The following is a 122,856-nucleotide window of genomic DNA, read 5'->3' as shown; positions in this document are numbered from 1 at the left end:
CTTTCCACAATGTTGCGCGGCGCATGGAACGGACGCAGCGGCAACTGCCAACGAGACTTCGATTAGTAGCTCGACTGCTGAAGACCTTTATTGTTCTTTATAGGACTGACAAGGACGAGACTTTTCTTCTCCACTTGCTGTCCTCAGTTCTGATGACACTCAGTGCGCAGAACGTCCAGCAGTGTGCCATACAGCCAGGTAGCGAGTGCCACTGCAGGCGCGCGCAGAATGTCGGACGAAGAGAGCCGCGTACAGGCTGCGCGCCGGCAAGATGACGAGGCTTCGCCGCGCAGTTCGGACGAAGGGGAGGATCTGAACAATGAGCAAGGAGACATTGTCGGCTCCGGCAAGGGGAGCGATGAAGATTCTTCAGAGGAGGAGGAGGAAGATGAAGAGGAGGCTCGCCGAGTAGCAGAGGGCTTTATCGTCGATGAAGACGAGGATGAGGATGAGGACGACGAGGAAGAACGAAAGCGACGCCACAGGGAGCGGCGAAAGGAAAAGAGAAAGCAACAGGAAGAAGAAGACGAGGCTCTAGATGAGGAGGACCTGGAGCTGGTTGCAGAGAACACTGGCCGCAAGAGGCGAAAGGATGCAGTGAGTGATCGCATATCTTACGCTCAGCAGTATTGCTTCCTTGGCTGACATTTCATACCTTTTTGTCCCGCAGAAGCGTCTCAAGAGATTCCGTCGTGGGTCAGCATCTCCAACAACAAAGCGCGTTGATGTCGCAAAAGACCTTTCCAAGATCTTTGATGACAGCGATGAGGAGATGCCAACACTTGCCGATGCAATCCAAGCTGGCCTCTCGGCTGGTCGCAAGAGCAAGGCGGTTGATTACGCAGACGATGACGATCTGGACGATTTTATCGACGATGACGATATGAGCCAGGAGAACCTCGATGAGGACGAGAGGGAGCAACTCCGCCTGGAAAGGAAGGAGCAGAAGAGGCGTCAAAAGGCTGCTGGCAAGGCCCTCGGCATGGATCCGTCAAAGGTTGGCTTTGATCGCGAGTCCTGGGAGGCCCTGCATGAAGTCTTTGGACGCGGAGATGACTACGAATGGGCGATGGAGGCCGGGAGCGAAGGAGAAGAAGACGAAGCAACGGGTGGCAAAAAGAAGATCACCTACAAAGATGTCTTCGAACCTGCACAGATTGCAGCAAAGATGCTCACAGAGAAGGACGAAACGATCCGACGTCTCGATTTGCCCGAGCGTATCCAGCTTTCCCTTCCCTCTGGCACTGGGATCGAGCTGCTCGACAAGCAGCTGCAAGGCGAAGAGCTCGACCAAGCGGCGGTGTGGGTCAGCACCCGCATCTCACGACGCTGCAAGCGCTTCTTCCTCGATGAGGACGCGTCAGAGCGCGAATACTACCCACAGTGGCTTGAATGCATCAGGCTCATGATCTCGCTTGTCCTTAATGAAGGTCTGGAAGCGCCATATCTCTACGCTCACAGGTACGACGAACTGGAACTGCGCACAGTAGAGCGCGATAATATCGAAAGCATAAACAGGGTCAGGAGGATTCCATTGCTAATGGAGCGCGAGTTGCACTCTCTTGTGGATGCCGCACTCAAGTTCCGGACGCTCATCGTCAGAAAGGACTCGCTGCGCAAGCTTTTCGTTAAGATCCACGCGCTTGAAATGAATCTGAGCGAGGAGGAGGCGGAGGACTTGACAAGCACGATCACAGGAGAAAAGTTCTTAATGCTTCTCAAATCGGCCAACAGCCTGGAGGAGGTGACAGACTTGACGGAGTACCTTGCGATGCGGTACGGTCAGAAGATGCGCGACATTCAAGCACTCGAACAGCGCAGTCTCGACAACTTCGCTGGCGGATCCGACAAAGAACTTCAGCTGGCAACGAAAGCCACGGCTACGTACAAAAAGTCTAGTCTGGTCGGCGAGTATGAGAAGATTAAAGACAGCGCGGTGTGCGAGTTCGCTGGGCGATTTGGGCTGTCCACCGACGAAGTCGCCGAGAATATTGCCAACAGGCACAAGGTCCACTACACCGAAGATGAGATGATTGACCCGCAGCAGGCCGCAGAAGGGTTCATCGGAGGGCCTTTTGCCACCGCTGATCTTGTAATGAAGGCCGGGAAGATGCTCTTGGCGCACGAGATTGGCAAGCACCCGCTGGTTCGGAAAGAAGTTCGCGCGTGGTTCAAAGCGCACGCCGAAGTTGCAATTGAACCAACTGAACGTGGTGTTGCCAAGATTGATGAACAGCATCAGTACCACAACTTCAAGTATCTACGGGCCAAACCCGTGGCGGAGTACCTAGCGCCGCCACCGGCGCCACCGGCGCCGCTACCTGCAGAGAATGGGGTGCCGGTCAAAACGCCTCCAAAGCCCATTGCTTCGCAAGTACAATTTTTGCTCGCACTGCAGGCCGAGTCAGAGACCCTGATCCGGATGACGGTCGAGCTACCTGCAGACAAGGCGGAAGAGCTCAACAACACCCTTGCCGATGGTTGGGTTAGCGATGGGATCAGCAGCGTCAGCCAAAAGTGGAACAGCCTGCGAAGAAGCATCATCGAACAGGCTTTGAAGACTGTGTTGCTGCCGATGGGAAATGTTTGGATCCGAGAATGGCTGCGTGAAGAGTGCAGAGAGTTCATTGCTCGTCGATGCGAGGGCGAGCTCGCAAAAGTGAGTACGCTCCCTACTGTTGGAGTTTCGCTTTCTTACGTCTGCTTTGTGCTGGATCTTTTGCAGAGAATCAGCGTCAGACCTTACACTTCCCTCAGCATGAAGGCTCGCGCAAGCAAGGAGGACATGGAAGAAGACGAAGAATCCAACCCGAGCGTCCCAAAGGTGATGGCTGTGTCGCATGGCAATGGCGCTCCTCACAAGGACCCTATACAAGTGGTTGTTCTTGACTCATTAGGACGAATGCGCCGATCCGCCCGCTTTGCGCACATTCGACCCCCCATTCGCAACAACTTTGAGCCTTACACCCACTCGCGCGAGCCCATTGACGATCCTCGGGCGGAGTTTCTCGCACTAGTCAAACAATTCCAACCGGACGTTATCGTCGTCAACGGCTTCAGCCCGCGAACGATTCAACTGCGCGAGGAGATCCGCTCAGTAGCGACAGAGGCGTCTGGGGAACTTGCAAGGGAGTATGAGGATGGTCAAGACCACGAAACATTGACCCATATCGACGTTATTCACACTTTTGACGACATTGCAAGGATTTACCAACACAGCCAACGGGCCGCAGAGGAGTACCCGGAACTTACATTGCTCGGCCGCTACTGTTTGGCGCTGGCACGCTATGTGCAATCCCCATTGCAAGAATTCGCTGCTTTGGGCGAAGACTTGACGGCCATCAACTTGAACGAGCACCAGCGTTTGGTTCCCAAAGACATGCTTCAAGCACACCTTCAGACTGCCTTGGTCACGGCCGTCAACGAAGTCGGTGTCCGCGTCAACAAAGCACTTTCCGATTCATATTACCAACACCTACTGCAGTATGTCGCCGGGTTTGGGCCAAGAAAAGCAGCTGGCTTCATCCGCAACGTGAATGCCACCATGGACGGTAGAGTTATCAACAGGGTTTCCCTGATGCAGAACGATGTGATTGGTGCTCGTGTTTGGACCAATTCGGCATCCTTCTTGCGCATCGAGCAAATCGAAGACTCTGCCGATCCTGAGGAAAGCGTTATTGGCCAGCCAGACATCTTGGACACCACCAGAATTCACCCGGAGGACTACGACTATCCTCGCAAAATGGCCGCTGACGCGCTGGGCAAAGACGAAGAAGATTTGGAAGGTATTCATGCCTCAGAGCCTTGCAAGGAGCTCATGGAGAGGGAGGACGTGAAGGCAAAGCTTAGCACCCTAGATCTCGACAACTATGCCGCCATGCTCGAGTCAGAGCATGGACTGCGAAAACGGACCACCTTAGCACTGTGCTACAACGAGCTTATTTCGCCGTATGGCGATCAACGCCTAGAGTACGTCTTGCCGACCGAAGATGAGATCCTCACTATGCTCACAGGCGAAACAAAGCGCACGATCGACGTCCAGCTCATCATTCCCGTCAAAATCATCAAAATCATGGATCGAGGCCGTCGAGATGGAGTGGAACCTGACTATCCATTCCTCATCATTCGTCACGAGTCAGGCCTTGAAGGCGAGGTTTACGCACCCAATGCGATCGACACATGGATGCAGATTGGTCAGCCGAAGCTGTCATCCCGCTTTTCTGTGGGTCAGACTGTGGATGCGGTGATTAGCCAAATTCGGTACGATAGCCTTCGCCTCGAGCTTGCAACAATCGAATCCTGGGTGCAGGGACAAGGAAGAGAGATGGACGCTAAGTGGCGCGCAACCCCAACAGATCCGAAGTACTTTGACACGCTAAGGAACGAGTCTGCGGTCAGGACCGAGGCCGCACGTCGCGCCAAGCAGAAGGGTAGTATCGTGCGCTTGATCAAGCATCCGCGGTTCCACTACGTGAAATCTGGTAAGGCAGAGGAAATGCTCGCAAATGACGTGGATGGGGCTGTGATCATCCGCCCAAGTTCGCGCGGGAATGATCATCTTGCACTCACCTGGCGTGTATTCAAAGGTGTCTACCAACATCTTGGTGAGTGAAGTCGAATCCTCAGACCAGCGAATCGTGGCGCCTGAGCGACCTTCCTCTACCCACAGATGTCCTGGAACTCAAGAAGGAAGACGAGTACACTCTCGGCAAGGAACTCAAAGTCGGGGATGCGATTTACTCAGACCTCGATGAGCTTATCGTCGGCCACATTCAACCAATGCATCAGAAAGTGCAAGAGATGGTCAATCACGAAAAGTTTAAGGAATCGGAGGAGGAGCTGAGTGAGTGTGATCATCGAAAGATTATTTGCTGCATGGCTACGATCGCTCATTCGTGCTACCTTCTGGAACTCCAGACGCATTTCTCACTAAGTATTGTCTCGCCAATCCAGACAGCTCACAATACGGCTTCACCATCGATCCAAAACACGCGGGTTATTTCAAGCTCTCATTCAAGCCAAAGAAGGAAAAGCCGATCCAGTCCTGGATGGTCAAGGTGCTGCCAGGCTTCTTCATGATGAACAAAGGCAAGCTTCCCGATGTCCCTACGCTATGCAACGCATTCAAGACTCAATACGTCTCCAAAACGATGCCGCAAAACACGACCGGTCGCACGCCACTCTATGGTGGGAGAACGCCCAATGCGATGCATGGACGAACGCCACTGCACGGCGGCAAAAGTCCGAATCCGGCCTATGCCGTGTATCGGCCAGCGCCTCCACCTGGAGCACCTCCCGGCCCTCCGCCTGCAGGCTACCCTGTGCATCCAGGCGCGCCGCCGCAAATGCCAATGCATCCAGGTCTACCGCCACGGATGCCGCCGCCTGGATTCCCAGCGTCAGGGCGTCCCAACATGCACCCCACACGATACGGTTGAGACGTGGGATCGCGTAGTGATAAGGTTGGATCGATGCTGTATTGTACACGTGTGCCATTGGCTTCTCATTTAATGCTAGTGGAGTCGCCGCGTAAAGCAAGGTATGCCTGATCCATGCCGGGACCCTGCACGAAGAAGGCAAACTTCAGCACTGCAACCATGAATTCGACGGAGGACCACAGCACGCTCACAAAGTTCCTGATGATTTCGAAAATCTCTGCACTGTGATATCGCAATCGTGTGCGGGGGTCTGTGTACGGTGCCTGCATGCAGTCATGCGCTTGCGTAAGTGAAAGTGAAGGTATGAGCGAATGTCACTCGGACTCACAATAAGTCCCGTCACATCACAGTACTTTTTGCGAGCCCTGAGACTTGGGGGGGCTTCAACAGTAAAATCTGCAAAGGCGCAAGAGCCATGGTCAGCAGGATCGCACTGGAGAGAGCAAACGCGATCAGAGGTTACGGAGGCAAGCTCACACTTTGGAACGTCCTTTTTTGGCTGCGATGACGCTGCAGGTTGCGCCGTGGACGCTGGCGTGTCCGCAACCACCATGCTTATACTTATGTCGTCCATGGTGGCGTCCCCCTCGGTGGTTGCTCCAGCCGAGGACTGATCTGCGGGAGCTGGCGTTGCGGTCGAGCTTTCTTCACCGTTTGCCTCAGCCTCATCTTCTTCTCCTTCTTCTCCGTCCGCGGCTGCGGCTTCAGCTGCTTCAGCTGCTGCCTTGGCCGCGGCCTCCTTCTTCGCTCTGGCTTCTCGCTTGAGGGCTGCCTTCGCTGCCGCGCCTGCAAGCTTGGTCTTCCCGCGGATGATCACGAGCGGTTCTTCGCCATTCTGCCCTTTCTTGCCCTTCTTGCGATTAACTATGCCCAGCGCGAGATCACGTTCTGCGGTGACGATCTGCTTCAGTGTCTTGTTGCGTCTGTTGAGCGGCTTGGAGAAACTGGGGTTCTTGAAAGGCTTGGCATGCAGCGTATGTGACAGCGTTTCTGCTGCGGATGGCGGCGCAGGCGTCGAGCTGGTTGAGCCGGCCTTGGATGGGCCTGCTGTGCTCATGGTTCGTTATCAGGGCGTGCAGCTCAGGCGATAAGCGGTCCGATGATTGATCACCGTGCACAGCGACCCATTTTGCAGAATGCTGCTTTGTATGATACATCAAGACCATTCAAAGTTCCAACTCAGGGAGCCATTCTGACATCTGACATGCGCTTGCTTCCTGCCTTTGCTACTGCCATGGTGGGAATCAATCACCTCTCGTTCAGCGCGGAGCGTTCTTGAGATAGTGGGAGCCCTCTGAAAAGAGAGGGCAGCGCGGCGCGAAGCGACGCGCCAGCACCTGTGAGCGACAACAACACAAAAAACACGCAGCCGCAGCTTTGGAGACAGCTCGCAATGGTATCATATGTAGCACAGCTCGAGCCTCATAATTCATTCGCTTGTTGCTCATCGTCAGCAATAGCTTGGCGTTTGGAAAGAAGCTGGAAACTTGATTTCATCGTCCTTGAGTACTGATTATATGCAGCCCATGACCATGGTTCTGAAACAAAGCGCGTCTCTTGTCATCGCCGCCCTCGGCTCTCGACAACCGGCGGCCGTTGAGGATAGCAATCGAATGTCGACCGTTGTAGATTCTCATTTTCCCATCCTCATCTCCTTCTGCGACCTGAAGCGCGGACATTCAGCTCATATACAGACTTATGAACATGCCACATTGGGCAATGGCCTGCAGTGGCACAACTGGCACAGGCGTGTACTGAATGGCTTCTTCAACATCTCCAGCTATGTATAAGCTGATACGGCGCCGTCCCGACAAGCCTGTCAGAAACCCCGCCATGGGGCTTGCAGTGTTGCACATGTTCAGGACTCAACAGTTCAGCGCTTCACCGCCGTCGCACGCGAGCCTTCTCCAACGTTCGGCCTTGTCCGGCTCACCTCACATAGCCGCGAAAGGAAAGACACACACCACCTACGCCTACACAGGCACACGACTGCCACTTGCACGGCCGACGTCTCTCGCCCGAAGCATGGCATAGCACAGCCTGTGGGCTTTGGCGGACGCCTTGGTGAACCATCACGGAGAGACTTGACCTTGACGTTTCTTGAGTGCTTGACCCAATTCCACTCTGCCTCGATCGAAAAAGAGTCCTACCAATGACTAGGTAATGGCCTCCAGCATCCTCCGCCTAGACAGCTCTTCTCGTTGTTTGAAGCGAGTAAGATGGTTGCGAATGACGCCCAGTATACCATACGGCCGATCAGCAGCATGGCCCACGCTGGTATGTCGCAACCACCACCAGATGCGCTGTTGGAGAGGCAAGAGGACTTCAGCTTAGGAGCCAGTCATAGCACCTCCTTGTCGCCGATCTTGTCTCCTCACTACAATAGGCAAGGCTCGCTGTCACCCCGTACGCCTGCTCAGGATAGTGGCGCTGGCGGCGGTATCTTTCGACGGCGGCAGCCTTCGTCCGCTCAGAATCGCAGGACCCTGCTCTCTGACCTCGATGGCGTGGCACCACCGAAAGGCGTTGTACCGCCCCGTTCAGATCCTCAAGTGAGCACAATCCATCAAAAGCGAAAGAGCGTTGCGGGTCTCGCGGGCGACAACGGCGGTCTGGTAGGCGCCTTTGCTTCCAGAGCCCGACGATTGCGCGAAAGCTCAGTCCCCAACCTCGGCTTCTTGTTCAACAACGGCTCAGCATCCACCGGGCAAGAAAGTGTCAATGCCAAGAGGGAGTCTCCACGATCAGTGTCGCATGCTTCTCAGGTCTCTGGCACGCGCTCTGGAAGCAAGCTGAACAGCTCAATGAGAGCGATCTCTTTCGGAAACCTCCGCAATGCTGCTATGTTCGGGCTCAATGGATCCAAGGACAAGTCCTCGAACTTGGGCGGGATATCACCATCTCTCGAGGCCAAGAAGACCCTCCCACGCTTGCTCGCGCCATTTCAGATCGAGCGGCGCAAGGATGGCAGCCAAAATAGCTCGCCAGATCCGACGGAGGACATTGTATCCTGGATGGAGAAAGCTCCCGTGGAGAAGGATCCGGACGAGGTACCGATCAGGATCATCCGAGCAGGCAACATCATGCTCGAGTCCATTCCAGCGGGAGACTCCCACGCGTCCATCCAAGTCACTCAGACCCGGACCCTGCCAAGCGAACTAGACGGGAGTACTTCGGCGAACAAATATCCCTTTCAACCCAAATACACAGACGATGCAGCAATTAGCACAGCTGCTTGGAGCTTGCCAGCCCTCAACGAGCCTCTTCAGGACCATTCCCAACCTACAGCGGCCCCGCCCCCGAATATAAAACAAGAAAGGCCGGGGTCTATGCCTCGACCTTATAGTATCGGTCATGTTCCGGTTGCGCACAACACGAGCCTAGACACTGGTCGCTCGGAATGTGCTCCGGGCCGCCCATTGTCACTGCCACCGTCAACCTTCCAAAATGCTCCCATCAGCGGTGCGCTGACGTCTACTGCCAGTACCGGCGCGCTCTTATCGACTTCAAGTGCCTCTCAAGCGCTGTCTGATCTCGCAGCAAGTCTTCGATGGACGAGCAAGTTCCCCGAAGGCGCCCACATGACAAGGGCTCGCAGCGGCGCTTTGTCGCGACGGCTTAGTGGCATTTGCCCTATGGACGACGCAGCTGCTGAGAGGTACAACAGCCCCCTAGCTGAAAAAGAGCTGGGCGGCGGCAGATATGACGGCTCTTTGGACACCGATTACCATGCCAAGGGAGACTTGGGGCGTCGCATCAGCGGGATTCATACACTCGACTATGGGCATTCAGCAGGAAGCAACGGCCCCATGTCTGGCAGACCCGTCAGCACAGCTTCCCGACTGAGTCGACGCTTGACACAACGCATCAGCCAACGCTTCAGCTCTGGCCGGCGGACGCGTTACGGTGTGCCGATTGCCGAGACCCGGGAAGGACTGCGCTTTCTTGCGAAGAGCCGCCATGAGATAGAGGCTGAGAATGCGGGCACGCTGTACGACATTGGCGACAGGAATGTCGCATTTGTTGATCCTGGCGCCGGGTTCAGCAGCTCCCACGTGCCAGAGGGCCGACGCGCACAGTGGAACACGTTCAAAATCATCCTTGTCATTAGCATCTTGACGGTGAGAAAACACGGCTACCATGACGCTTTGCTCGCGCGAGCCTGACAAACACAACCTTTCCGTCTTCGCAGGTGCTTATTTACGGTCTGACCTTTCTCATCGGCATACTTTTGACATGGGCGCGCACATGGAGTCGTGCAGACGTCAATGTAGTCGCAGACACGGACATCCTGATCTGTGAGTGAACCTCTTTTCATTCGTTCTGTCACAACCCTCAGGAGCTGAATCAACACGCCGTGCGTTGCAGTCATCACGCTTGCATCCTTCCTCTGCGTCTTCACCGCTGTCATTGGTCTCAGCGGAGTACTCCTCAATTCCAGACCCATTCTTGCCATTTACACCTTCCTACTTTGGCCGGCGCTCATCAGCATCCTTATTGTCGGTTACACCGCCTACAAGCGCGCAAATCTAAGGCTCGATCGCAAGCTCAACATGGCATGGAGTCGATACTTCGATGACCTCTCCCGCCTGCGGCTTCAGAACAACGTGAGTATTGCGACTTATAACTTGATACAGTAAGGGTTTCCTGAAATTTTGCTACACACCAGCTACATTGCTGTGGTTATTACTCTCCTTTACGTGAGCTGCTATCAGAAGATCGCCTTCGTTGAGGCGCATCTGACCGCTGTCCAATTTTTTTTTACAGATCAAGCGACATTCTCCCGTCGCTGCTACCCGCGAACGTCTCTCCCAGGCTGCAAGGGTAAACTCTATCGATATGAGATGGCGGCGCTCAGCATCACCTACAAAGTCACGTTCTCTATCGTCTTCGTTCATCTCATCAACATTGTCTGCGCGTTACTTTGCTCCAATCATGTCAACCTGACTTTTGGAAAGGGTCTGACGCCGAGGCAGTACCGTCTCGACATGACGCATGTCCGTCGCAATGCTTTCAACATCATGAAGGTGTTGACCGACTCTGCTGAGCAACGAGGAATCACTCTTAAACCCGAGTCCTCGACACAAAGCTTTACTCGTCAGCTTTCAGTTGCTGACATTGCCGACGGTAATCGGCCGTCTTTTGAAGAAGTTCCGCTTGGGCGGTCCACTCCGACAGTACCAGATATCGACTATGTGGCAACGCCGCCAGCTTACAGCCACAGCCTGGATGCGTCTTATGATCATTTGGCATCAGGTGATCCATCTCCGAGTCCCCATCACTCCATCAGGATGGTTGGAGGTCAAGGAGAGGCGACTGGTAGCCTCGGTAGCAACGTCCGGGGTCTTGGGCTGTCAATGAGCGTGTCCCAAAATGCAGCGGCACTACTCCGTGAACGGCAGCTTGCGCAGTATTAGAATACAACCTATAGAAATTGCTATCCAAGGATATCATGAGTTCGCCTCAGCACTGGGCCAGTAGAGTTTGAGCGAATTCGGATGGATTAGACAAATGACGCCTGAATTCTGCGCCTTCACAGACGTGTCCGTGCGCGCCTCCCTGTGCCAAACTCGCACTCTGCACAACGAAGTTAACTAACGAATTGGGTGCCTACAAGCTGTCAGGGTATTCGTGGGCCTCGCTTGATTTCGTGAAGCCAACAAAAGCGAAGACGCCTATCGGGCGCAAAGCGGCTGTGCTTGGCTGCGGTCAAGAGTTGCTGAGTCTTTGATTTCGCAAAGTTGCCGACCACGACGACAGACCTGGGACCTAGTAGCAGAGACAGGACGCTGGGCGCAAGCATGCCAACGGCGAGAGGAGTCGTTCGAGAATCTGCCCTCCTACTCTGATTGTCTTGTCAACATTGCTGCGCCAGCCCTCGGTGAGCGCCGGTTCAATGGTGGTGAGGAGCCTGAGGTTATGAACGGAAACTGAATTTGAAGATGGCTCGGCACCATCTGGATTATCCTTGCCTCGAGAAAGCTGCAGAGATTCGGGGTTGTCTGCATACCCATCGGCAGCGGCGGTCCTGTAGCCTCCGGCATGGTCATGAAAAATCGATCTTGCATTTTCTGCAGCGTGGTTTCCTGCGACAAAGTCTCCTTCCCGCCGCTTCGTACAGATCGAGAAAGGCAGAGACGGCAGGGGCATAGTCGAGCGAGAATCCCCATGGACCCGGCTTAAACCTCCAGCTGCGGCGCAGCTTACCAGACTGCTGCTCGTACAACTCCCTTCAGGATGAATCTGACCACTGCTTGCGCTATCAAGCGCCTAGTTCCTGTCTTCCTTCTCCTCTCGCAGAACTGCAGTCGCTCTGCAAAAGCAGAGATAGTCATAAAGCTTCACGTGGTGATGGTCTTCACATCACGTCCTGGCCGTGGCCTCTTGTCACACAACACGAGGAGCTTGGTCTTGATCTGCTGCATCAGCTCTGCAGCCTTTTTGAAGGGAGTGACAATTTCACGGCATCTTCTTCGACTGAGTCGGGAGCACTAAGGGCGCTTTGGTAACATCTCTCCTTCCTGGTCTGCGGACGTGTCGATGTTGCCGTCAACCTTGAAGCACAAATGCTTGACTGCAACTTTGAAAGCGTTGAGTCCTTTCCGTCAAGAGCGGCTTCAATATCTTGCCAGTCCCAAAGCTGAAACGCGCCTTCGACACCATGGTCGGTCACGGGCGTATGTTTGGAATCAGTGTCTTCGGACGCATAGAATGCGCTCTCGAGACTTGCAATCTGTGAGAGCAAATAGTAGCTGATGCCTGCGGCTGCTTGACGCAATTCTGGAATGAAAGGCTTGATGTCCTCGCTGGCCTTGGGCAGTTCTGCGCGTTGGATGGCTTCCACATATGAGGCCAAATTCTGAGCCTGATCATACAACATTTTGTCCGAATGTGGTACATGCAATAGGCAGGCGCGGACACCGGTTAGCGCAGCCAATGTCGCTACTCATGCACTGAATTCATGTTCCAGACTTCAATGACCGAGAATCTCGCCACACCCCCGCCGAGGAAATACGTGATGTCGCCTCGATATTGTTTGACAAGGGTGAAACAGGAGGCATAGACTGCTCTGAGAGCCATATTTCACCATGTTTCTATCTCGGATGGCTTCTGCTTACTAGCTGCAAACAACGCTGTGACCGCAAAGTGATGAACATAGTGCGTGGGCGAAACGCTTGAACCCTTTGTAGCGGGCCGGAAGCCACCATGCTGCTCGTCAAAGTCGCCAAGGCGTCGCACAACTGCTCAACGAACGACGCCGAGTGAGTGAATGATTTTCAATGCCTGATTGCGTTCTGTGCGGTTACTGGCGTCGCGCTGTATAGGGATGTTGCACACCCCATCTACGACTTCTTCCGGCGAGGCTACCCATAGCTGCTCAAAATTGCGGAGCCGCTGAGAGAAGGCTTCACGGGGAAAGGTGCAAGCAAAGACCATGCCGCCCGTTTGATGCGTCAGGAAAGCGGTGAGTGGCCAGCCGCTGCGGTCCACCATGGCGACGCAGGCAGCCATGAGTTTGGCATCAACATCAGGCCGCTCCTCCCGTTAGAGTTTGATCGAGACAACGCCGGCGTTGCTAAGCTGCTGCGCAATACCCTCATCTTGGAAGCTGCCGTTCTGTATGACATGGCAAGCAGCGTAGCCAGACGAAATAAAGATGAGATTGTGTTTCGCTCGAGCTTTTGCAATTGCTTCGTCGTCCCACTCGTGCCAATCGACGACATCGTTCTGGTGAGCCGACGTACAGCGAGGTGGATGCGGCTGGGCGACTTGCGCCACCACCGACTGAAGCAGGCCACATGCGTACTGACACAGATGGATGGATGAATTGGTGTGGCCATTGAAGGAGTCAAAACGTCAACGTTCGTCCAAAGCTGCACTCGACGAGGGTATGTCGTTGGGGGTGATCGGAGCGGATGTGCTAACAAGGAAAAGGCGCGAACCAGGGAAAGCTTGGCAGACTGAGGTATTGTCATGTTTGCTACTATTCTAGCTGATGCCTTCATTTTGCCAGCAGCACGATTGTTCTGGTCGCTGGCAAGCCAATAACTGTAGTGTCGCTCCGAGGGAAAAGCCCTCTTGTATGTGCGCATTTCTCATTCTGACAGCCATGAATTGTGCCATATGACGATGTAACGCGCCGCCACATACGTTATATAATGTCCAGCACAAAGTACCGCCGCTCAGCTAAACGCCATCGACGCCCAATACTTTGGCATTCGGCTCTTTTCGTTTAGGGAAGGTATGCTGCTTCAGGATCTGCACCCTGCGCGCAAGATGAGTACAAGCGCCGGTAATCACGAATCCGAAGCTCAGACTAGGGCCCAGGGATGCTGAAATTTGCGGCACACTGCACGTTGCCCACCAACATGAGCATGGTTTGCATATCGTTGAGAGTCAAGAAGCGGCGGGGAGAGATGAGCCAAGAGAGGTGTGAACCATGGGCGTCAAGAACCAGCCTGATACATATCGAGGTCGCGTAGAAGCTCTATGAGTCACAGCCACCACTACCCAGGTATAGGGTTGTGTCAGTGCACGAACAAGTGGCACGACTTGCGTTTCAAGTTCTGGAACCGCCCGACAACCATCCACACATTCGGCGATTGCGAAGCGTTCTTCTCACACTCTCTAGCATCAGCAGCGGCACTCAAGTTTCGTTTTGAGAGCTCAGCTCCTCACAGCACACACCCGAAGCCATCTCGAGGTAGCGTAGAACATCTTCTGATCAACATGGCAGAGAAGAAGGCCGCCGCGGGCCCCACCGAGGGCAAGCTCAGGGTTGTTCCTGGTGCACCCTCTACCTCTGCTTCCTCTACCGCGGCCGAAAAGAAGCGTAGCAAGAAGCAGGGGCAGCAGCAGCCAGCAATTGAGAACAAAAAACAAGCAGCACTTATTGAAGCTCTACCAAATAATGTAAAGCAGGTCAAAAGCGAGAGGCTCAAAGCGGAACTTCAAACCCTCGGCGAGCAGGCAGAAAAGCATGCCGCCGTTGCTGCCTTCGAGGCTGTGAACGACAAGAACAATGCCGGCGAGCATATGGACGGGTCCACATTAATTCCCCGAAATTCAATTGCTGCACTGATCAACAAACGTCTAAAAGCAGTCAATAAAAAGCTGGTGAGTCGCAGCACTGATTCACTGTCTCTTCTCAGTATTTTTCAATTGCTCGGCTCAAACTTACAATGCAACAGCAACGTGTCACTTCGTACGAATCGCAAGCTCCAGAATCGCTCAATGCAGACCAAAAAAGGATTATCCAGTCCAAGCATTCCCTTCTCGCAGTCCAGAGCGAGCTGCAAGAAATTCTGCACGGTCTCGAGGCGGTTGAAAAGGAGGATGCCATCGCCATTGAATCAGAAATCAAGGAGAGGACCGTGGTACTACGAGCAACGGCAGAGAAGGAGGCCTCAGAGCAGACTATCACCCTTTTGCAGTTCCTCCATCTCTTTGCTCTCTTCAATCCTCATCTGGTTCCTGGCATAGACACATTGGCCCCGCAGAACTCCCTTCCTCGCGTGTTGCAGGAGCAGAGCACAGGCGCGGAAGCAGCCGCGCTTGGATTCATCTTTGAGCAGCTCGCCCTCGGGCCGCTCGAACAGAGTACAGCTGCCAAAATTTTGGGTCTAAATGACGGAGCACTCGACATTGTCCGCAAACTGAGAGATGCTCGTGAGAGCAGCGAGGTGATTCAGGGCGTTGGATGTGAGTGGCAGCTTCGATTGTCTCCCCCAAGAAAAAAACTTTTGTGCTGAATTCTAGTTTCTCGTTCGAAGACGATCGCGTCCGTGAAATGATCCACCAACTCGCAGCAACCCCCGCGGACTTGCAAAGCCACGCGGCACCTGCATTTGGTGGCGAAGCTCTACCGGAAGCCGTACCTGCTAAAGAAGGCGATGCCGAAGCGCCAGTAGCAGCAGAAGGAGAAGCGGCGTCGAGCGCGCCAATCAACACAGGAGCGATGACCTTTGGCTCCATCGACATCAGCACTGCCCCCGGAGGTGGCATCAAGTTCATGCAGGATAGCGAAATTGAGCCCATAGCCGACAACACGCAGGATTCCTCGCCCACCAGTGCATTGCGGCTGGGTCAACCGGAAGAAGTTGAAGCGACTGAGCCAGAGGGTGAAACTGTCGAAGGACTTGAAGCGGGAAAAGAAGCTGTGCAAGGTGCTGTGTCTGAGCAAACCGGCGGAGGTGGAAAGCTCTCTGGGTCGATAGTGTCGGTCGTTGCGGATCAAGGCGGGAGTGTCAAGGGCGAGGTCGCTAAACCGATCACAACAACCGAAGTGGGAGCTCTGAGCGTGAGTTGTCAATTTTATGTTTTGCACGGTCTTTTAGTTCATGGGCTGATGTTCTTTTAATGGCCGTCGAGCAGAGCAACCTTGGTGATCTTTCCTTGAGCGCTCCGGTTGACTGGGCCGAAGACTTCAACGAGCAGCCTGAGGCACCCAGTGTACCACCTGCGGATGCCGATGCGCAAGAACAGCAGATGCCTATTCGAGCTGCCAATGGTTATCAGGGCGATCAGCTGCGCAAGCCAAGGCAGCCGCAACCGCCCAAGAAGCCACAGCCTCAAGTGGATGAAGATGGTTTCACACTTCTCACATCCAAGAGATTGGCGCAGCAAGATCGTGGACGCGGCCGTGGAAGGGGCAGGATCAGCTACGCAGGTCGAGGCTCCGGGTGCGTAGGCGATGTGAATAGCACAGGCCGACCGCATCGGAGCGGAGACAAGGAGAAGGTGGCGAATCTGGGGCAGGGCCAGACTCGAGAGAGAGGAAGCGCTTCAAGGGGAACACAGCCCACGAGGGGGAGAGGAAAGCCCCGCCAGCTCAGAGAGGGCGGAGACACTACGCCCAAAAGATCCGAGTAGGTGGAAGCGTGTCAAGGTGCGCAAAAACTGCCAACATCATGTTGTACTATGAGCAACGATCTGTGCAAGGTTGGCTTGTCCAGGTATGCAATACGAGTGGGTGCATCATGCATCAAGAGTCAGGTCTGCCCTCACTTCTGGAAGCGGCAGGGTTGTTCCTCTTCGTTGTTCGATGACGTTTTTGATCTATGTGCCCATGAAAGCAGTCAAAACCATGCCCATCCAAAAGGTCGCACTGATAAGACAACTCACAAAGAATTCACCGGCTTTGTAGCTGCTGCGAACGAGCGGTCCACTCGCAACATACAAAAAGCCCAGGCTCTCAGCTTGGTGTTGCCACTGAGCGAACTTTTCGGGTGGTACATATTCAGATACCTTCATATGCCGCTTTGTGGGCCGCATGTACTGCCCAAATGTGACCACGTCGACGTTTACTGCGCGGAGATCTTTGAGAGTTTGCTCGACCTCTGCGTCGGTCTCTCCACAGCCAAGCATGATACTGGTCTTGGTGATAAGGCCTGGTTTGGCTTCTTTTGCACGCCGCAGGACTTCTAAGCTTTGCCTGTAGTTTGCACGTCGGTCCCTGACCATCGGTGTCGTCCGTTCGACAGTCTCTACATTGTGAGCAAAAACGTCCAGACCGCTCGTTGCCACACGGTCGACATCGACGTGTTTTCCGCTAAAGTCTGGCACCAGCGCCTCGACCAAAATCTTTGGTGCTTTCAGCTTGATCTTGGAGATGGTGGCGGCAATATGTGCGGACCCTCCATCAACAAGATCGTCCCGGTCTACTGACGTGAGCACAATGTATCCCAGCCCCCATCGTGAAATAGCCTCGGCGGTGTTCTCGGGTTCGTGCACATCAAGTGGTGCTGGTGTGCGCGATGTCTTCACTGCACAGAATCGACAGCCTCTAGTGCAGGTGTCGCCCATGAGCTGTAGCACAGATGTGGTTACACGGCTTGTCAGCGATGCACATGGGTTAGGATGAGTGGCGGTCGTAGATAACTCGCCATGATTGTTGCTGTCGCTGCCTCTTTGCCACCCTCGCCACCCCAGCATTCACCAATGTTCGGACAACGCGCCTCCTCACAAACCGTGCTCAATCCTAGCCCCCGCAAATCTTTCTTGATTCGCTTGAAGCTCTCGCCTGTCGGAATTGACGTCTTAAGGTACGAGGGCAGCCGGGTGTCGGAGACCCGGCCGAGCTGCACTGATCTAGATGCATGCGCGAAGCCATCGATGTCTGCAGCATCCTTGGCCAAAGCTTCGCGGAAGGCCTTGACACGCTCTGATGGCGCTCCTTTTGACGAGCCGGCTTCATGCGACGGGACAGCATCTGCGGAAAGCGGTGATGAGGTGGCGGCGGTCGCCAATGCGCGGGGGTTTGCTACTCTCGCACCGAGTCTCAACCCCGAACGAGTGAGGACTCTGCCCAACATAACTTCCATGGTGGTCGCAATTCTGTTCGAAAGTGCTATAATATCCAGATGCTCAGGCAAGGAATGCTTTGCATAACCCAGTAGTGGCAGCGGTTGCAAAGTACATTCAATCGCTTAAGTGCTGTCAACTCTTGCTTGCTTGAGCTCTCGTGACCTAATGAGAAGCAAAACATACTTTGGAGAGGATGTGGATTTCGGCAAAAAGTCTTTGGAACCAAAAACGTTGGGGCTCTGCAAGTCTCTGAAATGAAAAGTTCCGCCGCTGTCGATGTGGAATCAGGGGAATTTTGCCATTTCTCACACCGAGCCGTCAATCGCGCAACTGACCAGATTTTCCCAGTCACTGGAATAGGTCCGCTGTTGCGGCATGCAGCATGTGCACATGCTTACGCGGTCAAACCTCTAATGAACTGGCTGGAAGAAAAGCTGGGAAGTCTAGAATTGGGAATTGAGAAAGGTAAGCGGACGAGAGCCAGAGAGACTGCGAGAAGGGAAGAGAGCCCTAGAGTATGTCACAGGATGTTGCGCGATGCGTCTTGTGACTCGCTTTTTCAACATTGTTAACAACTCGAGCGGATCGGAAGACCAAATTGGAAAGGACAGCCACGTTCGATCCAGCCACAGCTGGCCGGGTTTGAGAACGGAATATTACAGTGTTGTGAGCGAATCGATCATCATGTAGAACAATAGCTGGACCGGTGGTGGCGGCGAGCCACAATAATTGGTTCGCGGGGTTTGAGGAGATTCAAAGTAATTACGCGGTAGTGGACTGAGCGGTCTTGTGCTGATCAAGCAGCTTGTTAAAGACGGCCGGGTGTGACACGTCGTGACCGCCCTGCAGACCGCGATGGTAGACTCGCAGGATCGTGTCGACATCTTCCATAGTCTGGTCACGCACGTCTGCCATGGCCTTGACCTTGGCAGTCGCGTCCTTGATTTGCTCATCAGTCATGTTCAGCTCAAGCTGTTCCACTCGGCTCTTGACAGCATTCCAGCCAGTCAACCGGCTACCGATCGAAAGGTATCGACTCATACCAAAGTCCTCCGGACGAAGAATTTCATACGTTGACGGGTTCGCGAGGATGGCCTTGGCGTGAATGCCAGCCTGCGAAGGATAGTGTGCAAATAGAGCGTGAAGTGAGCAAGGACAGAGGACAGAGTGCGGCTTGGAGAACTTACCTTGTGTGTGAATGCACAAAAACCTGTCACATAGTTGTTGAATGGGACCTGAATCTGAACCGCATCTGCAACAAGATTCTCCACCTCACGTAGCGCCTTGAGGTTGTACTTGGACATGACAAACTCCCTGTCGGCAGTGTACATCCTCGCGATGAAACCACCCAGGGAAGGAATTCCGTTCCTCTCGCCGATGCCCAGCACAGATGTGTCGACGTGCGTTGCACCGGCTTCGAGGGCAGTGTACGCGTTGGCGATTGCACAGCCAGTGTCGTTGTGGAAGTGGCACTCAATATCGCAGCTGACGACACTGCGGAGAGTGCGGACGAGATCGTAGACTTGTCTCGGGTTGGCAACACCGACGGTGTCAGCAATACCGACGCGGTTGACCCCGACCTTGTCGACAGCCTGGTAAATGCTGAGTAGATCGACCAAGTCCGAACGGAAGGAGTCCTCGGTGGAGAAACGAATGTCAATGCCGTGCGACTTGACAAATTCGATGACTTCGATGGCAGTCTTGGTGATGTACGTCATATCCTTTCCATGCGAGAACTCGCGAAGAAATTTGGAGGTTCCCATAACCACATCGACACCGTCCACACCGGTCTCAACGGCAATGCGGGCATCGTCCATGTGGCAACGGATGTGGGTCAAGACTTTGGCCTTGAGCCCCAGTTTACAGATGGCCTCGCAGTCCTTGCGCGATTGCTCGGACGCAGCGGGAGACGTAAGCTCAATGCAGTCGACGCCGAATTCATCAAGCGCCTTGGCGATCTTGATTTTGGTCTCCGTGTCAAAGAAGGCGTTTGCGAATTGTTCGCCCTCTGCGGCAGTGCACGTGCAGAGTGAGCTATCAGCATTGCCTCTCAGGAGATTACTGCAGCGGACCACGGTTACTCACCTCGAAGAGTGCTCTCAATGATCTTGAAGTTGCTGACGTTTGAGAGCAGGTCTTCTGCACGAGACCTGAAGGGTTGGTTGTTGTAGCTGTCGCTCACCTGTGCTCGGCCATTTTCGTTGCTATTTGCGCTGCCGTTTGCACCGCTATTCGAGGTAGCAGAGCGGGTCGCTGGTGTCTCGACAGCGACATGACCGTTGACTTGGCCATTAGCGCCGCTGATTTGCTGGACGCCGCCAGAGCTCTCGGCTGAGTGAGTGGGACACATGGCTGATGGATGGAACTGAAGGGTTGCAGACCGTTTTCCTGGCAACACAACAACAGCACCAGAATTCAAAAAAGAGTGGACGAGCAGCGGGATCGGGTCGTGGCTATAGCGTACCAAGGTATGCAGCAACTGTTGAGGAGGTGCTGACGAAGTGAGTTGGGTTGGTCTGCTCCGGGAGGGGATGGCTGAGGACTGGTCTCTGGGGACAAGGGAAGGTGTCGGGAAAGTGGAAAGGCAGAGATACTGAGGGTGTGCGAGGAGTGGGTCGACCGTCGGAGGGAACAGTGGGAAATGGGAAGCCCAGCGAGAGTCGAGGAGTTTTTTTTTCGAAATACAATATATCATGACTCGTCACTCGTGCGGCTGATTGCGGGAGAGGGAAGAGCGGCGGAAGCAGGCGGAAAAAGAAACGCCGTGAGCGGAGCCGAGCTGATAGTGGCCCAGTTCAACATGACACGCAGGCACTGGGCCAGTGATGCGAACAGTTCGCTAGGCAGAGGGAAAAAGAAAACGGAAAGGCGACTCACCGGAATCGCGCTCTTCACATCAACCCCCCTTTTTTCCAGTCCCCATGTGCCTCTCTCTACCTCTAACACGTCATGGTTACATGCCCATCCGGCATCTCTATCACGGCATATCATCCCCTCTTGCTTTTTTACATTCAGAGTCTCGGTACCTGAAACGGTCCAATGGGCTTCTTCTTCATGTCTGTCACTCTTATGAGCTTGACGCACGCCTCCTTCATGTGCGTGGAGATCGAACATAAGATGAAATTGGGTGCACAGGTGCATAAATACAATAATAATAATCAGTTTGAACAGAGCAGGATGCGGTGCAGTCCTTGTGGTCCAAAAGGGAATGTGAGATCCCAGATTCTATTCGTGTTCGAATGAACGCATCTTAGGCCGGTTCACGAATTGGTAAGATGAAGCGGTTGACTGGTTGCGCTCCCATCCGATGGCGTGTCCGTTCCGTCCGCAGCTGATACACCTCCCTTGTTGACGCTGCCTTCAGCAAAGGCGATTGTCGAGTCTGCGCTCTGCGGCCGGCCTTGGGCCTGGAGATAGCCACGCGGTTGTATCAACTGTGGTGCGCTGGACTGTGTCGCGCTTGAAGGAGGCGAGCTCGGCGCGCTCACAGCTGCGGCTGCGGTTACTTCTCTCGCACGAGCCTCTCGCATCTCGGGAGGGTCGAGATGCGAGTAGTCTGGCGCAAAGTACATTTGAGCGGGCGTCCAGACAGGAGAACACGCTGCGACTGAGCTGCTGGCGTGCCCAAGACTGTGCACAACTTCGGCCCGTGGGCTCTCGGACGTCTGATGGCTGAAAGAAACTCCTGACGCACTGTTGTGGATGCCTTCGGAATGGTCGTAGCCCACTGTGCCTAGTTGTTCCGCCACTCCCTCCTCCGGGAACACATCGGGCAGTGTGGCCTGAGGAAGCGCAGGCCCACCTCGCATATGCGCATCCCGCTGGGAACGGCTGTTGGACGATGGATAAAAGGTAGGCCAGGCTCCTCTTGCAGAATGCTGCAAGTCTCTCCTTTTATCGTACTTTGGCAGAGTTCCACAGCAGAGAAAGTTCGCCGAACCCATCCTGTCTTTCCGATGCTTCATAATGATGCCTGCAGCGATCAAAAGAGCAAGCAGCGCCAGACCTCCAACAACTCCGCCCACCACGCCGCCGATTAGGGCTGCATTAGTGGAAGCGCTTTTGCTTGATGATAGACTTGGGCTTTCAGAAGAATTGACGACGACGACAGTTTGTGTGAGGGTGACCGGAACAACTTGACCATTGCTCGTAACGGAAGAAGTGAAGAGGGAGATTGAGGGCGTACTAGGCGCCGAGGTTGCTGAGGTCTGAGTCGTTATCGAGGAGCTTCGCGAAGCCAAGGTGATGGTGGATGTAGAGGTAATGCTGCTGGTACTGGTACTGTCACCGCCACCACTGTTGCCGGAAGATGAGCTGCTGGAATTTGAACCTGGCGCATTAGAAAATGGTAAGAAATGTTTCCACGTGGAGGAAAGTTGGTCAGATGTTACACCTTCGGCTTTCACCACTATAGGTAACATGTGCTCACCAGTCGAAGCACTGCTTGTCGACGTCTCTCCGCCACCTGAATCAAAAATGCCTTCAATGATGGACCTCAGAGCTTGGCGCTCGGGTAGATGCTCGACCATGCTTTTAGATGTTATACCAGCTCGAAGCGAAACTGTAGGACAGAGAGCAGTGAGGGCGCAAAGGGATGCCATGCGTCAAGATATGCGAGGAATGTCAAGCTGTTGTCTTGATGATGACGAGCTGTGTGTTACAGCAGTCATCGGCCATCCGTCATAGGAAATATGTAATATGTAGTCGGTCCGGAGGGAAGTGAGAAGTGGTGGAACCTCTCGAAGCCATGAACGCGACGGGCCCGTGCAACAACGAAAAGCAAAGCGGACGCCCGTTCATTCCAAATTTGATGGTACATCTGTGACAAAAGTTGATCGGTGTTGGTTCGTCTTTTGTTGTCTCGTGGTGTGGCTGCTGGCTCTAACATTCACACAGACTCTCCAGATTCCAGAGGCCGGTCCGGCGGTTTCGATGTCGACCGGGTGGCTGTCACAGTTGACGCACACTGCTGCAGTGGTGCACAGTGCACTACATATCGCGGGTTGGCCCACTCTCAGTTTGATTCAAAGACTTTCATCAAAACCGAAGCTACGCTAATGGGCTGATTCGCATTCAATATTGATTGACAGGTCAGCGTAGTGGGCTATGGCGGCGCCTGCCGGCCATGGGCGAAGCCGTGAATATATGACGAAACTCATTTGGCTAGTGATAGAGTCTGTACGTAACGCGTTCTGACGTGACGACCGCTTTCACCGGAATGTTGCACCGGTTCCGCTCAGCTTCAGCCTCACGCCTCACCACCGCTTAAGTTCATTCTCATTATCATCATATCATCCTCATTCTGCGCCGGACCGACGTCTCTTTGGTACTTGCTTACATACACTAGAGCTGATCGCTGATAGTGTTGCAGCCACCCATCCATTTCAACGGTCGGGAATGCGCCCCTGCACATCGCGATCAGATTTACTCGTACATCCTTTCTCAATGCCGTGTGCACGTGTGTGCGTACCATCCAGGCATCAGCGCATCAGCTTTCTGCCGGAAATGGTGTTGTTGTCACGCGCAGGTCAAAGGGCGAGGGCGAACAGGGTCCAAGCATTTCCACTGACTACAGACTCACCAGAGCCTTGATGCTCGCATCTTCTAGGATCGCATCATATCCAATTCCCGCCATCCCCTCGTCGAAATAATCGTCATCCTTGCTATCCTCTCTTGAATAGATTGATCACCCCTTCGCTGTCAATGATAGTAGCAAGGTCAGGCCGCTCGCATCAAGCCTGGCACTAGTTGCTATTTCCTTGCTGAGCAGAGACAAGCTGAGATAAAGACCTTACGTTGTACATCATCCATCAGACTTCGGCGCGCTGATCCATTCAACTACCGGCGACACCACGCTTGCAGCCCTATCAAGGCCCTCTTCACGGAGCCATGGGTCGCAAAGCAGCAGCTGGCGCTGCGCGGCTACAACCCGCCTCCAGTACGAGTGGTCTCAGTTCATTCTTCCTCAAGAGCGCCATCGAAAACTGCCCACAGCAGCCACCGACACAGTCACCTATTCGTTATGAGGACTTTTTCGACAGCAGACCAGCGAGAGCATCCGCTTCATACATGAATCATCGCGTCCAAGATTCCACGAGCAGCTCCGAATTCAGCCTCTCTGTTGCTATGGCGCCACCGCTCTTGCCGCATCCATTCATGGACTCTTTGACGCTCCCCGCAGACCACCGTCATGGACAGCAGCAGCAAAGGGCTGAAAGTCCGCGGCATCGTCAAATGCTGCCTCCGAGACCAAGGTCTGCCCAGGATAACCATTTGCATGGCTCTTGCGACCCGCCACATGCGTCCCTGTCACCAAGGGCCAAGCAGCAGACACTTGGTTCCGATGTAAAGTCTCCCAGAAAGCAGGTTCGGAGGTCTGTCTCGTTCCAAGAACCTGTTGGTGAACGACCCAGGGAAAAGCGTCCGTCCCAACATGCCGAGGCAGGGATCTTGGTGAATCTCTCTCCGGCTTCGCTCTCCACCCGGTCGGTGACGGATGCAAATGCGACGACCCAAAATCATGCACGACGTCCAAGGTCACCCGCGGCAGTTCCTGTCAAGTCTTCCCGCATCGACCGGGACGAGGAATTGATCCCACCGATACTCACCACCACTCCACACATCGCGAGCGCCAATGCGACACCGAGAAACACGAGTGAAACACAGCCTTCCGTGAGGCAGGTTCGGCGTCGCTCAAAGTCCGTGATCAAGATCATGCAAGAGGACGCTCTAAACGCATTCGGTTTGCTTGACAACTTCGGTGCTGCCACACCACCCATGCCGCCCCCGATCCGCCTGGCTGATGATACCTTCAAGTCACCTTTACAAGATTCGGCCGCGGCAGACCCATCCGCTGCACTTGAAATCATACGCGAGTCTCGTGTCCCTCCTCCTTTCAGGCCAGTAGAAGACGCGAATATTCCCCTTCAGGACTACTCATCGCGTGAGTTTATTAGCAAAGGTTCTTAGGTAGAGATGCAGCTGACAGCATCATTCCTGCACGCAGCTGCCACGGTAGCCCCTCTGCGGCCTCCGCGTTCGGTCAAGCGCTACTCTCGCCTTCCGCAGGCCCCGACTCCTGCACTAGATGCAAGTCGTGCGACGCCTACAGTTCCGAGTCTCAACCCATCGGCTGCGCTGAATATCCCGACTCCATCGTCCTCGGCGTCACTCATGAATCCCAATGCGTACAGTGCTCTGGCTCAACGGCCCTCAAGCTCATTCGGCGAGATCATCGAGAGCGCATCCGAAAGTCTTTATACAGATAATGAGGAAGATGACACGATTCCGACCGCCACAGCCGCGACGGATCCACCTTCTCTGGATGGATGGTGTCCCGAGCCGGCAGACGTGATGACCTTTGATGGGGAGATGATCGAATGGGAGATGGTCACTGGAGCACAAGAAGCCAAATACAGTGCAGACTCCTCGGAAGCACTCACCAAAAAGCTTCAAACGAGCCCGATCGCTGCAGAAGACACGTCACGAGGATTCTCCAGCAGTGCTATCGAGGCGTGGCGGAGGTACTCTCAAGTTTGTGATGCTGCGCTCGACACATTGTCAGCAGCGAACTTGGACTCCCCCTTGACACTCAGCAGTCCCATTGTCGCAACGAGAACCCCGGCCTACACGGACAGAGTCTCAGAGATCGCCGCAGATGACATTCCAGTTGAAGACCTCGATATCAGGAACCGGTTGTTGACAGAGCTTGAGGCAAAATTCTTGCCCCCAGCGAAGGTTGCAAAAGAGGTGAATGAGCATTTGTTGGACCTCGGTAGTTCGAGACAACAGCGCATGTCGATACCACCGATTGCAGCCAGCAACATCACCAGTGCGGATCAATCTCTGGAGCTGGAGCTGGACTTGGAGAATGGGGTGCCAGGATCATTCCCGAATTACGTTCATCATACCAGCCTCGATGCATTTCATCAGGAATTGCCGCTACTTTCGAGCTTGGCTGCTGAAACGCATGCCGTCGAAGACAAGAACTACAGTGACGATGATTCCGACGTCTTCGAAAGTGCCGACGAAGGCTCGGAGGATGACTGGGGACCTTCAAGGCGTGCGTCGGCTGCAAACTGGTTCATCGCAGCAGAGATATTCGAAAGAGCTCACGGCTGCGCGCGCGGTCCTTCTGGCTCAAGCTGGCGAAGCTCAGTCAGGATCAGCAAGGAGCGATCACGGCTTTCTCGTGGTCCCACAGCTCTTGCAGTAGAGCATCGAGTCCAGAGCTTCACGGACAGCAAGGTTGCTGCGCGACGATTGTCATTGAAGCCTACGGAAGGCTTGCGCATCGATCTCAACCATTCGCCGCCTCTTGGACAACGCGTGGACGAGAGTCAGGAGGAGCCGCCGCATTCACCTACTTGCTCCGCGCACCATGCATCGCAGAGCACTCTGCCAGACACTCCTCTCATGACACCACCAATGGACCCGCAACACCAGGAGCTCGAAAGTACCGGCGAATTCCCCTGTGGGCTTCCATCACCTTTGCCCAAGATTAACAAACAGGACGGGGAGGGCTTGCGGTCTCCTCTATGCCACAGCACTGTTTCGCCAGGCTCAGTGACCCGGCAGCAACGCTCTCCATCGCACAATACGCGGCCGGTCAGCATCAATAGTCCAGGATCGCTCGAGCAAGGACTTTGCAAGAGCAAACGGCGATCGGTGCAGACCGGTGCTCGAGGCGGCGATCGTCGCAGGAGCGTGCACTCACAGAAGCGACTTACCATGCTACTCAATTCGACCAATTTCAGCTTGGTCGAGCCCCCGAACCACATTTCTTGGCGCAACATTATACCCGATGTGGACTACAGGGAGATGCTCGCCTGCTTTGGTACTATGGAAATGCATCGGCAAGAGGTGCTGTGGGAGCTCTGCGAGACAGAGAAGCTGTTCGTCCAGTCGCTTTGTGGTATTCACGGCCTCTTTGCGCTGCCCCTCAAAAGCCCTTCTGGCGACTGGATCAAAGGAGTACCTGCTTCAATCGCTCGACTCTTCGATTGGCTTGAAGATATTTTACGACTCCACTCAAAACTCGCAGTCGCAATGCAAAAGCTGAGAGTCGAATCTAGCGGGCAAGGCTCAAATGGAAAGGTCATCATTCGATTCGCCGATTCTATCGCCAAGTACATCACAAAACTTGAGCTTCATCTTCCCTACCTTTTACGCTTTGAAAGCGTGATCGGCATGGTGGAGGATATGGTAGCGGCACCGCAGAACGAATTCGGCCAGTTCATAAGGATGCAAATGCTTGCCCCAGAGTGCGGGAAACTTTCGTTTAGTAGCTTCTTGCTTAAGCCCGTCCAACGACTGATGAAGTATCCGCTCTTCTTCAAGGTGAGCTTCTGCTTGCATGTGCCCCAGCGAAGAGCCTTGAGCTGACCCTTCCTTTCCTTCTCACAGCAACTATTGGAGGTCACCCCATCTGGTCATCCCGACTATGAAAGCACACGAAATCTTTATGCCTTGGCAGAACGGATCGTTCGCGACATGAACGACGTGAAAGCCAGGGAGGAAGAATATCATCAGCTTGAAGCTCTGTCGAAGCGCATTGATAACCTTCCTGAGGCCCTCATCTTAGCCAATCGAGATCGCAAGCTTATCCATCAAGGCCGTGTCTCATTGATCCCTATCGACACCATCTCTCCGCGGTCCTGCTCGCCATTGGAGCCGTCTTTACCTGAACACGCAATGGGCTTCCTGAGGGAAGCACAGTCACCCCTTGTGACCAACTCTCCGTCGCCATCCGACTCTGGGTCATCCCTTCCATTCTCTGCACCCTACCCGAGCCCGCGATTGTCTGATGGCGCTGCAGAACCTTCATCGAGGTCAACTGCAAGAAGATCGCTGTTAATGTCCAGCAGGTTCCTTCGCAGCCCCCGCAGTCCAACAGACGAGCTCCAAGGCAAAGCACAGCAAGTGCACGCTTTTGTCTTCTCCGACCTGCTCATCCTCACCTCCCCTTCAGACGAGGACTCGCGTCTCAAAAAGGAGCGCAAACGGCGTAGCGCCTCGCCGTTATTCGACGACCAGAGCAACCCTACGTCCCGATTCAGAGTTCTTTCATCTGGCGGAATTGGGCGAGTTCTTGATGTCAATGACGTCTCAGATAGGGCACCAGGTGAGTCCTAAAATTTGGTCCCTCGAGTCAGCTACGCGTCTCACACATTCAACGTGCTCTATTCCATAGGACACCGGCATCTGCTGCGCTTAGAAGTACTCCCTCTTAGGATTGGTGCGGATGTTGCTTCAGCAGACGGCACCAAGTCGTACCTCCTGAGCTTTGATCGTCAGACGGACGACAGGAGGGTCGCCACCTTGGGCCCAGAAGGCGAATGCACTCTGTGGCACAGGGCTCTGGAGCGCTCTCTGCTTTCTGCTGTCCAGCAAACTCAGCGCGGCAGAATGCTCGACAAGGACCTCTCGCCAGCGAGTGCGCATGCTGACTGGCAGCGCCGTAAAGATCAGGTCGCTAATCTTGCGATGGCAGCTGCTACGGCAGGTGACAGGCCAAACTTGATCGCTCTTTTGCAATCAGGTTTGCCATTTCCTAAATCTCCCTCGCAGCAGGAGCTCGTGCAAGCTGCAAGCGAGCAATTGCGCCAGGTCAACCTAACGCAGGAGGCAAACCAACTCGAGAGCCGCCATTTGGACTGCAAAGGCTGCAGAATTGCTGTCATTGGTGACAATGTCCTTGATGAAGTCGAAGAAGAGCAGGAGGAGCGCAGGTGGTGGTCTTTGCGACTCAGCGAAATCCGCAGAGAACGTCAACTAGAGTGCGATCTTGATCAGCTTATAGAACGGCGCAAGTCCGAGGCGTTTCGGGGCGAAACGGTGCTGCGTTCTCCGCCAACTCACAACCGAATGCATCCGAAGATCAGATATTTACGATGAGTCTCTACTGAAGGACAGTCTAGCGTAGTGTTTATTGTAGATCTTCAACCAAATTTAAAACTGTAATCCCCTTCCGCGAACGGAATGCCGAAAAGGCCAATTACACGGACTTTCAATTGAGAGCAATGGTACTTCTTTTGGGGGCACAACTTCAAATGTGAGTTTGCAAAGAGTGGCCAGACCGAGCGACCGACCTATGTAACACAGGGTCTGAAGCATTGGGAAATAGTACAGAGGCCGCGCAGGCGAACCACCTGCCAAACCCACAGCTATAGGAGAAAAGGTAGAGCGTGTCAGGCTATAATTGACCCGATGTTCGTTCGATTTGACCTGGCAGGGTTCTGCATCGCTACTCTCATGTGATATACCTTTAAGCTATAGCCACGGGTCCGACAGACGGCATATATATATCTACCTTAGCTGTCTGCAAATAGCAGATGTTGACCTGGTATGCAGAAATTCTTTTGCGTTCTGGTGTATGTGAGGTGCGAGATTGTGCGATGTAAATATTGAGATTGGGAGCCTCGGTGATATTAATAACAAGAATCTTCAGCCAGGTTAGTGATCTGTGTCATCGAAGGCTTTCGCAAGCTATTGAAGGAATGGCTCATTTCAATCAAGATATGATGCTCACACCTCTTATGTTCTCTACACTGTATTAACTCTGAGCACAGCATATCGCCCTTCTATATCCACAAAATGCTAGCTTTCACGTGCAGCCACTGTAGCTTGCTCATTGTTTTCGAACCTCCAGTGACGACGTTTGATGGTGTTCTATAGTTGTGCCGCTTCGACATGCTTCGCTCCGGTGGCTCGCACGTCCGCGCTGCTGCTGCTGCTGCTTCTGCTTCTGCATCACTTCTGCTCTGCGGCCAGAGCTCGTCTCGCGCAGTTGACGACGCCAGTTGTGTGCAATGTGTTTCCAATTGCTTGCTTTGCAGCGGCTTAGTAGGTAGATCGGCAATACTAGCTTGCTATTGATCCGCTCGAGCTTGACAGTGCCCTTCTCGTTTGCTTCTTCTATATACATGAAGATCGATTTCATATTACTTACTTCTTGCATGCTTTGGGCTGCCGAGAATATGTGATGTGCACCATTGTTGTGAACTTAAACCCCGTATTCATTCGAGTACGCGGGTCCCTGAAGAATTTCCTGCAACTGAGCTGCCTTACGGGTCGCCTTGCTTGTTACTGTTAGCTCTGCCTCTGGTGAAGAAGGCGCGACTTTGCTCTGCTCTCCCAACAACTAGCTGATGACGCTCGATGGGATAGAGAGCACGAAACCCGTCATGGACTTCCAGTCCTTGCCACTTACCCAATCTGAATCGCAAAAGCCAACTAAGCTCGTCCCGCTGGCCCGCTTGTCCTTTATCCCGGGATTGCAAGTCCCTCAGAACGACCGCAATATCCTCTTGGTACTCTGCCAAACTGCTACCTTCAGCCCCGCACTGTTCTTCCTAGCCCGAGCGACTGAGTAAACCAGCCCGGGCCGTGTTCCGACTGCGAGATAGAGAAAGAACCCGACGAATGCAGGTAGGAATGCTTGGCCTCTCGATCGTCTCGCTAGCGCCCACATCCTCCTGCGCGTTCAAGGCGGGAGTTGCGACAGCTCCGCAATCTGTCATATCGAACTTTCGAGGTATCGACTCTGCGTAGGCTGCCCGGTCGACGAAAGTGCTGTCGATGTGCGTGATGCATGCAATCCGTAGGCCGATGCAGTGCTGAAGCGGTCAGAGACCCAGATGTGGAAGAGCTTGAGCAACAGGCCTCCAAGTCGAAGGGTCGTCCCCTGGTGCTCTGTTGCCGATGACGAGGTCGTCGACAAACGCCGTCAAGATTGTGAAGTTGCCATCGATTGTGCCAGTGCATAGGCATTGTTGCCTTCGTCACTGGTGAGGCCGATCTGCCGAAGGGTTGCGTGGAGCTCCCCGTGTCAGACTTCACCTCCTTGCCGTAATCCATAAATGCTCTTGCGCAAATACAAGTTCTTGCCAGCAGAGCACTGTACTCCGTTTGGTACTTCGGGATAAACTATCTCATCGCACTTGCTGTAAAGGTAGGCAGCCTCGACGGTTAGATGATGGAGATGCAGATTGTCCATAGTGACCAGAGCAATTACTATGCGGAGGGTAGTCAGTTGGCAGACTGACGCAGGCTTCTGATGATAATATTGCTTCTCGTTCTGTGAGAAGCCTCTTGGTACTAGTCTAGCTTCATGCAGCGGCACGTTACCGTAGCCATCGCGTTTGACATTAATACTCAACTTGCCCACCCACGGCACAGCTACCAAATGAAAATATTACCTCAACCTATGCTATGTTATTTTTAAGGCTGTCACCTTCGCACTTGGTTGTCAGCTCCTACTTGTCAGCATCTTCGCTTCTAAGGGTTTCCGTGTAAGTACGAAGCTCTGCTGCATTAAAGGAACTTGGTGACCGATATGTAGGATGACGCTACATGCCACAAATCGCCAAGCGTCTCGCTGGCACGACTCGACCGTAAATTGTGTTCTTGGCGCATTTAGAAGGGTTGCTCCTCCTGGACTTGTTGAGTTGATGCCTGCTGCTGTGCAAGTTGCTATGCTTCCTCCTCGCCAGGTTCTTCTGGCACATGCTCTGGCGCGACTATTTCAGGAGCATCACTGGTAATGATTTCGCAGCCGGCGCTTTCGTGCTCCTTCTCTTCAATGCACGCAGACCTGGCGAGTGTCTCGATAAGCTTGCTATGCCAAGACCGGATGAGCTGCTTTGGGCCGGGATCTAGACATGGTGTATGATAGTGCTGTCGTATCCGACGAGGATATCATTTATCATGTGCTTGTCCAAATTTCGTGATCTGCGGCGCTCCATCACATTCGATATTGAAGGAATGGTTCAGTATGGCCAAGATGTGATAGCCTGACACGTTGCTTTCTATGCTACACGAACTCTGGGCACTGCATGCCACGCATATATATTCACAAGATGCTGGCTTTCACGTGTAGCCACTGTGGTTTAGTCCTTGCTCTCGACTTTCCATGACACTTGATGGTACTCTATGGGTTGTGCTGCTTTGACGTGCTTCGTTCTATTGGCTTGCGCGTCTGCACTACCACTTCTCTTGTTTCATCTATTGCGCGAAGGTAATCGATGGATATCTTGCAGCTGGGGTGCGCTTCTACCATAATTGTGATAACATAGGACCATTGCGACATAGAATGTACGCGTGATGCTTGTATGTGTAGGCTGCTGCCACTGCCAACTCGGCCGGTGTGTCCTTTTCAGCTTCGACTGGCTGATCCATGCTAGACCGTCTTATGCAGTCGAATTGTGGCACTCAGCGCGCGCGTTCTGTTGAGGCATGTACGGGGCTGACGTTCCGTGTTTGATACCTATTGGGAGGAGTTGCTGCATCCGCACCCTGACAATCTCGTCGCCGTTGTCTGAGTGGAGGATCTTGAACTCCTTGCCCATTCTTTCTCTACTTGGCGGATTCAGTTGTTAGTGACGTCGGCAGCGTTCTTGCGATTTGCCAGTGTGTAAATCCAGACCTTACCCGGCCTTCATCTGTGTCGGTTAGGAAGTAGAGCGCACCACTTACGCTCTCCAAGAGCATAGGTCCAGCGATGTTCATGTGCACCCTTCCAAGCATCTGCTGCTCTGCTTTCTTCCCTTGTGGTGCCGTACGGTTAGTGGGCCACTTTTCCGAGTGTGCACGCTTCGCATAGGCGGGTTAGATTTGGGGACAGGTACGCTAATCGCCTTGCAGGTCGCGTTGTGCGAGTCACGTCATGCGTGGCTAATGCGTCTGGTCCATAGCTCAGCGTCCATATCTGCACATTCTGCACAGGTCAACATGTTCTACAGTGCGATGATGTTCCCCCCATGACAGGGAGAGCTAGGATGCCGTTATACAAACTAGCCATTATGGTCACTATGCCGTTTCCACTGCCCCAAGTAGCCGTGGACCGATTGAAGAGATGGCTTATTACGACCAAGGTGTGATGCCCGCACTTCTTATGTTCTCCACGCTGCATGAACTCTAAGCACTGTGTATCGCCCTTTATATATCCACAATATGCTAGCTTTCACGTGCAGCCACTGTAGCATGCTCATTGTTTTTGAAGCTCCCATAAAGTTTGATGGTGTACTATGGGCGGTGTTGCTTTGACATGCTTCGACATGCTTCGATACATTGGCTTGCGCACCCGCGCTGCTCCTGCGCAATGTATATCGTGAGGAACAACAAGAGGTCAGATAAGACCTTAGTCGTAATGAACTATCCTTTCAATAGTTCGAGAGCAGGGACCACGCTACAATGGCTACAACCAGTGCCCAGAGTTTATGTAGTGCAGAGAATACAAGCGGTGAGAGCTTCATATCTTAGCCGACATGAACCCGCCGATTCCAGTAGCGGCATTTTCAGTTTGTCGAACTGATGATGTCCAAAGAGAGCGTTTCGTATTGGGTGACCATTGCCACCCCAACGTCACACAGGCAAAAAAGCAAGTATATTAGCTTTCGCGTCTAGTTGAGAGAAAGTGCCAAGTTCCTTCACAAGCAGTGTCTCTACACCTTCGTATTCGCGGTGTACGAATGTTGGAATTCAAAAAAAAACTATTCGTTATGATACAACGAAAATGTCTTGATACTAGTAAATCAATTAAAGGTCATAATTTTCAATTCAAGAATGCGCCTTTTGAAATGCTCTGTATGCTAAATCATGTGTAAGACCAAGTAGACCGTCATAGGTTAAAGAGCAGCGCCTGTTAGGTCATACGTCGTAGTGGTTGATTGAGTCGAGTCGACTCTACCTGACAAACTTATGGCACTTTTGGCAAGCAGACGCCTTGTGTTGCAACAATCCTATGATTCGACAGAATCACGCCCATAAATCAAATGATTGGAATACAGACCCCGTGGAATGTGAATTATGCCGCTCTCATAAGTACTGGGTAGCAGCGGCTGCCGCTATAGCTGGAAGGGTAGTAGGGTACGTCAGACCCGTTGTCGCAGAAGTCATTCGAGTCGACCAGGCCACTTTTACATGTTTTCGTTAGCACGCCGATGATATCCTCAAATCGTCCAGGCGGCTCCTCCACTGATCGCTCTGTCGCAGACACAATGTATACGAGAATGTGCGCCCTCATACTCCGGCTCTGCTAGGATCTCAGCACTGTGTTCAGTTCCTGCAGCCGAGACAACGCAGGCCATATGCTCTGGACGTCCAAATTCCGAGGCAGTTGCAAACCCTATCGTTTTTCTCGCGAAGCCAGAGCATAAAGCCGATAGCGCAGCATCGCTAGACAAGCACCTGCCTCCGTCCGTCTTGTTGACGATTGCAATCTTTCACAGGAAACGGCATTGCAGTCCAGCCGAATGCTTTACGTTGGCGCTTGAAACAGCGATTTGTGATGCAATCTGCACATGCGGCTGCACTGTGCACTGCGCGCTTGTCATGTCTGCCTTATAGGAGCGACTAAAAGCCATATTTGTTTGACGCATTGGAGATACCTTGTCTACTCCGCGCCCACTTATTCTCGAGGTTCTCCTTCTTCTCGTTCGCCATGCTGACCAAAGAGCTCAGCTGCCCTTTATTTCGAGCCTTTCCTTTTGCTCTGATTTGATCCGCGGTGAGACCAGTGGTATCAGCTGGATTGAAGTCACCAGCGGTTGCCGATAGAGCCTTCGGAGTGTTCACATCGACTGAACGGATCTCAGTGGAACTTTCGTGGCTGCCTGTGAGCGATGCGCTCAATGTTGAATCCTGACGAGCGTAGTTCTGATATACGGCGATAGCCTCCGGAGTGACAGGATACCAAGTACCATCGGGGTTCATTTGCCAGCCTGCATAGGGGTCTAGCCCGGAAACTTCCTTCTGTTCACTTAGGCACTCCGCAGCCTCGTCCTCCACGTCTGGTGCTGCGGACAAGGGAGCAGAGCCTTTGCCTTCTTGCGGCACCGCCCGTGATGTGAATTTTTCCTTCTCGTTTTTGTTCGACGGTAGAATCGCTACCTTCGGCAATTCTGACGCTGGCTTTGTTTGCAATGCTGCCCTGAGTTCGAGAGCCTGTGGCGTCGCAGCCTCCTGCCTCTCGTCGAGCAAGTCTCTGGGACAAGCAAGTGATGTATCTGCCCATGATGCCCCAGAGACAAGAACCTTTGCTGTCGGAGAGGGCACACTCGGTATGCTAGCAGTATTTTTTGTGGAGGAAGTGCCGGGAGACACAGGTGGCAGACCTAACATGGCGCGAAAAGCAGAATTTCCCCTGTTGGTGACTTTAGAAGCACGCTCCGCCTGCCCACCGCCGCTTGCGCTCCGTTGGGGAAGATCTGGCATATATTTATCACAGACAATCTGCGCCGTGAAGTATGACTGCCGGCTATTGACGCTGCCATCGTCACGAACAGCTCTTTTGGGGGTTGGAAGGGCGCCCAGTAGCGAGTGCCGAAATATGGCACCTGACGCTAGTTTAGGCTTTTTGAGGTCAGATTCATTCGGTGATTCGGTGGACGCAATACCGTCTGCATCTAAATTATCGCCATTCGCTGCTGAGACGCGGACTTGGAGCCTGCCTCTGCTGTCAGCTTTACGTTTGGCAGCTGCAATCGAGATTGACGAGGCCACACGGGTTGGCGCTGGGACCGCAAGGCTCACCGACCTGCTGGATGATGCAATCGGCAGCTCCTCGTCTGAATCGGATGCATACGCTGCAAGAGACTGCATGATGCGAAATTAAATGATCTGATTCACCCTAATGAAGAGCCCTCTGAAGTATGCCAATGCATAGAAAAGGGATGAGACACGAGGAAACGTAAAATCCAAACGTCCAGGCTCTTTGCGATGCATCAAGTGATCTATCGGCCAGGGCATCGAGCGTCAAAAAGTGATTGGTGAGTAAAGGTTGAAGTAAATTCTATTGATTGCATCTACAAGCACACCATCGACGGCATCTAATCGCCGCGCTCCACAAGCGGGCCAGCCGCCAGCCGAGGCGTATCACAGTCGTGCGTTGGCAATCTTTGCACACGGAGTCGGACGCTTGATGACTCGAGGGTTTGAATGTTTGGGTCGTCAGTATATATTCACGCATTCTGGTTCGATGCGACTGCATGCAAGTTTGCACCTGCCTGCCGTTGACTCGGCCATCGACACACCTGCTGGGTCGTATCAAACCAGTGGCCATTGGGAAGCGGCGCCGTCTCATCTAGAACCTTTGAGCAACGTCGTTTCGCCCCGTCTGTTTTCATTAATACAGTCACACCTGGCAGTCCCATTTTCCCTCATACGATACACATTCTGCTAGGATGAGCTCTCCAGCGCTGAAAGTAAGTCCACTCTCTCTGCGCTTTGTCAATGCCAACACTCATGCGCTCACAACTTGCCTCCCATTCCCCTTGATTGCCACTTCACAAGAATTTCTTTCGTGCTGATCGCTACAGTGTGGTGGGGGCGAGCAAGGACCCGGAGAAGTTCGGAAATAAAGTACGTTCCTCTCACTCTAGTTCTATAAACCTTGGCTGTACAGCGCACGGAACCTGACTCACGCCTGTCTCTTCCTATTAGGTACTCAAGTGGTACATAGCTAGAGGTGCGCATGCAACAAGGCCTCCCCGAGAAATGCTGACTTGTCACACTTCCGCAGGCCTGCAAGTCACACCGGTCCATCCCAAAGAAGCCGAGATTGAGAGCCTGGCTACTGTCAAGGAGGTTGGGGAGCTTCCCTCGCCCACGCGCACCTCACTAAGCCTCATTACTCCACCCAAAGTGACTTTGCCGATAGTACAGAAAGCACTGCAAGAGTACCATTTCCCGACAGTCTGGCTACAGGTCAGCGATCTGACAGAGTTCGCGTCAGCCCAAACTATCGGCTGACGTCCCTTGCACCATTCAGCCCGGGGCCGAAAGCCCTGAGTTTTTAGATTGGTTGCGGAGTCAAGATCAAGCAACTCAAGACCGGGTCATTGTGGGCGGTCCTTGCATTCTTGTGCAAGGCGACATTTTGGCGCGGGAGCAAGGGCGAATGTAGAGCTTGGAGGCGTAATTACCTCACCGCCGTTGCAATTTCGCTTGAAGCCATACTCGGTACATGCGTTTCTTTTGTTTTCGATTAACCAGCATGCGTCGATCTTCTACGAGCTGAAGGGTATCGAACAAGATCTCGCTCTGATCGGCCACATCACTCTGGGAGGGACCATCTTTTAATGGTGCAGCAGAGAAAATGCGGACAATTTCCGACTTGTCAAAGAAGTACACTTCCGGCCGTGCAAGCGACCCGGGGGGGGGGGGAGAGGATGGATTCAGTTTCAAGTTTAAAGATCTCATGCAGTGCGCTCACCTCTTGTGCCATCACCGCGCACTGGAGGAGATTCCTCAGTCATTCGATAACCAATTGCAAAACCTTACTCTTGTCGTGGACTCACCGTAAAAATTTTCCTTCAGCAGCCGATTGTCCTTGAAGCGTAATTGAGGTAGATCGTATCGACCGTAATCACGGAAAAGAAGTTTTCCGCCAGGTTTGAGCATTTCCACAATATTTCTTGCTGCGGCTAACCACTCTGTAGGATTCAGAGCGGACAAAACGAAGATCATGACGACAACGTCGACCGTGCCAGGTAAGACGCCCGGCGGCAGGCTGGGTCGAGAATCGTCCTGGGCATCTTGTGCCGATAGGTCCCACACGTCCGCGACGCACCGCCCGCACTTAGGTTGCTGGTATATTGAAGATTCCTGAGAGCAAAAGCGTCAGTGTGTGCGCTTTTCAAGTGTATTGAGAGTCAGCTCTCACTCGGACCACGCGAACAGCTTCTGTAGAACTGGCGTAGCGTATGAAGCAACGAGTGTGAGATTGACAGAAGATGCTGCACTACTGCCCATTGACCCACTAATCGAAGCCATACAGGGATAGCCCCGGATTCTGATTATCGTGCAGTAAAGGTAGAAGAGTGTCCCCTGCACCACAGCCGATTTCCACCACGGTCTTTGGGCCGGCCTGAAGGAACAGGTAGCACATCAGCAGCCGAATCGCCCCTTCTCTACGCAATCACTCACGTCTATGTGCAATACGTCTGCCAATTCCGAAAATTCCGACTTGAGCCATTTCCGATTCTTGAAAAAGTTTTGTTGATGTGCAGCGTAAAAAGAATTCCAGAAAGAGGCAGGATCGCGGTGATACATTTCTAACGTGATATAAAGCAGGTCGCGTAAACAAAGTGCAATAATCTAAACTCTTATTGTCACAACTCACCAGCCTGTGCCTTGGGTACTTTAGCGCGTTCTTGTGCGGCAAGGCGCTCTTGCACCTCATTGAGAAAGTCTCCTGGAGGCTCAACATGATCCCAAGCGTTGTGCTCCCAGACCGCGTTGTCCGAGTCTTGCTGCTGCAGAAGACGGGTACCGAAGATGGCATCTGTGCCGCTTGATCCGTTAGCCAAGTGTTCCTGTGCTTCTTGAAGCGTCTTGGGTCGCGAATTCTGCCTTGGTGCTAAGACCACCTCTTCACACTCCCTACCTCGAGCGGGATTGAGCAACGGGTGTGTGCAAACAACATAAATACAAGCACAGAAAGGGCTTTGTAAACATGCTTATTAACATGATGACGCTCACTTCGTGTCCTCCGCTTTAACCAAGGAGAGATCGACAAGCTTGCGAAAGTCGGGTGCCATGGGCAATTGCATTGCGGCGGCAGCTCCAATCTTCGATGTCTTGCGTAGAGTTCTGCGCAACGAAAAATGACCATGCTGTTGTCAGGGCCGATGCCTATGAGTTAAACGGGATAGGGTGAGACTCACTTCCTCAAGATATCCACCCATTTCTCTTCAGAATACTCTTCGTGCTTCTTGGCGAAAGCCGCCACCTCCTTCTCCAGAAAGACCAACACTGCGGCGTCCTCAAGGAGTTGCGTCCCTGCGAGGTACAGTCAATGTGACGCACAAATAATATATTCTTTAGGTCTCACAGCGGCTTTGTTCTGAATGAATATGACACCTACCCGCATCTCCATCGTCCCTTCCCACATTGAGCTCGCCCTTGCGCACCCACTTGTGTACCTTATCAGCGTCCTCAGTTGGAACACCAGAAGCTTGTAGGATCTCCTTTGCCTTGTCAGCCTGCTTGACGTACAATTCTCTACGCCACTTGAAGTAGCCGGCTTTGCCATCCGGATAGGTGGAGCGGGGCGTCTTGAAGCGCTCCAGATGCTGACATCTGGCAGCGACGCGGACGAGGTGCTCTTGCCTCACAAGTTCTCGAGATACCGGGTCGTCTGAGGCGCGGTGAAGATCTAGCAACTTCAATGCCCATGCCTCCATCGCATCGGCATATGCTAATTCATCTTGCGCTCTCACTGCTGCCTCAGTAGGATCGGCGCCTGCTCCTCGTACGAATGCCGGATCCTCTCGATGTAATTGATCGATACGCTGCCGTGCAAGGCCCAGCGCTTCCACTGGCTTCGACATTTTGCGACTCTGCTGTTCGGTGTTGCGCAGGTCTGTAGTATGGCAGGCGAATGAGAGCCTCTTCAACAGAAGAGCAGGATATCAAAGATGCGAGGTCAAGTCGAAAGGACAAAAGCTGGCTTCATTTTATCTACTTTTCTCAAGACTGCGCTCCAGCCACAGTGTTTTGGTCTCACTCAACTGCATCCTAGATATCTCTAATAACAAACACACCGACGCTTCGCGTGATTCAAGTAAAATAGCCCTTACCATCAAGTCAGTATACCCGCGTGTCATGTCTTCTAGCATGTGCGAGCAAGTACATCACGCCAATGTGAGAATAGGACAGACGTATATGTATATGGGTGTGCATTACGCAAGTCGCGTTGCCAGATGCCGCTGCCGACCTGTCAGCTTTGGGTAATGGGTATGAAGCCGAGAACGAGACAGCACCACTGTGGTTCACCGGCAGTCAGCAACGAGGTGCAGACTGGCGACGACCGCTCTCAGAGTCGCGGAAAGGAGGCAAGATGATGAGCATACCATGAACAGAGTTTGTTTACAATCGAGTGTACGTCGCTCTTCGGCTTCAGGAGGCTGCACCGGTGCCCAATTGATAATCTTTGCCCTGAGTTACAGCTTATGCTCAGTACAGGTATAATGAAAATAAATGGACAAACGGTGCGGACAAATGGGGCGGCAGCGGGGGAGAAGGCCTCGCGCAAGACAATCTAGCCGGGTCCGACCTGATGATACATGGTGAAAGAATTCCACAGGGTCAATGAACATTGCGACGCTGCGAGGGGTGGTGCCACGCAATCCGCTCACCTTGGGAAGATCAAAATGCTCTGTCAAAGAAGCCAGATGCCCGTTGAATTGATCGACGCGTTCCTTGTGAGACTTTCGCGCTTCCTTTGAAACCTTGTCGGCCATCTATGAAGGCGACCGCAGATAGAATGAGAAGAATGAGTCAACAGATATAGGATCTTGCATGATCATTGGCACACACCCTTTTCCTCTGAATTTCCTCAAACCTGCGCTCTGCTTCAGTCATCGTTGGCCATGAGGAAGAAGAGCCGTGGTCTTGTTCGTCGACTGGCTCCAGATCCACCTCATTGGCGTCCTCATCATTTGCCGCCTGTTTTCCCTTTGACTTCAGCGTCGCGCTGCTGGTCTTCCACGGTCCCTCACGAGCAGATTTGCTTGTAGACGACTTTGATTTTTTCTTCCTGCCATATGCATCAAAAGACAAGGGTTAGGCCGAGGCAAGGGTAGGCCGTCGCGCTCCCAAAAGGCTTACTTTTTGCTCGGTGAGCCCTTGAATTTCAAGCTGCCACCTGAAGGAACAGCGTAAAGGTCATCTGCCGGCATGATCACGCAGCACCCGGTGCGTAGCGTATCAATCGAGGCCTCGCTTGAAGGAGAAGTCTAATATTGCATACACAGCGTGCTCCTAACATAAGAGCCGAGCAACACGTACGTAATGTGGGCGCAGAAACGGTACCAACACACAATGAGATATAGAGCTAAAATAGGGCTCTGCTGAAGTACTTCAAGCTGCGGAACTCGGGACTAAGGGCGATGGCAATTGTGACTGTTTCCGAGTTGTGGGGTAGCGGCTCGGGGCGGGTCGGGCCACAGTGTCTCGTAGTGCCGGGTCTCTTCTCTGACATCTGAGACCTCTCTCGAGACTCTGGGCTTTGGAGATTACAGAGTAAAATGAGAGATGTGATCGGAAAGGCAAGCCGGATGGATGGACCATGTGACACAATTCCTGGCCCCACAAAAAGAGTGTGAATGGGACGAAGATGCTCTGATGAAGTCTCTGACACTCTAAAACGAGTGCAGCAGGCAACGGCGAATCCCGTCTGAGGGAAGACAAAGAAAGAGCGAGGAAGCGGGGCAGCAGTTCGCCATTGCCAATGAATGAGTAAAGAAATCAGTATGTATCCTGTAGAAGAAGTCATATCAACCTCGGATGCCTATCGAGCTCCTTTCGCATTTGACATATTAATAACATCGGGAAACATTGAAGGTCCATATTGGCCTTAAAAAGGTGTGATGGTGCTGAGAGGTCAGCTGACGAATATATGACAAAGCACTCTTCTTTGTCGACCTGACAACCATCCCTGTAATGCTCCTTGCGTGTGAAGAACAAAGGTGAACCTGTTGTTGATCTTCGCCGGACACGCTGCCGGATCGACCATCAGCTGGGCAGTACGCTTTTCCAGGTAAATCGGTTGGAAAGGCAAGGAACCAAGCCAAGCCAAACCTACATCCCCGCTTCCCCTTCTTTGCTGACATCCACCCCAACCGTGTCATCAACCAGCATTGCTGAAAGAAGGCAACAGATTGCATGACATTGTTGGCAGTGCACAACACATCTCAAGTCATCATGGCTGATTCAATCGACATGTCTTTTGGTCAGCTAGGTGAAAAAGTGGCAGACATCCTCACGCCGTACAAGCCGGCCTATTCTGTCTTTGGACTCGAACTTTTGAAATCAGATCCCATTATCGACTTCGCCAAGCGATGGGGATTCAAAGTCGTCACCTACGACCTCGACCCTTATCCCCTCCACATGGCGGCCATCATCGCGGTTCGCATGCTCATTTTCATCATTGTCACCACCACCATTACCTACTTTATGTACCACGTAAATCAGCACAATTCGCCCCTGATCAAGTATGGAACTGTCGGCGGCCTCATTACCACCTTCATGGCCTGGCCGCTGGTCACGGGCATGTCAGGCGGTGAGTTCGTTCATGCTCTGCAATTGCGCATGACCCGCCTTTGCTCATCAGCACTCTGCTGCAGTGATGCTCCTCGACTTTTGGCGGCCAGCTCTCGGCTTCAGAACATCTCTGCTGTGAGCGATACTCTCCGAAGCTGCCATCACAGCGTGCTGACGCTGATGCCTCTCGAAACAGGACATGGGATATTTTTATCATTCGAACACGCGAAGAGGTTGAAAGCTGGAGTTTCCCTCGCTTTCTTGCGCATCTATGGGCATTCCCCAAGGAGGAGGAAGTCATCGCAGAACGCGAGCGAATTGAAGGCCGCAAGCGCAATCCTCGCTTGGAGAACCTCAAAGGAATGCCAACCGTCATTGGTATGTCCTTTTCGGCGCTGGGTTTGTACCGATGAAGAAAATGACACTAATCCCATGAATTGACGGTTCTGGGATAGTTGAGTTCTTTAGTGAGGGTCGCATGGATAAATATCACCAACTCTGTCATGACAACCCATCCCTCCGCAGTGATGTTCTTTCTACTTTATTTTATCCCACCGTACGAGTACACGATTGGCATGAGTCGTCTCAAGTATCACATCTACTGCGATATCCTCGGCCTTGATGTGAGTGCGCGGCGCCTATAGGCTGCTAACTTCAATACTCACCGAAGCGATTCCCTGAGATGTAGATTTTGATGGCGCTTGCATTGTTTGGGGATGGCCTGCTGAAAGGACTCGGAATTATTCTTGGTGTCGAGATGGCAAACATGTTGTGAGCAGGCTTCAGAAGCACTTCCGACTTAATTCCTAGGCTTAATGGGTGTCTGACTCTACACAGTGAGAACCCACTGGGGACAACCAACATCCGCTTGGTGAGTCCCCCTCGCGATCAATGTCTTCTGTAGGAGTGTCCAGATTGACCTCAAGCTGCGGTTGCAACCTTCGCTGCAAGTGGTGGAGTCATTGGAACAGAGCAATCGCAACGGTTCTTCACCGGGTGGTGTTCAAAGGGGGACAGAACAAGCGGTGGAAGGGATCGGCGCTGACGCAGGATGGAGCACGTCTCATCGCACTCAAAACACGAGATCACCTTGACCACCTCTCGGAGACTGATGGAGAGGGTAAGACGGATGACGAGAATGAGAAACGTGGAAGCCGCTCGCGCTCCGGTCTCAAGCCCATGACTCCTGCGAACGGCAACGGCGACGGCGACGGCGACACAGCCCAAGGCAAGCTGCAGGCGTCCAGCAAGTCTCGTTCGCCGTTCATGCCAAAGGCCATGGCGGCTATTGCAACGTTTGCCATGAGCGTGCGTCTATGCGCTGAGCGCGCGAAAGCATGCGCTTCCCTGGCTGATACGCCATCTCCGCGCTTTGAAGGGTATTTTCCACGAGCACATTACCTATTTCACCCTTGGTTTCGCTAATGGAGAGAATGTAGGTGCACACATTCCAATATTCAAGAACTGGAAGCTGATTTTTCGTGTTCGCCACACAGTTCTTCTTTTTCCTCGCCAATGGATTCGCCACGTGAGCTCCAAACTCCGGTCCTCAGCCCCGTGCTTTCCTGCGGTTGACTCGATTTGCATATCCTTTTAGTGTGCTCTCCACCTGGTTCAAACGAACTTATCCTGAGACGAACACCAAGATCCCTACCTGGCTCGCAGTCATTATGCTGCATGCATTCTTGCTCTCCGTCAGTCCCCTTTGTGAGTTGAGAGAATTCGGCATCGTTGTTGCCTGCGTGTTCTGCGCTGATGGAGACTTTGCTGGCATTTATGGCAACAGTCTGCTCCCCGTTCATTCGGAGTGGTTTCTTCACACGTGAGTGCAAATCAAATCGAATTGGATCTCCATCTAACTGATGGCCCCGATGTTGAACACTTTCAGAAATGGACGCGCTCAAATACGAGATCTTGCCCATTGCGACCAGACAGAGAGGTAGTTTCATTTTCTTGGTTGGAGAGTAGCCAAGGAATCGGCACACAGAAGCCTTCCGGGCCGCCAGACAAGAGGATCAATATCATCCTTGCGTCTCAGTGCGTGGGTGCTCTTCTATCAACGTTACGGATGACAGCTAACGGGGTCCCTGAAGGAATCCCTGATGAAATCATCTACTATTTCTCCGATAGCCCCACTGGTGAATCATGCAGCTCCGCAACTTTCTGTATACGTCGATTGATAGCAATCGATAGCTCATCGCATCATTTGCATCTCGCACCTTGCGTGGCACTTCTGATCTTGATCAAGCTCGCATTCATATAGCACCTTGAGCGCTCCAGCCGCCAAGCTCCACACATTCGTCCTTGCCTGCTACGCAGACCACCTCGCAAGCAAAAATGCGCCGCGGGATGGCAAGCCAATCGTCACGCTGATAAGATATTCAACTCTTGTCGCATGCGCCAGCTAAAATGCACAGCATACAGGCCCTCAACACCTGCAAAAGATTGTTCCAATTGGCAAAATGTGAGCCTAGTGCTGGTGAAGGACAATAACGACAGAAAAGATGATGGACGAACCCAGAAGCTCGATGCAATTCTTGTTATATGATTTGCTATGTGTGGAGAGACGTTCGAGAGGTTCGTCAAAGGAAACCTGGCAAAGGAGGTTGATTTTGTACCAAAAGTTGTTGCTTCATTCCTTGACAAGGGCTTCGAGCCCCTCTACGCCCCACTTCTCCGAGGACGAAGCACGAACTTGCGAAGTTGCTTCACGAGACCCTCATCATTGTGCATTCAATCTATGCTCCGATTGTACATTGCATCTATCACTTACAGCGTGTGCAAATGCAATTATCCCCTCCTAGGGCTCGCTGTGCAGGGCACACTCCCAAGCTACAAACGCGGACAACGCTTCATGTCGACGTGGCACTTGCAAGGAAACAAGAGGTGACTACTTGCTGCCATTTAAGGCACGACAACTGATACTTATCTGCTTTCTTCAAGCCTTAATGCTCGAAAATGATTCACATTGCTAAGTACATGCACTATTTATTCAGGCAAGTCTTTAAACCGCAGCAAGAAAGTTGAGCCTCATCCAATTCATGGTCCTCCACCTTGGCGGACCATTGGAGCTGACCCTTCTCGTTCGCATATGCTTTCCTATAACACAAATCCTCTATCTTGCCCATAATGAACACCCATCAATTCCACGTATCAAGTTGCCTTGGGAAACCATGTGCAAGTTTCAACACCCAGCTTGACCAATCGGCTAGTGGTACTGTCTCGCCTTTTCCTCAAAGTTCCCCTGATCCCCACCCCGTCTCCAACATTTTCCGAGGGGGAGAACCGTGCATAGGGTCGCAGTTGTTGAACGTTTTGCTGACGAGGTCTATCAGCAAGAGTGGCCAGTGAGTCCCTTCATTGACTTTTATGGGCATTAGCACGACTTCCGCACCTGATGTGACGCATTGTTTCTAGCCATACAGCGAAACAAATGATTGACAGACTGAAATCTTTCATAAGTATCTGAGCTTCGCTTACACCATCACCTATGAAGCCTTTGAGCATTTGTTCAGCGGTAGGAGATTTGCTTGTCCAGATATGATGTGAAACCCGTTTTTATTCATACATATTTCAAGGTCGTCGTGCCATTCGGTTTTCCAGACCGTTCCACGGTGAGTTATCATCCTGAGTCGATCCTCCTCGATCCCACGGCGTCTTGGTATCGGTTGATCCGTCCTGTCATGTATCGCTGAAAGGCTGTAAGTCAGCTACACACCAGGTTTGTGCACCGACCATGGCGTATGCTGTCACCGGCCGACCGTCGGTCGTCACTAGGAACGACGGCCGAAGCGTGCGGCCGCAGTGGTAAGTGTGGCAAACCCAGATCGTATTCAGCTTCCATCAATCAGTATCCTTGTTTGACATGCGCAGGATATCTTGTTTGTGGGCAACGCCATTCTCGCATCGCATAAATAGAGGTCACATGCATTTCATCACATTCCCTCAATGGATCTAGTCGCCAATGAATCACTACAGCCTCTGTCCAGAACGTGGCTCGTACCTGATCTCTCTGCTCCTGGTACTCGGTTCTCTGGAAGCCCCCATCTGCCTGCCCAAAAGGGAGACATGGTGACATGTGAATCCGCCGCGCCGATCTGCCCGGTATATCCGCAATCTTCCGGGAATTCTAGGGTGCAGTCTTTTAGTAGAAATTGGAAGATGTTTATGATGAACACGCCGAGGGGTCCGACGTACGGTGTCGTTGCGCCACTCGGAAATAAGTTCTTCGTGCTGAAATAGTTGTCTTCAAGAGTATATGACATCGTCGCAAAGCATGGCTTTGCGACGACGAAATTACAGTGCTCAACGATCGTAAAAAAAATTGGTTGAAGGTGTGACGAATGTTGGAATAGTTGTTCGATGACTCCGATGGCGGCAGCTCATGCGTCAAAATGCGAAAGTCATTCGCCCAACTAATTGCATCAAGTTATATCGAACGAACATGCTCGGGTGCGCCAGCAGATGCGATTGTCGGCCATTCACTGGATCGTCATCAAGCTTGTGCACTTCTCCGTCTGCCCTTCAGGGGCTCGCCGTCCCATCTATGCGAGTACGCTGCAACTCGTCGAGAATCCGGAAAGGTCTGGCTGGCACTGTGCGTGCACTTGTCCATGCTCTTGCTGCTGCTTCACCAGAGTGATTTGCATTGTTGATCAGAGTCTTCTTTCTGTCAATGAGTGTCGACTGATTATCACTTTGCTGCTACATAAAGCTGATCGGCGAGACCATAACAGAGGTCAGCTCTGCGACTTTCTTGTCCCCGAAGCTCATGAAGGATTTCTTTCAAATTGTCCGACTTTATCCAGCATTGTGGCAGAGCCTTCTGGTAGTACCTCGAAAAATCCAGATTTCGTCATAATTATATCCTTTTTTTCTTCTCATTACGGGGCGCTATACGATCAGCTCGCTCGTCGAGGCGTAGTCTTCTTTTTCGACCTGTTATTTCAGTCTTGTACCTTGTTTGTTTTCTTTTAGACATTGTTGAGATCACTGTAGAGTAGCCATGTCACACAGGGGTGCTTGTCCAGCCCCGTCTACCATGATACAGTCCTTTCATATTTTCCGAAATAAGAAAAGGCAGGCAATTACAGAGCACCCGGAAATGTGTGTAGTCAATGAAGGGTAGGATTTGGCGAATCAAATGATGACTGAGACTGAGCCGATGATCTTGGGCACCGTTCCCACGTTCGACAAAGTGGAAAAACGGGCTTATATGCTATGCCGTACAGTTGAACTTCAAAATGGACCAGTCGTGAAGAAGACCTGAAGCAACTGGCGCAAAGTTAATGCGTCGTCTTTGGAAAATTGGAGCGGAACAGGTTCGAAGCGCTTGTCAAGGTATGAAGCAGCAACTTCTTATGGTCCGAAAATCAACAACCCCAGGCAACGAACACATTTTCCCTCATGTCTTCCATCACTTGCAGTATATACGTTGCTGTACTATCAATCCATTTCGAACCTGTTCGGACTTGCTATTGTCCTTGTCATCAGCATCAGCACAGGGCCGAAAGCAGCTCATACGTACGCGTAGGCCTTACGAAAGTTCATCAATACAGCTTGCGACCAAAATGGCTTCGGCGGCGAATGGGAACGATGCTGCCGAGGCAAACATTCAAGTGGGCAGCGATTACGGGCGGCCAACGGGGGTAGCGAACTTTACTGACTTCAGCCTTGGCACTTTCCCTCTTCCATCTGCAGATGTGGAAGGTGAAGAAGCTGGTGCAGAGCTTGGACAAGGCACGAGGAGCGGGGACGTCGATGATCTCGCTCATTTTGCCGCCACGAGTGCGTGTACTTCGACTTGCGGGAGCGAGTTTCTGGAAAGTTTTTGCAGAGTGAAGGCTGACCATGCTTCGGCCCTCATTGCAGTCCCAAATCTCACAAGCAACGAACATGCTTACTCAAGAATACGGAACTGCATCCAACATCAAGTCGCGTGTGAACCGTCAGTCTGTGCTGTCTGCCATCACTTCAACGCAGCAAAGATTGAAGCTTTACAACAAAGGTGCGTGCCTTTTAGGTACGAGCTTAATTTCTTTGACTAATGCTAGTTCATGTACTTTTAATAGTACCTCCGAACGGGCTGATCGTGTATTGCGGAACGATCCTGACAGACGATGGCAAGGAAAAGAAGGTCAACTTTTCATTTGAGCCTTTCAAGCCAATCAACACATCGCTGTATCTCTGCGATAACAAGTTCCACACGGAAGCACTGTCAGAGCTGCTTGAGTCAGATGCCACTTTCGGTTTCATTATTATGGATGGTAATGGCGCCCTCTATGGCACGGTGTCAGGTAACACTAGAACTGTGCTACACAAATTTTCGGTCGACTTGCCCAAGAAGCATGGTCGGGGTGGTCAGTCTGCCCTTCGTTTCGCTCGTCTCAGAGAGGAAGCTCGTCACAACTATGTCCGCAAGGTAGCAGAGCTCGCAACGCAGCATTTCATCACGGACAACAAGTGCAATTGCGCAGGTCTTGTGTTGGCGGGTTCAGCCGACTTCAAGACTGTCCTTGCACAGTCTGATCTCTTTGACCCCCGTTTGGCCGCCAAGCTCATCCGCACTGTGGATGTATCTTACGGCGGAGAGAACGGCTTCAACCAGGCTATCGAAGAGGCAGCAGAGTCATTGCAGTCTGTCAAGTTCATTCAGGAGAAGAAGCTCATCCAAAAATACTTCGACGAGATCTCACAAGAAACTGGCAAGTACTGTTTCGGCATTGGCGACACCTTTAAGGCACTCGAGTTGGGCGCTGTTGAGACCCTCATTGTCTGGGAAAACCTTGATGTTGTGCGCTACCAACTCCGTGACACGGAAGGCGGCGTTCACATCTTGATGTTGACAAAGGAGGAGGAGAAGGACAGGTCAAAGTTCATGGACAAGGCCACTGGATTAGAGATGGAGCAGGCTGATGAGCCTCAACTACTGCTTGAATGGCTTGCCGAGCACTACAAAGACTTCGGCACGAACCTCGAGTTCGTCACAGACAGGTCGACAGAAGGCAACCAATTCGTTAAAGGCTTTGGCGGCATCGGCGGGCTGCTTCGTTACAAGGTGGCATTCGAAGATATGGCAGTTTACGAGGACGATGAGGATGAGTTCATGAGCGACGACTCGGACGATTGACTCGGCTTCCAACCTCTAAGCGGGGGTCAGGGCACGTCGGAGCCCGGCATGCCCAATAGCATGGCGCAGCCGGAATCTGAGATTGTTGAGCAGGAGCTAGTGCTGGTGAAGCCTCATCGCCCTTTGCATGCAGAGCGCCACAAGCTCTGAAGCAATCACTTGCACTGCCTTTTCCTGGCTCCTCTAGCAAGGTCTTTTAAGAATCTTGCAAGCCAGTCCCGTTTCCGGGCTGACCGGGAACGCCCTGTTTCGGCAATACAGCGGGGGAGCAACTACTCAGGAGGTCAATCCTTTGTATGGTATGCCAGTCAACAGACTGCAATGCATGTGATATGCTCTAGTCTACAACGACATAGCGAGATTTGATTGGCTTCTTCTTTCCGGCGCCCGTACCTCTTGGTGGGCCAGGGCCCGGCGCTGGCAGGGGGCCGACACCCGGTGGCGCGGCAGCAGCTGACGATGGTCGCAGTAGAGACTGAGAAGCAGCTGGCTGCGAAGGATCTGCCAAATTCGATCGCGCTCTTGGAGGCGGAGCTGCTCGTCCCGGTGATGGGGGACCACCCGAAGCAGACCCAGATTCGAAAGAGCTGCGCTTGGAATCGCTGTCCGGCATGGAGGCACTCGCTGGAGATGGGGCTTTGCTTCGAGGTGGTGGCGGCGGGGTGGCAGGTTTGCTTGCTGAATCGCCAGCCTGAACAGAAGGGTGAACCTTTCAAGCATTAGATCATCTCAGCTGAAAAGGCGTGCAAACGATTACAAACCTTCTTGTTGACCCAGCGTTTGAGCTCGGGATCGTAATAGAATGATTTTTCTTCCCCCAAATGCGCTTTCTTTGCCTTAGGGGCATCTTCTTTCTTTCCCCACCACCGACCCAGCCAGCTCCCTGAAGGAGACGCCTTGAGTCCTGTAAACATTTGAAATCAACCTTGTGGTAAGACTTCCGCAAAACGCCACGAAAGAACTCTGAATCTGACTCACCAGGCTTTACCTCCTCATTCGGCGCATCGTTCTCCTTTTCGACGCTAGCTCTTTGCACACGAAGTTCCCCCTTTCCATCTTGCTCAGATTGCAATTTCTTACCATTTGAGTTCCCAAGCCCCAGATCGTCGTCCCCTTCTGCGTCATCGTAAGGGGCCGACATTGACGCCAACGTGGGCTCCTCCCGCGCTGCTGTGGGGACTGCAGGGCTTCGAGGCTGGTATGAACCATCCTGACCACACTCGTCGACCGTACTGAGGAATTGTAGTGCTAGCGGCGTCTTCATGTCCGCGTCTTGCTCGAAAGAATTGATATGAGACGGGAAGGTATCAAGATGACCTGGTTCCCTGCCCATGGACACCCCAGGTACTTCTGGCCAAGGCGCGTCGTCGGTTGCAAAGCTTCGGGAGCCATTGCCATTGTAGTTGTAGTCAGAGCCGACTTCGGAAGCATCGCGTTCCAGACGGCGTGAGTTGACGTTGGAAGCCTTGCGAGAGCTGAGAGCCGATGATGCGCGGTGTGTAGGTGATTCTGCTCTACCTGAGTAGAAACCCAGTGCTGACGGGGCGCGCGAGGATGGAGGGCTCCGTGCGGCAGTAGCGCCAAAGTCTGCCATCGACTGCACCCTCGAGACCCCACCAGACGTGGCGTCGGGTGTGATCGCGCTGTAATGGGAGAATGGCCCTATGGTGGGCTTTCCTGTGCCTCCAGGCCCGCCTGGCCTCTGGCCCGATGTATCGTCTTCACCGGCAATGAACTTGGTGAAGCTGCCTTCCAAAGCTCCCCATACTCCATCAAGGGTAGCGCGTGGCATCTTGCGACCCACCCAAGACCCTCCAGCATCCAAGGTCGGCGCACCCGTCAGACGATCCGACAGCTCCTTCAGCTGAGTCAACAGCATTCGATGAAGATAAGGTGATGGCTTGCTGCCCTTTATCACTCCTGCGACTGCATCGCAATACTTTTGCGCTCTGGTCTTTTCGCCGAGCTCTGCCAGCTGATACGCATGCAGGAGTCTGAAGGCTTGTAGGCGTGGCAAGCCTGTAAAAGGCTCAGTGCCTTTGGAAACCGGTGCGAGCCCGAGCGCAAATTCCAGGATCTCGGTCATGATGATGAAATCGAGATTGGTGCGATAACTGGGGTCCGCAGTGGGATTACGAGAGCCAAGGAGAACAATGCGCGAGGATGTCGCGTCTGCACCACCCAGGGCTTGCGCAGGTGATGACATTAGGTAGCTACATTGCAGAACAGCAAGACTGTCAGCACATGGAAGAAATCAGCAGGGCGATGTAGCGTGGACACTCACCAGCAGTGTGCAGCTTCCACGCGACCTTTCATAGCAAGTGCATCCCCCACGGCAATCAGATTGGAGTTATCTGCAGTGATTCGGTTGCCAAGTAGCGTGGCTACCGCTACTGGCCAGTGCGAATGTACTGCAGAGGCGTTGCATTCACTGTGAAACAAATCTCTCACTACACAAGTGAAGACCTAATCAGACAAAACTCCCAGGTATACCACTTGCAACGCATGACTCACTTGCTAACGGAGTTTGCCCCCCAAGATGACTATAGGCGACCTGCAGCCCGAAAAGGCCGGTTCCATCGATCGCATCAGATGACCCTCGGACCTCGTCCGAGATGAATTGCTCAACGGTGGCTCGCCAAGTGTCCTTGTCCATCGAGCTGGCAATGACCAATGCATGGGCAAAGAGGCGACCCTGTACAGCAAGGTCGACGGCCTCCTTCCGCTTTCCCTCTATAAGCAGCTGCTGGATATGTTCCATTGAGGGGAAGCGCGGTTGAGCTACTAAGGTTTCAGAGGGAGCTCGAGCAGAGTCCGCTTTTGGTCGACGTTCATGCGAGACAGCCCTGAATAGATCTACAGCAGCGCTTTCAAATGTCGCACTTGGAAGAGTGATGTCGCACAGATTCAGTCTGTGCTGGTGAGGTAATGCGAGACGAATGACTCACCTATTGGCTTGACCACCATCGTGCTCGAGCAGGAAGATTAGAAGGCGAAGCATGAAGACTCGATCCTCCGCCTCCTCCGGTGATCTGTTGGAGCACTCGGCGGCATCTCCGGTCTGACGCAAATATCCTATACCCAAAGAAGCTTCCTGTATGCGCTGCTGGAGGAATTTCAACATGGCTGCTTTCTTCGCCTTCAGTGCGCTGGAGCTGCCGGTAGCACGAGCAATCGCGCTGGCCGGGGCCGCACCATCGAATGCAGGACCACTGAATTCGAGGGGGTCGAAAAGGGATCCGTATGAAGAGGAAGCGACGAAATCGGATAAGTCTCGTATCGTCACTTCCTGCTCGGAACCCACTCCCCCGCCATACGCAGCAGCGTATCCGCCCATTGTTGCTACTTTCCTCGACTTGCCAGGGAAGAATGTGGCCATCTTTCCGTCCAGAGCGAAGGCGACAAGCGGGATGCGAGCTCTCTGCCGCTCTTCAGCTGGGTCTGGAAACTCGGCATCGGCTCGTGACTGCAAAGTGGGCTGGTGTGGCGGATACAGGTCCTCACTGGACGCATGGCTTGAAGGTGCATAAGTGTTGCTCACGTCCCTTCCGTGCTGGACTGTACGAGACGGATCTGTTTCGTTCGCCGTAGGAACTGAGAAGCCATAGCTTGGGGCATTTACTCCGTGTGAGTAAGGATCGAAGAGCTGCTGGCCTTCGTAAGCATTTGCGATGACGCCCTCTTCCTTGTGCGCAACGCCTTCGGAGTCCCTGACTTCAGTCGGAACATAGGAGTAAGGATCGTGAGATGTTGGCGCCAGAATATATGGATCGTTGGCAAAGCTTTGTACGGGGTCGTTCGCCTGTGTAGATGGCGTGTAAGGATCGTAGACTTGTCCATTGTCTTGGCCATGTGAAGCATGGGCATACAGGTCGTAAGAAGTTTGAGCCGCAGGTCCATCCGAGTGAGGACCATTAGAAGGAAAATCCACAGGGAGCCCTGCAGCTGCAGAAGGAGTGCGTTCATTGTATTCTCCATTCGTAGTGGGTGCGTGAGCGCTCCTCGGCGATTGCTCCTCGCGAACTGCGGGATCTTGAGCTGTGTGATCAGCATACGGCATGCCGTCGTGTTGCTCAGCTGCTTGCTCAAGGCTTCCGACCCAGGAGGACTGGTGTCGCATGTCAGTTGCCCTTGGGGGCGTCGGAGCGCGATCCGTCCCTTTTGCATGGTGACCGCCAGTCGCTCCTGAGATGTGCAGATCACCAAGAGCGAGCGCAGCGCCCTCGACCTGCAGTTCCGGCGCGACGGCCCCGATGGGCCCTCCTTCAGGCGGGTGATGCGCCATGTCCACAGTAGATGCATGTAACGTTGGCGTTGCATCTGCAGCTTCGTTCTCGCCTCCTTCAACCGAAGCACGAGGTGCCTCGAATCCAACCTCCGGATCTTCAGCACCGTTGAAAGCGCCTGCACTGCCATTGTCACCCTCAGGATCATTGTAGGCCTGAGGGCTATAGGAATGGTAGGGGGCATGTGCAGCATTCTCGCCTTGGTCTGCGTAACCTTGTTGCTCTTGCGCACACTCTTGAATCTCTGAGTGCTCTGCTTGAAAGAACTGATCTTGTTGGGAACAGCCATCTTGGTATTGTTGACCCTGGCCTTCGTTGTACGCCTGGTATTGATCATAGGCATCATTCACTGCGGTCGGCTGTACATAAGCGCCTTCTTGCTGACAGTAGTCGAACGTTTGCCCTTCAGCTGCGGGCTGTTGGTAGTTGTAGACTTTGTCACCTGCCCCAGCTTGCTTTCCATTGACATGAGGGGAGTCAAGGCCGTACACTTCATGCGCCGACTGCCCTTGGCCATACGCTTCATATATCTGTTCTTGAGCTTGTCCATGCGGGTCTTGCATATAGTAACCTTGCTGAGAGTAATCATTCACAGCAAGCTGCTGCGGCGGCTCTACTTCCCCAAAATAAGAGGGCGCAGCCGAGCGCCTGCCTCCCCGGCCTTTGACAGGCTTGTCCGGGATAGGCGCGTCGTACGCATAGCTGCCCGCGTCCTTCGAAAGCGCTGTGGTTCCAGCCATTAGAGGGGGTGGCAGGCTAGCGGCGATACCTGTAGCAGGTGGCGGTGCCAGCATGTTGGTCGTTTGCGCCGGTAGCTGGGCTGCGTACGAAGCATAAGGATCCGCAAGCTGCTGAGCAAAAGTCTGGTCGTATTGCCGACCCGCATCTGGTGCGTACGCGTCGCCAGGAGCAGTGGTGCTGGCATCTGGAGCTGGCGCGTAAGGGTCAGCAGCCGCTACAGGTGCACCGTAAGCGGCCAAAGCGTTCGGATATGCAGGCTCGTAGGGTGCACCATAGCCGCCATTTGGATCATAGGCTCCACCATTCTGCTGCTGATCACTGTAGTCGTAGGTCTGCCCTTGCTCGTAGTAGCCCATGCCCGCGTCCATTTCTGTTGAACTTTGACCGTCACCATAGTAAACCCCTTGTTCCCTCTGCTGTTGCCCTTCCTGCGCGTACCACTGGCCATAATCGGAAACCTGTTGCCCCCCATAAGGGTCGTACTGCTGTATCTGTGACGCTCCTTCACCCGCTGTGTATTCGCCTTGCCCTTCGTAGTGTTGAGCGTCGTAGCCAGCTTCTTGGCCTGTTGCTGCCAGCTCTCCAGCTCCAACGCCGCTAGCATTCAACCAGTCGTCCGCCTCCCCCGAGCTCCCGAACAGCCCCGTTGGCGAGGAGATGTGATCGCCTCCGGCTGTTGATACTGGCGGCTGCAATGCGGCCAAATTTTGGGCTTGCGAAGTTGCAGCAGGCAGTATCGCTGTGAACAGGTCGAGAGATCGCTGGTGCTGCAACTGTTGTTGACCTGTGTACGGGTCTGCGTCGCCAATATCGAAGGCAGGCACGGTGCCAAAGACATCTTTTCCAGGCTGCGATTCTTCCTCCGGCACCGTCTCTGGACCACCAAAGCCGCTGAGATTGAATGAATCATCCCCGAAGAGACTGGCAGCATTTGCGACGCTGAGTTGCGCAGCCTTATGGCCCACAGCCGGCTTTGTCGGTGCAGGCGCCGCTTCTGCTTCCGCTGGCAGCAAGGATACTTTTGCTGCATCTACGCTTTTTTCTGCGCTTTCTGGATCCGCTTGCGCTGCAGCTTCCTCCTCCGCAGTCGATGCGAGGTCTTGTGCTTCTGTAGCTTGTGCAGGTTCCGATTGCGGCTCATGCTCGGGGACTGCTGAGAAGGGAACGGGCGCAGGCGTATCCTCCGATGCAGCACTAAGCGTATCTTGGCTGTCTGCCGGACGATCTTCCTGGGCTGGCGCTGCTAGTTCAGATGCAATAATAGAGCATGGCAATGCCTTGAACCCTTCATTTCCCCCATCTGCTGTCGGTGAGAATCCATTCGTTTGAGCTTCTGGTTCCGCTTCGAGCACGGCTGCTGTCGCGGCGGAAACATGCTTCGACTCCTCGACAGCATTCACGACCTCGGTCTGGACTTCTGCTGGACTCCCTGCATGTGCGGGTGCGGGTACCGATGCCGATGGCTCCGATGTGGTCGTAGCGCTGTCGACAGCATCGTGCGTTGCGGGGTCTGGGCCCGCATCTGGCGGGGAGGAGGCGCTCATGTTTGTGCGTTTGCCTTTCTCCTCTATCGCTAGGACACATGTACACTATTCAGCGAATCAAGGCATGCCCGGCCTCGGCGCCAGCAGCTGAAGTACTCACACCTTTATGGTTTGCTTCTGGTTGCCAAGTCCAGGAGCTCCAGAAGACTCGTATGAGTTCCCTGTTGAGACGTGGAGCGGGTTAAACTGCATACAACCGCACGTTATCATCGTGGCAAGCATTTGCTCCCGCTTTAGTTCTCAGCTGACCACAGGCTGGCCGCGGGCAGCCAGTCTGCATTCCCGACCACGGTTCGATCGCCGAGATGGATCACGTGATTCTCGCTCTGCGACTTCGAGGATGTATGTTCTCGGCCGAAAATTCAAAATTTTTGGTGTGCACACGCTATTGTTCATGGCTCGCACTCCAATTTTGAGAATCTAGCGAAGCCATGCAAAAGCTGTTGAACAGGGCTGCTTGATAGAAGGCTCACTTTCGAAAGCATCTCCTAAAAGAGTATTCGATCGACCACACCCTCAACGCACTCTCCTGGGACGCCCCCATCTGACTCTGCGCCACGCTGTGCATCCATTCATCGGCAGCGACAGCGGAAAAGGGCAAAATGGATACGGATATGAGCGTCTCCTCGCACCTAGACGAAGGCTCGAGCAACGTGACTTGCTACCAGGTCATCGCGGCCGATGAAGCTGGCTCACTGCATTCTCTGCGGTTTCCCTGCTCCTCTTTTCCGGGACCGGTGAAATCGGAAGAAGCGCTCAGCGTGCAGTTTGACACTATTCGCATAGATCGTGCCGAGGCAGACCCTTCGTCTTCGGGGTCGGGTCGTGCTGTTCAAAGGCTTGCGCAAGGACGCCTCAATGACGATTCTTGGGTGGTAAGCAAGCTACGTGGCATTCTTACTGTGCAAGAGCAGCTCATCTAACCAACATGAACATTTCCTTGCACGCATGACCTTCTCAGATTGCTGTAGGGCGGCGAGATGGTACGGTGGACGTCATTGGACTCGACGAACAACAGCAAGGCAGCAGCTCAAGCACGAGCGTACAGCGCGGTCGCTTGCTTGCTTCCATTCGCGAGACGCGTATGCGGCCGGGGATGGAGCGCTGGGTCGGCATGGCCGTCGGTCAAGGTGCCGTGTACAGCTGCACATCAGCAGGCGCATTCCGTGCGACCTTTCTTCGAGCAGTGTCCGACTCTACATCTCTGGAGGTCGCCGAGTCTACAGAGCTCAACTTTCCCAGCCCGTTGCAAGATTGCGCATTCCACCCTGCTCAGAATCCCACGCACTTTGCATACGGTGGCGAAGAGGTCCCGCTCTCCGTATGGAACGTGAAAATGGCTCTGTCCCAACCAACAGAAGAGTCGCCAGTGAACAACGGAACAGAAACAGCGGGTGGTGCAGCGACACCGGCGGTAGCAAACGAGAATGCCGCGCAAATGACTGCAAAGGAGCGCAAGCGCAAGCGACAAGCACAAGCAAGGTCCAAAGCCAAGGAGCTATTGCACGGCGAAGTGTTCAGAGCTAAGAACGTGAGTGATCTGACTGCGCGCCCTAGTACAGCGTGTAACCCCAACGCTCACTCCTAGCTTCATTACCTTTCTACAGTTGCCAAATGACGCCTTGTCACTTCCCCAGCGACCTAACATTACTGCTCTCGCGTTCGCTTTTCCATCCGCTTCGACCAGCACGGCACACGCTGGCAGCAACGGTAATGAAACTGATGATGACAGCAGCACCGGTCAGAACGGAGTGCCAACGGGCTGCTGGGTACTTGCCGGTACGCGCGATGGGTTGCTGAGACTGTTCGAACCTGGCAGTGGCGTCAGAAAGCAGAAGGCGGAGGTCAAGCTTGTTCCAAAAGGGCAGAACGAAGGGCTTGCGATCAAGGCGCTTGCTGTCGTCAGCAGCGATGCAGCTGCTAGTCGCAGGCAGGGGGGGCAGCTTGTCGCGTACGTCGCTGACACTAGCAAGAGGGTGTATGCTGTTGATTGGCTCAAAAGCAGAGTGCTTGGCCAGTTGAAAGGTAAGAAACAGCATCGGAAACCTGCGTTTCTGCTGGCTATGGGCTGGCCTTGCTGCTGACAAAAATGTGTATGTTCCCTACGTCACGCTCAGGAATCACTGGCACAGTGAATGCCATCCTTCCACTTCCTGCGCCAGGTATTGGGCGCCACGAGCATTTGAAGCGGATTGTAACCGCCTCGCAGGACCGTCTGGTGCGCCTGCACCATGCGACATCTTACAACGTTGTCCACACTACAGTCAATAATAGCGATCAAGGAAAGGGGGAAGCTATAGCCGTCGGACACAGTTTGCAGCGGCTCAAAGAGGCGCGTCTGTACGCGCACGCGTTCTCACAAGCGGCACCGGTAACGGCGTTGGTGCTGGACAGCAGGCATTTTCCTTTGATGACCGTGGAAAGAGCCTCCGGCAACGACGGCGATGGCAATGAAGAGCGTGCAGAAGACGCCGACGGAGCGCACGGTAGTGACGATGCAGAGGATCAGGAGGATGAATTTTTGCAGATGGAGACTATCGGCAGTGAAGGGGGACCCGACGGAGCGGACGAGGACGAGCAGGAGCCTGCGCCTACAACGAAGAGGATCAAGCTTGCGGAGCGCTGATGCGAACCACCTTATATTGCATTGATATCATGTACATCGCTCATGGGCTCACAACAGGTAGATATGATGGCGTCGTGCGTGCTACCCCTTCATGGGTTGATGTGCTCTGAGAGATGCGTGTCCTGTGAATGTGAGGTGGCGAACGATGTGGAATCTGGTGATGTGAAGTTCGGCTTCGATCAGAGAGCAGCATCGAGCCATCAATAAATTGCGACCGGTCGTATCTTTACGCGGAAGCTAATTGCCACACAGCGGAAGTGCAGCGCACAAGTTTGTGACAGCGCGTGCTATCGTCGAAGATCTGGAGAGCTTCAGCGGACTCGATGAGGGATTCCTTATTGTGGCCAGAACAGATCATGAGTCGTTGCAGTATATCCGATTCCAGTGGGAGCCTGCGCGTCGCATGGCAAAGTTAATCGAACGTCTCGAAAGGTTCAAACCTTTAATCCCTTATAGGCTAAGCGCTGCCAATGCAGTGACCGATGCAAGGCGCCAAGCAGAGGTGCAACCCACACTGTCAGTCACAATAATGCTGCTGGCAGAAGAGGAAGACTTAATTAATTTCGATGTGTCTTTGACCACTTTGTGGGAGGCGCCCGGACAGACATTGCAGAAGGTACAGTTATGACGGAAGTGGCAGAAATGCCTTGTTCAGGTGCTCGACTCCAAGAACCAAATACATAATATCGAAGCCGGTGAAGCAGGCGGGCTTGAAGGGCGCGGAATTGGAGGTTCTGCTCCTCGCCCACGTCCACCATCAGCCGTAGTCTCCTTATAGAAAGAACGGAGCATCTCCTCCGCCAAGCGTCTACACAAAGATCATTTCAACGTCCGGGTCTGCGGCAAGGCCGGAGCCGCATTCGCCAACCCCTCCGCTCCCCATCGCTTCACATGCCGCACCGATGAACCGGAAGGCAAGGAGGCAAACTGCTGTTACTCAACAAGCGCAGACACAGCGCAAGCGCCACTAAGAGGCAAAGGCTCGAAAATGGCAACCCCGTCTCCGAAGCAATGGCATAAGCAGCAGAGCCGCGTTGCAACAGCAGGAGCGACAGCAGCAACAGCAACAGCAGTTTGATCCTTACCCCGATATGGATCAGGAATACATCTAGTAGATTGTCCTAGGGCAACAACTCCTCGATCTTTGCTATGTGGATAGCATCGATCTGGTGGGGCGCCTGTGGGATCTGATGACTGGTCACTGGTGAGTAGTGGTGACGAAGTTATGTTTCAATCGGAAGTATAGCGTGTGCACAACAATAGTTGGTGACATGGATCAAAGGCAAGGCATTTGAGGCCAACTTTGCTCGGTATCAGATACCATAGGAAGTGTTTCTATTCTTTCCTCTTTACGTTGTAGATCCAAGCACGCCTGTCGCAACTTGCGTCGTTGACCTTCAACACCATTCTCTCCAAGAGACCCAGACAGGACCTGACATGCTCAGTAATGATGAGCCAACTGAGTTCCGACCTGCTCACGCGCTGCCGCCGCCACCTGCTCCTGTGACAAGCTTCTACAGAGAGCCTTCGAGGCCGGCAGGCTGCTTACCACGCAGTGAGTAAGTAGGGTTGAGACTTGACAGTTGCCTCACCAGTCGCCTGGGACCTGTGTCGTGGCTGCCGGCTGCCGGCCTGCCAGTAGCCTGGCGCAAATGCCAGTCGCTGTTGTCTGATTCTCCACCGCTGCACGTCCCACGCTAGTGCGTTCCTCAATTTCTGCATTGCTGGCGGCGTCGCTGCGTCGAGCGCCCACAACTGACAGCAGGCAACGCCGTCGCCTCATTCGCGTCTGGGTGTTTTGCCCCCCTGGGCTTTCGATCATCGATGCTTCTCGTTCCAGTCCTGTGATCAGGAGCGATGCAAGAAGACATAGTATCTTCATATGTACTCTCATCGTCTTGCGGCTTGCAACGTTGATTAATACATCCACGGACAGGAGTATCAGGACACCTCCATATGCTGCTTCGCCAACTGAGTGCTTGCCAGACCACAGCTCGCGTTGTTCACAAGCAGGCGAGGAAAATGGGCGCGCTCGCGAGGGAGAAGTGCGTATGTACGTACGTACGTACGTGACCGTAGCACATATGCATACGTCTTAACACGAGGGCACGAGGCAGTATACGGCACGAGCTCGTCACTAAGTCCAAAATATTGTATGTACGAGAACAAAAGAAAAATGCATCGAGACGGACAGATGGACAGCTGCGCGTAGTGGCCTGGTGTTTTTCGGCTCTGTCCTTTTGGGAGAGTGGTGTGACTGTGAATGTGACTGTGCTTGTGCCCTCGCGCGTGGCAATCTCCTCTCGTCTCTGCGCCGCGAGCACTCTCGCCACTCGCCAGTTCTCGTGGTTGCCTCTATCCTGTGCTTACTGGACAGTGGACATCCATCGTTGTTTTTGTTGCACCTTGTATCTCGAGGCGATGGACAAATGGCAGTGCGTACAGCGGTATAGCGCTAAGTAAGGAGAGCGTGGTACGAGCACAGACTCGACGAAGATCCGCCAGCAAGAAACCCCAGACCCAATGTCGAGTGCCGCCTCTCGGCTCTGTTGGTGAAGCAACCTCGCGCGTTCCCTCAAGCCGTTCCCCACCCAGGCTCCATCAGAACAGAGCGAACCAGCCAGCTTTGCCTCACTGGCCCGGCGCTATTGACGGCCGCAGAGACGGATACATAGCAGGCAGGGACGACCAAAGTAGTTGCTTTTGCATCTCCCTATCTGCTTCCTCAGCTCAGTTCCCAACACGAAAGGGTATCCCACTGTCGCGCCCTTTCCGCCTGGCTGGGTCCCGCTCACACTGACGCGCAGGCGAAAGGGGAGATGAAATCATCGCTCAGCACCGACAAGACGTAACGCAAACGAAGTCCATATATATATTGATGTCGCGCCGAGTCTAGACTTTCCTGCTTTCGGAGCTGCAGTTGGGAAAAGAAAACCTTTGGCCTAAGAGATACACGTCTCCAACATTTCATTATCATCCATCTACCCGCTGGCCTGGCCACGCCTCGCATGCCCCTCGTCCAAGCAAGCAATTCCTCTACAACACAAAGCTCAGAGAAGACCTTCTGCCGACCATCTCTTTGCTCTACATTGTGACGCAGCAGGTGAGTGCACAGGCTGGATCCAAAGGGTGGGACTAGTGATGTCGCTGACTGCACGTCATGCTAGTTCATGCCCTGCGTCCTGCTTAGCAATTCCAGACGTTTACTTCGCTGACGACTCGCTTTTCAATTCTTTACACTTGGCAGCTTTTACTGAGCGGCATCTTCGCTCCCCTGCATCCGGATTTCCTGCATTATTTGGAACCGACGCGCTATTTGAACCTAATCTCGTCGATCTGCCGTTGAACTTGCCGTCCGAAATCACAACGGAACCAACCGCCTCAAAAGCCTCAGAGCTAAAAGGTGGCGCTCAACGTGCCGCTTCATAGCAGGTTGTTCCTAATTTGCTTTTGCGACTGCCTTTACTGCGTAGTAACATGACGGCAGCTATGGCGCAGTCGTGCTCGGCAGCGGGCGGCGCCGGTGACAGCCTCGCGTCGCGCGATCCTAATTCCCTCTCACCACACAGCATTGCATCGTCGGCGAAAGGGGGAGCAAGCATGTACCGGACCACCTCCTCGCCCCTACCGCTGGATGGCCAGCTTCCGTCCAATTTTATCGACCATCTCGTTCTCATCACTCAGAGCCTCGTCGACAGCGTACCGCCTCCGAGCGTGGCTTCTGCAAACCGCCTGGGGAGCACGGGTGGGAGTGCTGGAGCTGGCGTTTCCTTCGCTACATCATCTGCAGTAGGAGCTGCTGCAGTTGGCACAAGTGTCAGCGCCAGTAGCATTGTCAATGGGAGCGCAACTGCGCTCGCCTCATCATCATCGTCTGTGGCGGCTGCGGCAGGAGGACATGGTATCGGACCCGGAGGATGGCGGATCGAGCAGCTGGCTGAAGTGCTGATTGCTGCTGCGAATACTCAGAGGTACAATGTGCATGACATGCGTCAACAACATCTGCAGCATGTGCAGGTGCCTGCTCTGGAGCATGAACAGCACGCGAACGGATCGTTCCCTGTCACAACGCTATCCTTGCAAGTGCCGGTGACCACGACGCCTGCGGAGCAAGATTCTGTGTCTCAGCCACTCCTCGAAAGCAGCACAGTCTTCTGTGTGGACACACTCAGCCGCCGCAGCGGTAAAGGTGGCATTGCTGCCCCAGCAACACCATGGCAGGAAGGAGAGATAGAGCAGGGCAAAGAATTGTCCTTCTTGAGCGACCTCGGTGATGAGAGAGCAGCAGACAACAACAACTCCGGTCACTGCATCGCGGCAGGACACCTACAGCCCGTCGGACCGAACGAAGGCGTGCTGTCTCTGCCTCTCCCCAAATTCCATTTTGAAGGTGGAGACGAGCGGACACAGGTGATTGAGGCCAACTTGGGAAAACTCGTCGAACGGCTTTGGCGCGCCGAGGATCAGCTTGAGAGCATCGCGTCGGCCGCTGCTGCTGGCCAGAAGCGCAGGAGCGAGTTGGTGCAGCAGCAGCAGCAGCAGCAACACCATCAGCACGAGCAACCACGCGCCGGCAATGGGGATGGCAGCACCTCTGGCGCTTTCTCGATGCTCGATCCTACGATCATGTCCAAGAGCACCGGACTGAGCTCGATCGGCCAGCATGTCGTTGGGGCCGGGGGTGCCGCGCTTTCGTGCAGCACGTGCGGACGCAGCTTCTCCTCCGCATCGTCCATCAAGGACTTCCCGTATCCGCTCTCGCAGGCGCCGCCGCAGTCGTCCGCTTACCCGCTCTCTTACCCGCTTGGCATGTCGCAGGACGGCACACCCGTCCTGCTGGCCGCCACAGGTGGCAGCGGCCAAGGCGGCGCCGACGGAATCAGTTCACCCGAAGCTGCCATGGGCGCGTTCGAGCGCTACTCGGACGAGAGCGGCTTGTCGGCCCAGGAGGAGTTGAGGCTGCTAAAGGCGCAGGTACAAGATATTGCCCGAGTGTGCAAGGTGTGTGCTGCTTGCGCTTGTGCAGAGATGACAATCGAGGTCAGAGCTGACGACGATTTGTTCATGTTGGTCTTACAGGCTGTCGCGTTCGGCGATCTTTCGCAGCACATCACTGTGCCTGTGCAGGGCCATGTGATGGTTGAGCTGAAAGACATCATTAACCAGATGGTAGACACGCTCTCCAACTTTGCTGCCGATGTCACGCGTGTCTCACTCGAGGTAGGCACAGAGGGCAAGCTTGGTGGCCAGGTCGAGGTGACCGGCGTCGAAGGGCGCTGGAAGGAGCTTAAGGACGTTGTCAACAAGCTAGCGATGAACCTCACCAACCAGGTGCGAGGTGTTGCGACGGTCACCAAGGCGGTCGCGCGTGGTGATCTCTCCAAGAAAATTGACGTCGAAGCGGACGGAGAGATCTTGGAGCTAAAGGTGACACTCAACGTCATGGTGGATCAATTACGACACTTTGCCAACGAGGTCACGCGCGTCTCGCGAGAAGTCGGCAGTAAGGGTCAACTCGGCGGGCAAGCGTACGTTCCTGGTGTACAAGGTGTCTGGAAGGAGTTGACGGTCAACGTCAATCGTATGTGCGCCAACCTGACCGAACAGGTGCGCAGCATCGGCGTAGTCACCACTGCCGTCGCGAAAGGCGACCTCACCAAGACAATCGATATTGAGGCGGAAGGCGAGATGGCGCAGCTGAAGGACACGGTCAACTCGATGGTGGGACAACTGCGTGTGTTTGCCTCAGAGGTCGTCCGAATGTCCATGGAGGGTGAGCTTTTCCGTCATGTGTTGCAGGCTTGCAGCTGACGCCCTTTTGGGTTGCGCGATTTGCAGTCGGAACATACGGTAAGCTTGGTGGGCAAGCGCACGTGCCAAACGTAGAGGGGACATGGAAGGACTTGACGGAGAACGTCAATAAGATGGCAGACAATCTCACATCGCAGGTTCGAGAAATTGCACGGGTGACCAAGTGTGTCGCCGAGGGAGTCCTCACGGAGTACATCACCGTCGATGTCAAGGGCGAGATCCTTGACCTCAAGATCACCGTCAACAATATGGTCAAGCAGCTCAATACGCTCTCCGACGAGATCATCCGTGTCTCGGTTGAAGTAGGCACTGAGGGAAGGCTCGGTGGTCAGGCCAATGTCAATGGCGTCAAAGGCCAGTGGCAGGTGCTCACTGAACGAGTCAATATGATGGCCTCGAATCTCACCACGCAGGTACGATCCATCGCCACTGTCACGACCGCTGTCGCTCGTGGAGATCTGAGCAAGACGATCAATGTCGAAGTACGTGGGGAGATCCTCGATCTCAAGCTAACGGTCAACAATATGGTCAAGTTCCTGCGAACATTCTCGACGGAAGTCACGCGTGTCGCCAAGGAAGTCGGAACCGAAGGCAAGCTTGGGGGTCGGGCTACTGTGCTCGGGGTCGGTGGAACATGGAAAGATCTCACCGAGTCCGTTAACACCATGGCTGCCAATCTCACCTTGCAAGTGCGAACGATCGCACACGCAACGACAGCCGTCGCACGCGGTGATCTTTCCCAGAAGGTCACTATCTCTGTCTCTGGAGAGATTCTCGATCTGGTCAACACGATCAACAACATGATCGACCAACTGTCCTTCTTTGCGTCCGAGGTCACGCGCGTCGCCCGAGAAGTAGGAACGGAAGGCAAGCTTGGCGTGCAGGCGCAGAAGAAGGACATCAAGGGGAAGTGGGCGGAGATCACGGACAATGTCAACATTATGGCCAACAACCTCACATCGCAAGTACGCGCCTTTGCGCAGATCACCGCCGCCGCCACCGACGGAGACTTTACGCGCTTCGTCACTGTCGAGGCCTCGGGAGAGATGGACTCGCTCAAGACTAAGATCAACCAGATGGTCTATTCGTTGCGCGACTCGATCCAGAAGAACACAGCCGCGAGGGAAGCTGCCGAGTTGGCGAACAGGTCTAAGTCAGAGTTCCTCGCAAACATGTCGCACGAAATCCGGACGCCCATGAACGGCATTATCGGTATGACCGCGCTGACGCTCGAGACGGAGTTGTCGCGCAGTCAGCGAGAGAACCTTGTCACCGTCTCTACGTTGGCCGGCAACCTGTTGGCCATCATAGATGACATTCTCGATATCTCCAAGATTGAGGCAGGCCGCATGAACGTCGAGGAGATACCTTTCTCGCTGCGGGGAATCGTGTTCAGCGTCCTGAAGACGCTTTCGGTGCGAGCTACACAGAAGAAGCTCAATTTGCTTTACGAAGTTGGGCCCGACTGTCCAGATCCCTTGATTGGCGATGCGCTCAGGCTTAAGCAGATCATCACCAATCTTATCGGTAATGCGGTCAAGTTCACCGAGGCGGGAGGCCGCGTTGCTCTTAAGTGCACACTCGCCAAGGTCATCTCAGACAGGCTTTGCTTACTGGAATTCTGCGCATCCGATTCAGGAATCGGCATCAAGCCTGAGAAGCTCGACTTGATCTTTGATACATTCTGCCAGGCTGACGGATCTACGACGCGCAAGTATGGAGGCACAGGTTTGGGATTGTCCATCTCTCGAAGACTCGTAAATCTCATGGGCGGTGACCTGTGGGTGCGAAGCAACTACGGTCACGGATCGGACTTTTTCTTCACCATGCTGGTCAAGCTTGATGAGATCGGCAAGGAGCAGGTGATCGATAAGATCCGCCCATACTTAGGCCGGAATATCTTCTACTTGGACACCCTGCACGACGAGACTGGCGTGGAAGCCATGCTCGAGGAATTGGGCCTCAAGCCTTTCACCGTTCATAGCATCGAAGAGGCGTCTCAAAAGAAGCGTGGCATGCCGCGGATCGATGCCATCATTACCGACTCCTTATCGGTGGTAGAGGACTTACGAACAGTCGAGCACCTGCGGTACATCCCCATCAATCTCATCACGCCGGACGCTCTCACCCTCAACTTGACTTATTGCTTGGATCACGGCATATCATCTTATATCAATACGCCCACTACGCTGGCCGACCTGCACTATGCTCTGCTGCCATCGCTGGAGAGTTCGGCCGCGGTGCCTTCGGAGGGCAATACGGATGTCATCTACGACATCTTGCTCGCTGAGGACAATGTCGTCAACCAAAAGCTGGCCTGCAAAATTCTGCAGAATCAAGGTCACAAGGTCGACGTTGTCGACAACGGTCAGCTCGCAGTGATGGCTGTCAAGAAAAAGCAGTACGACGTCATCTTGATGGACGTTAGCAGTCAGTATTTGTATCAAACTCGAGGAGATCGACGGGTGCTGACTTTTATCCATTGTGCGCATGATATAGTGCCTGTCATGGGTGGTATCGAGGCCACGATGGCGATTCGAGAGTTTGAAGCATCAATCGGTGGCGAGCGAGTGCCGATCGTTGCCTTGACCGCACATGCCATGTTAGGTGACAAGGGTGAGTGTAAATTCGTTTTCAGATATGGAGGTAACCGTTTGTTCACCTTGGGATTTGTGCACATAGAGAAATGCTTGAAGGCGGGAATGTCTGCATATGTTTCCAAACCCATTCGGAGAGTCGGTACGTACCTTCGGATTGTTTCCAAGGAGCCTATATAAGCCGACTCTAACGCTTGGTACTCCCCCGCCTGCCAGAGTTGATCTCGACGCTTCATTCGCTTCTGGCAAATAAGAAGGCTCCGCGAGTATGAGCGGGCCAAGCCACTGATGGCTAGAACACGCAACAAAGGAAACGGCACCGTATGAAAATGGACATCTTCGAACTGTTTCTATCAGCATCGATCAGCGTTGCTTGAGCCATACCGAGCCCATCAGGCACCATCTACGGACATATTTCTATAATTCCAAGCGCATCATCTCGAACGAATCTTGGTCGTGTACTATCGCATCCTGACTATTATATAGTAGTTGTCTCAACTCCTGGTGGGCAAGGATACGCTCTTGAACCTTCATCAAACATCTGCGAGAACTGTTCAAAGCAACATTCAGACCTTAATGGTACAGTTCAAGTATGATACATGACATTTATCGAATGCTCCCACACGTAATGACTGTTCGCCAATCTGTCACATCTGTGACTCGGCAAGAAAGGACGAGAGCGAACAGTCATCCTGGACCTTGCTTCCTGTAGACCAGATGCCCTCTGCGACTCCAAGCGAGTAGTATCGTACCGGATAAGTGCCTTCGTCCACCCAAAGCATGCCAGACTTGGAGGACATGTCTTGCAGAGCCGCAATCGCCCTTTCTTCTGTCCATGCTGACTTGCCCCCTGCCCCGAGACCAGGGGCCACTAGCGTCGAGTTGGGGGGCATAAGCGAGTCCAACGTGATGTACGGGATGCCTTGTACATCGCGCAAAGCGCGAGAATTGGTGGCGGAGAGAATGGCGAGGATGACTGTGGAATCGGTGTCGAGCTCCTTTGGCACCGACCGAACAAAGCGCTTGGCTCCTATGGTGACCACCTCATAGCCGGCGCCGAGAGGCTGCAATGTTTTGACGGATCGGATGACGTCTTCTTCGGAAATGAGGGCCTCTTTGGAGCTTTCATCTGTACTGCGCACCGTCACGCTCTTGCCGGTTCGCAGCAGGGTGACACGGTTGATCATATCTTGCATCTCGATAAGGCCGCCGTTCAGATGACGTGTGCTGATGCATACGTCAACAACTTGGATACCGAGCTCATACTGCCAGTCACCAAGCCCAAGTAGATTGTTCCAGAGGCCGGCCATCTTGCCTGCCGCACCGCCCCTGCTGCTGGCACCGCTTGCAGAGGACGGAGCTCCGGCGAGCGGGTCGACCCCAATCGAAACACACATCTTCTGGAACGCATGGCGAAAGGCGGGATCACGTCTGATGTCATTTCGATGACTGGATGCGAAGCTTCGCAAGGCATTGGCAAAAGTGTCGAGCTGGGACCGCAACTCTGTCAGCTGTAAATTGGTCAAGCTGTCTCCGAGCAAGGAGTACTGGGCAGATGAATAGGCAGAGCGGTCGAGCGCTGCAATGCCCGGTCCTCGTCGCATTGTGAAGGCCGGATATGCTTGATTGCCTCGTGTTCAGCTCACGACATGCCGCTAGACTAACGGTCGACGGCAATGACGTATGTAAGGTCGAATGAATTGGCTCTTCAGCGTCGTTTTGATGGCTAGCTACATCACAAACCCGCCTCGCGTACGATCGCGAAGAGGAATCACGCGCGTCATCAAGACATTAAGCCAACACTTTTGTGCTCCACCTCTCTCCATTCCAAACACCTCAATGCCCGCACATAGAGAGTTCGTCCATTCACATGTGCGGCAGCTGAGTTCTGTCAGCAGTACTGGCCACCATGACATCGATCAACGGTGCGACTGATAGAGTCGTGCTGCTGCAAGGCTCTCGACTAGGCGCAAGAGACGTGTCGTACTCGGGGGGTAGCACTATCAGCAAGGCCCAACCATCGCGACCATGGCTAGATCCGACAGACAGGGTGCTACTAACACTCAGCACCCTCGTGAAAGCCCTTGTCGGCACGAACAGCTACCTCAGCACGGACTTCGAAGTGCATCGCAACTGGCTTGCTATCACGCGCACGCTACCTGTGTGCGAGTGGTACTTTGATGCGTCGTCTCCCAATGCCACGCTGGACTATCCTCCATTCTTCGCGTGGCTGAGCTGGTTCTTGGCGCTTCCAGCGCTGCTCTTCGACCCGTTGATAGTCTCCTTACACGACGGGATAGGGCACTCGGCGGGACTTGCAAAAGGGTACATGAGAGCGACGGTTGTGGTAACCGAACTCGTCTATGCCGCGAGTTTGCTAGCGCTCAGCCGTCCAAGCCGTGCCGATGTAGCCACCGGAGCAGCGCCATTAGAGGACGAGAGCAGAAAGAGACTGATGGCAGCGAGCCTCCTTCTTCATCCGGGGCTCATTATCATCGATCACATCCATTTCCAGTACAATGGTTTCCTTTTCGGGATCCTGTTCTGGTCCATGTGGGCTGCGCAAGAGGTGAGAGGAGCGGTTTCTGGCTTCTGCACCGGATGCTAACATAACATAATTGCAATACCATCGCAAACCAGAATAAGCCGTTGCTGTGCGCGCTCTTATTCTCAAGCCTGCTCAATTTCAAACACATATACATGTATGTGGCGCCGGCGTACTTCGTCTATTTGCTACGATCGTACGTCTACCCGCCAGGCTCAACCTTACGTACAATGCCAGCTGCGATCGAGCGTCTCGTCACTCTCGGTGCATTCACCCTCGCACCCTTTGCGGTCAGCCTTCTGCCGCTCATGGTGTCTGGCTTCAAGCACGAAGCGGGATCTTTCGGGGTGGTCGCGCAGATGCTCTCGCGCATGTTCCCGTTCAGTCGAGGCCTGAACCATGCATACTGGGCACCGAACTTTTGGGCATTGTACACGGCCGTAGACAGGGTGTTGCTGCTGGTCGTTCGGCGTCAGCGCTCGCTCATCCGATTCCTGCCAATTGGTTTGCAGCAAAATTTCGCAAAAGCCTCATCGACTGGCTTCGCCTCGGCATCCAGAGGCCTGGTGGGCAACACAGATTTCACTCTGCTGCCCAATGTCGCGCCTCGCACCTGCTTCCTCGTTACGACGCTTGTCATGACAGCGTACATGACAAAGCTCTGGCGAGCACCGACGTACAAGTCTTTCATCTCGTGCATCACACTCTGCGGATTCGCATCGTTCCTTTTTGGATGGCACGTCCACGAGAAGGCGATCCTTATGATCTTGCTCCCGCTCACCTACCTCGCCGTCGACGATTATGATCACTATCGCGTATTTGTTCTGCTCAGCGTTGCGGGCTGCTTCTCGCTCTTTCCATTGCTTTTTCAACCGGCTGAGACGCCCATTAAAGTCACCTACACTGCGCTCTGGCTCGTCATCGTGCTCGGCGCTCTATCGAGGAAGGTCTTCAGACCGATCCCATCAAATCTCGGATTCGTGCTGCACGCCCTCGAAACCGCCTATCTAGCTTGCTTCCCTCTCGTGCTCTTTTACACAGCCATCATCCATCCACTTTTGATGCCGCTTGCCTCAGTAGCCAATACCGCGACCCCAGCGTCCGGAATGCTCACGAGTAGCGCGATATCCATCGTCACGCCAGCCGTGCAGTTGACGTCGAACGGCGGCGCCGGCTGGGATGTGCCGGGAGACGTATTCGCAGCAGCCTCAGCACAGCTTGGCGACGTCATTACCTCGTCTGCAAATGCTGTCGCACCTGCAGCAGCCGCTCTCGGGATTGCTATGGGCGCACACTCAACAGCGGCAGCGGCGCCGCCGGCACCAGCGCTCGAGTTTTTGCCACTCATGCTTACAAGCGTATATTGCGCCGTCGGCGTCGTCTGGACGTGGGTCAAGCTCTCTGTGCTCTATTTGCAAAAAGACTTCGGCGAGCGCATGCCGCAAGCCGCCAAAGTAAAACGAGGGTGAAGCGATTGTATTTAGACGCTGCTACCCGATGCGTCAAACCCCAGCCGATCATCATCAATATGTCATCGATCGTCTAGGAAGGGGTCGCGCTCCGAGACACCTCGCCATCGTGGTCGCACACGGAGCTCTGCGGCTCTGCCCGAAGAGAGGATCCTGTATTGCTGGCCTCGCCAATTGACTGCGGCCCATGAAGAGGTGGTAAGCGTCATGTTGACTCCATGCAAGGAGGCAAACACTTTGGCTTACCTGTCGATCCTAATATGGCCCACAGCCAGATGGGCAGGGCTAAGAGCTCACGCAGGACCCATGCGGCGGTGAATAGGAGCTGCTCATCCTTTGGCAGCGGATTGCCTCCCGACAGCGCGAATAGGACGCCGCGGTCGACGAGGTGCCAGAGGCTGAAATGGGACGCGAGGAACACGAGGGTACACCCTCTGCTGATCCACGCAGAGTAGCCTCCCCTTTCTATTTCTATAGTTAATAGCGATGGAAGCGCGAAATAACGAAAAGCATACAGGCCCAGCATGCCGGCGATGATGCTCTCCGTGAATGGCTCGGCGTACGTGGCAGCAGCGACCATGTGTTTGCGGACGCGTATCCAGCGCATGCGGCGCTCGGCGTACGCCTGCAACGTCGCGATGTCGCCGACAGTGGTGTGCGCAACGTCGCCCTGCGCGATGGCGTGCGCGAGGTGCAGCGGCGCGCGCCAGAGCGAGAGCGCGAGCATGTTGTCCTCGGCGAGGTATATGCCAAAGCGCGCAAGCGGGCGCGCAGTGGTCTTGATGACGGATGTAACCCCATCGTGCTGCGTAGGATGTGTCGCCTTCGGGCGCGGGGCGCTGAACGCGCGGCTGCCGATGGCGCCAGCTTCGCCGCGGCTGCCAGACGCGTCGACGCCAAAGAAGTCATCGGGCACCTGGCCCAGGTCGGATTTGCGGTAAATGTTGCTCTTACCCATGACGCAGCTGTCGATGGCGAGTGCGTTGATGGCGAGGTACATCTTAGCGTGCGTGGTGGAGAGGAAGACGCGCTCGATCTGGCTCCCCCACGCGCTCATCGCGTTCACACCCAGCGGGACGTGATGAACGAGGCCGATGCGCGCGCCATGCGGTCGCCGACGGAGGAAACGCGGCGGCGGGGGAAGCAGGAAGGTCTGCACAGCTCGGCCTGCTGCGCCTGGCGGCAGCCAGACTTGACTGTCGAGCACCCAGATGAGGTCAAAGGTAGCCTGCGCAAACGGCCGCACCAGATTGTTGATCTTCGGATTCACTCCTGCGTCTTCGTCGCCTGGGAGGCATTGTACGGTGTATCTACGGTCAGTCCGTCGCGCTTCCCTGTCTTTGCGGAAGCACGCATGATCTTACCAACAATAATCCCGCTCTTGACGCCCGGATACCGTTCCTTGACCTCCCTAGCGACTCGGAGCGCCTGATCGCTCTCGTGCTTGACGCTCATGAGGATCTCGAGCTTGTCCTTGGGATATTGCAGCTCGAATGCTGAGCAGAGATTCGCGAAGAGGTTGTAGTCCAGCCCTGAGAGAGGGCGTATGATCGTCAAGCCGGGCACCTCGGGATCTGGCGAGCCTTCGTGCGCATGTGACAAGGGTGAAGGGGGCACCGGCGGCATGTAGTACGTCCACGCAATGGAGAGGCCGAGCAGGCATATGGACCAGATGGTCGCGTACCATGCCAGGCATGCCCATGCCAACAGATGTGCTAGAAAAGCGGTCGTCATGGTGAAAAGAGTTGATCGCGCTGCCCTCAGGCGCCCCTCCTCTCGTCCTTGCAGGATAATCGCACCTTGTCGTCGCTGTACAGAAGCGCGGTGCGACTTGGCGTGCGCTGCTGCGCGGGCGTGGATCGTCGCGCCGACGCTTTGCAACCGGAGGAGCAGCTGGCTGCTGGTGTCAAGCGTGCGAGAGCGTATGGTGCTGCGCTTCTTTCGGAAGGGCCGGCGGTGTTGAAGAACCAGCCCTAATTTGTGGACGTGTTGGTGCTCTGAGCTGAGAGTCTAGTGTTGATCAGAAGATGCGGACGTTGATTAGATCCAGGCACTTTCTACACTTACGACCTCCTACTCTTAGCCACACCTCTGGATCAAAGAAAGAAAAAAGCGAGCTTGGAGATGTTTCTCGAAAGCCTATTCGCGTGTGCAATGCCAAACCCCAAAGCAGTCCCTTCATTGGACAGTGTATTCCTGTACCATTCATACGTCTACTGCAATACTGCATGCGATGAGGACCGATGACGATATTGCTACAGAACGTGCCCCAGTTGGCGTAATAAATACTCCGGATCCATTCATTATGTACGAATACGGCTGGCTGCCTTGCTCGCAGCCGTATCATGATGTTAGTGCATTGCTTGCTACTGCTTCTCGCCATCCACAATCGCGAAAGCGCTCGATTTCGCAGGATCGCCAGGGCGCTCCTCATCTGAGCTGCATTCCTTCTCTGCGTTCTCCGCCGCCGTCTTCTCAACGTTTCCCTGCTGGTTCATTGTGCTGCATCGAGGTACAGCGCCGCCGCCGTCGCCCCAGTTGAGCCTGGCGCGGAAGAAAAGCGAGAGCCAGGTGAGGAGGAGCAGGACGGGGATCTCAACGAGCGGACCGACGGTCGCGGCGAGCGCTTGGTCCGAGTCGGCACCGTAGATGGCAACGGCGACGGCGATGGCCAGCTCAAAGTTGTTTGACGCGGCGGTGAAGGATTGCAGGACGGCGGCCTGGTAGTCCCATGTGACGCACGCTGGCGCCGGAAGCGATGCGAATGCCCTTCCTGTGCCCTTGTTTCTGCTAGCGCGCCTGTTGAGCGCGTAGATGAAGGCGAATGTCGCGCTCCACATAATGGAAAAGTACAGCACGAGGGGCACGATGGTACGAAAGCTGGGGCCGAGGTTGCGGAGGATGTGCTTGGACTGGGAAGCAAAGATGATGAGGATGGTGTAGAGCAGACCTACGAGGCTGAGAATGCCAAAGTACGGCAGAAAGTGTGTGTCAAAGCGCCGTGTGCCGAGCAGGCGCTGCATGCTGAAGCGCGTCAGAACGCCGGCGGACAGTGGGATTCCAAGGTACTAGAGAGAGGGAGAGGAAGGGAGGTGTTAGCGTATTGCACTCGAAATGTGGAAGCAGGGTGAGGGCGCACGATGAGAACTGCGATCGCCGTCTTGCTATACTCGAGGTGGACGTGCTCCTGGGCGTTTGAGATGACGTCGATGAAGAGCACGGCCATGGGCGCATAGAGAACTATCTGCAGGGCCGAGTTGACGATGACGAGGATCGCGCACATGTCCGGCTCGCCCTTGGCGATGTTCGTCCAGACCATGACCATGGCGATGCAGCGGGCGAGGCCGACAAGGACGATGCCGGTGCGGTACGTGGGGAGGTCCGGGAGGGTCGCCTCTGCGAGGGCGAGCATGAGCAGCGGCGCGATGAGCCAGTTGAGCAGGAGCGACAGCGTGATTTGCGCCCATAGGTTGGCGGAGCGCAGCAGCTGGGGGAATCGCTCGTAATGGACCTTGGTCAGGATCGGCCACATCATGACGAGCAGGCCGACAACGAGCGGCGCTGAGACGCCCTGCAGTGTGCCTGCGCCGGTGCCAGCGAGACGCTCGCGGGCCTGCGGCGCGAACTCGCCAATCAGCACGCCGAGGACCATGGCGATGAGGATGAAGAGGGACAGAAGGCGGTCGAGCCAGCTCAAGCTACCCCAGACGCCTGCCGAAAGAGAGAGAAGGATCAGAGTGCACTTCAGCGTGCGCCGCTCCGACTCTGGAGAGGGGCTTTACGCTGCCGCACGTACCAAGGGCAATCTGCGCATTGCTCCTCCTCGGCTGCGCATGGGTGGCGGGCATGGTGGCGGTGGTGGGAGGTTAAGACGGACGAGGGAGCTATAGAGGCTTGCAAAAGGGGCCTGACGAGTTATGCGTCAGGTACTAGCACGTCCAACAGCAATATACGCATGCTTGCACGCTGGCCATCGCGACGGAGAAGTACAAGCTGGTCGAGGGGCGCAGGCTGTGGGGATTCGTGTGCCGCTCGCTGTGGTGAATGTATTCATCATACAAGCCATTTGATCGCCGAGATCCCGCTCACCTAATGGCACGATTCGACCCGACTACTGCCGAGTCCCGAGTCCCGGGTCCCGTGTTTGCTATTTCTTTCAACTGCCCTGCGCCGCCGCGCAGGGCATTCTTTCTTTTATTTTTGGTGCAGCTGACTGGAAATTTTTGCGCGCAACGAGAGAGAGAAAACAATCAATCACAATGGGGTTGGTATATATGTATATGTGGTTCGGTTGATGGGGGGAATCCCTCCATCCATACGCAGGACCTCGTCGTCGCTCACCCTGTAGCCCGTCTCGTCTGGACACTTTCAGAGACACAACACGACAGCGTCATCTACGCCTACGCACTGGGGAAAATTGGAAAATCGAAGAACAGCAGCGCAACATCTGTCTCTACCCTCCTGCCTGTTCCCCCTCTCTCCCTTTGCATCTTCCAGGCAGCCCTCGCCTCGAACGAGGAGGCCCTCCTCCCGAACCTCATCCGAGACATCCCACGGACCTCTCTCCAACACGACCCACAGACGGAGAGGATGCCATCCGCACTCAAGATCACCGGCAGTAAATCGGCCAGCGCCGCCGCCGCCGCCCCTAATGGCCTTCCCGGTAAGCCCCAGCCCGCTGGCGCGGCCGCCGCCGATCCGCGTGCCGGCGCCGCAGCTGCGGGCGACGCGTCGAGCGCTGCGCTGCAGCTTGCCGCTCCCGATGTGCAGCCGCTGCTGCACACACTGTACACTGCGCCGTCGCGCGAAGAGTGCACGGACGCCGCTGCGGCACTCGCCGCGCACGTCGCCACACACCCCGGCGGCATGCGCCTGCTCGCCACGCACGGCATCCTTGCGTCGCTGCTCTCCGCCGCGGCAAACAAGAAGAATGTGTACGAGCGCGAGGCTGCCGCACTCGCCATCGAGGCGCTCGCGCAGCAGCAGCTCAAGCAAGGCGGCGCCGACCCGTGGCTGCTGCCGCAGCAGCTGCCCGCCATGCTCGACCTGCATGCCGACAAGGCTGACGCTGTCGTCCGCCCTGCCGCCGAGCAGGCCGCCGCGGCCCTCCTCGCACTTGCCCCACCCGAGGCTGCGCTAGACGTTCTCGAGCTGCTGTGCGCGACGCTGCGCGATGGCGCCGCCAAGTGGCAGGCTAAGGTCGGTGCATTGAAGCTCATCGCACGCCTCAGCGCCGCACGCGCCGAGCAGGTCGGCGATGCGCTCGAGGACCTTATCCCCGTCCTCACCAATGCTATGCACGAGACCAAGGCCGAGATCAGCAAGCAGGCCGTCAAGGCGGCCAATAAGGTCTGCTCCAACACGCTCGAGAACGCCGACCTGCGCCCCTTCATCCCGGACCTCGTCGGCTGCATGGCCCGCCCGGACACGGTTCCCGAGTGCATCAAGAAGCTCTCATCTTGCACCTTTGTTGCCGAGGTCACCGGCCCCGCGCTTGCCGTCATGGTTCCCCTGTTGTCGCGCGCACTTAACGAGCGCAATCAGAGTGTGCAGCGCTCAACCGTCATCGTCGTCGAGAACCTCTGCAAGCTCGTCCGCGACCCCAGTGAGGCCAGCAAGTTCCTCCCCGCCCTTACACCAGGCGTCCAGCGCATTGAGGAGGGTGCCAGTTTCCCCGAGGTGCGCGAGCACGCACGCAGCGCTCTCAACACGCTTAACGCCGCCACCAAGGACCTTGCGGCGCGCCCCGCGGCGGCGCGCGACGCGACATCGACGATGGACCAGATGAGCGAGGAGCATGCGCGCACTGCGGCACTTGACAGCCTCTGCAAGCATATTCAGGCCCAGCTCGCCTCTTCCACGGACGCAGATGCTGGCGCCGACATCAGGAAGGACGAGTGGGCCATGACGGGCCTACGGTATGTCTCGCGCATCATTCCGCGTCTGGCTGAGAAGCGCATCGTGCACGCCAGCGCATGGAACGAGTCATACGTCCTTCCGTACCTGCGGCGCGTCTTGCCGTCGGCGCAGGCAGCGCAGGCAGCAACAGACGCGCTGCGGCGCGAGTACGTCGAGCGCGACACGGCGCGCTTTGGCAGCGCGCAGGCCGACGATGAGGAGGAGGAGATCGTGGGCGAGTGTCTGTGCGATATCCAGTTCTCGCTCGCGTACGGTGGCCTGCTTCTGCTTAACCACACGCGCCTACGCCTCCACCGCGGCCACCGCTACGGCATCCTCGGTCAGAACGGCTCGGGTAAGAGCACGCTGCTCAAGGCCATGCGCGATGGCAAGGTCGAGGGATACCCGTCGCAGGACGTCGTGCGCACCGTCATGGTCGAGCACTCACTCCAAGGCGAGGACGGGTCGCAGGCGATCCTCGACTTTGTCGCGCGCGGCAAGGGCATGGAGAGCAAGCAACGCGAGCAGATCGCTGCCGCACTCAGGGAAGTCGGCTTCGACGACGAGCGCCAGACGGACCCCGTCGGTAGTTTGTCAGGCGGTTGGAAGATGAAACTCGAGCTCGCTAGGGCCATGCTGATCGGAGGTGCGTGCCCGAGTTTTTTTTCTCGCAATGCTTGTAGACCCTGCTGACATGACCTGACTTCTTGTGCGGGACAGCTGACATTCTCCTGCTCGACGAGCCGACGAACCACTTGGAGTGAGTGTAATTTCTTCGCATTTTTTTGTGATCCAAGGAACACACACGCTGACCCGCATTTCTGTTCATCCTCCCCGTGCAGCGTCCAATCCGTCGCTTGGCTGCAACAGTACCTCGTCTCGCACAACGACATCACCGTCCTGACCGTCTCGCACGACCCTGGCTTCCTTGACGCCGTTTGCACAGACATGATGCACTACAACAAAAAGAAGATCAACTACTATAAGGGCAATCTCAGCGCGTTCGTCGCCAAGAACCCGGACGCGGAGACAATGTACTCGCTCGAAGCAAAGGGCGAGGTGAGCTTCAAGTTCCCCGAGCCCGGCCACCTGATGGGCGTCAGGAGCAACACACGCACCATCCTAAAAATGTCCAACGTCACCTTCACCTACCCCGGCATGAAGAAGCCGAGCCTGATGGATGCGTCGATGGGCGTCACGCTCTCCAGTCGTATCGGCGTTAAGGGGCGCAACGGACAGGGCAAGACGGTGAGGCGCAAACGAGCGGCGCTCCGCCGAGATCCTTGTGCTGAATGAAGACACTGACACGCGCTCGCTTTCCATTCCACCCCGCTCGCTCGTAGACCATGATCAAGTGTCTGACTGGCGAAACCATCCCACAGGAAGGTAAAGTGGAGAAGCACCCCGCGCTGCGAATTGCCATGATGGCACAGCACGCGTTCCACCACCTCGAGCAGCATCTCGAAAAGACACCCGTGCAATATATCGCCTGGCGTTACGCGACCGGCCACGATCGTGAGATCGATGAAAAGGCGACGCGCAAGCTGACTGACGCAGAGGAGCAGCAGATGCAGGTCCCTATCACCAGTACGACGGGCGAGAAGCGCCGGATTGAGTACATCGTCGGGAGATCGAAGCTCAAGAAGAGCTTCCAGTATGAGATCAAGTGGCTAGGCTTGCAGCACAAGCACAACACTTGGATCGCGCGTGAGCGTCTCCTTGAGCTCGGCTTCTCCAAGATGCTGCAGGCGTTCGATGACTTTGAGAGCTCACGCGAGGGCGCAGGCTCCAAGGAGCTCAGTCACAAGGATATCCGAAAGGCGCTCGAAAACGTCGGGCTGAACGGTAAGCTGTGCAGTGGCTAGCCGAAGAAAGTGGGGAAAGTAGCGAGGTGTGCTGACGTTCGGGGATGGCCCTGGCCTTGTTCTATCACAGGCGAAATCGCAGAACATCACGAGATGGGCGGTCTTTCGGGTGGTCAGAAGGTCAAGGTTGTGCTGGCAGCTGCACTTTGGAACAGTGAGTCGCCGCTGCCGCCCGGAAAAAATAGCTTGTGACATAAGGATGTCGTGCGCTAATCTGGTGCCCCTTTTGCACTCCATCTCATTGTTTGCAGACCCACAAGTGCGTTACCTGTCTGCCCTGAATTTCGCTCTGAATGGTTCGCTGAAATGAAAACACCTTTGTCTCACAGGTGCTCATCCTTGACGAGCCGTCGAACTTCTTGGACCGCGACACGCTCGCCGGTCTTGCGACTGCCATCCGCGAGTGGGGCGGTGCGATCGTGATGATCTCGCATAACGAAGAGCTGATGGAGAACGTGTGCAACGAGTTCATCGAGGTCGAAGCGGGCCGTATCATTAGCAAGACCAAGAAGGGCGTCGCGCTTGAGCAAGGCGACGACGGCGCATCCACGCCAGGCGTCGGCACGCCGCTCCCCGGGAGCACGGCGACGAGCCGCTTGAACAGCAAGGCCGGTACGCCAATTTCTTCGGCGGCTGCTACGCCTGTGGGGAGCGACGCGGAGAAGGACGACGATATGAGCAAGCTGAAGGGCGCGCCGAAGAAGAAGAAGAAGATGACGCGGAACGAGAAGAAGGCGCAGGAGGAGCGCAGGCGCTTGCGCCTCAGCAAGTGGCTCACGTACGGCGGCGAGCGCGAGCCTGACACGGACGATGACTAGAGCCACCGCCGCTGGCGGCGAGAGGGCAGGACCGCTCGGATTGTACGTTGATAGACGCTCCGCGACATATTGCATATACATCCCATAGACTGCGCACGCCATGTACATTACCCAAAAAAGTTTACGACTCGAGGGATGCTCTACTACCAGCAGAGATTGACCTTGTCGAAAGGTGCCTTAGACGGAGCCTGTGAGACCGCGCTGCGCGAGACGACCACTGTACATGCACAGGATGCTGGAAAGGAACCCAACGTGACACGATGCTTGATTGCTTGCTAAAAAAATACAAAGTGCAGGTTGCGAAAAATCGATGACGGGTGGTATATGGGGGGACAAAGGCCACCTCCTCTCACTCCCACGGCTCGATGGAGATGGAAGACTGGCCAGCGCGCTTCACGACCCTGTACCGGTACAGGTCGTAGTCGCTGAACGCCTGCTGTGCCTCGCGGGCTGCGATGGCATGCATGCGGAGTCTGCTGGCGCGCACGGCATCCGCGCGGCTAGTCCAGATGCACGTCGCAAGGTTCTCGCCGGTGCGCGCGTCGGGCGTGGCGTACCAGTAAAACAGAAGGCCGCCGCTGGCAACAGCCTCCTCGTGCGCCCAGCGGTCGGCGGCGTAAAGCGTGTCGCTCGCCGAGCCGGGCCGCCGCGCTGAGCGGAACGCGACACCGTACCATTCGCGCGCGCTGGACGGCGAGAGCGCCGGCAGCGCGGACCAGTTGAACGAGCGGCGCAGGTGGTGCAGTGTCGATGTGCTGCCGAACGAGCGCGCCGCCGCGAACAGCGCCGGGCACTCGTCGCTGCGGGCGTCTGGAGTGACCGGGTGTGGCGCTTGCACTTGCGTCGGCCACACATCCGTCTCGATGGCACAAGTGGCCTGTTGCTGCTGCTGTTGTTGCTGCTGTGCGACTCCGCGACGCAGCTGGAGGTAGCCGCGGTTGTATTCCTTGGTGATGGGCTTGAAGGCATGCAGTGCGCGCCACAGCTCAATGGAAGCAGCGTCGATGACTGGCAACCTAGCGCGCGTGTACAACACATTATAACGCTGCTGCGCCTGCGCCTGGGACAGCTCGGCGCGCAGGTAGCCCTTCGGGCGCGGGGCAATGCTGCCAAATGAGAAGCGCGTGCTGGCCGTCGCTTCGTCGTTGGCATGCGCTGACGGCGGCGCGGGTAGGACGGCAGATGATGCGGCGGCGCTGCTGGCGTCATCGTCGACGTACAGATCGTCCGCATCGTCGTCGCCGGCTTTGCTCTCGCGCAGCGCGCCTTCTGGCAGACGCGACATGATGGGCAGCGGAAGCGGCGCCGGCTCATCCTCATCTTCCTCCTCCTCCTCCGCTCCCTTTTCCTCTGATGCTGCGTCTCTGGTTGCTGCTATTGGACCGTCGACACCCTCCACTGCCGCAGCGACGGCGCGGCTCCACGCATCGACCTGGAGCGAAGGGTGCGTTGCGCGGCACAGTGTGCGGCCAGTGACGATCGCGATGACGCCGTCTTCGTGCCGTGTTCCTGTTACTGTCTCTGCTGCTGCTGCTGCGGCGGACGCAGCGTGAAAGGGTGGAATCGGCGTGGGCGCAGATGCCCATGCCCACGCGTGCGCAGATGCCGGTTCAGCACGTTCCTCGAGCAGCTGGCGTGCCCGAAGCGGCGACGTTGACGGCGCGCCGACGCCGGGCGCCGGCCCCGGGGAGAGGTGTGGAAGGGCCTTGCAGAGGCGGGAGCGGCCGCGGGTGCTCTGCGTGTGCAGGGCGCGTGCGCAGGGCGGTGCCACGTTGGATGCAGCGCCTGCGGCGTGGCGGTGCGTCAGTGAGAGGGACAGTGCCGCAATCGGCTGTGCTTGTCCATGTGGGTGTGCTTCTGCTACGGCTGTGGCGTGGGATGTACAACACGGGTTAGATGAGCATCCGTGGCGGGACACGGGACGCACGATACGCGCACTCGCTCACCTCTTGCGCTTGTGCTCGCGCGTGTCGAGTCTGCATGAGCTTGCACGCGCGCTCGGGGCCGCGGCGCGAGCGATGGCGCGATGGCAGACGGGTCGATGGTGAAGTGCACCCTGCCTTGGCTGGTACGCGTGCGGAACGCGGCGCGCTGCGCCTCTGCTGCGGCGCTGAGCAGCGGCGGCGGCGCGGCGGTGGGTGACGGAGACGAGGGGTGGGAGGAGAGGGCTGTGCCCGTCTTTGCTGTGTGCACGCCGGCGGCGGAAGATGAAGGTGCGTGGGATGGCGCCATGTTGGTCGCCTGCTGGGGCTGCGGCTGCTGGTGGTGGTGTTGCAGAGGCTGGTGTGTGCGGCCAGATGGAGGTTTGCGCTGCACGAGCTCGGGGCTGACTGCGCTGCCGGGTGGTATGCACTACGTGTATGCTCTGTATCCAGGGCGCTGCTGCTGCTGATGCTGATGCTGTCAAAGTGGCTATGTGGTTGCAAAGGACGGGCCACGGAGGCGGAGAGGCGTTTTCCTTTATACCTGCTGTCTGTAGTGTCGCGGCAACCGGTGGATGACTCGAGGCGAATGACGTATATGCGTGTGTATGCCTCCGTGCTCACTCGGGGACCGAATCCGTCTCCTTGTCGAGGCTACCTACCTAACAGCTAGTCTCAGGTCGTGCGTGTATGACTAGCTTTGCACGCAAGGACCGCTGGAACGCATGTAGACGACTGGTCAGCAGAGCAAGGGAAAAAATTGCTAGCGAACCCAAAGTGCGTGCTTCGAGCGCCGAATGCATGGCATTCCTCTGGATGATGAATGGTACACGCTTTTTGCTGCACGCGGGGAAGAGCATCAGCAAACGGAAGCATGAAAGACGCCATCGTCATCACCAGCATCGTTACAGGTGGCATCATTAGCATTGCAGGCCCGGTCACCGGCTGGTATCATGTGCAGACAGACACGCTGCTCCCCCTCGCTCGCTCGCATGCATATAAACCCACACATGCCACGCAATGGCGAACAGCGGCTGCAAGTGTGCCGGGCGGTGGCAAAGCGTGGTGGATGAGGCAAGGAGAGTAGGGAGCGAATATGGTTTCATCGACTCGGCGGATGGTGTGCTCTCCCCATGTCGCGCACGCCATTTCCGCTGATCTTTCCTCTATGCAATTTTCTCAACAGGAGGGCGCTGCCGCGGACTGGGTCTCGTTCCGGCTTTCGGCGCACCCGGCGGGCCAGCTGTGCTTACGTAACGAACCCTGGACTCTATGCACAGGCGCCACATGGCCACAACCCTCCTTTCTGCCCTCAAGTTAATCCAGCAGCGCTCATGTGGTCCCAAGCAGGGACGAAGGGGGAAGCAATCAAATGAAGAGACCCAAAAAGGGTATCCACCCTCCCCTTTGTGCCGAGGGTGGCTGTGGCTCCACCTCTGTCTCTACTCCTGTCGGCTCCGCCACTCCTGCAGACTTTCACAGGCGCCACTCATCTCATTAATCTCGGTCCCTTTTCTCGTTCGGCACCCACCCACTCGGGTTCCACCACGGGTCGGGGCAACTCGTGCAAACCAGTGCAGCTGCAGGCTCGGCGGCTGGACGCACACGGCAATGCGCGGGCGGTGGATCGCGTCGGGACTGCCCGCGCCGCAGATAAAGTGGGTCGCTGCCACGTGCACATAAGCAGCGGAACTGCAAGAAAGTTTCCAGTGAGGTTTCCACCCTTCTTCCACACCCATCACCACGATCCGGTCACGGTGGTGGTGGCGGTGGCGGTTCGCCCAGAGGCCGCGCCGCACGGGGGTGGAGTGTGCAGGCCGCCGCCTACATGCTGCTCGCGGTTCGCTCTTTGCTGACTCGTCGTCGTATTTCCCCCCGTGTGTGATGATGGAGGGACGCTGCTCGGCACACACGCACAGCCATCCCCGTCATCGCGAATCGCACACGGCCGTGAAAACTAATGACATTTGGATTGTACCCTTTCTCCTATTCTCTTGCGTGGCCCGACCCGCGCCCCAGTCCCCTTGCTGCTCTCAGTCGCCCTTGGTCTCTTGTTAAAAATTGTGTGCTGGCTGCTTCCTGCACAAAGTGTAGCGAAGAAGGTCGCCTGCGTGGTCCGTGCACTGTAATCCATCTCATCTGCAGCACCCACGGGCCTTGCAGCTCGACCACCTCCCTTTCCCCTCGCCATCCCCATCCCCAGCCCACCCGTCGTTTCGGCAGGCGGGCCCTCAGACTGCACAGAGTCTCTCCGTCCCCCCTCGTGCTCTTCTTTGGACTTCTTGCCTACACAGTACCTGGTGGCTGGGTTTGTGCTTCTGGTTGCCTCGCTTCTCAACAAACTCGTGCGTGGTGCAAAAGGCACACACGTCAGAACAAACGCAACAGAGCAAAGCCGATGCTGACGTGCACACTGTAAAAAGCCAAGCCGGAGCGCAAACACGCACGCCCTCTCGCAAGCTGAGCAAACGTCATTGAAGAACGCGCCCGGCAAACACCACAATCGCCACACAGACGCTCGATCCAGCGCCTCGTCAGCTTTTCTGCACCGTTCGCAAGCGGCAAACAAACACAACGCACGTCAAGCCTTGAGGACCGAGGTTCGGCGACGAACGGTACATGGTATTCTGCCTACCTCATCCGACATGTCTGCCACGCACCAAGCTTCGTGAGTACATGCACCGCGAGCCTCGGTATCTTGCGGCGGTGGCGGAGGCTGCCTGCTCGCTTTGTGCGCACGCTCCTTGGCGTGTCACGACTGGGTAAAGCCATCTGCCCCGTCTTGCCGCCGGCGCCAACAAGTGCACCCTAGATTCAAGGAAAAACAAAAGAGAGAGACTGGATGCTGACCCAGAATCACCTTCCACTCTGCTTCCACCACTTCGACCGGATCCGATCCCCTCACCACCCCCTTGGACCAATCACAACGCCACCGTGACTCGATCGTCTTGTCTGCCTTGCGTTTATATCTTCTTGCTCCGCGACGCGACTGGCTCCATCTTGCACATTTTCTGTTGTGTGCGTACGTCTGCCGCAACCAAAATACCATGTCTGTCGCCTTTCCCGCCTCGTCGTCTGGCATATTCACCTCGGCTACACCGGACTCGCGCGCTAGCAGCGGCGCAGCCGCTTCCTTGCCCGGCAGCACGCAGTCCTCCGCCTCCTCGACCTCAAGCACGGCGAGCGCCACCCCGTCTCCGTCCTCCATTTCTTCTTCCAACGGCGGCGGCAACACGAGCCAGGATGGCCAGACGAGCGCGACCAGCGCCGCAGGCAGCAGTCCGGCAGCGCCGTCGTCGCCTTCGGCTTCTTCCGGCGGCTCGAGCAGCAGCAGCAGCAGCAGCAACGTCAATAAAGGCGTAACTAGCGCAGTCACGTCTCACATCACACTCGCTTCTACCATGGCCAACGGCGACGTCGTGACGTTCACCAGCACCTCGACACTACCCGATGCGTCCTCCTCGTCCACAGCGAGCGCCAGCTCCTCCGCCTCCACCTCCTCCAACAGCACCAATATCGGTGCGATCGTCGGCGGAGTCGCCGGTGGCGTCGCCGGCATCATCCTCATCGCTTGGCTCGTCTTATTGCCCATCCGTCGGCGGCATAAGCGCAAGCAGGCCGTCGAGTGGCTCGCCTTTGGAGACGGACAGCGTGGCAGCAGAAGCAGTAGCAGCGAGCACCTCCACCACCTGCACGCGGACGGTGGCGTCGAGGCCGAGCACAAGCGCCACCAGGGCCTGCTCGACGATGACGATGACGACGACGGGGGCGGAGGCGGCGACACGGCTTCCGCCGCGTTCCTGCGCGCCGTTCGCCCAGCGCCGACGCCCGCGCACGATGCTGCTGTCGCTGCGCTCGGCGGCGGCGCCGACAGCGAGAAGGCATACATGCTCGGCGACGGAGCGCAGCATACGCACCCGGCCATGTGGGACAGCAACACGGCCTACGCCCATCTTGGCCGGCTCAGTCCCCAGGCAGGCCTGCACGGGAGCGACAGCGCGAGCGGCGCGTGGCCAGCCAGTGCCAGCACAGGCACCGCCGCGGGTACGGATGGAGGTGCTGCTTCGCTTGCAAGCGCGTACCCGCATCCGCAAGGCAGCAGCGCCGGCAGCGGCGGCGGCAACGGTTACTGGCACAGTGCCTCCTTGCCGCCCAGCCACTATGCCGCTGCGGTCCCCACCGCTAGCGTGCATCGCCAGCAGCAGCCGACATCTGCCTCTTTCGACGTGGCGCGCGCCGCATTGCCCATCGGTGGCGGCGGCGGCGCACATATATACGTCCCTCCCGTGCACACACAGCAAGCTCCACAATATCCTCCGCAGGCGCAAGGCCCAACAGGCGGCGAGATGTCGCCGTTGCCATCGCCATCAGCGCCCGCATCGGCGACCCTGTTTGGCGACAGTTCGTACTGGAACAGCAGCACGGCGCCGCTCTACTCGGCTGCGCCACCCGTCCAGGCGCAGCCGCCACTAGCAGCCCCGGCTGCGCCTGGAGCAGGTGGTCCGTTTAGCGACAGCGTCCTCGGCATCTCTGTGCCTTCCGCCGACGAGCATACTGCTGCCGATCACGACAAGCGCACCGGCACGGCCGGCAGCGCCAACCCCGCCCATGCGTGTGGCGGCTACAACAACAATGGCGCGAGCGCTTCCGTCTCGGCGGCACCACGCGTTGCATCTGTGTCTGCTGCTGCCGCTGTTGATCCTGCTTCCGCACTGCGCATCGTTAACTGAGAGGACCATCCGCATGGACGACGCTAGCGTCTGCAGGTATGCAGCCCTGCCACTGGCTCCTATGAGCCGACCGATCGGGCCGGCAACCTGCGCTCTTTCCGCCTCGTCCTCATCGTTCCCGCTTTCACTTTCTCCCTCACGGCCTTCAGGCACGGTCGACACGCGGCTGCACATTGTTATCAAGCAAGAACACCCGCACACATCGCAAATGCACCCCCACTCTTTGCACGCAGGTCCAGCATGCATGCACGCTTGCGCTAACCTTTTTTTTCAGCTTCACGGCGATCTTACTTGCGAGGCGTCCCTGAGCTCGCTTCCCCCTACCATCCGTGTTCAACGGCACACTGCGCATGGCCAATAGACTACATATCTTCATCATCGGGCTCCACTGGCATTCATGTATCGCATCATCCACATCGCACCTGACATGGGATCCTGGGCGCAGCGCGCATTCCTTCGGAAAATCATGCTTGACACGTGCTTTGATATGGTCCCCAACCCAAACGGCTGGCGTACCACGCGACGGGCCCCAGTGCCAGTGTTCACGCGCCACCGTTGCTCACATCGGTCGTTGTCCATGCGAAGTGTTTGTGTGAAATGCTAAGAGTACAACATGATGGGTATCGCCGTGCTTCGCGGCGGTCGCTGCATGTGCACGGCGTGTGTTTTTTTCTTCTTTTTTCAGTCTTTGCGAGGAGATCGAATGAACGACTTTTCTGTGCGGTAAAAGGAAGTGCTGGTGATCCAGCTGCCAAGCAATCGAACGAGCAGACGTCAGTCTGGCGCGCCCAGTTTGGCCACATCGCAATTGCCACACGACTCACCTGGCGACTTTGTCCTTCTCGTCAGGTTGCACCTCGGCAGGCGACGAAAAGAGGCGCAGCTCCTCCAACCCGAGCGTGTCGACGCTTTCCAGCGCGCACATTATAATGTCGAGTGCAGCGGAGAGCTTTGCGCGCGCCGAGAACGCCATGTAGCGCAGAGCGCGCCGTTCGTGCAGCGTGCCCCGCGCGTCGCAGCCCAAGTCGCCGCGGTGCGCTCCAAATGTTTGCTCATTCCATTGTTTGCTACTCGGTGGTGAGTTGAGGAGGGCGTGAGTCAAAGAAGACATGCTGAAGTGTTGGCGCACATGCATGCGTGCCGACTCACAGAGCATCAAAGATCTCTTCGGCTTCAATCTCACGCTGCGCCGCAAGCTGGCCTTCAGGCAGCCCCACTGGCGGGTTGCACAAGCAGCTGTTGCACAAGCGGGAGAGGATGTGTTGGAACTCGGCATCTCTGCGAGCGGGGTTTGTGAGCGTTTGGGGCAAGGCAAGTATTGGACAACGGAACAGTCATCGGAGTCAAGTGCGAACATGCTCACCTGAAGTAGTACCACATGCACGCTCTGCTGCTTGCACCTCCCATCTTCTCGTCCAGCAGTTCTCCCGGAATGAGGCGTAGCGGACCGAGGCCTTTGAGGACGGTGCCTAGATCGCCTTCGTACTTGACATCACGCCAGAGCTTGTGATGGTTCTGGGCCATGAAACCGTCGCTACGATTGAAAGGGAGGGCGAGTAATCGCCAGGTCAGACGCTAGCACCTATGTGGCAACTTGGGCCGCTCGACCGCATGCAGTCAGGCTGGACGATCATCACCATACTCACCATACTACCCGTTTCCACAATTCAAACTCTTCAATTTTATTTCCGCTTTGCAGCAGGATGCACATGTGGAAATGCGGGTCAGCCAAGGCAAGCTTGCTAGCGAGCACTATGACGCCTTCCAAGCACGGGTGCGTGCCTATGCTCAAGAGCCATGTCCTGGCGGCGAGGACGAGATCGAGCGTCTTTTCTTCCGCTCGCAGCAGCATGTCATCCAACGGCTGTGTCAGGGCGTAGGCAAGTTTGATTGCTTCAAGAGCCCACTGGCGCGAATAGAAATTGGGCGCCTGCATCTTTGCGCTGGTGCCGGTGCCTGTACTCGCATCGTCGTCTGCATTCGCATCTGCATCATCAACAAGCTCGAGAGTGTGGTCGTCGCTGATGTGCACGGCAGCAGCGGCGATGGAAAGGAGAAGAGCCTGCCGCTGTCGTATCTGCATCGGTGTCCAGTCGAGTTGGTGACCGCCGCGCACATGCATGATGAGCACATCGAGATAGTGTAGTGTTTGCGGCGAGAAAAGGAACGGGAAGACTCTGATGTAATCAAGATGAGGTGGGATCGTCAGCTCCGCACAAAGTTACTAATGCAGAAAGAAAAGGGTGGAGAGGAACCGTGGTGCAATTATACGCACAAATGCTGCTGTGCAAAATACCGCTTGACGAGGCAAAGCAAGACGGGGCCGGCGATCAGCCGAAAAGCGGCAGCCCTGAGGTCGTCAAAGTCTTCTTCCTTGAGCTTCAATGGAGGCCACAGCGTGAGGGTATCGATCGGGACATCGTCGCGCAGCGGTTGCCACGGCGGTGAAATCGTTGTGCCGATGGCACTTGTCGCCGTCCAGTCGTGGCTGAAGATTGTCGTTGCGGTCGGGAGTTCTGATGCGTCGTGGATGAGATGAAGTTGGCTGAAAAAAGGTAAGGAAGAAATAGGGTATGCGTGCATTTTAGTCGGCTTTAGCATTGACAGATGCATTCGAAGCAGGCCATTGCATGGTACGGGGGATTCCAGGAGTGGAGCTCCAAACTCACTTATCTGAACCTAGCACCAAAGCTTTCGGTGTGTCTGTTTTTCCCGAGGCACCGGCTTCAAGCTTTGACGGGTATCCAAGCGGGAGCTGCAACTTCAGCTCGCTGAAGCAGCGCGAAAAGGGAGGATTGGGGAAGAGCGCTTCGCATTCCGGATCTGGCAATGCTCTTAGGCGCACCTCCTTTGGTCCGCCACTGCTGCCAGAGCCCTCTGCACGCGCTGACGCACGTGCTAAGAAGGCATCCCAATCCAGCTTCTCCGCGTCAACAGCATCGGCTCCGAGACTGGTGACAGTGTCCGCCGCAGCGTGCTGAGCTGCCCTGTGCTTCGTGGAAGGTGCAGATGAAGTGGTCGCTACCGAATTGGCGCTGGTACGCGGTGGAGCCATGGAGTGCAGCTGCTCTTGCGAGCTGTTACTGTGCGATGTTGCGGAGGAAGTGACATATTTGACAGACGACAGGGGGCTGTGCCCTGTCGTGGTCGCTGTGGTGGTCGATGGTGAGGAATCATGCTCGTCAGGCATTTGAGGGGGACGAGTGAGGATCTTTTGCGATTCTAACTGATTTTGTTTCGAATGGGCGAAGCCAGTGGCGGCGGCGCGGTGTTGCGATTGCTGATGGAGCATCCAGTCGTGGGTGGCGTACTTTCTCTCACCACGTTTCCTGCCTATTCGAGAAGGACCGATGCTCGACACAACCTGGCCTCCAAATCCTTGCAATGCCTCAAAGCCTCCCTTAAGTGCGTCTCCTCCTGCTTCCGCTCCAGGGCCCATACAGGCAGGTAAAAGTCCGAATCCGGCACCAAAGCCAAAGTCGATATCGTCGCTGACCGCTTCAGTGGTGATGGTCACCGATGGATTCGATAAAGAGTGGTCACTGAAATCCCACGTCGAGGAATTTGGCCTACTCGGGCCAGCAAGGGCCGCAGGTGTGACGCTGACGGTGCTGGTAGCTGATATGCTACTGCTACGGCTCCGCACAGTGCTGCCATCATCCGTACCCATCTCCGCCATGTTGGCAGGATTGAAGATTTGCGATGTGCCACTGCCGTTAGCGAGGGCGCGCGTGGTGAGACGCATCTCATGTCCGTACTGCCTGCGCTGCTCAGCTAATCGATGGCGCCATGTCTTGAAGGACAACCCGGACAGCTCGAACGTCATGCGCTCCGCTCGGCTGACGCGGCCCGTTCGCAGCAGGACGTGCGTCCGTTTGCACTCCCGCTTGGCTTGCACGCATCGTGCGCATGGGTCTCGTTTGTCGCATTTACTCTTGGACGTGCGGCCTGTCAGGTGGGAATGAGTCGACGCAAGGGGCAAGAAGAGAAAGAGGCGGATATGACAGTTCAGCAGTGTTCAACATGCGATAACCCTTGTCGGACGGCAGTGCCCAGCCTCGCGCTTCTGCTCGATGCCACACTCACAAGAGTCGCACGCGGATGGCCCCGCGCTGTTGCGTCGTTGTCTAAGGGAGCTGTGAAGCTCTGTAGCCTTGACATCATCTGCGCCGGTGGGCTGCAGAGATAAAGCGAGTGGTAAATGTGCTGGCGGTTGCGGAGACATGGTGTGCGAGCACTGCGACAGGGGCTACAGATGAGTCGGGGTGTTGGGAGATTCTCGTTCCTCCGTTCTTCGCCCTGTTCCGATAGAAGCATCCAGCGCCTATTATATTGGATGAAGCCGTCTACAGGTGAACGGTGAATGCGGACGACGGCAGCAACTCCCTGCGCTACAGGCAACTAGGATGGAGCATGCTTTGTCCGCCGAATGCAGGATGACTTGCCGACCTCAATGTCGCCCTCGATGCTGGACACGTTCGTTCCCTTTCTCTCCTATTCGCAGGTTCAGTGCCTCCGATACGCGATGCACGCTACAGCTTGTGAGCATGCTGAAGCAGACATGGCAGGACTTGAAGCATTCAAGCGTTTGGCGTCGTGCATCTGGCGCGTGCGAGAGACAAGTCTGTATATGTGATACTCACATGTGGTGCTCTAGATGTGCAAGAGAGTTATACGGTACATATGTACGCGGAACCAATGCACGATGCTTGGAAGTCGGGAGTCGGAACCCGGAACCCCATCTCGCACCTTTGTCCTTCACGGGCACCGGCTATCTCGGACGAATACAAAGCCCCCGGATCATCCAGCTGTCTGTGCTGGGACAGCAACTGGGATCTGCTGGGTCAGGGGTAACGGAGAGTGGCAGTGGACAGACTGCCCACTGCCTAGTGGGTGCCCGCTTCTGGACCTATCCAGACTCGTCCTAGACACTGATGAGGCGGATGCAGGGCCATGGGCACTCTAGGCAGTACCGTGGAGTGGTATGGATGCGGGGTGTGGCCTGAATACTGCCCCGTCTGCCTGGGATGGCAGAACTTACCCGTACCGCTCGGTCGCTCTTCGGCCGCCCACAGCCGCAAGTCAGAGCATGCACAATACCAGTACTCCTCACACACCCACGCAGCTCGCCGCACTCAAAGACGCAAGCCAGCAATGAACAAGGCCAAGCCGTAGTCACCAAAGGCACACCATTCATGACTCGCTGTGTGCTCACTGTACTATTCACTATACATATTCATTATATGTTCGTCAATATTCAATATTCACTTGTATTATTCACACATTCACTATTCGCTTTCACCATTCACTATTCGCGGTTCACTTTTCAGTTTATCGTTGACTTTCAGCGCTCACCAGCCTCCACCGGCCCGCCCATAGGAGCCGAGCAGCGCTATAAATAAGAGTATGTAGAAGAAAGGAACTGAGGACAACACATGGGTAGGTCCATGAGGCGATGCGACCTGATGCGGGATGCCTGATGCGCTCTACCTGATGAAAATAAGGAGGCGATGACGCTTGACAGGACACCGTACGGGTCGTCTGCAAAGTGCTGACATCGCCGCATCACCAACCGCCTTAATACCGCATAAGTGCAGCCCAGACCAAGAACGCAGGCCATCAAGGGCGGACTCTGTCTTGACACTCAGTGCGACCAGCAGGGACCCTGATAGCCCTATAGGGAGTTCGTTGCCAAACTCTTGGCATCCAGGCCAAAGCTTTAAAGGGGATGTGATTAAAAGTGAGATATCGAGGGGCTTATTGACGAATTCCACAAACACAATCGGATGCTTCTTAAAAATTTCGCATGAGAGATATTCCCGGAGTCTTGTGGCGTTGTGCCAGTGTTTCTACCTCGAGTGAGTGACGGTCTTTTTGACATTGATCCTCTCCAGAGTCCACTTTTTGGCTGACATCGACACCCATTTCGGGGGTGTTTTGCAACATACCATCGGGCTGTCAGGTGTCTTGGCATGGACGCAAGCCCTCTGGAGTCTGGGAACTTGCAAGGTAATGTTTCCATCAGCTTGTCCCACTGATGGGTGCTTGGCAACCCGGTTAAGGGATTTTCGCTTCTCCTCGGTCGACGATGTGTGCAGCTGCGAACTACGTCACCCTATGTGTCTATCCACATATAGTGGCAACGTCCGGGTTGTCTTCGGCGATGCTTCGTAGATGTATCCATGTCGGATCAGCAGTTCCTTCGCAGGGCAGATTTGCGAGCTGGCCTTCTTCGTCACATGAATGGCAGAATCTTGTGTTTATATTACAAAACATAACGACGATTCATTTCTGATTGGTATGTTCCTTTCATGTTCGAAGAGAAGCGTCAAGTGTACGGTTTGGAACACGGCCGTTCTCAGCATTGTCGTTTACACTTCTGATGGGTATGCTATAGCAATGTATTTCGCCAAGAAGACAAGATAGCGAGCTTGTCGACACGCAGCTTGGTAGCTGCATACGGGACGAGCGTGATGTCATGCCTGGTGCCAGTGTCCGCCGCGCTCTTCGGCGGCGTCTCGTTGACCTCCTGATCCTTTCCGGTGTTCCAAGAAAAGGGGCACGCGGTCGCGATGAAGGCGTACGCCGACTTGCCCCAGTCGAACTCTGGGCTCGCCGGCTGGCCGCGCGCAGGCTTGCTGTTATGGAAGTTCAGACTGGCAGGGTCGAACGCGAAGGTCCTGTCCGTAGTGGGCATCAACTGCAGGTCCTTGGCCTTCGCCTCACCGTATTGCGCCCAGTCGTAGGTCACCGTCGAGTTCCAAGAAGCTTCGATGACCTGTATACGTACAAATGAAGATGTGCCAATCGCCCAGGTTGGTGCACAAATGCTCGCATACAGTTCAGAAGGTACAACTAACATCCTTGAGAGGACCGCGCTGGGCGGACGTACCGCCATTAGGCGCGTCAGAGACGACCGTAGTTTGCGGAAGGGAGATTGTGACGGAGCTCTGAGTGACCAGAAAGCAGCACGATGTCCTCGTACAAGTTGCTGTCCGGCGCGACTTGCTTGGACGCCGCGCCGTTGATCGAGTATGTTGTGCCAGAAGTCAGCCAGGGATGCGCAAGTGCAGCTTGAACGTCGTCTTCGCGGTGACGGTGTACCCGAGGTCCGATTCAAACGGATAGATGGGGTCCACGAAGACGTCGACTGTGCCACCGTTGACCGTGTCGTGACGTGCGAAGGGTTGAGAAACATTCGAATGACAACCTGTTGACCCCAGGTCGTTGCCCACGAGGTGACGATGAATTTGGAGTATCCCTGTCTGTGATTGAGAGTGCAGCACGGGCAGTTACGCGCGAGGCCGTGGACGTTCGAGTAAGCACTATCGCTCGCGCACGGGGGTTTCGGCTATGTTGCCGGCGTACACTTGTACGGTCTGCTGCAGGTACCGGTGGTGCCAGAAGTCACCAGTGGCGGGGCCAGCAAACGAGTTGCGCGCGAGGCACTTCGCACAGTCTGCCTCCTCGTTGCGCCAGTGATTGTGGTAGAAGACGGGGTTGGAAAACATGTCCCTGCTCGAGGATGGCAGATGCTTCTGTGAGTCAGTGTGGCCCAGCACAATGACAGAGCAAGAAAAAGTCGTACTCACAGCCATGTACATTTTTACCACCCTCCACGGGTTCGTTCAGGCGAGATGCTCATCCGCCTGGAAGTGGCTGGCGTAATGGGTGTACGTAAGGTTCCACAGCGCAGCATGGCTGTCGAGATCAGTCTACGAGTTGGTCAAGCACCAGTTGATGGCAGCAACTTGAGCACCATCGTCAAGCTCACGCCGTGTTCCTCTGCGAGATGACGCCATTTCTACCCTCAGGAAGTTGGCATCTGTGGAGAAGTATGAGCAGGATGGAAGGTTATGTGTCAGTCAGCGATAAAAATCACTACGAAAATTCATCACAGCGAAGACACCTCACCGTCCCACGGCGAAACCTCGCTGTAAGTGAGGTCTCCGACCTCCTTGATTTCGGTTCGTGTTTGCGATAAGCTGGCTTTGAGAGGCAGAGTCTCAAAGCTAGTTCTCGTAGAGGTTCTGCATAATGTACTAGTTCTCATCTGTACGGACAGCGCCCCTCCAGACAAAATAAGTTTAAAAGTATATGCAATGATGGTCAATCGTCCTGCCGCTGATTGGTTGGCGGGGCGTGAGGAGTCCGTAAGAGAATCGTCAGGTCTCAATATCGACGTTTCCCCCGTTGCTCTCGTTAAAGTCGGTGCCATTGAGCTTGTTGTGCGCTCAGTTAACCCACTTGTAAACAGAGTCCATGACCGGACTACCGATGATAGCATCACCGTGGTACAGCTCGGCGTAGTTGATCGCACCGAGCAGATACAGCCATAAGGTTAATTGAGACTGGGGGCGAGAGCCGAATGAGCCGTCAGCAGCTTGGTGTTCGAGGGTATAATCGATGTCCGTGTTGCTCGAGTCAAGGAGGTCCTGGTTGCCAAAAGACGGCATCGCCACGAATGGAGGCATCGGAGTGGTAGACCAGTGCCAACTGTAAGAGGTCAACGGGGCTGTTTTCAGCATGATTCTTGGGTGATAGAAGTATGTGTGATGTACTGAAAAGGGGGTCCGAGTAGGTCACTTTGCCACCGATCCAGGTGCCATATTTGAAGATAGGGTCTATCGTGTGACGCCCCAGGACGAACAGAATCAGCGGGTTGCTATTTTACCGCGGTCAAGCCGTTGAAATTGCCACGCGCACAAACTCCTGCAGCTTGATCTGGTCAAGAATCCATCCGCTCTATTAGGTCGAGCCCAGGAAAGCTATAAAGTGCTGCCGGGGAAACACATCAAATGAGGAGTCAGGGAGAGTGTTTGCGGTGTTGTGTCGCGATTCGTGCCAACGCACCAGGCACAGAACTCATACTCACGCGCAGACGGCTCCTTTGCACTCGAAGCGACGAGAGCGGCAAGCGGCAAGTGTCTGCATGGCGGAAGACAGCACTGCTACCAATAATGTTGGCCAATGATGTTAGTGGTGCCAATATTAAAGAAGAGATCACAAGAAAGGATGCCGGCCGAAAGGAGTAGATCACGGTATATTGGTTACAACTGCTTTTGTGGCGGAGGGCTGCGGGCTGCAAGAGGATGTGGTGTCAGATGCCGATGCAGATGCCGATGTCGATTTATGGAAACGGTAGAGATTGAAGGACAATCCGATGGGATTGATGTCTTGAGAATATATATGCACCCTCGTTGAGCGCCCCCGTGGCGCCTGAGGACGACCTCGTGTTTGGATGGTCGTCGGACGGTCGGACGACATGCTCTCTGTTGTTTGACCATGTGGTTCACATCTTGGCGGCTACAGACAATCGTGGCCACTGCGCAGTGTCACCCAGCTCCAGTCTCCTGGATGACTGATAGTGATAGATATGCACTGTGTGACACTTTACCGCCTCGCTACCCGCTGCGCAGAGCTTAGATTCGTTGTGCCTGTCATCCCCCACCAGCGCGCAGCGCTCCTTGCCATTCCTGCAAAAGCCGCGACACTGAATTGCCACTTGCGTGGGCTTGACTGCGTAGTGTTGTATTCCTGTTAGGAAGAAGGGACTGCATGTATGTATACTGGGCAGATGGCCGAGATGACTTGATCCCCCACAGGCGTCACCCACGCTAACAACAACGCAAAAGCTCTCCAGCGTCGGGATTATTAGATCGATCCAACACCGGGGCGCAAGCGGGCAGAGCTGGTTCCGGGGCTTCCTCACTGAGAATTCCCTGAAATCGAGCTATCCTCGTCTAGCACGCGTAATTTCTGGGTATTCTCTCGCTGTCGGCGTATATTTGTCATAGATTGGCAGGTTACTCATCCATCCATCCAATGACGGACCAAGTGCATTATGACACCAACTGTCCGCTTATGGCCGGGAGCGAACACGTTGACTCGCAAAGACATTCTAGTAGGTACGGGACGTTACGATACAAAAGGGAAGGGGTATGAGCAAGGGAAACATCTCGACTGCGGCGATGCTTCTCAGAGCTGCTTGGAGGACGAGAAGAACCAGTTCGCGCGGCTCTTGGCCGAGTTCGCGCTAAAAAAAAAGCAGAACACAAAGCAAAGGAAACAGCCAATCAGCATCGGATGGCACATACACACATGCTTAGCCTAGCCTGGCCACTCACTCTTGCTGGGCGCTGCCTGCAGCAGTCGGTGCACGCGCGACGCCGCCCACGGGTCCTTGCCCCGAAATCGTCGGCGGGGCGGCAGCGGCGGGCCCGCCTCCTCTGAGCGGCTTTGCGATCCTGCCGAACGCGGGGTTGCCGCCGATGCCCGGCATGGCCCTGCTCTCCTTGGCCTGGTTGAGCTTCTCACGGACCGCTTGGATCTGCTCCTCGAACTTCTTGTTCTGGATGTCCAGCTTGGTCTGACTGTCAGACAGGTTGAGCTCGAGCGCCTGGATGCGCTCGTTGCGCGCGATCAGCTTGCGCTCCGCGATTGCGACCTCCTTCTTCAGCGTTGAGTTCTGCTCGACCAGCTGCTTTTGCACATGCGTCAGCTGCTCCAGGTTGCGCTCAAGGAACGCCATCTTCTTCTGCTGCGCCTTGGTGTTGCTGCTGCGCACAACGTTGTTGTACTGCTCTTTCGATTCATCCAGTGAGATCTCTAGCTCCACGACCTGGGTTTCATGAAAAGCAAGGACGTCAGCAGAGTGCACAGCATGCAAATGCGACCCGCTGCTTCCCCTCATTCAGACTGACCTTCTCGCATCGGTTCTGCAAGTCGCGCATGAGGCTCTTCTTCATGTTGTCAAACTCGGCCAGCTGACTGGTCATGGTCTTGCGTACACGTTCCATTTCCCTCGCACTCTCCGCCAGATTCTTGCCGCCCTCGACGCCGGCAGCAGTAATGACGAAAGCGCGCTTGAGCTCGTCATTAGCGCCACGCAAGCTCTCGTTGGTTGCCTGCAGCGTCGCGACCTCTTTGACCTTGAGCTCGACCTGGCGCTTGAGGTCGGCGATCTCGCCGAGCTGCGCCTCACGCTTGCTGGCGTACTGCGCCTCGAGCCTGTCCTTGAGCCCCGCTGCGCCGCTGCGGGACTCTTCCTCGCGGATAGTTTTGACGAGCAGCTCCTCGTAGTCGGTTTCGAGCTGCGCCAGGCGCGCTTCCACCTCGTCACGTCGCTGGATGAGGATCTCCGCCTCCTCCTGTGACTGCCGCACCTGCCCCTGCTGCTCGCGCACAAGCGTCTGGCTCTCGAGCAGCTGCTCGCGCAGCATCGAGATGTCGTCCTTGGACAGCTCGCCGCCAGCGCCACCAGCGCCGTAGTCCTCGAGCTTGGCGAGAGTATCGCGGATCTGCTCCTCCTTTTCGCTGACGATCCCGGCGTTGAAATCGGCCATCATCTTGGCCATCTTCTCCGCCTTCTTGCGCTCCTTCTTCCCATCTTGAGCCGCCGCATCCTTGCTTGCGGCACCAGCGACGCTGCCGCTTCCGCTGTTACCAACTTTGTTGGCCGTCTCATTGAAGCTCTTCCGCAGCTCCTCGAGCTCGTTAGCCATGTCCGCATTCTGCTCCTTGAGAATGTCCATGGTAATGCTTGCCTCCTTGTGCTCGTAGGTGACGCGCTCGAGCTGCAGCTTGATCTCGTTCATCTCCGCGGTCATGCTCTTGTTCTCGCTCTCGAGCAATCCCTGGCTCTCGCGCAGGAGCGTCAGCTCCGCCGTCGTCTCGCGCAGCCCGCGCTCTGCCTCCTTGAGCGCGTTCTCCTTCTCGGAGATCTGGTCGGCTAGCTCGTTCTCGCGCCGCAGGAACTCCTCGCGCTCGTCCTTGTCAATCGACAGTGCCGTCGGCGTCTCGGGCCGCGAGCTGAGCTCCTTCGTCAGGACCTCAACCGCTGGGCTCTGCGGCCGCGTGCCATTGCTGAGATTGGCCGATAATCGCTGCGCTGTGCTCACAGGTGCTGCTACTGCCGGTGCAGCCGCGGCAGGCAATGAGACGGGCGGTACGTCGAGCGAGGCGCTGCCCACGCACGGAATGGCTTTGGCCAATTCCGCCCATGCCGCCTCTGGCACCTTGCTGCCACTACGCCACATTTTGAGCTCCGACTCTAGCGCCTGAATGTAGCTCTGGTAGCGATCTGCCTCGGCCTTGATCTTCTTGAGCAGCGCCTTGAGCTCCGCGGGGCTAAGCTCGGCATTGACACGGGCCTTGTTCTTAATTGATTTGGCACGCACACCGAAGCGCAGCGTTGAAATGGTCTCGTCCAGGTTGTACGAGCAGGGTGAGCAGTTGATGATCAGCGTCGTTCGAGAGTTACCACCGAGTGACTCCTGCAGGATGCGCGTGAGCCGCGAATCTCGATACGGGATGTGCGTTGATTTGCCGTCCGTCAGCGCGTTGATGACCATACCTAGGGCACTGAGAGACTTGTTGATCTTCTTGGCCTCCTCGAGCGTCTGGCCGCTCGCGCCGGTCTTGCCGACCTTCTCGCTACCAGCCAAGTCGACGAGGTATAGATTACCTGTCTTGATGCTCCCTGTCTCTGTGTTGCGTTGCTGAATTGAAATTAGGAAGATCGAGTGGGAGCGCGATGACTCGGCGTTCATGTTGGTCGAAGAGACGGCGCGTGCGAGACCACCTTGCCGCATGATCTCATACACGTCGGAGGTCGAGCCGACGTAAAAGTCGGTCAATCCTTTGACGTATACGCCTCGAGCCTTGTCTTCATGGATTTGTAGGTTGTCATTTTGTGCTGCATCCCACAAGAGGATATACGTCAAATCCTGCTGTCATGTGCAAAAGGCATGTCGGCCGCGCCATTGGACTCACGCTGCAGCAAATCACGAATCTTCTCCATGTAGATCTCCATGTAGCTGACCTTGACCAGATACTCCAGGTTGGCGGGGCTGCTCATGATGCTCTCAAAGATTTGCTCCGTGATTCGCGGAATGATACCCTTGTTATGTTCATCATCGATATCCGAGCCCTGGGGAGCAGCGTGGCAGGAAGACGTGTTAGTCTGGCAAATCAAGCTGACACAGGAATACTACTGCTCAACGCACCATCATTGTAAATGTCTTTCCGGATCCAGTCTGGCCATATGCAAAAATCGTTCCGTTGTATCCATTGATAACGTCTGCGAGGCAATCAACAATCAGCCTGCTCTGAACATGGGAGAGTTTCCTTCTGAGGAACATTGCAAAGGCGCACCATTGACAGTCTCTTTGATACCATACTCGAACACATCTCGCTGCTTGGTGTCCATCGGAAAGACGCGATCGAATGTGAAGCCATTGACCGCATCTGCGCCCGCGTTGGTAGCGCTTGGGATCTTAACAGCTTCTTCGCCTCCCTGCGTCTCGGCGGGAAGGAACTCGACGATGATCTCGCCGCCCTCCCGCAACTCGAGGCTGTTGGGAGGGCGGAAACGCGCAACGACCTTGACGTTGCCGGACATTGTGAATGTCTAGCCTGGTTCAGGGCCGAGGTTGAGGCTGGGCGAGAGGAAGTAGATGCTGTTGTCCTATAGCGTCTAGTTGTCCGGCACACAGCGACCTGTACGCACAGGAGCCTGAGCAGGTTCACAAGACAAGAGAGTACACACTCTCTCGACTTGCGCGCTGCCAAGGAGTGCGTGCACGGAGCTGCCTATAGGGGCAGGGAGCGGATCGGGTGACTCTTGAATACGTGCACCACCAATCCACCGCACCGGCCGCTTTGGCACTTTGCTACGGGTGACTGCGCGCTCGCTAGTCGATATGCTCGACGCGCCCCAGCGCTGTCTGATACCTTTATCTCTGACGAGCAGCTGCCCACCGGGTTCTCAAACAGCACAGACATCAAATGGGTTGCAGGCGAGATCAGCAAACAGATAGACAAACACGGTGTGAGATTGTCACGCAGTCAGTTACAGATCGAGAGGGACGCGCGCAGGCCTCTCGCCCCCCAACTGTACGGCCTAGAGAGAGCAACACTTTTGCAAACTGGCAGGTTCGAAATGTGTAAACACAAGCATTGCTTATGTGAGCAACCCTTTCAAGTTAGGGTACCACGGTTCCATTCTCTCGCAGGCTGTTTACACAACTGTAGATTTGCGTGGTGCGACTCGGATGGTACTTTGCCGAAGGCTTCAATGCACCGTTCCGCTGGAGCTCGTCGCGACTCAGAAGTGGGCTCCATCAACTTTTGCTCTTTTGGCTTCACTCCAACTTCTTTTAACTTCCTTGTCTTCACTTTGTACAAGGTGCACATCGCTTATTTGACCTTGGCACTCTACGACATGCCTTTCATATACACTTGTGATTTGGATGGGTTGGAAAGATCTTTCTCGGACAATCTGGCACCTACGCGAGTCCTATTGACTATTCGCCCTCTTCGTTGATCCCAAAGCCGCATGTTTGCCAAGTTCCTGCTTTCAATAGGGTTCTATGGCCTGACATTAACACTTCTTTGGGGCGTGGGTGCTCGTCGACGCCGTGGAACGGAATCATAGGTTTTGTTGATCAACCACTACAGAGTCGTCCATTTGGAATCAGGTGCATTGAGCTATAGCAAGAATTTGAGCTTCATTCAATTAATGCATTTCTCCTCAAGGATGGACCAGCGTGGCTCACCTTGCTTTTATGATCTCTGAAAGCGCAGTTCCTTCATCAAGGCAAGAATAAAAAAATTCGCAAGTGTGCCCGTCTCTTTACTTGAAACAGTCGATGCTGCTTTCAGATCCTCTGCCGTCTTCCGACAAAACGTGTCTGATGTTGGCTAACTTCGGATTCCTCTTGCCTACACCGAGTGCAGCTCCAGTTCGACCGGCAGGAAACGCCTATTTCGAAACTGCAATTCCTTCATTCAATCGAGCAAATTCACTCTCTAGGGGAGCTGGACGGTCCTACTGTCCGTGAGGGTCTCGTTGCGAAAGTTGACATGGCCTCGAGCGAACCCTAGGCAGTAACCATTGCTCAACTGTCGCAGTTGTCTGAAAACAAGCTGCTTTCATTTATCAAGAACTTTGAACCTGAAGAATACGCGACAGCTTTCACTGGTGAAGGCTGTCCAATCAATGTGCAGCCAGGCCCAAAGCAAACGGTTGGGTGTAGCGACTTTGCCAACGACAAACGGCCGCATAGAAGCACAACAGGAAGGATTAAGACGGCTGTAAGCCGAAGACGAGGAAGATCGCGCTATTGCAAAGAAGGGGAGATCGGCAATGGCTGCTCCCTTTGCGACTCCTGAACCCACAACTTTCCTTCTGTACAACGTTGGAGCATGGAAGGGCGATATGCCTCGAACAGCGCCGCGGAATTCGGGAGGCTTGCACACAAACGCCGGTTACACGAGATTGAGCGTGATGAGAATGGAAATACCCCAGCTTGGCGCAAATCCAGCCACCGACGAAGAAATACTGCAACGCTCAACGAAGGCGGCGCATACAATCGTATATTCTGACGACACATGCAGAAACCGAGGACAATATCCATCACAGCGAATCGCAATGGTCAGGAATGACGCATCTGTTGCGGCGTCGACACCAGCATCGATCTCGCCCAACTTCTGCTCCGCTACGGTATTATCTCTTCTCCGCTTCAGTGCTAACTCCCTTTCCCGCCCACATCGTACACGAACATCGCATAGCCTGTTGTCGCGGTGTAGATCGTGAGGCTCCGGAGGCAGCCTGAGACCACGGAAGAGACGAAGACGAAGAGCTCAAGAGAACCCTAGGCGGAGTCGGCTACAAGCAAATGTGATAGTACCACCCAAGTAGCCCAAAGGAGTGCGGCTTAGCGCGAGTAACGCGCAGCTTCTACTCTCACACCTTCACAAAGCAACCTCACAGCATATCACCAGCTTGTGACATAACACTGCGCTTGCCCTCACGCCCGGTCAAGTCCGTGCAAGATGGAATGAGACGTTCACATGGGACGCAAGATCTGGAGCATAGGAACAAGCGCTTGAACTACTGGGCTCGACGAGGTCATCTGTCGCATCATCATCCCAGACGTTCCATCCGAATATGAGAACTCATGCCTCTATGCGGGCGTGGAGCGTGGCCTCGCGAAGGCGTGATCATTTTGGGGCCGAGTTGCAAAGAAGAAAAAGCACAACTCACATCTGAGGATCCGAAGGCACAACGGGGGCGATGGCCATAATGACTTCCTGCCCGTACTCGCAATGAGATCCCTTAAATCACATTCCTTTTGCCGCCATGGTCATGCTTTTGGTCTTCGCTGACTCTGTTTGGAGTGCAGAAGCAACCCTTTTTGGGCAAACGCGTACGCTGCTTTGATGTCAATGCATCTGACTTTCGGCGGGGTCACTGGACGCGTTTAGGCATCGGGGTCAATGAAGAACCTTGACTTATTTCAATCCGATACATCAGGCGCCTACTTTCGCCATGGTTGAACAGGTTAAATCCTGGTTCAACCAAGCGTGCGGGAAGGTAAAGGGACTCTTGTTTGCATGGTAGTTCTGGGCCCTGACGGTTGAGAATGGCTGTCCCAAGCGAAGAGCCGGGCGCACTTGCGGAAACTTTCATTTTGCCATGATGGAGGAGCTGCGCGTCTAGCAATCCAAATACATATACAGAGCATCTGTCACAACCTTTGGCTAAGTCATCTACGTCATGCTATGGGATATTCCCCTAAGTTTGCCCGTCGCCGAGTCGTCTTTGTCACGCGATGGAAAACCCCTCTGTACATACCCACACATGTAACCTTCCATCTCTGAGGCCGTTCCACCTCCAAGTGTTTTGCGCACGAGAGCGTTTCCCCAAATCGAAACAATCCAGCGGGAGGGGGCGGATGGGCGTGTAGAACATCACGAGCGGATGCAAAGGCAAGGGAAGGACAACTAAAGCTGTGGATTGAACAGCAATTGAACTCTATCACTTTTTACTTTCAGAATAGGATTCTTTCTGATTACGTCAGTCCTGAAAACCTGCCCTATCATCCTGGTTCGTGTCCTTGGAGCAACTAGCTGCAGCCTGCTCTGAAGCTTGACCAAGATCTGTATTGCGGGGATTGAGGCAGGCTCGGCCACGGCCCCCCTCCAGGGAGTCTAGGCAGTGCCGAACAACCGAAAGGTATAGCCATATATCACATAGCGGCGCAGGCAAAGGCTGGCACTCATCAAGCGGACCCCCATTTAGCCTCAAGCTCATCCTCATAGGGGATTTTCCAAAGCATAGTAATGCTTTCGTTCTGGCTCCTCGGCCTAATTCAACTCTGTATTTGGACTACCGTATCGCTTTGAATGGGCTTAAAGGGACTTTTGTCGGGATCCTGCGAGGGCCCGAGGAAACTCGCAGGGTTTCCCACAGTGGGACCGGGAATATTGATGAGAACGGGATCCGGGGGACAAGATCCTGATTTTCCCAAACAAAAGCTCTATAAGCTGAATGATCGGACCACCCAATCTAGTAGGCCAAGGGGCTCCGAAACCCGAGGTGTTGCTCGTGTTGTTCTCTAGTATCTCGCGTGCGTTACGCGCCGGCGCACATCCGTGAGCACCACGTCCTCCTCGCCCCGCATACATCTTACGTTGACCTTACACTGACTTGCAATCGTCCAACAACTCGACTCGACCTATGGGCTGGACGCGAGCTGGGGTAGTCAGCCTCGTGGTTCTCACCTGCCGAAAATTGTAATAGCGGTGCCGATCACGCACCGAGCTGAGTAGCTCAACGACAGTTGTGGCCGCTTTGTTGCATTTCAAGACCTGCTCCTACGACACTATCTCCACAACAATATACCGTCACAACATCGCCAGGATGTCCGCACCAAGCCAGGCAAGTGCACATGATCAGGCTGTCAACGGAAGCGCAGCAGCGGGGCCTGTGGACGAGGGCACTACGATCGCTTTTAAGTGCAAGTACGCTCAGACAGTCCACTCAGTTCGACTTACGACGTTGGACGAAGTCTCAGACCTGAAAGCTATTCTGTTTTCCTTGACGGACGTGCCCGCCGAGCGGCAGAAGCTCATTGGCCTCACAAAGGGTAAGCTGCCTTCTGACGACACTTTAATTGGTCAGCTCGCCTTTCCACCTTCGAGCGTGAAGGGCAAGACCGCAGAGGGCCTCAAGGAGGTGTCCATGATCCTTGTGGGAACACCAAAAGCCCTCACGTTCAAGGACATTGGAAAGGCAGACGAAGCGCTCGAGGTGAACATATGCGCAGCCGGGCATTTGATTGGGAGTCCATTAACCTTGACACATTTCGGTTTCTTTTAGGATTTAATTCAAGGCGAGGCAGCAGACCTAGATCCCAAAGCAGTGGACGAACAGCTTCTTCCGCATCGCAATCCGAAATACATCGCGAAAGTAGAAATGATCATCAAACGCTTCTCAGACTTCCCTCTAATAACACCGCCCCGACCCGGCAAGAAATTGCTCGTCCTCGACCTCGACTATACTTTGGTCGACACCGACCGGCTGCTTCACTCGCCAGGACCTGCTATGGAGAGCGCGAGACCGGGTATGCACGATGTGAGTATTTTCGTCGCATTTCTCAAATGGACTTTAAATTGATTTACTTTGGGGATAGTTTCTCGCCACCGTCTATCCTTATTATGATCTCGTCTGCTGGTCACAGACTTCATGGCGGTGGGTCGATGCCAAGCTCACGGAACTGCATATGCTTTCAGATCCAAGATGTGAGTGACGCCTCACGCTTTTCATGAACCAGGAAGATGCTTCTTCTCGAGTCCTGATCCTCAACGCTCCTCGAGTGCAAAAGACAAGCTGAGCTGGGTGTTAGACAAGACGACTATGCCGAGCGTGGAGACCAAAGGAAAGAAGCACCACGTCAAGCCGCTTGAGCTCATTTGGCGAAGATTCGGGCCCGAGCAATATAGCCCCAAGAATACGCTCCACATTGATGATCTGAGCAAGAATTTTGCCATGAGTGAGTGCATGTCTATATCCCTCTTTTCAAACGTTTATCCCTTACGTGCCTTCCTGTTGTCATACAGATCCAGGGAACGGACTCAAGATCAAGCGTAAGTCCTCATCCTCCCTTCAACTCTTAGATTCGAGCTCATATCGAAGTGGATTCTTGCTTCCTCACACACGGCAGCTTACAAAGTGCGTTCATGTGCAAACTGGCATCAAGCTCACCAAACACTCTACTGACACACAAATCTTCTTTCGAACCACGGTTGTCAGAACTCTCCACACATGGACAGTGAGCTGGTCGCCATCGGCAAGTATTGTCTGCAGCTGGCACATCCAAGCGTCGAGGACTTTACCAAGATCGACCATCGTAGTTGGAAGCACTTCAACGGACCTACTGCCGAATGAAGCACGCTGACATGGGATGGCCGTCGCTACCGTTGTCACTGGCCTGTTTACCACACTGCACCCGGGAGAAAGCGGAGACGTATTTGGGGTTCCCCTCGGCTTCATCACATGCATTCTCCAGCTTTCCCTATCACGCAAACGAGTGGAAAGTGTGAGCACGAGACGTTTTCCAAGAACAAGCGATATACACATGATCTACATACTCGACTGCGCGCAAGCTCACGCAGTTCCAGACGGGGCACTGTGTCATCCTCAATAGTAGCCAGCTCCCAGCCTCTGCTGTCAAGAGATCCTTGGAAACTTTGCGCTTGGCGAAAGCCATAAGGGCCCAGCAACAGAGCAGCACGGGGTGGTGGCACGTCAAATCCAATAACAAGCATCTTAGAACCAGTCGCCGCCGTCGCAGCCCGACTGCGCGGTCGCCACAGCATTACCACAACCGAGGTGGTGGGCACCATAGTTTAGCGAATCTGTGTGCGAACGATCTCGGTGTATAGCAGTAAAAACCGCCAGATACCCGCAGCGGCATCCATGCAAAACATTTGATTGCCGCGTGCGACCTGCCTAAGGGCCTCGTCAGGTTGTTTGAAGGTTCGGAACTCGAAGGAATGATGCATTATGCCTCCAGCATGATTTGTAGCAACCCTATGTTGCTACAAGGTATTTGCGTCAGCTTCGCGGCAGCGCACAGCTCACAAGATGATGAAGAGTCCAAAGAGAGTCCACAGTCGAATAGTTAGAGTCGATCTGTGCCTAATCGCGATCTGCGATACATTTTTTCGAACCCACAGGCCTTCAGCCCTAATTCACCGTTTCACTCGGCTTCTTCAACACTCTCATCAGAATCCTGGCTTTCCAGCTTTTGCAGGCTGAGAGTGACTCTGACGGTCTCCTAGTGTGCGCTACATTCGCCCCCTTCAAACCTGGCCAAGCATCGCTAGCCTTTCGTACGCCGATCGCCAACTACTCCCGTCGCAAACTGTTGCCCCGAGATCAAGTCAATCTGGCCAGCTTGAGGCTCCAGTCGCTTGTTCGAGGTGTGACCAAGGCAACAGGCCCCGCACGATTGCCGCATCTTGTGCAACAAGGTCGTTGCCCAACACAGAGTGAAATCCGCTTTTTCAGTGGCTGGCGCCGATTATCATTGTCTACGTCTCCTTCGGATTACAAACACTTTAAGACATCATCGTCCTTCAACTGCCCCTCGATCCCTATCAATACTCCCAAGACATTCACCAACATGTCGCTTGCTACATCTTCAAACGCAGGGAAAGTCGCCTCTGTGGCCACGCAGACGTATGGGTCACGTGCTACGAACTTCTCCAATCCCACTGCGAAGCGGATCCTGGAAACGATGGAAAGGAAGAAGACGAACCTTTGCGTCAGTGTAGACGTCACGACCTGCAAAGAGCTCATTGCGGTGGTCAAAGCCGTTGGCAATGACGTCTGTATGGTCAAGGTGCGAGGCGTCTGCTCGTGTTGCTTGTCTAGCTTGCAAGAAAACTGACGCTCACCGCAATCGCCCCTGTGACAAGACGCACGTCGACATCCTCTCCGATTTCTCGCCAGCCTTCGTGTCCACGTTGCAAAGCCTCGCAGAGGAGCTCGACCTTGTTATTTTTGAGGACAGGAAATTCGCAGATATCGGCAACACGGTCTCCTTACAGTACTCGTCCGGTGTGCACAAGATTGCTTCATGGGCACACTTGACTAATGCCCACCTCGTCCCTGGACCCGGCATCATCAAGGGCTTAGCCAAGGTTGGGAAAGAGCTCGGCCGCGGCTGTCTGTTGCTGGCGGAAATGAGCAGCAAGGGAAATCTCTGCACCCCAGAGTACCGAGACGCTAACATGCGCGCTGCTGTCGAAGACGAAGACAACTTCATCATCGGCTTTATCGCCATGAATCGCTTCGATGAATCCTTCTATGCGGATCTCAGGATTACCCCGGGCAAGCGGAAAGACTTCTTGATTCTCACACCCGGCGTGAACCTCAGCTCGTCTGGCGATGCGATGGGGCAGCAGTACCGCACGCCGGCTCAGGTTATTGAGGAGAGCGGCTGTGATATGATCATCGTCGGCCGGGGGATCTACGGCGCTCTACTTGAGGCCAGCGCAGAGGCAGATCCGGCATCTGCTCTGGCCAAAGTCGAGGCAGAAGCAAAGAGATATAGAGAGGCAGGGTGGAGCGCTTACGAGCGGAGGATAGCAATCAAGCGTGAGTAATCTATATAAGGGGAGCGCAACTTCTAGTGATCGGTAGAGGCGAGCATGTAAAGGCAGACTGGCCGCGTGAATGGGATGTCTGTCTCTTGTGTTCAGTGCTGCCAGCGTGCCCCAGCAGTTCCCTGCCGCAATCAAAGCATCTCATGCAAGGGACTGATATCCGGCGAGCTGTTCGTCTTTCTGTCGGCAGATTGGGACGAGAAGAATGTCAAGAATAAAAAGCGCAAGCTCTTCGAGCCCAGCGGCCCGGCGGCTACCATGAATGAAGCATCACGCTATCCTTCGCTCCAAGTGAGCACGCGGAAGTCATTACGTGTGATGGCTGCAGCATCTGGTGTAGCCTCTACCTCTGCCGGCAGCGATTCAGCTTTGCCAACCACTCCACTCCGCCGAAGTACACGTTCTCGTACCGAAATTTTGGCAAGCTCAGCAGTCAGTGATCATACTGACTCCAAAGTCGAAAACGCAGAGACTGTTGTTGAGAGCAATGATCACACTACAATCGACAATCAACAAGGCAAAGGCAAACAAGCAAAGTTCTTCGAGGCCTCTCCCCGCAAGAAACATAAGACGGTCAAGGTTGAGCTGGAGCCGCACGAGATCAAAGCCGCACCGAGGCGCTGGCGGGAAGCATACGACGTGCTGATCAAGCAGCGCAAGCGCATCATCGCCCCGGTTGACACCATGGGCTGCGAAGAGAATGGCAAAGAAGAGTTCCGAGCGGATGCTGGCTGGCGCGACGAGGATGATGACGCCAAGGCCAAGAGGGAACGGTTCACGACGTTGATCAGCCTCATGCTCAGCTCGCAGACCAAGGACCCTGTCACAGCAGAGGCGGTCAAGAATATGCAGACGAGGCTCCCCAATGGACTGTGTCTACAGTCCATGCTGATGGCGACGGACGAGGAGATTCAATCGTGTATCAGCAAGGTAGGCTTTTGGCGCCGCAAGACGGGTTACATCAAGTCTGCTGCACGCATCATTTCCGAAGATTTCGGCGGGGATGTGCCCGGTGATATCAATGACCTCTGCAGCATACCTGGCGTCGGTCCGAAAATGGGCTTCCTCATGCTGCAGTCGATGGGGCACAACGCAGGGTGAGTCCAATTTCAAAAAAGAGCTGCTGTCAGCCTTCTGGCGCGCAGCTGACTCCGCGCATGTTCGTATCGAGCAGGATCGGCGTTGACGTGCACGTGCACCGCATGAGCAATCGACTTGGGTGGTGCAAGACGACAGAACCGGAAGACACGCGCCTGCGCCTACAGAGCTTCCTGCCGAAGGAGATGCACTCGACGATCAACAAGGTGCTTGTCGGGTTCGGACAGGTGATCTGCGTGCCCGTCGGTCCTCGCTGTGACCTATGCGATTTGGCGAAGGCAAACCTGTGCCCTTCGCGGCGCAAAGTCGACCCAAACTCGGTGGTCAATAGGGTACAGGTGCATTTGCTCCAGGAAAGCGACGGCGAGGAAGGCGCGAGTACGAAGGAAACAGCCGAGGCAGAGGTCAAAGTTAAGCTCGAGATCGACGGCGGTCCCGACGGCGCTGGGGTGCTGCTGGCAAACGAGGAGGAGATGAGGGACGCAGTCATTAAAAGTGAAGATCCCGAAGAGAAAAGGACAGACTGGTGAAGACGAGGATGGAGGGGAGCCGAAGGCTAATTTATGCTTGATGAGGATTATGCTACAAGATGCATGTCAACCCAGATTTTTGTACGGCATGATAATATACATTCTTACAGTTACGTGCGGAACACCAGAGCGCGCAAATCCTCCTTGTCATCCGTCAGGCGCGCATGAATGGCTGTTGGGCCATGTGCAGCATCCTCTGCAGAGCCCTCGCTTGCCTTGGCCTGATCTTTTTGCTCAAACAACACGCGGAGCGCAAGTGCCAGCACCTCGGCCCGCGCGATGGTGGATTCGACGTCGATATGCCCAGAGAGGCCGTTCATGTACTGCAACATCTCGTCGAAATGGTCGAGGTAGCGCATGATCGAGTCGCGGTGGCTCTCCAGTACGGCGAGCGCGACAAACAGGGAAAACGAGTTGGAAACACCATCGCGTGGAGCGTCGCCGTCGTCGTGGCCGTTGCAATCTTTTCCGTGTTCTGATGACGCCGCAGCAGGAGCATCAGGGCTGGCGAATTCGGCAGACCAGATGCACTCCCACAGCTTGAAAAGGTCATCCAGAGGGAACTCTCGCTTGAAGCAAATGAGCAGCCATCTGTCCGTCATAAAGGAAACGGCCGGTCAGTGATCATGAGAGCCTGTAGAGCAAATGACAGTGCCATGCTCACCTGAAGCAGAAGAAGAGGTTGAGCGAGTCGGTCTTGTCGAGGTGGGCATATAGCGGCGGGTCCATGATGGCGATGAGCTTCTGCAGCTCGAGCAGCAGCTTCTTCATGCCGCTTTGATCCGCGTAAAAATTGGGCGCCATGCGCTCCATGAGCGCGACAAAGCACCAGAACGTGCGCACCTCATCGCCGGCGCAGACAATGTACAGCAGACTGCACAGGTCGGACATGCCCTGGACGTAGCCACCGAGCTTGCCGCTCTCCCACATGCCGAACGTCAGCAGGATTTCGCCGAGCTTGACGACGTTCCCGTTGCTCGTCGCAGCCGAGTGGCCCGCCTGCTTTTCTTGCACGATACTGGCTGACATGGTGGCGGGCGGCGGCAGTGGTGGCGGAGAGGCCGCTGCAGTTGCGCCTTGCCTGTCAGGTCCAGACGACGACGGCGGACCGTCGGCTGTCGCCGGAGCAGGCGGGGTAGCACGGAAGACGGGATGACTGCGATCTGTGCGGAGGCAGTCGACGCGTATGCGGTGGCGCTGCTCGAGCACGTCCTCGCGCTCGAGCAGCGCAGGCTGCTCCATCCACTGGCGCTTGATGGTCCAATACTGAGCTGCACGCGCGCGCCACAGCTGCTCGCGCTCCGCACGCGTGCTGTGCCACGGCACGACGCCGAGCAGGAATGGCCACGCGGCGCGGCGCGCAGGAAGGTCCGCAAGGCCGTGCGCAAAGATGCGCTGCTGGATCGCCGCAGCTGAGTGCAATGGCCGGCCGGACACGGTATCGAAGAGCGAGTCGAACTCGGACAACGTCAGCGGCGAGCCCTGCACGCGGCTCGTCGGCGGCCGCGGCAGGTCAGCACTCTTGGCGAGCAGCTCGAACACGCCCAGCTGACCTATTTCTACATCCTCGTGCGCCGACTCGCCGTACTCTGTGCCTGACGCTGCACCACCCCTGCCGCCGCCTGCCCTGCCGGAGGCCGCCGCCGCCGCAGCGGCCGTGGTGAGGGCCTCCTCTTTGCGCTTGTTACGCTCTCCCTCCTCCGCGACGAGCCTGGCCCACTTGGCCAAGTAGACACGCGCGCTGTCGTACTCGCCAGTGCCGCTCTGCTGCGCGATGCGGCCCCACTCTGCGTCACTGATAGGGCCGAGCGGGAAGGGGCCTGCCTGGGCGAACGTCTGAACAGGCCCGGGAAGGTGGCCAACGACGGGCCGAGCGAGCGGATGCGAGAGAACCTGGTGCGTTGCCTGGCGTGCGCTGTGCGTCAGCTGCGCCATCGAGCTGAGGAACGACAGGCGCGTCGATTTCGCCCACAGTACCAGCGGTTCCATTTTGGCTGCGTCAGCGGCGGCAATCGAACTGCCGCTTACCCCGCCATCCTGGCCGGCTGATTGCACATTCCCGCGGTGGGCGCTGGGCAGGTGCACGTGCAAGTCGCTAGTAAAGCGGTTCCCATCGCCGAATGTACTCGACGAGGGGGCCGGGACGAGACGGTCGATTGCATCGTCGTCAAAGAGCGGCGTGGTGTGCAACTCGACGTCGTCTCTGCTCGGGTTGAGCAGGAACAAGTTGGCCTGCACGACTGAGCGCAGCACGTGCGCGTAACGCCGCAGCTGCTGCAGCAGTTCGTCGCCGCCCCATGTGCACGGCAGCGCCGACGACGCGGGTGGGCCGCTCGGCGCCGCCAGATGCAGGGCAATGTCACTGCCGCTGAGGCCGCTGCGCGAGGTCGTGGCGTCGTTGCCATTGCTGTTGTGCTGCGCTGCGGACGAGGCTCGTTGCAGGCCGAGGATCGTGCTCTGGCTCTCGTCGTCGTGGAAGTGCAGCGTGGGCAGCGCGACACCCCCCATGAGGCTGAGAACCATGGTGCCGTACCAGTGGGAGAATGTTGGCGGGTTGAGCGTGAACGAGTACAGCTCTGAGAGCGGGAAGGAGAATGCATAGAGGGATGCAGGCGAGCTGGTGATGGTGCTGGCGCTGGAGGTGGAAGGTGGCGCGGATGAGGCTAGTCGTGCTGGTGGGGGAGAGGCGAGAATGCATTCTGCAGAATGCGGGCCGAAAGCAAGCAGGCAAACAAAAAAGAAAAGGTCAGCCGACGCATTACGGACTACCAATCGGATAGATGGGCGCACCCTCATCAAACACCTCCTTGACACCTTCAACGTTACCAGCGCGCAGCTCGACGTCGACAAACACGGCGAGTTCATCGCGTTCCTCAAGCAGCGCTTCGGGCATGTACGCAAGGTAGATATTTGCCGCGTTGGCCATGGGCCTCGGTGAGCCTTTGCGAAGGAGCGCGACGTAGCCTGCGATGTTGTCGCGTGCGTAGGGCGTGGGGTGGACGTATACCTTGGATTTTGAGTAGAGCAAGTGGAAGCGGTCGCCGCCGCCTTCGAATTGCTGCTGCTTCTGTTCCTGCGGCGGCAGCTCCATAGCTGCCACAGCAGCTATGCTCATTTCGGCGGCCATCATGGGAGGGAGGGTGAGATGAGAGCAGCCGCCTCGCTTGCGCCCTGATGATGATGGGATCTCACTTTGTTGGGCTCCCTAGTCTCCCTCCCCTAAGCGCGCACCAACAATCTCAAATCACCCCTGGAGGAAGGGGGTAAGGCGGCCACGAGGGGGGGCAGTGCTGCGAGTTCAAGCCGCTGGCGGACAGCATGTATACCAATTATCACCCATCCATACCCTGACGCTCAATGGAGGACATCCTGGGACGTGCTGAGCTTCGTCTCAAGGTCTCCGCTGCGCGCGCAGTCATCGCACAACCATCTAAAGGAGCTGAAAGTCGATCACTAGCATCTATCGGCCGAGTGCAATTGTATTCCAATTAGGGTTGTGCATCCTATCCCGACGACGTGTCCATCGCATCGCATGATTGCTGGCTTGATGACATGCTCCCATACATCACACTGTAATCCATCCCAATTGCGACGTCATATCGAGCTTGTGCACAGTCTGCCCATCATCGCCACCAGCAGCGGCATTGAGTCCTAATATTGAAGAATATCAGATCCCGTTCCACTCTCGCTTCGAGCCCCCACTGCCGGAGGCCCGTTCGCCCGTGCACGGTACGCACCATGAAGCCCTATATGGTTATCTTTAGAGACGGCGCGCCGCAGGCCTCGATCGACGCGCAGATCGCCGACATCGAGGGCAAAGGCGGCAAGGTGACGCACAAGTACAACAGCAGCATCATGCGCGGCTTCGCCGCCACTATACCCGACGATCATGCGCAGACGCTCCGCGCCGTCTCCGAGGGCGGCAAGCACGAACACATGTGAGCTCAGCGTGCACCCACGGCCAAACAAAACAAAAGCGAAAAGAGGCTGTTTGCTCATTCTTCACTCTGTCGCACGTATCTGCACCTTCTCTCATCTGCCACAGCGAATACATCGAGCCAGACTCGGAGGTGCGGACGCAGTAGACGCGCTTGAGCGGGAGCCACACATGGATGAATACATATGATGTGCCATAAGACTGTCTCTACTTTTTCCTCTGCTTAGTGCTGAAGTACATAGGAAATTGGCCGATCCGCCGCTAGTAGATCTCCGCCATTGCCAGCGCAACCGTAGCCGTCCAGCCAGTGAACGGATGCGCGCGCTGCCCGTGGCCCGTCGTCGCGTTATACTGCTCCCACGTCCACCCGGTGCGCTCATATTCCTGTCATCACACACGATGCAGGAGAGGAAGCAGTGAAAGACCCACGTCAATGAGCAGACCCAAGCGCAAAAAGAAAGAAGCTGGATGCATGCATGCCCGCGCGAAGAGTTGCTCACCTTGTGTACATTCGTCACGATATTCTGCCGCAGCTCCGCATACATCTTGGCCGCTTTCGACTGGTGCGGGCCTTCCATTTCCGAGTACTGGTCGAGCGAGTGCATCCGAGTGAACGCGTCAGAACCAAAGCCAGCCTGCCAGTTTGGCTCTAACTCACCCGCTTGAGCGACCCGAGGGCCATGTAGTTGATCGGCATCCAGATCGGTCCGCGCCAATAGCTTTCCTTAGTCTCGAATGCGTCGTCCTGCCGGCTGAGGCTCAGCAGGCCGAAGCGGGACCAGATCATGCGCTCGTCGTGCATAAAGTCCAGCAGGTCGCCCAGCTGCTTGCTGCGCGCATCCAGCAGGCCCAATAGCAGCGGGAAAATGCTGACATAGCCCCCGTGGCAGACGCGCACCGACTCGTCCGAGTTGCTGTCCACCGTCACATCGCAGTACATCTTGTCCTTCTCGCTCCAGTGCAGCTCTACATACGTCAAAGCCGTCAGCCATACCATACCATCGCTCGCTCATTCGCAGGAAATATTCCGTGTCCTGTACTCACCCTCTAGATTGGCCCTGATCCCCTCCTCGTGCCGCTCGTACTCATCCACATCGTCCTCCTCGCCAACGGTCTCTGCGATGATGCGCATGGTACGCGCAAAGAAGCCCATCCAACAGTGCAGATCCAGATGTAGTTCGCCGCTGTGCGCAAGCGCCGCGCGCGGGTAGTCATCGAGCCCGCTCGCAAAGACGTGCCCCTCGCGCGATCGCCCGCGCCAGCGGTACGCCTCGCTGCGGCCACTGGAGCGCCGCCCCCACTCGCGCAGCTCGCCCCGCTGTGTGCGCCGGAACCAACGGTAATGCCGGCGCAGCGAAGGGTACAGCGCGCGCAGGTATGCCAGCGCCAGTGTCCGGTCCGACAAGAAGCGCGACTGATTCAGCGGCGTCGTCGAGTTTGCCCAGAGGAACGCGAGCTGCCCTTCGTGCTGTGAGCCGTCACCGAGTCCGAACATGTCTTCGAGCCCACCTCCGCGAGCCGCCTCACCCGTGCGCGCGAACTTGTCGATATACATCGCGAGCGCCATCGTCAGCGTCGGTGGGTTGGCGTGTCTCGGGTTCTGCCCGAGGAAACCGTCCGGGACGCGGCTCTCGCTCTCCTTTCCCAGCGCGACCTCCCGTGGCACCCACCCGCGGCGGTCGACAAGATTGAACCAGCTTTTGGTGATCTCTAGCGCGAGGTCCGCATCGTATGCGCCGATGACAGCCAAGTGGAAGCCCTCGTCCCAGTAGAACCCGCGCGGGAAGACCGAGCGCGCAGGTGTGGCGGTCGTCAGGGCGTATGGGCCCTCGTACACGAGTCGCGCAGGCTGCGTCTGCGCGCGATGCCGCTCTTGCTCCTCCAGGTCTATCGGTCCGATGCCATACTCGTCGTCTTCCTCCTCCTCCTCATCTTCCCACTCGTCGCTGTCGCTGCTGCTACCCTTGCGAGCAGGAGGTGAGGAAGATCGATCGACGAGCTGCTCGCCGTAAAAGTAGCCAATGCCGCCGATAGCAGATGCAACCATCTCGCGCGCCATATCCCGCTCTCCCTCGTGTTGGCGGTCGTACGGCGCAGCGAGCGGGAAGCGCATGGAGAAGTTGGCATCATACTGCTCGCGCGCCCGCGCCAGGGCACGCGTTAACGCCGTGCTGTTTTGCAGCCGCAGCGGCGCCGGAGTCGCGTGCGAGTCGAAGAATATATCGACGATGAACGAGCCGCCGCCCACCGCACTGTCAGCGCCGGTGCTCTTGTAGTCGCTGTTGACGTCGAAGGTGTCCTGCAGCACGAGCAGATTCGGTGACATCGTCGCAGCCTCATTAGCAAGCTGAAGCCCGTACGCTGCGGGTGGGAGCTGCCACGTGGCTGTTTGCGCCTTATCATCCGGCTTCATGGGATCAATGCTGCTGGCGCCGCCGTACTTTTCCATAGCCCTCTGCGTGCTAACGCTGAGTGCCGCGCCGATAAAATCGGCGGCGCGCCACGTCTGATTGTATGGCAGTGTCACTGCGGCGTACTGCGTACGCGCCAGACGCGGGCGGTAGTCATCCGCGTGTGTCGCAGTGCCTGCGATGTTCGCTGTGCGCACGGGCTGGTTGTGCAGCGGGGTTCGTGCTTGCCCTTCAGTATATGAGATTCCAAGCGCTTCCACGTCGGGGTGCACGATGCGCACGTCGAATGCGCCTAAGCCCGGTCCGCTACCGTGCAGCTTCAACGTATGATCCCACGGCAGGCCGTTTGGATCCAACGGTAGCTCGACTTCGCCGCTGTTGTCGTCGTCTTGAGGAGGGTGGAAGGAGAGCTTCGTCTGGTGCGCCTCGACTGAAAAGTAGGGGAAAAGCGCCAGTTGTGCTGGTTTAGACGGATCGAGTGGTGTGCCATGCAGACGGATGGCCCATGATCCGCCGCCGATATCCTCTGCCTGATCTGTCGGTGTCGCGGAAGCATTAAAGGCGGCCTCCTCCACTGCCGCTCCCAGTATCTTGACAAAGCTCGCCTCGATGCGCACATTCACATCTCGATCCTCGATCACCTCGACGCCGTAGGTGCGGCCGTCGTGCCTGGACCACTTGTACACGACATCCTGTCTGTCATCACACTTGTGCCGGAGGTTCTGCAGCATCTGAGCATATCCTTGCCCCGAGGGTGCGCCAACGCCGCTGCTGACGCCGGCCCATGCGATACCGAAAACGAGCGTCGCAGGCAGGCGTGGGCGAAAGCCAAAGTAGTTCTGCGGGCGGTAGGAGCCCCAGAGGAGCGAGGCGTTGAGTGCGCGCTCGGCCGATGCGAGCGCCCTTGTTGCATCGCTCGTCGTTGCTGGAGACGCATGGACGAAAGCGCAGATAGCTAGCAGCAAGAGGACGACTGAGGGCATACACAGTTGCACTTGCAGCCGCAGCTGCAGCCGCAACCGGTGGTAGAGATGCATATAGGACCGTGTCGGATCCCTCCCCTGCTGTTCGGCTCCGAAGGCTCGCAGTGGTGCTCGCAGCCTCCCTCCTTTTGAAGTGTACGCGAACGGGTGCTCCGGGGTTCTCACCTGGCTCGTGGGTCCCCTACTTGGCCCAGGTCGGTCTGATGATTCCTCCGGAATCACGTCACACGTACCCTCCTTTGACACTGCAGGCACCAATACACCATCCATGCAGCATTTGGCTGTTCGTTGGGGTTATTGTACAGTGCGTGGAGCCCCAGCTAGTCCTTCTTCATAGTCACTAGTCTGGCGCCACAACCCACCCATGTTGGCTTACGTAAGCTCGATAGCATCGGACGCTCTTTGAGCAAATGCTCCTGATCCTCCTTGACTGGCCAACCTCAGTAGCAAGTTTTAACTCCTTCCTCATCTTTGCAGATGTATATACACAGACAGGAGACAGGACAGCTGCCAGCGGACAGCACAGAAAAAGGGCTGCTCCCTTTGTTTTTCGGACGGGATTCCCTGCTTCTCATCCCGCTCTCCGCCTTGGCCCTTGCAGCTCCTTGGACCGCCTGCGCCTGTCTCTCCATTTTGCACGATGAGCGCCGCCGCTTCGTCAAGCTATCCTCCTGTTCCTGCGGTCGCTCTGGCCAGCGACAGCGGGTTGGGAAATTCGGCCTTTACAAACGGCAAACCTCCGCGGTCCGAATTCGCTGAACCTTCCATCATATTCCCTACCAGCAGCACCAGAGCCAAAGGAAAGGAACGCGCGCGAGACCAAGACCCGGCCGAAGATGAAGACGCAGACGCAGACGAGTCGCTTCCATTCGGCTTCCGTGACCATCTGCTCCCGCTGACGCTCTCCAGCTCAGCAGCGGCAGTGGACGTCGAGTTCGAGCTGGAAGAGTACGACGCTGCGTATGAGCGTGAGCAGAAGCGGCGCCAGCGTCAGCGAGACAAGGGACGGCTGGGAGAGGTTGGGTACGGCACTGGCGCCGACGACAATGACGAGGATGAATTTGCTGAGGAAGAAATAGTTGGTGCAGATACAGAACAGCGGCGGCAGAATCGGCGGCTCTTCAGCAGCGGCCGCCTGTCTAGGCTGCATCCTTCCTCACCGTCGCGCTCGCCATCCTCGCGCGCACGCGCACCTCCAGAACGGCGCATGACGCTCTTCGACGGTGTAGCGTTAACTGTGGGCCTGCAGATTGGATCGGGCATATTCTCTTCCCCCGGGGTCGTCACCCTGAACGCCGGCTCGGTCGGCGCGTCGCTCTCCGTCTGGCTCCTCTCGGGCCTCCTGGCGTGGACTGGCGCTGCGAGCTTTGCAGAGCTCGGCGCCGCTATTCCGCTCAACGGTGGTGCGCAGGCGTACCTGACATACAGCTTTGGCGAGCTGGCAGGATACCTGTTCGCGTGGATTGCGATTACCGCACTTAAGCCCGGCAGCGGCGCCATTATCGCCAGCATATTTGCAGAGTACGTCGCGCGCATCGCGTATCACGCCAAGGCGCACGCATCCGCCAGCATTAGTAACAGTGCTACAACAGCTGCGAAAGGGTCAGGCGCCTCGGAAAGCCAAGCGCAGACCCAGCCAGAGCTACAAGACATACCGCCGTGGCTCATAAAGCTCATCGCGCTCGCGCTGACCGTCCTGCTCTCGACGCTGCATGCCCTCTCGACCCGACTGTCAACGCGCTTCCAGAACATTAGTACGGCGCTCAAGTTACTCGCGCTCTTTGCCGTCCCCGTCGCGGCGGGTGTGCAGGTCGCGCGCCGCGGCATGCCGGAGCAGAGCCACGCCGCTTTCGGCAGTTGGGACGGCTTCTGGAAAGGCAGCGCGCGTTCGCCAGGCGCTTATGCGCTCGCGCTCTACAGTGGCCTCTGGAGCTTTGATGGTTGGGACCAGGTCAGCTTGGTCGGCGGAGAAATGAAGGTGCGTTCTCTCCCACCTTCTCACGCGCAGTGCGTGATGAATGTGCTCTCTTTTGTTCTCTCGCTTGACACGAGAATTCACGTTGCTTGAACCTCCTTTGTGCATGTGCTCGCAGAACGTCAAGCGCGACCTGCCACGCGTGATCCACATCTCACTCTGCCTGGTCCTGATGATCTTCCTGCTGGTCGTGACCTCGTATTTTCTGGTGCTGCCGCCAGCGCTCGTCGCACGTACCAACACTGTGGCGCTAGATTTTGGAGCGGCGATCCTTGGGCCGAGCGGCGGCGTGGTGTTCGCGCTGCTCGTCGCCTTTTCTTGCCTCGGCGCACTCAACTCGCAGTTCTACACGACCGCGCGCCTCGTATATGTCGCCGCACGCGAGGGCTATCTGCCTAGCGTATTCGCGCGCCTCCACGCACGTACGCGCACTCCGCTCAACGCCATTGTCCTCCAGAACGTACTTGTCGCGCTCTTCCTCCTCTTTGGCAGTGGCTTTGCCAGCATCGTCAACTTTTACGGCGTCTGCAGCTGGCTCTTCTATTTTGCCACCGTATCTGGTCTGCTCGTTCTCCGGGTCAAGGAGCCCAACCTCGAGCGCCCGTACAAGGTCAGTACGCGTTCGTCTCATGCTCTTTGTGCTCTATGCTCATCCTCTTCATACCATTCCATTCTGATCTACGCAGACATACCTATCCACGCCCATCCTCTTCTCAGCAGTCGCCCTGTTCCTCTTGTTCATGCCCATCTTTAGTGCTCCGCTCGAGGCCCTCGCTGCATTCGTTTTCATCAGTGCTGGTGTGCCCATGTACTACCTCACGCAGCAACGTAGGCGGGCTTCTGGGCGCATCAGCCATGCCGATGGCGTGGGCTGGTGGCGGCGTTGGCTGCCTGCATGGCTGGCTGGCCGAGGCGCACAGGCAGACGCAGGTGCAGACGGCAGAGGCGATCATGAGATGCTCGGGAAGGAGGACTACGATGACGACCTCGACGGGGAAGGCGGGGCGACGCAGAGTCTATTACCATCCGCAGTCGCAGCTGGAAACAGCATCAGAGGCGAGGAGGGAGCCAGCGCAGACTTGGCGGATTCCACCACGAATGTGGCAGGCATGGAGATGCAGAATCGATGATGAACGCACCATTTCATCTGCAACAATCGTGCTGACGCCATATGCATTGGACTGAAGAGTATTCATTTGCGGTAGACGATTGTAAAGGAGGAATACAATTGGCATTTGTAAGGCATATCTATTGCTGAGCACCTTTACACCACACCGTCGGAGCCAATGGTGCATTGGCCGTAGTGATGTTTTTCGAGGCCCTCGTGCTGTTATCCGACACAAGCAACGCCAAAGAACTCACTGCGAGCATGGTGAGAAAATGGGGCGCGGCAAGTTGCTCGCTTGCATGCATTTGGGGAGTGTCGCGATCGAAACAAGCGACGGCCGGGCCCATTGTCACACTGGCGTTCCGTGGGCTGGCAAGCAACGAGAGGTGACGTCAGCGGATCCGTACCACGTGGAGCTTAGGTTGAACGCACTTAACATGGCTGAGCACGGATATGGCTGTCGACGGACATGGTGGACAAGGGCAGGTACGCATGCTTGCGCATATAGCCAAGCAGCATGAGGTGCTTGATACCCTCCCTCGCGGCCAGCTTGAACGCCAACCTAGCGTACATATTTTCTGCGTCCTGCTCTCGTGAATATCGGTGCTAACGCCTTGGAATACGATCTGATCCGCGTACATCACATCGATGGACGGGGGAAGGAAAACGGCAGTTTCATGTTGTACAGCTGCACACCGCATCTTATAATGGATGCCTGCATCGTCACGACGCCCGACATCTCAACTGCGCGGCAGCACGACATTTCGCCATGGCCTTGGCTACAATGCAGGGCGCCGGGAGATGACTTGGCGCCGGGCACAAATAATGGGGAGTAGCGGTTGCTGCGATGCAGATCTTCGGTGACATATGAAAATCTTTCAGATGGAAGACGAGGCACAGATTTTGCCGAAGCAGGCACCCACTAATGTCGAGTTAGCCTCCGTGGCCTTCGCAACTGTGGACCGTCCTGGCACCCTTGCTACAGATGTTTTTGATGCGTGGCGCCGTCTACCTTAGTGTTCGCGCCTATCCCGACGTAGGCTCCCTTGGGTTCTGGGGTTTGTGTGACCGCCACTGCAAGGACACAAACTATCGTCTTCAGTTTCTTCGTGCCCATCAAACTGTGGCATGACCCTTATTGATGGCAGCAATCATGGATCTTGGCATCAGTTTTGGGTCCTTTTCAGCGGGCTTATCAATAAGGGCACACCCTGGCTTGTTCCACGTCGTCAGCAGCTCGGCCGACGGTGCGGTGCCCATGAGGCGCGGATGCGTGATGCCAGCAAAGCGAACACCCGGGATGTGGCGTGATGTCGCATACACCCCCTTCAGGTCCCATATGGCCTTGCACGTGTGAGTATCAAAGCCGTTGGCAAAGGGCCCCCCGCCATTCTCGCCCTCGAAGCTGACTGTGAACCTCAAGGGAGCCTGGTCGGACGCTTGGACATCGAGAATGTGGGCGATGAGCAGGTGGCCTGGCTCGGCGCCCTCGACGCCGATCGGGCCAGACAGATAGTGGAGGAGTGTGAAGTCAACATTGCGAACGCCGTCGGCCGAGTTGTCTTTTTCAATCTGCCAGCTGGTCCACTTGGAAGATCGATCCTGGTTTGACCGAGACAAATGGGAGTACATGCGTTCCTATGAGCGGAAAGCGTCAGCAGCTGCACCGCTCTACCACGGCACGATGTAAGTGCAAGCTCGCATCAGGATGCCATCGGTTGTGCAGGCCTGCCTGTTCGGTCGCCGGTTGTTTGGGATCGATCGTGCTGATCTTGGGGATGGCCCCGTCGGTCATCTTGGATGCGTACATGGCTGCAGTTCCCCAAATGAGTGGAGGCAATTGCGTCAAGAACACAGGGAGGGCTTGCAAAGGCGCGGGACCCGCTCTCCCAGCTGGGTTCCCGGCCAGTCCGCCAGCCTATCTACGGACGGAAATCTCTCTCCAATCCGCCGGCCACATTGCACCTTATCACAACCGTCTGCCATGAATGCATGGATGTGAGACGGTCCGCTATCGTACTGAAACACCGATGTCGTGAGCGGTCGCAAACAGCCAGGCACAAGCGCCTCATGTGTGACCTTGGATGGATAGCAGTCCGGCCAGCGCAAGTATGCTGCGGAGGCGACGCAACGATTGTGTTGTGGGAGAGAAAAGAGAAACATTGTCGAGTGCCTAGCCTGGGTGGCGGAGCGGACACCCTTCATAATCCATGTCTTTACATTCACAGCAATTTTCGATGAAGCAAGTCAATAATCTTGCTTACCCGTGTGGCCTCGACTCTCGATTCTTCTAAATGCAAAATCAGAAACAGGCAGCATCCGCGCTTCGGGAGATGATGCATGTCGTAGATTAACAAAGAGGTAAAAAAGTGAATCAGGTGCGCGCGAGCGAAAAAAAAAAGAGCGACGCCGGATTTGAACCGACGACCCTTGGAAACCTCTGGTCATGATAATACCATCAGTCGAAGTCCAATGCGCTGACCACTGCGCTAGTCGCCCATGAAGCGTAATAACTTGCAAAGTATATGTTGACGATTGGAGTTTATTTTGAAATCCGGGATATCCTCGTACGGTTGCCCCCCCATCCGCCCTCGTTTTCTACCTGCTGCAGACGCTCAACAATATTCACCTAAGTTAAAGAATCTCTCCTTTTCCTTGCAAATGGTGCTGCACATGGCCAAAATACGTAGCAAAGAGCTTTTGGGCTGTCCCACGTGGTTGGGCAGTATGCGACCTGGACGAAATGCAGACGAGCTGGTCTCGAATGAATGACATGTTTGCACCTGTTCCCACCCGAGTGTGGCGCAAATATGACACCCTGATGATGATGCCCAATGAATAAGATAAAGAAATTACCTTGACGGGCACGCGCTGAGGAGATGAGACAAGTAGGCATCCACCGCAAAGCTCACGAGCAATGCCCCAGCAATTCCCGCCCAACCGGGTCTTGTAGTCTGATCGTTTTTGATGTGCACATGGTCCAATTGCCGATTTCGATACGCTTTCCTTTCGCGTGCCACCCTCGGAACATTGCTGGAATAGGTTACCCAAGGGACCTGAGATCATGCTCACGCTGGGATGAGACTGCGCGCGCTGAAACCAATAAAGATAGAGACACAGCGTTTTCACCAACGTTGGATCTTGTCACCTTCACAAACGTATTGGACCAGCGAGTAGATCGGTATATTGGACTGGGGTATTGGTGTGGGAAGGTAAAAGTTTCTACTTGGGGACTGCAGAGGAGGGCTTTGTATCTGGGCCACAGCTTGACAGGCTTGGCGCTGGCGGACAGTCAGCCGGCGTCGGTGATGTTTGGACGATGTACCTTTACGAGCCCAGCAGCTGAGGCGAGTTCTAGCAGCTCGTTGGCCTTGCTCGGAACCTCCGACTTGTCTTCCTCCTTTTCTGTTGTCTGCATGGGTCGAGCTATGGTATCTAACTTCTGAAAAGCCCATCAATGGAACCAATCGGACGAGCGAGCAAGTTGCGCCTGGTGGAAGGCACCTTCCCCGTCTATCGACAGCATTGCTTACTGCTATCACATTGGCCGTTTGGCGCAATTTGACGCATTGGCCAAACGTTCCA

General features: G+C 55.5%; 41 protein-coding genes and 1 non-coding gene across 42 annotated transcripts; 20 read left to right on the top strand and 22 right to left on the bottom strand.

Moving 5' to 3' along the window:
- Positions 1–115: 115 nt before the first annotated feature.
- K437DRAFT_246825 (uncharacterized protein) lies at positions 116–5,531 on the top strand. Its single transcript, XM_013387953.1, has 5 exons — positions 116–597; positions 671–2,659; positions 2,726–4,604; positions 4,670–4,843; positions 4,918–5,531. The coding sequence occupies exons 1-5, from the start codon at positions 229–231 to the stop codon at positions 5,436–5,438; spliced, it is 4,932 nt and encodes a 1,643-aa protein (XP_013243407.1). The 5' UTR covers positions 116–228; the 3' UTR covers positions 5,439–5,531.
- Positions 5,447–6,653, bottom strand: K437DRAFT_256384 (uncharacterized protein). The gene is made up of 4 exons (XM_013387952.1): positions 5,916–6,653; positions 5,767–5,834; positions 5,630–5,701; positions 5,447–5,563 (listed from the first exon to the last, which is right to left on the bottom strand). Exons 1-4 carry the CDS (start codon positions 6,493–6,495, stop codon positions 5,504–5,506), a joined length of 780 nt encoding a protein of 259 aa, XP_013243406.1. The 5' UTR covers positions 6,496–6,653; the 3' UTR covers positions 5,447–5,503.
- Positions 6,654–9,247: 2,594 nt separating this feature from the next.
- On the top strand, positions 9,248–10,855 carry K437DRAFT_223871 (uncharacterized protein; the record flags this gene model as incomplete). The annotated part of the gene is made up of 5 exons (XM_013387951.1): positions 9,248–9,559; positions 9,631–9,736; positions 9,807–10,045; positions 10,108–10,138; positions 10,206–10,855. 5 exons carry the CDS (start codon positions 9,248–9,250, stop codon positions 10,853–10,855), a joined length of 1,338 nt encoding a protein of 445 aa, XP_013243405.1.
- An 870-nt stretch (positions 10,856–11,725) lies between these two features.
- K437DRAFT_112681 (uncharacterized protein) lies at positions 11,726–12,603 on the bottom strand. Its single transcript, XM_013387950.1, has one exon. It carries the CDS (start codon positions 12,316–12,318, stop codon positions 11,863–11,865), a length of 456 nt encoding a protein of 151 aa, XP_013243404.1. The 5' UTR covers positions 12,319–12,603; the 3' UTR covers positions 11,726–11,862.
- K437DRAFT_256382 (uncharacterized protein) lies at positions 12,452–13,581 on the bottom strand. The gene has a single exon (XM_013387949.1). The coding sequence runs from the start codon at positions 13,529–13,531 to the stop codon at positions 12,893–12,895; it is 639 nt and encodes a 212-aa protein (XP_013243403.1). The 5' UTR covers positions 13,532–13,581; the 3' UTR covers positions 12,452–12,892.
- Positions 13,582–14,168: 587 nt separating this feature from the next.
- K437DRAFT_268267 (uncharacterized protein) lies at positions 14,169–16,310 on the top strand (the record flags this gene model as incomplete). The annotated part of the gene is made up of 4 exons (XM_013387948.1): positions 14,169–14,555; positions 14,630–15,140; positions 15,212–15,738; positions 15,813–16,310. The coding sequence occupies 4 exons, from the start codon at positions 14,169–14,171 to the stop codon at positions 16,308–16,310; spliced, it is 1,923 nt and encodes a 640-aa protein (XP_013243402.1).
- Positions 16,107–17,902, bottom strand: K437DRAFT_112611 (Lipoyl synthase). Its single transcript, XM_013387947.1, has 3 exons — positions 17,324–17,902; positions 16,563–17,246; positions 16,107–16,496 (listed from the first exon to the last, which is right to left on the bottom strand). The coding sequence occupies exons 1-3, from the start codon at positions 17,759–17,761 to the stop codon at positions 16,416–16,418; spliced, it is 1,203 nt and encodes a 400-aa protein (XP_013243401.1). The 5' UTR covers positions 17,762–17,902; the 3' UTR covers positions 16,107–16,415.
- Positions 17,903–18,342: 440 nt separating this feature from the next.
- On the bottom strand, positions 18,343–20,273 carry K437DRAFT_256378 (homocitrate synthase). Its single transcript, XM_013387946.1, has 3 exons — positions 19,830–20,273; positions 18,932–19,752; positions 18,343–18,857 (listed from the first exon to the last, which is right to left on the bottom strand). Exons 1-3 carry the CDS (start codon positions 20,092–20,094, stop codon positions 18,507–18,509), a joined length of 1,437 nt encoding a protein of 478 aa, XP_013243400.1. The 5' UTR covers positions 20,095–20,273; the 3' UTR covers positions 18,343–18,506.
- Positions 20,274–20,849: 576 nt separating this feature from the next.
- K437DRAFT_274066 (uncharacterized protein) lies at positions 20,850–22,753 on the bottom strand. Its single transcript, XM_013387945.1, has 2 exons — positions 22,174–22,753; positions 20,850–22,074 (listed from the first exon to the last, which is right to left on the bottom strand). Exons 1-2 carry the CDS (start codon positions 22,343–22,345, stop codon positions 21,005–21,007), a joined length of 1,242 nt encoding a protein of 413 aa, XP_013243399.1. The 5' UTR covers positions 22,346–22,753; the 3' UTR covers positions 20,850–21,004.
- A 3,772-nt stretch (positions 22,754–26,525) lies between these two features.
- Positions 26,526–26,990, top strand: K437DRAFT_218434 (uncharacterized protein; the record flags this gene model as incomplete). The annotated part of the gene is made up of 1 exon (XM_013387944.1): positions 26,526–26,990. A coding segment is annotated over one exon (465 nt), but the record flags the coding sequence as incomplete, so codon positions are not given.
- A 6,942-nt stretch (positions 26,991–33,932) lies between these two features.
- K437DRAFT_112524 (uncharacterized protein) lies at positions 33,933–35,404 on the bottom strand. Its single transcript, XM_013387943.1, has one exon. It carries the CDS (start codon positions 35,343–35,345, stop codon positions 34,098–34,100), a length of 1,248 nt encoding a protein of 415 aa, XP_013243397.1. The 5' UTR covers positions 35,346–35,404; the 3' UTR covers positions 33,933–34,097.
- Positions 35,405–35,759: 355 nt separating this feature from the next.
- K437DRAFT_235515 (NAD-P-binding protein) lies at positions 35,760–36,905 on the top strand. The gene is made up of 5 exons (XM_013387942.1): positions 35,760–35,947; positions 36,036–36,104; positions 36,186–36,210; positions 36,265–36,449; positions 36,514–36,905. Exons 1-5 carry the CDS (start codon positions 35,927–35,929, stop codon positions 36,646–36,648), a joined length of 435 nt encoding a protein of 144 aa, XP_013243396.1. The 5' UTR covers positions 35,760–35,926; the 3' UTR covers positions 36,649–36,905.
- K437DRAFT_246806 (S-adenosyl-L-methionine-dependent methyltransferase) lies at positions 36,669–39,099 on the bottom strand (the record flags this gene model as incomplete). The annotated part of the gene is made up of 10 exons (XM_013387941.1): positions 38,611–39,099; positions 38,411–38,525; positions 38,226–38,336; positions 37,867–38,126; positions 37,671–37,798; positions 37,505–37,611; positions 37,408–37,435; positions 37,043–37,349; positions 36,958–36,978; positions 36,669–36,874 (listed from the first exon to the last, which is right to left on the bottom strand). The coding sequence occupies exons 1-10, from the start codon at positions 39,074–39,076 to the stop codon at positions 36,669–36,671; spliced, it is 1,749 nt and encodes a 582-aa protein (XP_013243395.1). The 5' UTR covers positions 39,077–39,099.
- Positions 39,100–39,663: 564 nt separating this feature from the next.
- K437DRAFT_256371 (DUF1754-domain-containing protein) lies at positions 39,664–40,532 on the bottom strand. Its single transcript, XM_013387940.1, has 4 exons — positions 40,356–40,532; positions 40,065–40,284; positions 39,884–39,988; positions 39,664–39,801 (listed from the first exon to the last, which is right to left on the bottom strand). The coding sequence occupies exons 1-4, from the start codon at positions 40,424–40,426 to the stop codon at positions 39,787–39,789; spliced, it is 411 nt and encodes a 136-aa protein (XP_013243394.1). The 5' UTR covers positions 40,427–40,532; the 3' UTR covers positions 39,664–39,786.
- Positions 40,533–41,285: 753 nt separating this feature from the next.
- On the top strand, positions 41,286–44,000 carry K437DRAFT_256370 (uncharacterized protein). Its single transcript, XM_013387939.1, has 12 exons — positions 41,286–41,808; positions 41,873–41,924; positions 41,986–42,167; positions 42,315–42,412; positions 42,478–42,560; positions 42,627–42,660; positions 42,741–43,097; positions 43,168–43,224; positions 43,286–43,317; positions 43,387–43,496; positions 43,576–43,611; positions 43,678–44,000. The coding sequence occupies exons 1-12, from the start codon at positions 41,451–41,453 to the stop codon at positions 43,755–43,757; spliced, it is 1,479 nt and encodes a 492-aa protein (XP_013243393.1). The 5' UTR covers positions 41,286–41,450; the 3' UTR covers positions 43,758–44,000.
- Positions 44,001–44,835: 835 nt separating this feature from the next.
- On the top strand, positions 44,836–45,376 carry K437DRAFT_112336 (uncharacterized protein). Its single transcript, XM_013387938.1, has 2 exons — positions 44,836–45,136; positions 45,215–45,376. Exons 1-2 carry the CDS (start codon positions 44,919–44,921, stop codon positions 45,228–45,230), a joined length of 234 nt encoding a protein of 77 aa, XP_013243392.1. The 5' UTR covers positions 44,836–44,918; the 3' UTR covers positions 45,231–45,376.
- Positions 45,377–46,060: 684 nt separating this feature from the next.
- Positions 46,061–46,849, top strand: K437DRAFT_112227 (uncharacterized protein). The gene has a single exon (XM_013387937.1). It carries the CDS (start codon positions 46,254–46,256, stop codon positions 46,764–46,766), a length of 513 nt encoding a protein of 170 aa, XP_013243391.1. The 5' UTR covers positions 46,061–46,253; the 3' UTR covers positions 46,767–46,849.
- A 329-nt stretch (positions 46,850–47,178) lies between these two features.
- On the top strand, positions 47,179–49,267 carry K437DRAFT_246798 (putative eukaryotic translational release factor 1). The gene is made up of 4 exons (XM_013387936.1): positions 47,179–47,407; positions 47,490–47,576; positions 47,661–47,796; positions 47,861–49,267. Exons 1-4 carry the CDS (start codon positions 47,360–47,362, stop codon positions 48,916–48,918), a joined length of 1,329 nt encoding a protein of 442 aa, XP_013243390.1. The 5' UTR covers positions 47,179–47,359; the 3' UTR covers positions 48,919–49,267.
- On the bottom strand, positions 49,218–55,648 carry K437DRAFT_256366 (uncharacterized protein). Its single transcript, XM_013387935.1, has 7 exons — positions 55,590–55,648; positions 51,867–55,518; positions 51,433–51,800; positions 51,203–51,368; positions 49,897–51,131; positions 49,680–49,822; positions 49,218–49,609 (listed from the first exon to the last, which is right to left on the bottom strand). Exons 2-7 carry the CDS (start codon positions 55,487–55,489, stop codon positions 49,256–49,258), a joined length of 5,889 nt encoding a protein of 1,962 aa, XP_013243389.1. The 5' UTR covers positions 55,490–55,518; positions 55,590–55,648; the 3' UTR covers positions 49,218–49,255.
- Positions 55,649–55,961: 313 nt separating this feature from the next.
- Positions 55,962–58,174, top strand: K437DRAFT_294421 (uncharacterized protein). The gene is made up of 4 exons (XM_013387934.1): positions 55,962–56,364; positions 56,451–57,020; positions 57,097–57,514; positions 57,607–58,174. The coding sequence occupies exons 1-4, from the start codon at positions 56,092–56,094 to the stop codon at positions 58,113–58,115; spliced, it is 1,770 nt and encodes a 589-aa protein (XP_013243388.1). The 5' UTR covers positions 55,962–56,091; the 3' UTR covers positions 58,116–58,174.
- A 3,418-nt stretch (positions 58,175–61,592) lies between these two features.
- K437DRAFT_268254 (uncharacterized protein) lies at positions 61,593–66,795 on the top strand (the record flags this gene model as incomplete). Its single annotated transcript, XM_013387933.1, has 6 exons — positions 61,593–63,116; positions 63,195–63,888; positions 63,954–66,356; positions 66,426–66,542; positions 66,609–66,665; positions 66,740–66,795. 6 exons carry the CDS (start codon positions 61,593–61,595, stop codon positions 66,793–66,795), a joined length of 4,851 nt encoding a protein of 1,616 aa, XP_013243387.1.
- Positions 66,796–67,086: 291 nt separating this feature from the next.
- Positions 67,087–68,267, bottom strand: K437DRAFT_256363 (winged helix DNA-binding domain-containing protein). The gene has a single exon (XM_013387932.1). It carries the CDS (start codon positions 68,125–68,127, stop codon positions 67,171–67,173), a length of 957 nt encoding a protein of 318 aa, XP_013243386.1. The 5' UTR covers positions 68,128–68,267; the 3' UTR covers positions 67,087–67,170.
- A 165-nt stretch (positions 68,268–68,432) lies between these two features.
- Positions 68,433–70,537, top strand: K437DRAFT_268252 (glycosyltransferase family 57 protein; the record flags this gene model as incomplete). The annotated part of the gene is made up of 2 exons (XM_013387931.1): positions 68,433–69,092; positions 69,164–70,537. 2 exons carry the CDS (start codon positions 68,433–68,435, stop codon positions 70,535–70,537), a joined length of 2,034 nt encoding a protein of 677 aa, XP_013243385.1.
- A 103-nt stretch (positions 70,538–70,640) lies between these two features.
- Positions 70,641–72,271, bottom strand: K437DRAFT_285185 (glycosyltransferase family 21 protein; the record flags this gene model as incomplete). The annotated part of the gene is made up of 2 exons (XM_013387930.1): positions 70,641–71,824; positions 71,902–72,271. The coding sequence occupies 2 exons, from the start codon at positions 72,269–72,271 to the stop codon at positions 70,743–70,745; spliced, it is 1,452 nt and encodes a 483-aa protein (XP_013243384.1). The 3' UTR covers positions 70,641–70,742.
- Positions 72,272–72,735: 464 nt separating this feature from the next.
- Positions 72,736–74,540, bottom strand: K437DRAFT_256358 (arsenical-resistance protein). The gene is made up of 3 exons (XM_013387929.1): positions 74,334–74,540; positions 73,677–74,248; positions 72,736–73,605 (listed from the first exon to the last, which is right to left on the bottom strand). The coding sequence occupies exons 1-3, from the start codon at positions 74,383–74,385 to the stop codon at positions 72,904–72,906; spliced, it is 1,326 nt and encodes a 441-aa protein (XP_013243383.1). The 5' UTR covers positions 74,386–74,540; the 3' UTR covers positions 72,736–72,903.
- A 322-nt stretch (positions 74,541–74,862) lies between these two features.
- Positions 74,863–79,256, top strand: K437DRAFT_294415 (uncharacterized protein). Its single transcript, XM_013387928.1, has 6 exons — positions 74,863–77,081; positions 77,156–77,195; positions 77,278–77,683; positions 77,779–78,280; positions 78,371–78,454; positions 78,622–79,256. The coding sequence occupies exons 1-6, from the start codon at positions 75,128–75,130 to the stop codon at positions 79,116–79,118; spliced, it is 3,483 nt and encodes a 1,160-aa protein (XP_013243382.1). The 5' UTR covers positions 74,863–75,127; the 3' UTR covers positions 79,119–79,256.
- A 104-nt stretch (positions 79,257–79,360) lies between these two features.
- On the bottom strand, positions 79,361–81,606 carry K437DRAFT_111865 (uncharacterized protein). The gene is made up of 2 exons (XM_013387927.1): positions 81,065–81,606; positions 79,361–80,984 (listed from the first exon to the last, which is right to left on the bottom strand). The coding sequence occupies exons 1-2, from the start codon at positions 81,348–81,350 to the stop codon at positions 79,468–79,470; spliced, it is 1,803 nt and encodes a 600-aa protein (XP_013243381.1). The 5' UTR covers positions 81,351–81,606; the 3' UTR covers positions 79,361–79,467.
- Positions 81,607–82,861: 1,255 nt separating this feature from the next.
- On the top strand, positions 82,862–83,773 carry K437DRAFT_111796 (uncharacterized protein). Its single transcript, XM_013387926.1, has one exon. The coding sequence runs from the start codon at positions 83,001–83,003 to the stop codon at positions 83,457–83,459; it is 459 nt and encodes a 152-aa protein (XP_013243380.1). The 5' UTR covers positions 82,862–83,000; the 3' UTR covers positions 83,460–83,773.
- On the bottom strand, positions 83,742–84,271 carry K437DRAFT_256356 (uncharacterized protein). The gene has a single exon (XM_013387925.1). The coding sequence runs from the start codon at positions 84,246–84,248 to the stop codon at positions 83,793–83,795; it is 456 nt and encodes a 151-aa protein (XP_013243379.1). The 5' UTR covers positions 84,249–84,271; the 3' UTR covers positions 83,742–83,792.
- Positions 84,272–86,341: 2,070 nt separating this feature from the next.
- Positions 86,342–90,398, bottom strand: K437DRAFT_256353 (uncharacterized protein). Its single transcript, XM_013387924.1, has 8 exons — positions 89,857–90,398; positions 88,440–89,718; positions 88,046–88,315; positions 87,417–87,947; positions 87,134–87,304; positions 86,920–87,048; positions 86,595–86,837; positions 86,342–86,518 (listed from the first exon to the last, which is right to left on the bottom strand). Exons 1-8 carry the CDS (start codon positions 89,993–89,995, stop codon positions 86,452–86,454), a joined length of 2,829 nt encoding a protein of 942 aa, XP_013243378.1. The 5' UTR covers positions 89,996–90,398; the 3' UTR covers positions 86,342–86,451.
- Positions 90,399–91,483: 1,085 nt separating this feature from the next.
- K437DRAFT_111750 (uncharacterized protein) lies at positions 91,484–92,113 on the top strand. The gene is made up of 3 exons (XM_013387923.1): positions 91,484–91,628; positions 91,717–91,779; positions 91,869–92,113. The coding sequence occupies exons 1-3, from the start codon at positions 91,577–91,579 to the stop codon at positions 92,063–92,065; spliced, it is 312 nt and encodes a 103-aa protein (XP_013243377.1). The 5' UTR covers positions 91,484–91,576; the 3' UTR covers positions 92,066–92,113.
- Positions 92,114–92,161: 48 nt separating this feature from the next.
- On the bottom strand, positions 92,162–93,374 carry K437DRAFT_268245 (uncharacterized protein; the record flags this gene model as incomplete). The annotated part of the gene is made up of 4 exons (XM_013387922.1): positions 92,162–92,548; positions 92,631–92,720; positions 93,111–93,308; positions 93,363–93,374. 4 exons carry the CDS (start codon positions 93,372–93,374, stop codon positions 92,162–92,164), a joined length of 687 nt encoding a protein of 228 aa, XP_013243376.1.
- A 2,283-nt stretch (positions 93,375–95,657) lies between these two features.
- Positions 95,658–99,551, bottom strand: K437DRAFT_256348 (putative kinesin-1 motor protein). The gene is made up of 6 exons (XM_013387921.1): positions 98,926–99,551; positions 98,778–98,851; positions 98,545–98,701; positions 96,474–98,467; positions 95,898–96,391; positions 95,658–95,806 (listed from the first exon to the last, which is right to left on the bottom strand). The coding sequence occupies exons 1-6, from the start codon at positions 99,170–99,172 to the stop codon at positions 95,749–95,751; spliced, it is 3,024 nt and encodes a 1,007-aa protein (XP_013243375.1). The 5' UTR covers positions 99,173–99,551; the 3' UTR covers positions 95,658–95,748.
- Positions 99,552–103,398: 3,847 nt separating this feature from the next.
- Positions 103,399–105,056, top strand: K437DRAFT_111523 (HAD-superfamily subfamily IIID h protein). Its single transcript, XM_013387920.1, has 7 exons — positions 103,399–103,867; positions 103,937–104,191; positions 104,250–104,358; positions 104,442–104,609; positions 104,677–104,703; positions 104,781–104,788; positions 104,870–105,056. Exons 1-7 carry the CDS (start codon positions 103,478–103,480, stop codon positions 105,002–105,004), a joined length of 1,092 nt encoding a protein of 363 aa, XP_013243374.1. The 5' UTR covers positions 103,399–103,477; the 3' UTR covers positions 105,005–105,056.
- A 794-nt stretch (positions 105,057–105,850) lies between these two features.
- Positions 105,851–108,950, top strand: K437DRAFT_235469 (OMPdecase-domain-containing protein). The gene is made up of 4 exons (XM_013387919.1): positions 105,851–106,463; positions 106,540–107,221; positions 107,420–108,326; positions 108,404–108,950. The coding sequence occupies exons 1-4, from the start codon at positions 106,245–106,247 to the stop codon at positions 108,855–108,857; spliced, it is 2,262 nt and encodes a 753-aa protein (XP_013243373.1). The 5' UTR covers positions 105,851–106,244; the 3' UTR covers positions 108,858–108,950.
- K437DRAFT_235465 (RabGAP/TBC) lies at positions 108,872–112,225 on the bottom strand. The gene is made up of 3 exons (XM_013387918.1): positions 111,648–112,225; positions 109,522–111,556; positions 108,872–109,448 (listed from the first exon to the last, which is right to left on the bottom strand). Exons 1-3 carry the CDS (start codon positions 111,985–111,987, stop codon positions 108,968–108,970), a joined length of 2,856 nt encoding a protein of 951 aa, XP_013243372.1. The 5' UTR covers positions 111,988–112,225; the 3' UTR covers positions 108,872–108,967.
- Positions 112,226–112,442: 217 nt separating this feature from the next.
- K437DRAFT_246758 (uncharacterized protein) lies at positions 112,443–113,159 on the top strand. The gene is made up of 2 exons (XM_013387917.1): positions 112,443–112,795; positions 112,903–113,159. Exons 1-2 carry the CDS (start codon positions 112,596–112,598, stop codon positions 112,940–112,942), a joined length of 240 nt encoding a protein of 79 aa, XP_013243371.1. The 5' UTR covers positions 112,443–112,595; the 3' UTR covers positions 112,943–113,159.
- K437DRAFT_268238 (glycoside hydrolase family 63 protein) lies at positions 113,056–116,242 on the bottom strand (the record flags this gene model as incomplete). Its single annotated transcript, XM_013387916.1, has 4 exons — positions 113,056–113,178; positions 113,295–113,381; positions 113,453–113,760; positions 113,839–116,242. 4 exons carry the CDS (start codon positions 116,240–116,242, stop codon positions 113,056–113,058), a joined length of 2,922 nt encoding a protein of 973 aa, XP_013243370.1.
- Positions 116,243–117,044: 802 nt separating this feature from the next.
- On the top strand, positions 117,045–118,993 carry K437DRAFT_207332 (amino acid transporter; the record flags this gene model as incomplete). Its single annotated transcript, XM_013387915.1, has 5 exons — positions 117,045–117,148; positions 117,317–117,762; positions 117,814–118,166; positions 118,282–118,773; positions 118,850–118,993. Coding segments are annotated over 5 exons (1,539 nt in total), but the record flags the coding sequence as incomplete, so codon positions are not given.
- Positions 118,994–120,137: 1,144 nt separating this feature from the next.
- On the bottom strand, positions 120,138–120,909 carry K437DRAFT_256340 (uncharacterized protein). The gene has a single exon (XM_013387914.1). The coding sequence runs from the start codon at positions 120,901–120,903 to the stop codon at positions 120,388–120,390; it is 516 nt and encodes a 171-aa protein (XP_013243368.1). The 5' UTR covers positions 120,904–120,909; the 3' UTR covers positions 120,138–120,387.
- A 762-nt stretch (positions 120,910–121,671) lies between these two features.
- K437DRAFT_t30 lies at positions 121,672–121,770 on the bottom strand. The gene has a single exon. It is a non-coding gene; the product is annotated as a tRNA-Arg (tRNA).
- Positions 121,771–121,848: 78 nt separating this feature from the next.
- Positions 121,849–122,856, top strand: K437DRAFT_111357 (uncharacterized protein). The gene has a single exon (XM_013387913.1). The coding sequence runs from the start codon at positions 122,151–122,153 to the stop codon at positions 122,715–122,717; it is 567 nt and encodes a 188-aa protein (XP_013243367.1). The 5' UTR covers positions 121,849–122,150; the 3' UTR covers positions 122,718–122,856.

This window comes from Tilletiaria anomala (genome assembly GCF_000711695.1).
Source record: "Tilletiaria anomala UBC 951 chromosome Unknown K437scaffold_38, whole genome shotgun sequence".
Classification (NCBI taxonomy): domain Eukaryota; kingdom Fungi; phylum Basidiomycota; class Exobasidiomycetes; order Georgefischeriales; family Tilletiariaceae; genus Tilletiaria; species Tilletiaria anomala.
Note: the sequence above shows the minus strand (reverse complement) of the source record. Positions and strands in the feature narration are given on the sequence as shown.

Bases quoted from the DNA above. Each gene is read 5' to 3' on its own strand.
- K437DRAFT_246825 (XM_013387953.1), top strand. From the start codon at position 229: ATGTCGGACGAAGAGAGCCGCGTACAGGCTGCGCGCCGGCAAGATGAC. The intron at 2,660-2,725 runs GTGAGTACGCTC...GATCTTTTGCAG, and splicing joins GCGAGGGCGAGCTCGCAAAA to AGAATCAGCGTCAGACCTTA. The intron at 4,844-4,917 runs GTGAGTGTGATC...CTGGAACTCCAG, and splicing joins GGAATCGGAGGAGGAGCTGA to ACGCATTTCTCACTAAGTAT.
- K437DRAFT_256384 (XM_013387952.1), bottom strand. From the start codon at position 6,495: ATGAGCACAGCAGGCCCATCCAAGGCCGGCTCAACCAGCTCGACGCCT. The intron at 5,835-5,915 runs GTGAGCTTGCCT...GCGCCTTTGCAG, and splicing joins AAAAAAGGACGTTCCAAAGT to ATTTTACTGTTGAAGCCCCC. The intron at 5,564-5,629 runs GTGAGCGTGCTG...TTCTTCGTGCAG, and splicing joins TCGAAATCATCAGGAACTTT to GGTCCCGGCATGGATCAGGC.
- K437DRAFT_112681 (XM_013387950.1), bottom strand. From the start codon at position 12,318: ATGTTGTATGATCAGGCTCAGAATTTGGCCTCATATGTGGAAGCCATC.
- K437DRAFT_256382 (XM_013387949.1), bottom strand. From the start codon at position 13,531: ATGCGCACATACAAGAGGGCTTTTCCCTCGGAGCGACACTACAGTTAT.
- K437DRAFT_112611 (XM_013387947.1), bottom strand. From the start codon at position 17,761: ATGGAAGTTATGTTGGGCAGAGTCCTCACTCGTTCGGGGTTGAGACTC. The intron at 17,247-17,323 runs GCGAGTTATCTA...TCTGTGCTACAG, and splicing joins CAGCGACAGCAACAATCATG to CTCATGGGCGACACCTGCAC. The intron at 16,497-16,562 runs GTGAGTTGTCTT...ATGGGCACATAG, and splicing joins ACAAAGCCGGTGAATTCTTT to ATCAAAAACGTCATCGAACA.
- K437DRAFT_256378 (XM_013387946.1), bottom strand. From the start codon at position 20,094: ATGTGTCCCACTCACTCAGCCGAGAGCTCTGGCGGCGTCCAGCAAATC. The intron at 19,753-19,829 runs GTGAGTAACCGT...GCACTGCCGCAG, and splicing joins CATTGAGAGCACTCTTCGAG to AGGGCGAACAATTCGCAAAC. The intron at 18,858-18,931 runs GTAAGTTCTCCA...TATCCTTCGCAG, and splicing joins TTTGTGCATTCACACACAAG to GCTGGCATTCACGCCAAGGC.
- K437DRAFT_274066 (XM_013387945.1), bottom strand. From the start codon at position 22,345: ATGGCATCCCTTTGCGCCCTCACTGCTCTCTGTCCTACAGTTTCGCTT. The intron at 22,075-22,173 runs GTGAGCACATGT...CTAATGCGCCAG, and splicing joins GACAAGCAGTGCTTCGACTG to GTTCAAATTCCAGCAGCTCA.
- K437DRAFT_112524 (XM_013387943.1), bottom strand. From the start codon at position 35,345: ATGCAGTCTCTTGCAGCGTATGCATCCGATTCAGACGAGGAGCTGCCG.
- K437DRAFT_235515 (XM_013387942.1), top strand. From the start codon at position 35,927: ATGAGCTCTCCAGCGCTGAAA. The intron at 35,948-36,035 runs GTAAGTCCACTC...CCACTTCACAAG, and splicing joins TGAGCTCTCCAGCGCTGAAA to AATTTCTTTCGTGCTGATCG. The intron at 36,105-36,185 runs GTACGTTCCTCT...TCTTCCTATTAG, and splicing joins CGGAGAAGTTCGGAAATAAA to GTACTCAAGTGGTACATAGC.
- K437DRAFT_256371 (XM_013387940.1), bottom strand. From the start codon at position 40,426: ATGCCGGCAGATGACCTTTACGCTGTTCCTTCAGGTGGCAGCTTGAAA. The intron at 40,285-40,355 runs GTAAGCCTTTTG...TGCATATGGCAG, and splicing joins AAGGGCTCACCGAGCAAAAA to GAAGAAAAAATCAAAGTCGT. The intron at 39,989-40,064 runs GTGTGTGCCAAT...TCGCCTTCATAG, and splicing joins AGGAAATTCAGAGGAAAAGG to ATGGCCGACAAGGTTTCAAA.
- K437DRAFT_256370 (XM_013387939.1), top strand. From the start codon at position 41,451: ATGGCTGATTCAATCGACATGTCTTTTGGTCAGCTAGGTGAAAAAGTG. The intron at 43,318-43,386 runs GTGAGCTCCAAA...ATATCCTTTTAG, and splicing joins CTCGCCAATGGATTCGCCAC to TGTGCTCTCCACCTGGTTCA. The intron at 43,612-43,677 runs GTGAGTGCAAAT...GAACACTTTCAG, and splicing joins TCGGAGTGGTTTCTTCACAC to AAATGGACGCGCTCAAATAC.
- K437DRAFT_112336 (XM_013387938.1), top strand. From the start codon at position 44,919: ATGAACACCCATCAATTCCACGTATCAAGTTGCCTTGGGAAACCATGT.
- K437DRAFT_112227 (XM_013387937.1), top strand. From the start codon at position 46,254: ATGCGATTGTCGGCCATTCACTGGATCGTCATCAAGCTTGTGCACTTC.
- K437DRAFT_246798 (XM_013387936.1), top strand. From the start codon at position 47,360: ATGGCTTCGGCGGCGAATGGGAACGATGCTGCCGAGGCAAACATTCAA. The intron at 47,577-47,660 runs GTGCGTGTACTT...CCCTCATTGCAG, and splicing joins CGCTCATTTTGCCGCCACGA to TCCCAAATCTCACAAGCAAC. The intron at 47,797-47,860 runs GTGCGTGCCTTT...TACTTTTAATAG, and splicing joins ATTGAAGCTTTACAACAAAG to TACCTCCGAACGGGCTGATC.
- K437DRAFT_256366 (XM_013387935.1), bottom strand. From the start codon at position 55,489: ATGAGCGCCTCCTCCCCGCCAGATGCGGGCCCAGACCCCGCAACGCAC. The intron at 51,132-51,202 runs GTGAGTGTCCAC...TCTGCAATGTAG, and splicing joins GTGGAAGCTGCACACTGCTG to CTACCTAATGTCATCACCTG. The intron at 49,823-49,896 runs GTGAGTCAGATT...AAATGTTTACAG, and splicing joins GAATGAGGAGGTAAAGCCTG to GACTCAAGGCGTCTCCTTCA.
- K437DRAFT_294421 (XM_013387934.1), top strand. From the start codon at position 56,092: ATGGATACGGATATGAGCGTCTCCTCGCACCTAGACGAAGGCTCGAGC. The intron at 56,365-56,450 runs GTAAGCAAGCTA...TGACCTTCTCAG, and splicing joins TCAATGACGATTCTTGGGTG to ATTGCTGTAGGGCGGCGAGA. The intron at 57,515-57,606 runs GTAAGAAACAGC...CGTCACGCTCAG, and splicing joins AGTGCTTGGCCAGTTGAAAG to GAATCACTGGCACAGTGAAT.
- K437DRAFT_256363 (XM_013387932.1), bottom strand. From the start codon at position 68,127: ATGCGACGAGGACCGGGCATTGCAGCGCTCGACCGCTCTGCCTATTCA.
- K437DRAFT_256358 (XM_013387929.1), bottom strand. From the start codon at position 74,385: ATGCCCGCCACCCATGCGCAGCCGAGGAGGAGCAATGCGCAGATTGCC. The intron at 74,249-74,333 runs GTACGTGCGGCA...CTCTTTCGGCAG, and splicing joins CAATGCGCAGATTGCCCTTG to GCGTCTGGGGTAGCTTGAGC. The intron at 73,606-73,676 runs GTGCGCCCTCAC...CCCTCTCTCTAG, and splicing joins CGGCGATCGCAGTTCTCATC to TACCTTGGAATCCCACTGTC.
- K437DRAFT_294415 (XM_013387928.1), top strand. From the start codon at position 75,128: ATGCCATCCGCACTCAAGATCACCGGCAGTAAATCGGCCAGCGCCGCC. The intron at 77,196-77,277 runs GTGAGTGTAATT...CTCCCCGTGCAG, and splicing joins GAGCCGACGAACCACTTGGA to CGTCCAATCCGTCGCTTGGC. The intron at 77,684-77,778 runs GTGAGGCGCAAA...GCTCGCTCGTAG, and splicing joins GCAACGGACAGGGCAAGACG to ACCATGATCAAGTGTCTGAC.
- K437DRAFT_111865 (XM_013387927.1), bottom strand. From the start codon at position 81,350: ATGGCGCCATCCCACGCACCTTCATCTTCCGCCGCCGGCGTGCACACA. The intron at 80,985-81,064 runs GTGAGCGAGTGC...CCCACGCCACAG, and splicing joins CGCGAGCACAAGCGCAAGAG to CCGTAGCAGAAGCACACCCA.
- K437DRAFT_111796 (XM_013387926.1), top strand. From the start codon at position 83,001: ATGACATTTGGATTGTACCCTTTCTCCTATTCTCTTGCGTGGCCCGAC.
- K437DRAFT_256356 (XM_013387925.1), bottom strand. From the start codon at position 84,248: ATGGAGGACGGAGACGGGGTGGCGCTCGCCGTGCTTGAGGTCGAGGAG.
- K437DRAFT_256353 (XM_013387924.1), bottom strand. From the start codon at position 89,995: ATGTCTCCGCAACCGCCAGCACATTTACCACTCGCTTTATCTCTGCAG. The intron at 89,719-89,856 runs GTGAGTGTGGCA...CCCACCTGACAG, and splicing joins GCCATCCGCGTGCGACTCTT to GCCGCACGTCCAAGAGTAAA. The intron at 87,049-87,133 runs GTGAGCATGTTC...CCCCGCTCGCAG, and splicing joins TGCATGTGGTACTACTTCAG to AGATGCCGAGTTCCAACACA.
- K437DRAFT_111750 (XM_013387923.1), top strand. From the start codon at position 91,577: ATGAGAGATATTCCCGGAGTCTTGTGGCGTTGTGCCAGTGTTTCTACC. The intron at 91,629-91,716 runs GTGAGTGACGGT...GTTTTGCAACAT, and splicing joins TGCCAGTGTTTCTACCTCGA to ACCATCGGGCTGTCAGGTGT. The intron at 91,780-91,868 runs GTAATGTTTCCA...CGATGTGTGCAG, and splicing joins GGAGTCTGGGAACTTGCAAG to CTGCGAACTACGTCACCCTA.
- K437DRAFT_256348 (XM_013387921.1), bottom strand. From the start codon at position 99,172: ATGTCCGGCAACGTCAAGGTCGTTGCGCGTTTCCGCCCTCCCAACAGC. The intron at 98,468-98,544 runs GTGAGTCCAATG...TGTGGGATGCAG, and splicing joins GATTCGTGATTTGCTGCAGC to CACAAAATGACAACCTACAA. The intron at 95,807-95,897 runs GTGAGTGGCCAG...CTTTTTTTTTAG, and splicing joins GCAGGCAGCGCCCAGCAAGA to CGCGAACTCGGCCAAGAGCC.
- K437DRAFT_111523 (XM_013387920.1), top strand. From the start codon at position 103,478: ATGTCCGCACCAAGCCAGGCAAGTGCACATGATCAGGCTGTCAACGGA. The intron at 104,192-104,249 runs GTGAGTATTTTC...CTTTGGGGATAG, and splicing joins CGAGACCGGGTATGCACGAT to TTTCTCGCCACCGTCTATCC. The intron at 104,610-104,676 runs GTGAGTGCATGT...GTTGTCATACAG, and splicing joins GAGCAAGAATTTTGCCATGA to ATCCAGGGAACGGACTCAAG.
- K437DRAFT_235469 (XM_013387919.1), top strand. From the start codon at position 106,245: ATGTCGCTTGCTACATCTTCAAACGCAGGGAAAGTCGCCTCTGTGGCC. The intron at 107,222-107,419 runs GTGAGTAATCTA...TTCTGTCGGCAG, and splicing joins GCGGAGGATAGCAATCAAGC to ATTGGGACGAGAAGAATGTC. The intron at 108,327-108,403 runs GTGAGTCCAATT...CGTATCGAGCAG, and splicing joins TCGATGGGGCACAACGCAGG to GATCGGCGTTGACGTGCACG.
- K437DRAFT_235465 (XM_013387918.1), bottom strand. From the start codon at position 111,987: ATGATGGCCGCCGAAATGAGCATAGCTGCTGTGGCAGCTATGGAGCTG. The intron at 111,557-111,647 runs GTGCGCCCATCT...CGCATTCTGCAG, and splicing joins CAAGGAGGTGTTTGATGAGG to AATGCATTCTCGCCTCTCCC. The intron at 109,449-109,521 runs GTGAGCATGGCA...TATGACGGACAG, and splicing joins AACCTCTTCTTCTGCTTCAG to ATGGCTGCTCATTTGCTTCA.
- K437DRAFT_246758 (XM_013387917.1), top strand. From the start codon at position 112,596: ATGAAGCCCTATATGGTTATCTTTAGAGACGGCGCGCCGCAGGCCTCG. The intron at 112,796-112,902 runs GTGAGCTCAGCG...CATCTGCCACAG, and splicing joins GGCGGCAAGCACGAACACAT to CGAATACATCGAGCCAGACT.
- K437DRAFT_256340 (XM_013387914.1), bottom strand. From the start codon at position 120,903: ATGTACTCCCATTTGTCTCGGTCAAACCAGGATCGATCTTCCAAGTGG.
- K437DRAFT_111357 (XM_013387913.1), top strand. From the start codon at position 122,151: ATGAGACAAGTAGGCATCCACCGCAAAGCTCACGAGCAATGCCCCAGC.